The 144,179-nt window shown below is 39.5% G+C and overlaps 1 protein-coding gene across 1 annotated transcript; it reads right to left on the reverse strand.

Annotated features, from left to right (window-relative positions):
- Nucleotides 1-7,781: 7,781 nt before the first annotated feature.
- Nucleotides 7,782-82,494, reverse strand: LOC126327583 (esterase FE4-like). The gene is made up of 11 exons (XM_049995900.1): nucleotides 82,323-82,494; nucleotides 81,952-82,092; nucleotides 71,433-71,567; nucleotides 63,729-63,879; nucleotides 59,201-59,386; nucleotides 54,514-54,713; nucleotides 45,382-45,547; nucleotides 33,471-33,652; nucleotides 8,437-8,569; nucleotides 8,159-8,279; nucleotides 7,782-8,021 (listed from the first exon to the last, which is right to left on the reverse strand). The coding sequence occupies exons 1-11, from the start codon at nucleotides 82,392-82,394 to the stop codon at nucleotides 7,868-7,870; spliced, it is 1,641 nt and encodes a 546-aa protein (XP_049851857.1). The 5' UTR covers nucleotides 82,395-82,494; the 3' UTR covers nucleotides 7,782-7,867.
- Between the last annotated feature and the right edge of the window lie 61,685 nt (nucleotides 82,495-144,179).

Consider the following 144,179-nt stretch of genomic DNA (forward strand, 5'->3'; position numbering starts at 1 on the left):
GTGGAGAATGGGACTTTTGAAGTGAAGAGTTCAAAAGAGTGATTCTGGACACTTGATGTGTTCTGAAAGAAGGCATTCATACAGGTGATTCATTCTGGGTGGTGAACGGCTGCTACATTACATTTCAACAGGTCTGAATGTGCTCCAGAATAGGGCTCTAAATCTTTTTCTGCAGCTATTACAGAACTGAGGATAGACAGGGTATGAGTTACTGTTCTTTGTATCATGTGTGTTACTTTTTGAATCATCATGTTGAACTCTGAACTGTCTGAGCTGGTGAATATTTCATGTGTTATGGTCATGAAATGGTCTAAGTTTTCACGAGTCTTTGACGACTACCGGTAGATAGTTTGCTGATTTTGTTACCATTTCGTAATGTTCTCAAAGTAACTTTACTGCATTTGATAAGAATAATTTTTAAGATGTCCTTTTGAATAAAAATTATTCAACATAATTCTCTGTCATTTACACCAATTATAAACATTAGAATAGAACCCCATTTCACTGCAGGTAAAGAAACAACTGGAGCAATTCAGCAGCAGCATTCTTCCAGAATGAGATTTTCACTCTGCAGCGGAGTGTGCGCTGATATGAAACTTCCTGGCAGATTAAAACTGTGTGCCCGACTGAGACTCGAACTCGGGACCTTTGCCTTTCGCGGGCAAGTGCTCTACCATCTGAGCTACCGAAGCATGACTCACGCCCAGTACTCACAGCTTTACTTCCGCCAGTATCCGTCTCCTACCTTCCAAACTTTACAGAAGCTCTCCTGCGAAACTTGCAGAACTAGCACTCCTGAAAGAAAGGATATTGTGGAGACATGGCTTAGCCAAGCCTGGGGGATGTTTCCAGAATGAGATTTTCACTCTGCAGCGGAGTGTGCGCTGATAATCCATGTCTCCGCAATATCCTTTCTTTCAGGAGTGCTAGTTCTGCAAGTTTCACAGGAGAGCTTCTGTAAAGTTTGGAAGGTAGGAGACGGATACTGGCAGAAGTAAAGCTGGGAGTACCAGCGTGAGTCGTGCTTCGGTAGCTCAGATGGTAGAGCACTTGCCCGCGAAAGGCAAAAGTCCCGAGTTCGAGTCTCGGTCGGGCACACAGCTTTAATCTGCCATGAAGTTTCAGCAGCATTCTTGATTAACATCAACCCACCACTTCCAATCTCAAAGGTAAGTAATGCTCACTTCCATTACAGCTTGTATTTACAGCAGCCTTGATTTGCATCCTCATAGTGCTGCTACTAGCACTACACTTATGCGACTGATGTGAAATTTGAATGAACATCATTTGTCATACGTAGAAAAATGCCTACCACCTTTTGTTTATGTCGCACAACACCTCTTTGGCACTGCAACATTTTTCCGTCGATGCACTTTTAACAGTATTGTGGCAGGGTGCCAATCCTACCAGTCTGGGCCACCGAACCAAGAAAAAACATGTCAGGAAAATGAAAGTGGCCATTGAGCATCCCAAATAAATTAGGTGTTGAATGCCCCTGGGCCAGTTTTTCATGAAGAAGCCTTTCTCAGCCTTTCACCAGCATCTGCATCTGCTCCCCACCCTGCATATGACCACCCACATAAAAAAAGTGCCAACTTCGTTATAGTTATTTGGTAGTACACCACAGAATGATCTTATAAAGACCCAGGGTGGATTCTTTTTTTGCTGATTTGAAAGTGGAGAATTTCCAGTGTCAGAGAATACCTTCCACTACAATGAGGATTTTCTCGGCTAATTCTTCCCTCGCATTCATTTGGTTCACTTGAAACCTATACATTGTATTGTACACTTTTTGATTTGATTTGATTTATTGATCCATTTTCATCTGCAGCTGCACAATGTGCAACAGGTATTTGGATTTTTTTTATTATTAACAGTTTGGCATATAATATACCTTTTTACATAATAACACACATTAATATATCAATTAATGATGATTACTTAAATAAAACCTATACATCATATGCTCATTTACACGAGCATACAAATATGCAAGCTTGGTTTGCTAATTATCAACTTCGCCAACGGTGCCCCGTAAGTTCTCTTAACTATGTTAATGAATGTGCAGGTTTAAAGCTTTAGCCTCAATCTGTCTTGTACCTCACTCTGTACCTGTCATTGGGCCTTTGAAACCTTGCTGCTGAGTTCTTTTACCTCATCAGGTTTTGCTAGGTCGACATTTCACAATGTGACAGTTAACTTCTCTTCAGTGGAATTCTCTTATCATTATGCTGCTCAGAGAATGCATCAACGAGGTTCTTTTTGAATTATTCTAATCGATTTGCTCATTATTTGTCAAATTTTCTACTTGTTTTTTTTCCTCATTCGTCGAATTTCTTTTGTAGAAAGCATACAGTTTTTTGTCATGTTACTCCCTGCATTTGATAAGATCTTACCAGAGCCTTTCCCCTTTGATAAATCAGCAGATGAAGCTTCAACTTTTTGTGTTAATTCTGCTTGCACAGCTGCAATTGCATCTGGTGCTGCGACTATTTCTTCATGAATTTTTCGATCATGACTCTGTGGAATCTGCAATCTAATATATTCTTAAGGCTTTTTTGCTTATGACCTGTAAGTTGGTCAGTAAAGCTGTGAACTGTTCTGTGGTAGACATATTCAGAAACTCAAAGTTTTCCAACACAAAATATAAAAAATTGATAGACAAATAATTGTAAACCAGCTCATTGATTTAAATATTTGATCTGACTAAAATGGCATACAATGATTCTGAAGCTATTTGCACAAAACTGTCTAGTGGCACCAACATGGATGTTTGATTTATTGGTTGACTCAACAGCTGACGAACTTGGTGGCAGTCTCCACACTTATCGTTCGATGGCACAGCAGTGCCCCATGCCCATTACTGGCTACTTGGCTGTTTGAGATGCCACTTTACATAACAAAAGTGTAAAACTTAGTATTTTCTTTGATGTTTCAGAGCTGACACAGCTGGATTAGTGAAGGAAAGCTGTGGATAGAGCAATTGCTTCCTCAATGAGATAAATTCACCCACGCTTCGTTACTGCATGAGCCGGTATTCGACAACTGCCCATGGATGAGAAATATTTTTCAGTTATTTTTTATTTTTCTTATTTGTCCATATAAATCATTTTTCAGTAAATATATTGTACAATTGGAAAACTTTTTAGTTGCTGGTTTTACAACTAGCAAACGTATGCTATTTATATTTTTGTAATAAAGTGGACCACATAATGAACTAATATAGATTTGGATACTTAACTGTAGAAATGTGCTAATTGCCAAATTCATGAAAAATGTGAAGTGGTTTGCAAGGTGCAGGATACCGAGGGTTACATACGAAAAGTGCTAAGTCCACCGAGAATTCCAAGTGATTACACTTGCCACCAGTAGATGGCAATGGTGTTAAGTTGCCTGCTGATTTCATAAGAATGGTGCAACATGCCATTCAGTTGTGTTTGTTTCACTTTGCTGCCATGAAAAGTGTAGCCTTATATGCATAGACTTCTATTCTTTCCTTTGTTGTGAATCATTGCTCTTTAGCTTACAAGATATGTATATAAACATCACATAATATTATGGTCATATGCAGTAATACAACATTGTCATATAAATGAAATTTTACATATCTACATGATATTTTTAAATCATTTGATGCATATTTTATGTCCATATGTTAGGTTATGGCATATGAAAGACACATGGGTAGGAGATGGAGGAAGAATGGTAGTGGATCATTCAGAGGTGAACAGAAGTAATTAAAGACAAAAGGTTAAGCATATGAAACACACACACACACACACACACACACACACACACACACACACACACACACAAAATATACCAGCTAGGAAACTGTCTCTCAATGCAGGTACTGCTACAATTATAAGCCCTTCACTGGCTGTGAAATCTACATAAGGAATGATTACTGTTGAAAGTGTACATATTTCGAGTGACCTCTATAGAAAACATAATGTTTTGTTGTTCTTTCCTTTAGGTACTATGCAAGTGTAGATTAAGGTGCAGTGAGCTGACGCCTGTATTGAAAACATATTTGCTTTTTAAGTTCTATAAGCAAGACAACACAACACAAAGAACATACCAGCACAATGTCATTGGCATGGAACCTATGATAATCCCATTGAAAGTCACAAATAGGGAAAAGTTTGGTATTCTATTCCAGATGGTACAGGGGATCTTGTTCCAGTTTTCAAAACCACTTTTATGAATATTTTTGCTGTTGGAAAGTAAAGGCTGGAAATACTATTTAAGAAGAAAAGTGTTGGAGAGACAACATTCACCGAGCACAGAACAAGACATGCTCAATGCCAATACAGCGAAGAAGACAAAATTTTTATGAAGCAGCACACAAATTGCTTACCCTGGGAAGTTTGCAATTACAGCTGAGCAAGAGCAAGCAAGAAATTCCTCAGTCTGACCTGAATATTTCAAGAATGTACTCCCACTTTAAAAAGATGTTACCTGAAAGCACCCTAAGTTTCAGTTTTTATCGTACTGTCTTTCTGAAAGAATTTCCTTCCACAGACCTAGGACAGATATCTGCAAGACATGTGACCTACTGAACATTGAAGCAAAAGCAGGTTCTCTGCAGTCAGAGGCACATTTAGAGATTCACCATAGGAAGGCAGAGATGGTGCAGAGCCCTCTGATGAGTGACATCAGTTCTTCTCAGGTCCCTGACAGTTACATTTGCTGCATGTCAATTGATATGCAGCAGATTATGTTTGTGCCCACACTAATGTACTCTGAGGTGTATTTATCACCCCCAGTTACCTTGTTACAACATGGCAGTATCTGTAGGTGACACCCTTCAGTCTTACATGTGTATGTGGGATGAGAGTGTCACTGGTAGGCGTGGAAATGAAGTCGCATCATGCATTCTGAAAGTGATAAACATCAAGATAACAATGAAGAAAAACTTTATTGTTTGGAGTGACAACAGTGCTGCACAAAACAAGAATTGAATGATGGTATTTCTTTTTCTTTTCCTGGTGGCAAATGGGTTGTTCACATGAATAGAACAATGGTTTTCTGTCAGTGGGCACAGCTTCCTCCCCTGTGACTCTGAGTTTGCCTTGGTAGAGAGAAGGAAGTCGCTGACAGAAGCTTTTGTACCCAGTGCCCTATGCACAATGGTCGAGAAAGCAAAGGTTGTTAGGCCTTTCAAAGTAACATCTATGAATACTTCTGATTTTTTTAAATATTCAAGCTATAGCAGATGACCTACTCTCTACAAAAAAGCCAAACATTTCAAAAGCTGTCTGCATCATATATGATTCAACAGATGTAGCATGTGTAGGATGTTACTCCAACATGGAAAGAATCTGTAAGGTGGGTGTGCTTAAAAAAAGGGAGATATGCAAAAAACATTCAGTCTGTTACCTTTGAATCTATTTCCTCAATCCATTTAATTACAGATGAAAGGAAGAAAGATTTAAAGGCTAGGAGAGCTTACCTGGAAAAGAACGAGCATAAAGAATATTATATGCAGATCCGTGGAGAGTGACTAAGAACATAGCACCTTGAATAATTTGATGGGACTTAGCACCTTTCATAAATGTTTCTGTTTCAATTGCCTTCAGCACCAAACAGTTCCAACTGTGTCATGAAACCACCACTAACATTTGATAAGATACTCTCATTTGCAACATGGAAAAGTTTGAGGATTAAATAATTAATATACTGCAATACAGACAGTTTGTTTGTAATAACTTCAGTTCATAAATTTAGCACTTTTCATTTTGTACAGTTAAGTACCCATTGTGTGTATACTGCACATTTAACAAATCTGAGTATTATTGTACATTTAAAGGTATGAGCTTTCATGGTTTCATGACTGAGATACTGAATGACTAAAAACAGGTATGCGGTAGGTTTGAAGTCACAGATTTTTTCAAAGATGTTCAGTTCAGAAAGATATTTTATATGTCTGGATAACCTGTTGTATAATTTTGTTCCTGCATAGTTTACACCATTTTGGCACAGTTTGGTGTTGCAATGACAATCAAGTATGTCACATTGGATCTGGACTGTAATCATTGATAATTTTTCTTTGAATAAAATACTTCCAGTATATAAATGCTAGGAAGAGGTAAAATTTTTATATCTTTAAAGAACAGAATGTACGGTTTCTTGTTGCTTGCTTGTTTCAATAAATTGGATTTTGTTTTCTGAAAACTGTTTTGGTATTTTGTAAATTTCCTCAAAAAAAAAAAAAAAAAAAAAATATCTTCCTTCAGTTATGAATGCACATGAGAAAAGTAAACAGCCCTAACTGCTTTAGTACTAGTGTTTATTGCAAAGCATTCTTAGAACATAGTTCAATTTTGCTAGCCTTGAATTTAGAGATGAGATATGAGAAATCCATTTCATATCTTCCTGATACAGATCCCAATCAATCACAATGATATGTTGATTATCCACACATATTACTAGTTGTGGTGCTTTTTTATTTTGATCTATATGGATGTTTATTAATACTGTTTCCTAGGAACTTACAATTAGCTTCTTTCTGATAGACCACTCACAGGCATAATTAATAATATATTTTCCAGACGCAGTAAAATTTTCTTCAGTATTCCGTTCTACCCGTACTCAGAAGTTCCATTGCTAAAATTGAAATTGTGATCACCAGTCTTTATAATTTTTTTCATTTACAGCTTTGACCAAATCTTCTGACATCACTGATGATTGGCCTGATTACAGTTCACCATGAACATTATCCTGTCCATCCTTAAAAGCTCTCAGCTGCTTATACACTTTGCTGTCACTCATTGGATTGTGGCCATACACTTCACTTAACCATCAATAAATTTCCACTGCTGCAACAGTCCTTGTTGTCGAAAACTGAATCACTAACAATTTTCAACTAATACTGTAAACAGCACATTGCAGCAATACAAATGGAAATGGCCATGCTTGATGAGCAAGGTGTGCTGGCAATCAGTTGTATGCATGTTTCAATCTTTGCATAACATTTGATTAGCTATGGTGGTTTTCACCTCACTTTACAAATAATGCTTGTGAGTGATTAAAATTCTTTTGGGTATTATGCCACATCATTGCTAAATGCTAACAACAATAATAAACTAAAACCGATGTTTCGGCCGAATTGCAACGGCCTTCCTCAGGGCACAACTGGTTTTGCATGGGGATAGGTGCTTCTATTTATTATTTTTCTGGCACGGGGCAGAAGCTACAAGGGACATGGAGATATCTGCACAAACAACTGCAGAGCAAAGAGCAACTGTCAGTCCACTTCCGCGCACACCAGGAGGAAAACTTGCCAACCAGAAGCCGAACTCTGATTGGTGGACAGCTACCAATTGTTGATGACATGGACATCCACAAATAGCCTATTTCTTTCCATCGTTTCTTATGTCATGACTATCCAATCATATTAGAGTGCCAATTAAAAGTTTTACAACAGTGACGTCAGACATCGATAGTCTGTAATAAATAGAAGCACCTATCCCCATGAAAAATCAGTCATCCCCTGAGGAAAGCCATTGAAATTCGTCTGAAACATCAGTTTTAGTTTATTATTGTTGCTAGTGTTTAGCAATGACATGGCATAATACCCACAAGAAGTTTAATCACTATGACACCAGCTACGGAAGCCTATGTTCTTATAATGCTTGTAGATGTTCAACATTTCTGACTGATTTCCATAATTTATACGTATCTGTTCAACAAATTATATCACATAGGAAAGGAACAAACATAATAACTGGTGGTAACAATGATTTTAAGTCCATTAACACTATAAAATTAGGAATATGTTCAGTTTTTTAAATAGATGCTTTATTTAAGTCTCTTTCTAAATACATTTTGGTTCTTCTAATACATATTTGATACCTTCAACAGATTAGGGCATCACACTGTGCCAGAAATCCATTCTTTCCTTGTTGAGCCCAGTGCTGACGTAAAGAGGCGAGGCAAATTCCAAGTAATTTGTGCTATCTGAGCTGTATGTATTCCAGTCAACTGTGACCACATCATCAGTATTTGGTGTTGGATCACTGAAAGAACAAAATAACAGAAATTATAGACAAAACATATTTGTAATAAAATTTTCTTGATCTTTCATTCATTTTTAAAAGAAAGAACACACACTCTCATCATGAGTGATGTTCCATATCTGATTTCATTGCATTACCCATATTTGATGAAATTGGCAATCACTTGATTCATCTGAAGCCCAATTTTGTAAGCAGCAGAATTTGGGTCTTGGCCTGCATAATTTGACATGTATCTTGCATCATCCCCATGGCAAGCTCCTGTGAAACAATATTTAGCAGTCAGGTTGTGAGGAAGTGGCACTTGATATGAAGACATAGAACATATAAATAATGTACATTAACAATTGTAATAGTACATGAAATATGTAGGAAATTTATGTGTAATTATTAATTTTAGGAACATATAGCAGTTTACCTGGGAAATCTGGATATGTACTGAGTGGTCCATTGAAAGAAAATTCATAGTAGTAAACTGGTTCTGCAGAACTCAAACTCATGTTCCGCACAACTGTGTCTATTCCTTCAACAAACATTAAATCTGATGCCAGCTGCAACAGAATGGAAAAATTTGTATACTGCAAAGTTATTATGTCATAAACACTAAACTACAATAGCTAGCCATTAAATAACATGAATTCTATGATCTGTGATGTAAGCTTAATAATAAATTGTGTTGCAGCATTAAGAGTGGTTTCAACAAGTGTCATGGATCTGTATACACAACCACTCATGATGACTTTGGATGTACAGTATATTGAAGTGTGTGATCAATGGGTACCACGACATCTATCTCACAATCATAAGTATGTATATGGCAAAAATCTTTCAGGAGCACTGGATCAATACGGATTATATTTTTCTCAACTGAACTGTTGCAGGGTGATCAGTCTTTGGTGCACTACTGTAATTCAGAATGTAAGAGACAATGATGGAAACAACCATGGTTCCCAGTCAAGGAAAAAAATCAAATCTTTCCTATCTGCTAGCAAGTTACTCCAACATTCTTTTTTATATTGGTCTATCTACAGAAGAAGAGTCAGACTGTGACCATTGCCTCAATACTGTCCTATGACAGAACCCTCTGAGGCAATACAACAAAGGAAGTAAAACCTAATTCTTTCGAAGTGTACAGAAAGAACATTGTGTAAATTTGATAACAGAACATCTTTCAGAAGCCTCTTTGTGGACTTAGAGGTTCTTACATTTATGCACCAATACATATACTCCAAAATTGCATTTGTGATTAACAACACGAATTAATTTAGGATGAACTATGTAGTTCACAACCTCAATACTTAGAGCAAAAATAATTCCCACAAAAACCAACGCATCCCTATCTAATAGGTTGTTGGTAGACATCAAGCAGGTGTTTAACATCAACAGATATTCAAAAATTAAGTAAAAGAACACATCTTGACCATTTGTTCTACAACTTGTTACAATATCTGGACACATAGGGAGACAGATTATGCAAATCTCTAACATTTTGTGTTAAACAGATCTTGACTTTGGATATATTTACAAACGCCTGTTAAGGGTAAGGTTAGTAGGACATAAGCAGCCTCTTAAATAAAAGGGAAAGTAGTAAAGTTACATAAAAGTTTTGGATAGCACAGTATGTGAGTAGCAGAACACGAGGAACAGTGGTTTTTCTCAAAGTATCTACTATCCTCCTTATATACACGATCATGAATGAAGTAACTTGGAAGTAATAGTTGTCCGTGTGAATACGTTAGTGACAGTCATAAATTGTTGTTAGTATACTTAACAGAAGTAGGCTGCAGAAGGAGTTTCTGCTTGGCTTATTGCACATTTCTAAAGCTCTCCTTCATGAAGGGATTTATGGAACATAATGAAAGAATGAAAGTGATGGCTACAGTGAGATGTTAGTAATGCAGTTGTGTCATGTCATTCATTAATTCACTCACACATGCTTTTCTATAAATCTCACCTTGACAGAGAGCCTTTAGGGATTTGGAATGAATCAAGCTAAGTATCAACAGGCAGAAGAAAACACTGAAGGCTACTTCTATAAAGTATAGTAACAATAAATTATGGCTAATGCTAACTAGCTCATACAGGTGACTATGTGAATTAACTTGCTTTTATTATTAGTATTATAGTTGTGAATTGTGTACATTTTGCCAATATTATTGACAAATCTTGTTAAGGAGGTTATGTACTTGCCACGTGAATATAAGAACCCATATGTTGCTGAATACGCTTCTGTAAGATGTTTGATTATCATCTCTACAAAATTCCCTTAGTGACGTGTCCGTGTAATATAAACATTTTTAAATGTAGCTGCAGTGTCCTGGAAGATGATGCTCTGAGAGTGAAACTGTGAAAAGTATTCTAGGAATTACACCTGCGTAACAGTATAATGCCGCTGCTTCATAACCTGGGTTGTGAGTAACTAAATCCACTTTCCCTTCTTCCCTTTCTTTCCCCTCTCTCCTCCCTGATGAAGGAACATTTATTCCGAAAGCTAGGAACTTAAATTTTCGATTGTTTTTTGTGTTTCTATCGGCTGTACTGAGCTGAGCTAAGTACTGGCCAGCCCCTCTATCTCTTTGTTAGTAATTGTTTCACATCTTTATATGAGATTTTCCATTAATTAGTTAACAGTATAATGAGACATATAGGACCACATGTAATAATATTATTAAAAGAAAAGTTGCTACTCACCCTATAATAGAGGTACTGAGTCATAGGTAGGCACAACAAAAGACTGTCACAAAATAATCTTTCAGCTAGCAAGGCCTTTGTCAAAAATAGATGACACACACACACACACACACACACACACACACACACACACACACACACACACGCACACACACATGCGAGATGCGACTAACACACATATGACTGCAGTCTCTGGCAGCTCAGTTGTCTATTTTTGATGAAGGCTTTGCTGGCCAAAAGCTTATTTGTGACAGTCTTTCTGTTATGCCTGTCTGCGGTTCAGCATCTCTGCTATGCGGTGAGTAATAACTTTCATTTTCATAATAGTGTAATGAGAAAGGTTTCCAAGTAAAGAAAGCATTACAAAGCTTCTTCAATTAACTTATCCAAATGCTGTTAATACTTCAGTTTACTATCTCTCTAGATACACAAGAATGTCACACATGCACACTCATCTAGCTCATCCTGTATGTGCTGGTTTCTGTAAATCAATTAGATTAATTTGGAATTCCATAATAATATTTGTATGATTAAGGGTTAAACTGTTTGGCGTGATGCAGTCATAAGCCTGTTTCATATTTCTCCTGGCTGTATTTTGTATGGATGTGTTTGAACTCTTTATTAGTATACTAGTCTCATTAGCAACCATCACAGTTTTTGAAACTCTCTCGAATCTCCCAGTTAAATAATTTATGCAAACCATGAATAAGAGTAGCTTACCACCAAACATTATGAGACACCATGTTTACTGTTTCACCATCTCAAACTGACACTTAATCATGTTGTACAATTTGTTAACAAAACCCTGTGCAAACCATGAATAAGAGTAGCTTACCACCAAATATTATGAGACACCATGTTTACTGTTTCACCATCTCAAACTGACACTTAATCACATTGTACAATTTGTTAACAAAACCCTGTGCAACAGTTGGCAACACTGTGCATAGGAATGTTATGATTTTTGCTCCTTCAATATTTAAGTAATTGGTAGTTTAGAAGTTACTTTATGAACATTTTGCCTTGATAAATATAAATACAAATTAAGCTTAGGTGCATTAGTGAAATTGTTATGTAACGTTAGGTAAAAGGAATGAAAAATGTTTATGGCTCATGTGATCTTATATATTTTTAATATTGACATGCATGAATAATGGCAGAATGTGCATTTTAAGCTTCCTTTAAGTATTTTATGATATATAACAAGTGTTATTGTTGCTATAGAATGGTAATCCATATCAGAGTTATGGGTAGCATCTCTGCTATTTACCATCTGTGGTGGAGAATTGAACAGAGAATGACATAAAGAAGAGATAAGATGTTTTGAGGAATGTGAATCAGATAGGCTGAAGGGGAAAAATTCTGTGAAAATGGTAACAAGTAAAGAGCAAAAAGGAAACATATCTGCAGTCACATCTGAAATTACTTTAGATGAAAATTTTGCTTGTTACTATAAGTACTTCAGAATATTTATCTAGCCATTGAGTAGGTCAGAAACAAAATGAAACAGGAAGAAAAGAGCATTGCATTAGGTAGGAGAGTTATGTATGCTGCACGACAATTAGAATCAGGTTACAGTGTCTCAAGTACTGTGAAGCCAAGCACCAGTTTTAGCATGATCTTAGTAAATGAAGCAGGTAACAGCCTCACTAATGTCAGAGAGTTCTGTCCTAGGAAGAAAGGAAGGAAAGAAGATTTGGTGTAATGTCCTGTTAATGCTAAGGCCATTAGAGAGGAAATCAGTTGTGCCCTTTTGAAGAAACCATCCCAGTATTTGCCCTAGTCAATTTAGGGAAATTATGGAAAACCTGTATCTGGATGGATGGATGAGGATTTGAACCAATGTCCTCCCAAATTTGAGTCCAGTGTGCTAACCACTGCATCACCTTGCTCAGATTCACACTAGGGGTAACTGGATGAAATAGGAGCAGCAACTGCTCATGCAAGTGAGGGAATTTGGTGATAGTTGTAGGTAAACAACTAGTATTCTCTCATATGACAATTTATTAGCACTTCACGTCTACACCGATACAAGTCCATGAGGCTAACTAACTCGTTAGCAGAAAACATCCTCCAAAACTCTCCATCTCAAAGATAGCACACTTACACTCTTTACAAATATCGATATTTACGGCGCTGCACGCCACATAGCCCCCCCCCCCCGCGCAGTATGGAGTACGTCCCTGTGAATAGGGGGAGGGGGGTGAGAAGTTAGGAAGGTAACATACAGTTCTTCAGCGTCAGGTGGAAGCAGTCGACTGGTAGGAGACCGGGGGGTGAAACCCGGTACGTCGACGGCAAAATCAGCAAGCGAAGCCGGCGGCCGAAGACGACGTCCTGTCCTGGAGTGGAGGTGTAGCACTTCGTCTGCAGGCAGGCGGAGAATCACCTTGCCAGAAGGCCTAACAAAGGCACGCAAATTGCCACACACAGCACTTGTGCTTAATTTAAAGCGATGCACCACACGAGTTTCTGCACTTCCTCCCTCAATTTTGTCACACGAGAGTAACACATACGCCTTATCACCATCAACAACAACAGATAATTTATGTATGTCATCAGGATGTACATGTGTTGTGAATTCTTGGGTGGCACCTGTACGAGCCAGGGGGGGGCAGCAGGGAGGTGTGGGGAAGCCATGGCAGGGAGAAGCGTTTGCGGAGAGGGGTGTGGCAGGTGCACTGGACTGCGCAGGCGACAACCTCGGGTGATCAACTGACGGCCGAGGGAGTGTGGCCGAAGGCAACGAGGAGCCCACATGGATTGAACGGCGTGACCAAGAGCTGTCACACGAAGATGGTGACACAATGGTAGAATCCAAGTGGTCGGCAGCTCGACTGCGAGGGCTGGGAGGAGTGAAGTCTCGAAAAGTTTGGCCACTCGAATTAGATGAGAGCGGAGAAGAAGCAGTGCTCGGCAAAGAAGCCCGCTGTGGAGAATCAGTACCCAAATGTATGGTATGAGAAGATGAGTGGCCACTTGAAGTAGGACTGGAAGAGATAGGGGCCGAATCAGGGGGGTCCACCTGAGGCTCAATGAAAGCTGGTTTCACTCGGTTGAGTGAGACCGTGGTTACAGAGTCTTTTATGAGGAGGTCCATGTTATTCCTGGAGCGTTTGACAACCTTGTAAAGACCTGTGTAGGGTGACTGAAGTGGGGCTTTGATTGAGTCATCTCTGAGAAACACATACCCACAAGAGTCTAGAGTGCGCGGTATGTACACGCGCGGAGGTGTATGACTAGCCGGAAGTGGCGGCTGAAGTTTGCTGCAGTGCAAGCGCACTCGCTCGAGAAGTGAAGGGAGTTCGGAGGGCCGAGGAAGTGGGGTGGGAGCGACTAATTCTCCAGGCAAAACCACCGGTTGGCCATACACAAACTCGGCTACGGAACCCTTGAGATCTTCCTTGAAAGTCGCACGAAGGCCAAGAATCACCAAGGGCAGTGCTTCTGTCCATAGTGAGTCATGACAACGCAAGGCAGACTTTAAGGTACGATGCCATCGCTCGACAAGCCCATTGCTTTGGGGGTGGTATGCAGAAGTATGAATTTTGACAATACCACACATTTTACATAAATCGGAGAAAACTGAAGACTCAAATTGCCGTCCCTGGTCAGTGGTGAGGTAAACAGGTGAGCCAAATCTAGAGATCCACGAATCTAAGAATGCTCGGCTTATTGTCTCAGAGGTAATGTTTGGAATAGGCACGGCCTCAGCCCACCGAGTCATCCTGTCAATGGCTGTAAACAAGTAACGGAAACCCTCGGAGGGGGGCAAAGGTCCTACGAGGTCCACATGAACATGATGAAACTGGCCTGGCGGTTGGGCAAAACAGCCAAGGGATGGGGAAGTGTGCCTGGAAACTTTGTTCTGTTGACACAACAAGCATGTCCGGGCCCAAGACTGACAGTTGCGGTGCATGTCTCTCCAAACAAACCGTTCAGATACCAGACTGGTGGAAGCTTTGACACCGGGGTGTGCTAATGTGTGTAATTTGTCAAAGACCTGGCGCTGAAGGGGCTTAGGAATGAACGGCTGCAACGTATCAGTCGATTCATCACACCACACTAATTCAGGTATGCCGGGGAAAGTAGAGCGTACCGGTTTGAGAGAGGAGCTGTGGCCCGAAATCAACTGCATGGTATCAGGGTCCGCCGATTGCAACCGAGGTAGGTCTGTTAAGTCAATTAAGGTTGTGACAGCACCTACAGTCGAGAGAAAATCAGCAACCACATTGTCCGCTCCTCGGATGTAGCGAATGTCATTTGTAAATTGCAAGATGTAGTTGATGTGACGAAAGCGTCGTGGGGGCGGATCAGACGAAGGATTTTTTATCGCAGGAACCAACGGCTTGTGATCAGTGAGCACATCAGTTCTGAAGTGTTTTATGGCCTCGTACACTGCAAGTAATTCTCTGTCGAATGCTGAGTATTTCTTCTGTGCAGTGTCTGACTCAGTACTGCGCCGACAGCACTGTCACTAGCGTCAGTAGTGATAAACATTGTCGCGTCCGCACATGGGTGAGCAATAGTGACAGCGGTGGCCAACAGCTGTTTGAGTTCGTTAAATGCCTTGTCCATGTGTGGTGTCCATGGGACCTGGCGGGTGCCGGAAGTTTGTGAGCCTGCGAGTGCATCTGTGAGAGGTGCCTGTACCGCAGAAGCAGCTGGCAAATGTTTACGGTAATAATTAACTGTTCCGATGAACCTGCGTAATTCCCTATAGGTCTGGGGGCGTGGCATCTCAAGAACAGGCTTGATCTTGTCCTGCGGTGGTGTCAGACCGTCCGACAACACAACATAACTTAGGAATGTGACGGATGACTGGTGCAATTGAGTCTTTTTATTGTTCAGTTCTATACCAGCAGCTGCTAACGTGTCTGTCACGACTTGAACACGCTCCTTACTCTGTTCCAAAGTATGAGCAAAAACCAATATGTCGTCCATGTATACGAAACAAAAGTCTAAATTGGATAAGGTTTGATTGATGAAACGCTGCCACGTTTGGGGGGCGTTTTTCAACCCAAACGGCATAAATTTATATTGAAACAACCCGAAGGGAGTGGTTATGGCAGTCTTTTCAATATCCTCCGGAGCCATGGGGATCTGATGAAATGCATGCTTGCAGTCCAAAACAGAGAAGTACTCTGCACCTGCGAGCACATGATTGAAGTCCGCAATGTGTGGGACCGGGTATTTATCAATGGTGGTGCGGGCATTTAAACGCCTATAGTCTCTGACCATACGCCAAGTACCGTCTTTCTTTTGATCAAACAAGATAGGACTAGCCCAGCAACCGGAAGAAGGTTCAATTATTCCCTTTTGTAATAAATCATCTAATTTTTCTTTTGCAATTTTCATAAATTCCGGCTTGAGGCGGCGTGGGCGTTGCGATATGAGCGGCCCAGCGGTTAGACGTAACCGGTGAACTGTGCCATTAGTGACTACTGCAATACGTGGCGCGGCAAAACAGTCAAATGTCCGTGAAGCGGAGCAGGCGGTGGCAGGCAAGCAAAGCTGTGGCGCTGAGGCGTGCCAATCGCTCGAAGGCTGCGTAGCGAACGCACGCATGTTAACCTGGGCGAGGTTGGTACACTGGTTTTTGGTAGCGGGCCGTGCCGCTACGCGCGCTGTAGGCCCGAGTGGGTGTGGCCTAACAGCAGACGGCTGTATTTCATTGCCACGGACTTGGGAGGTTAATTGTTCATTCGAAACGCATGGAACATGAGCACACAGGCATACACTGTCATTACAAGGGGGAATGCTGACACAGTTTGCAGAGTTCACAACATTGTCATTAATGTGTGCGGGCACGGGAACACCAGATTGGCACGGACTAACCTTGTCTGTAGCCGACGAGTCGTCCGCTTGTAGTGACGCGAGGCGTTGTTGTGTGGAGGTCAACTCGTGATGTATGTCGCGGGGATGCAACAGCATTTCCCTACGTTCCATCCGCAAGTTCGGAGACTCGGCGAGCTCCGCTAGCCACTCGTTTGTCCAAGATAGGTTTGGGCACTTCTTAGCCCAGCGCACATGTTTGGTGTTAGCCGAACTGTCACTCGGCGGAGCGAAAGGAATATGTTTGTTCAGTGGGGGGTAAAACACAGTATTTTTCACAAAATCTAGTGACAACTGATAGTGCCTGAGGAAATCAATTCCGAGAATAGGTTCTTCAACTGTTGACTCTAAAAACGTCCACTTCAGCTTGCACTCAGGCGAAAGTTTCACTGTATACAGTGTAGAACCCGAACACTGTAAGGTAGACAAGTTCACTGCACGAAGTACTGTTTTGTGCGGTTGCACTTTATTGGTCGCTAGGCGAGCCGGTAGCAAAGAGACATCTGCGCCAGTGTCTACCAGAAACCGTACACCCGATTGTAAATCTCGGACATAGACTCGACCACACTTACTGTTGTTGTCCAAAACGGAATGCAACGTTGGATGGTGCACGTTGTTTATGTCGCAGGAGGTGGCACCGCTGCCTACCTGCGGTTGGAGTTTGGGTAAGAGCACGGCGACTGGCATTTGCGTGCTTGCTCCCCGAATCTCGCGTGGAAGAAACAGTAAGATTGAGCGGGCCTGTGCTCCTGTGGGTAGTAACTAGGTGACGAAGTATGTGACCCAGAATCTTCCACCGAGGCCGGTGCGCTGTCGTTGGGCGGAGCTGGAGGTGCAGGTAAGGCGGCTAGTTTAACAAACTTGTTATTAGCAACAGCAGACAAGGGCGTGGTGTTGGACAGCTTCTTAGTGCGGTCACGTCCAGAATGCAGTGCGTGGAGCTCACGCTGCCTGGCGGAGTAAGCTCTATCGGCGGCACGTAAAAGTTCATTTACTGGCCTATCCTCATACGCAGAGATTGCAGTCTGGACAGGCAGAGGCAGCTTTTCTGTCCAGATTTCTGCGAGTGTGTCATCAGGCATAACTTGCTCGTCGACGAGAAGACGGATGCACCGCCACAGCTGAGACGGAGACCTGTCGCCGAGACGCTCTTCGTAAATTAGCTGTCGCACGTTTTCTCTCCTGGTTTTTGAGACGCGCTCCAATATCGTCTGTTTCGCCATAGCATACTTCTCTGCTAGGGGCGGTGCTTTGACCAGATCGTAAATTAAATCGACGCGGTCGTGAAGGTGGTTCATGAGGCACACGAAGCGCGCGTCGTCGTCCAAAGCACAGACATTGAATGTTTGCTCAACCAGGTTGAACCAAAATTCCGGGTGAGCGGGTTTGAAGTCTGGTAGTTTCGGCAGATTCGGCACAGCAGTCACTATGGAGGTGCACCTATTTCTTTGGATGGGAGTAGAGCACGAAGAGGATAGAGTGTCCGAATTATTGGCGTCCTGTAATACGGGTATCGCAAAGTTCACTTGACGCCGGGGCGGCGGCTGAGAAGCGACGGACGCACGAACAGTGTGAGAATCGTAGTCACAATGTGCATTCTCATTGACTAGATAGCTCGGAGAGAAGCCGCTAGTACGTACGTACGCCGGTGAATGTCCGTTATGCACTCTGTATTCATTCGGCCGTGAATGGTGGGGGTGGTTGTAAATGTCCGGGTAATTACTGTCCAGCACAGAATTGTTGACTTGATTATGAGCAACACAAGGATCCCACACATGTCCACAAGGATGCACACTCGATGTGATATTGTCTGTTTGGCGAGCATTGAGCACATGTTGACTAACCGGCGCGGAAGGATACACACGTGGCGGGAACTGGCTCGGGATTGAATTTACTGCTGGATTTTCCAAAGTGGCAAGATTCCGCTCGACACCACGAACTGTATTGAATTGTGCGTTCGACACAGGAGTAGGAATGTTCCGAACAACACTCTGTGGAGAACACGTGGAAAAGTCTAGGCTAACAAAGCCCGAGTCCGCGACCGTTGGCGGTTGGCAGAAACTGGCTGCACTCGATGAATTCCACTGCATGTTCGGGCTGAAAGATTCCGAAGGATCTTGCGGCATATCCACTACGACGGCAGAGATGCTGGAGAGATGTTGCTGAGATCCGGGCGGCGGTGAGTGCTGAAAGGCCATTGTCTGAAGCTAAAACACCGGCCCTCGCAATAGCGAAAAGAAAACCGACGCGGTAGGCACGTAAATAACACTTCGTGCCGTAACTTGAACGCGTATTACACAAAACGGGGTCACCAGTGAGGGAATTTGGTGATAGTTGTAGGTAAACAACTAGTATTCTCTCATATGACAATTTATTAGCACTTCACGTCTACACCGATACAAGTCCATGAGGCTAACTAACTCATTAGCGGAAAACATCCTCCAAAACTCTCCATCTCAAAGATAGCACACTTACACTCTTTACAAATATCGATATTTACGGCGCTGCACGCCACACAAGTAAGATGTTGGGTGGTGATCCTGCAGGAACTTGGCCAGTTGTGTGTAAACATGATTGTAAGTTGTTGGAAAAAATGTATTATATACATCTCTAGTATCACACCAATAATGTTGTGAACAGTAAATTGAGGTGTGTGGCATCAAGACAACAGTAATAAGCAACAGTTACAGTGGTGTCAATTTACAGGGTATCTGCTGGAAATTTTACCATGTTTAGATAGTGGTTAAAGTTTTTCAGTATCATTAGAATGAGCTACCATCACATGTGGTGTGCCTCTGGGCTCAGTTGTGGATGCCTTAATTTTTTTTATTATTTTTATTAATGATCTGTCTCTCTGGGCAGAATATTGTAATATTTATGGTGGACATGAAATGTCAGTTAATAAGGTTTTTAAGTATTTTATGAAATGTTATACATAAATGGTCTTCCTGCTAATTACAGTAAAACAAGCTGTTCTTAGTTTCAGACAACCTCTAGTGATAAATAAATAGGAGAAAACTGGTTGACTAAAAGATTGCTAGGGTAGTACTATACTGCAAACTAAACTGGTGAAACTATATCCTGAATTATTGCAAAAGACTGTGTTCACACATTGTTTGGTATCACAGAAATATGGAATAAAGCTACTAGTGAGAGAAGCACTATATCCACAGAAACGAGACTAAGAATCATGAGAGGAAAGCATCCTAGAACCAATGCAGAAATATTTTTAAGGAACTTTCACTTTAAGGAACATTCACTATGATCATACAAACCTATGTATAGTACAGAAGGGTATCCACTTCAGTAGCTGTAAGGTTTTTAATGGCCTCCTTTCACAAATTAAGTGATAAGGTGTACAGAAACAGATTTCATGTCCTTGTGTCCCCCAAGTCTCCTTCTATCCATCACACAATCACTGACCAGCCACAAAAGGAGCCCCCCCTCTGCCTTCCACCCTCATGTGTCAGTATCACCCAAGATTTGAACAACGGAATCATGTTCTCTGCCAAGGTTTTGACTATCTCTCATAATACCCTGAAATTAGTAGTATTCTTTGCATTGTTCTCTCACAGAGATACCCCACCTATACAGTATTCTTGCCCATCCCTGCTCCACCTCCCTCACAAACCCTTAACCTCTGGTTCATACCTCTGTAAAAGACCTAAATGGAATAACTGTCCTATTCACCCTCCTACTGCATCAAATACAGGGCCACCTGAGAAAGTAGTCCTGTGGTGTACTAACTTTAATGCATCCTACGTGCAGCACTCTATGTGCACATCACCCGAACGGCTGCTATCAGACTGTGGCCAAAAGATAGGTGGACCACCCAGTTGCTAAGTGTGCCATGCTGCTTGGTATACTTTACACAAACAACTGCTTCATGGCTAAAGCTGTCTGCATTCTCCCCACCAAGACTAGCTTGTCTTAGTTGCTGAGGCAGGAATTCTCCCTGCAGCATATCTTTTGCTCTCATAAACTCCCTGGCCTGAACCTTTGCTAATCCCTACCCTCAGCCTGCTTCTGTGCCCTTCCCTGCTCTCACTCCAGCTTCATAATAGATTCTCAACCCTTTCTAACATCTGCTTCTTCTTTCTGCCTCAGATCTCTTCTATATCCCCACTGCCTGCCCCAGCTAATTTAAATGTGCCTGTTTGCCAGTCAATGCCTCCTCTGTGTGGTGAGTAGAATCTATCCTAATTCATGTTGTTATTCTATCTCAGAATTTCCATTGAACAATATTAATTAGAATAGTTTGCTACTCACCACATTGAGTTGCAGACAGGCAGATTTAAAAGAGGTGTGTTGCATATTACAAAAAATATTAGTACACACAAATCTGCACACATGTGGTGCTATAAATAGAGGTGCAACACATGTGTGCTTGTGCCCCCCCCTCCCCCCCCCCCCCACACACACACATTCACTCATGCATAACACACACACACACACAGATGGTCACTGTCATCTCTGACAGTGTGGCCCAAAGTGCCCAAAGACGGTGCTGAAAAAAAGACATTTTGAAATGCTTAATACCAAAGCAAGTTTGGTGTAATGTTTTGAGAGATTTGTGTGTGTGTGTGTGTTTGTGTGCACATGTGCTTGCACATAATAATATACAGGGTATACATGAAGTCCAGGAACACTTTCAATTATTTATTGCACGAGAACCAATCATTGTACAGATAACATGCATATGTCATTTTGAAGAGAAACCCTGAAATGCCCCTCACCCCCCCCCCCCCCATCCCATGTATACTCCCACAGCGTAGATTGGTAATATGCTGATAATCAATCAGCAATAGTCACAAACATGGCAAGTTCAGGTACAGAGCAAGCTTTGGGCTTCAACAAAAACAAGTGTGCTACACCTGTTTAATGGATGTTTAGAACCAAGTATGGTAAGAAGCCACCAACAAGGAAGGCCATTTACCTCTGCCACAACAAATTTGTTGTGATGTGTTGCTTGTGCCAGGCAAAGATAAGCAGACATCCCAGTGTGAGTGAAGTTAATGTGGAGTGCATATGAGAGACATTCACAAGGAGTCCAAAGAAATCATTTTCATCATGAAGTTTGGGGGTACTTGAACACGGAGCTGCTGCATCGATGGATCAGCCGTGCTACAGAAGGGGGCAGCTGTTTCACGAAATGACCTCCCCAATCACCAGATCTCATTCTGTGTGGCTTTTTTCTTTGGGGTTACATTATAGATCTGGTGTATATACTGCCACTACTACGTGATGTAGTAGAGCTTCAGAAGATAATACGGGAAGCAACTGCCACAGTTGACGATGCCATGCTGGGACAGGCATGGCAAGAATATGATTACTGTATTGATGTATGCCAGGTCACTCATGGGTTTGCATATCAAATGTTTGTAAAAAAAGCTTTCAGAGCTACTCTTCAAAATGAAATATGTGTGACATCTGTATAATGTTTAGTTCTAGTCAATAAACAATTGAAAGTGTTGCCAGACTTTATGTACACCTTGTAATATAATGTAATTTAATATAATTTTAAATATGCCTGTCTGCCATTTAACCCCACCTCTATGCAGTGAGCAGCAGTCTATTCTGATTCACATTGTTCTTATCTATGAATGTATCATCTATTAAAGTACTGGAACAGTCTGTTACTCAAATTGTAGAGTCAACCACTTGTACTAAGTGCATTTCATATCATATGTTCAAGGTTTACTGTGTTTCTATTATCTGTTAAGAAGTTCACCTTAAAGTCACTTATTAGGATGAATGATTTATTTTTCCTGACAGAAATCACAAGAGTGGTTCAACATGACTCAGAAAAGCTTTCGAGTTTCCAACAGATGCCCAGTAAAAAGACATCACAATAACTGTTGCACTATCTTCTGATTGGACTGAGAGTAAATTGCAGAAAGACAAAAGTAATGAAAATAGCAAAAAACTCAACATCAAAATTGATCATGAAGTACATGAAGTTAAGGAATTCTGCTACCTTGTAAGCAAAATAACCCATGGTGCTTGAAGAAAGGAGGATATAAAAAGCAAACTAGAGCAGACAAACAAGGAATTCCTGGCAAAGAAGACATGTACCAAACATAGGCCTTAAATTGAGAAAGGAATTTCTGAGAATGTATTGTAGTGAATCATGGACTGTGGGAAAACTTAAGAGACTTGATGCATTTAAGATATTCTACAGATGGGTGTTGAAAATTGGAATAGCTGATAAAGTAAAAAATAACAGTTATAATAATAATCTGCTGTTATATCAATGAAACATGCCTCAAAGTGCTGTTAAGCACATTATTGATCCTCTGGGTGCTGTAGTTGACAGCACTATGTGAATTCTAATCTTCCTTTAGTATTTAAATCTTCTTTGTGATTTGAAATTTTTACGATACGTGACAAGTCTCTATATTGCTGTAGGGTAGTGAACAATATAATGCCATGTGAGGGTTGTGGGTGGATCTTCCACTTTACCAATAGTGGTGGGGAATTCAACAGAGAATGGATTTTATTTCTCCCATGGAACAGTAGGATATACAGAAGAGTATTGGAAAACATTTGTGCCCTTCAGACTAAATTAGATTTTGATAAATGTGAATTAGATAGAGCTAAGGGGAATTCAACAGAGAATGGATTTTATTCCTTCCATGGAACAGTAGGGTGTACAGAAGAGTATTGGAAAACATCTGTGCCCTTCAGACTAAATTACATTTTGAGAAATGTGAATTAGATAGAGCTAAGAGGAAAAATACTGTGGAAACAACAAATAAATGCCAAGCCAGGAGCAAAATGAAAAGAGATCTGCAGTCACATTTGAAATCATATTAGATAATAATTTTGCTTGCTACCTGAAGCATTTGAGGAGGAAACTCATCTAGCTATAATAGAAAGCAGAGTGCACCGGGCTGATAGTCGTATAACTAATGGTAGTTTGTAAACAAAATGAAGCAGGAAGATAAAGAGTTCTGCTACTAGGTAGTAGTCGTGGGAAGGGTGTAGGCCAAATGAAGAGAAATCAGAATCAGGTTACAAGGTCATAACTACTGTGAAGCCAGTTTTAGGCAGGTAACTGAGAACAGCACTACTACAAAGGGATTTTGATAATGGATATCAGGTAACCATAGCAAGCGAAGAAGGTATCAGCCTGGCTAAAGACAGAGAGTGCATTATTAGGGTAAATCCAGATGCAATAGGAGCAGCAATTGCTCTTGTAATTACAGGTTTGATGGAGGTTATGTAGTCCTGGTAAAGTTCAGCCACTGAGTTGCAAGTCCTTTTGTTGATGCCACATTGGGCAACTTGCGTGTTGGTAATCACGAAATGATGATGAGGACAACACAACTATGACCCAGCGAGGAATCAGACTTGGTCCCACAGTATGGCAGTCAGATGTGCTGACCACTCAGCTAATGGTGCAGGCTAAGTGCAGTGGTCATGCTGATAACAGAGGTGGCACACTGTTGTGACAATAGTGCTTTATTCCCAAACACAACATTCAGCACATCCACATAATATAATGTTCTAAGTGAACTCAGCTCTCTGGAATCCACCCAGGTATTCCACTCAGCACCACATGTGCTCTGGTTAGAGATGTTACTCATGCTGATGTCCTAGCAGAGGTGCACCCCCTCCTGTTTCCATAGTGCAGAGCTCTGGTAGAGAAATGGTCAGTAGGCTTTGTCAACTGGGGGGGGGGGGGGGGGGGGGGGGGGAGGGCCGAAGGCTCTTGTGCAGAAGTGTTTCATAAGCCATGCTGTGACTGGCTGTTGATTTGGATGTGTCTGGACCATTTCTCAGTGTTGATCTGATATGGTTGGCTGCAAATCACAGTGGTTTTTCCATTTCTCATCATGGATAGGCTCACAGCAGTCGTTCTGTATACAGGGTGTTACAGAAAGGTACGGCCAAACTTTCAGGAAACATTCCTCACACATAAAGAAAGAAAATATGTTATGTGGACATGTGCCTGGAAACGCTTACTTTCCATGTTAGAGGTAATTTTATTACTTCTCTTCAAATCACATTAATCATGGAATGGAAACACACAGCAACAGAATGTACCAGCGTGACTTCAAACACTTCGTTACAGGAAATGTTCAAAATGTCCTCCGTTAGCGAGGATACATGCATCGACCCTCCATCACATGGAATCCCTGATGCACTGATGCAGTCCTGGAGAATGGCGTATTGTATCATAGCCATCCACAATATGAGCTCGAAGAGTCTCTACATTTGGTACCAGGGTTGCGAAGACAAGAGCTTTCAAATGCCCCCATAAATGAGTCAAGAGTGTTGAGGTCAGGAGAGTGTGGAGGCGATGAGATTGGTCCACCTCTACCAATCCATCAGTCACCAAATCTGTTGTTGAGAAGCGTATGAACACTTCGACTGAAATGTGCAGGAGCTCCATCATGCATGAACTTTAGAGCAATGAGTTGCATGTCAACACAAGCACTGAAGTCAACATTACCTTCCTTCAATTGAGCCAACTGGTGGTGAATCTAGCAAGTACAGTACATACTGACGAAACTAAAATGAGCTCTAACATGGAAATTAAGCATTTCTGGACACATGTCCGCATAACATCTTTTCTTTATTTGTGTGTGAGGAATGTTTCCTGAAAGTTTGGCCATACCTTTTTGTAACACCCTGTAGATGATATCGTACAAAATGGTGAGGAGGTCAGTGGGGGTGGTTCTACTGAGGTTAGTTTGGCATATGTGGTGACAGGGGATGGGGAGGTTGGAATGGCATATCAGTAGGTGGATACAAGCTCTATGTGATGCAGTGTGCAGTAGCTGTCATTGTGGTAACTGACATATGTATGTTAGTTTTCAGGTTATTGGCCCATTATCAGTAACGGCATTTGTCCACTATCAGATCACTGTTTACAAGCTTCACAAGGACATTCTCTGTATCAGTGTCTCATGTTTATTTTGATGAAGACTGGCTCCTCGGAGTTTAAATTAGGGACCTGCATGTCAAGTGGTAAATGACCATACGGGTCATTGTCCATTTCTTGAGGGTCCTTTCAATGCACTGCTGTGTGTTTGCACAGGATCCACACTGGTTTTAGGTATTTTAATGAGCCAGTCATTGCTTTCCCATATCTTCATTGTGTGGGTGTCATGTTTTAACACTCTACACTGTCCAGACTATTGTGGCTGTTAAGCTGGCTGGATCATATTGTCCCATAGCATTAGAAATTAGCAATTAAGCTGGGCCTAATGCATTAAAACTTTCAACTCGGCATACGAGGTAGGAAGTGGCACCGAAGTGTGGTTGATGTGGCTCTCCATTCACTTGACCAGTGCTGGTAAATGTGCTGGGCCAGAGGGCTGAGTTGGTAGAAAGAATTCTGCCTGAGGTGTGAGTAATTCTCGATACAAGATTTCTGCTAGTGATCTGTGTAAGTTGTCCTCAAATGCCATGTGAATGCCTAGTAGCACCCAAGGCAAGGCTTCTGTCCACTGTTATCTGTGGCACATGAGTGCAGCTTTTAGGGTTCTCTCTCACTGCTCCACAAGCCCAGCATTCTGACGGTGGTAAGCGGTTATCTAATTATGTGTAATGCCACAAGGTGGCAGTGAGCCTCAAATACCATGGACTGTAATAGTCTTTTCTGGTCTGTCACTATCATTTTAGGGTAGCCAAATTGAGTATCCAATCATTCATGAACACGAGTCACTGGTTCTGCTGTAGGATCTTTATTTAGGACTGCTTCCACTCGATGAGTGTCTCTGTCTGAAACTGACAGCAAGCAGGGGGATTGTGAGGTCTATATGCTGTTTTGAAAATGTGCTTATGATATATCAAAGTGACCTATTTGACATTGTGTATGATAACCAAATTTGCTGCACTAGCTCACCAGGCAAGTTTGTGTCCAGGCTCAACAGTCATGTTTAATATTCAGCCAAATGAAATGTTCAGTGATGAGCAGTATTGTTGGCCTAACCCCCAGGAGCACCAGGTTGTTTAATTGACTGGAAGTCATGTGGGGTATAATGTTGGTACTAGTGGCCTAATTTTATTCTGAGATACATCACATAGTATTTGGATATTAGTCAAAGGGGCTGTCCACTGTGAAATCACTGTTAAGTAAGTGTTTAATATCCACATTGTGGCTCTGCTCTTCTGCTACTTTGTTGTAGTCTAGTTGTACTGAAATAACATAGATCCATGATAGCTAGTAGGAGACCACATAGATGACAAATGTCTTGTCATACTTTGTGCAATAAGGTTGAGTTGACGATGACAAATGTCTTTTGAAGGGTGTCATATGCCATCTACAAGTGGCTTGTGCTCCATGTAAATAACAATGTCTTCCTTCATTATCTTCTCTAAAATGTTTGACTGCTTCGTAGACGGTGAGTAATTCACATGGACCATTTTGACTGTGAGGCCGTTCAGTTTTTTTAGAGAAGAAGCCAAGCAACTGTGCTTCATGTGCTACAACTTGTTGTATGACTGCTTCAATGGCTGAATCACTAGCATCAACTGTGACAGTGAACGGTGCATTGAGTATTGCGTGGACCAAAGTGATCACTCTTGTGAGGCAGTCTTTGGCCAGTTGAATGCTTCCTGCACTTTGTCAGTCTACTCTGATACTCTTTTTGCCTGTGTATTCAGACCAGAAAGAGTGTCAGTGAAGGGGACTGTATTACTGCTGCCTGTGTATACCTCAGAAGTTGCCAATAATTTTAAAATTGATACAAGTGTACTTTGGTACTAAATCTCTATATGCACATTCATTAAATCTAATAGCTTCAATGTACTTGATAAATTCCATCTTGCTCTCAAGAACTGGATAGCCTCACCTCTTGCCTAGCAGGGTGGTTCTTTGAAGGTTTACATCTTGCAGTGTCACAGCCATGTTGGTATATGTGAACTAAACTCTGCTGTTAAATGCTCTGGAATAGTACAGGTTATGAACTTTTCATGCCCTAGGCTCATGGTGAAGAAGAACTCCTCAATCTCCTATAACAGCTCAACTCACTCTCCCAACTGAAATTCACATACATCTACATGCACCCTCCAAAAGCCATGATACAGTGCATGGTGACAATCAAACAGTCGAAAATCCAGGATGGAATGTAACAATATTATGAAAAGGAAAGTTACCACTCACAATATAGTGGAGATATTAAGTCGCAGATAGGCACAACAGAAAAACTCTCATAAATATAGCTTTTGGCCAGTAAGGCATTTGTCAAATATAGACTCCCCCCCCCCCCCCCCCCCCCACTTACGCAAATGCAACTCATACACATGACTGCAGTCTCAGGCAATTGATGTGTGGTTTCAGTTGCCTGAGACTGCAGTCGTGTGTGTGTTGCATTTGTGTGAGCATGTGTGTGTGTGTGTGTGTGTGTGTGTGTGTGTGTGTGTGTGTGTGTGTGTGTGGTGTGTGTGTGAGAGAGAGAGAGAGAGAGAGAGAGAGAGAGAGATCGAGATCTATTTTTGGTGAAGGCCTTACTGGCCGAAAGATTTATTTGCGACAGTCTTTTTGTTGTGCCTATCTGCAACTCAGCATCTCCATCAAGTGTTGAGTGGCAGCAACTTTCCTTCAAATCAAGCTAGGGGAAAATGAATGCCTACATGCTTCCACATCAGGCCTAATTTCTCTTATGCTGTCTTCATGGTCTTTATGTGGAACACACATTAGCAGTGGTAAAATCATTCTGCAGTCAACTGCAAATGTTGGTTCTCTAATTTTTCCCAGTAGCACTTTTTTTTTAAAAAAAAAGGTCATCTTGCCTCTCTAGAGATTCTATTTGAGTCCTTTGATTCCCCAAAGCATATCTGTAATACTCGCTTGTCAATCAAACTTACTGTGACAAATCTACCAGCCACTTCTGAATTGCTTTGATGTATTCCTTTAATCTGACCTGGTGAGGGATCCCAAACACTTGAGCAGTACTCAAGACTGGGTCATACTGGTGTTCTACACATGGTCTCTTAATAGATTAGCTTCACTTTCTTAAAATTCTCCAACAAACCAAAGTCAACTGTTTACTTTCCATATTGCTGTCATCATGTGCTCATTCCTTTTCATGCCACTTTGCAGCATTATGCCCAAATATTTAATTGATGTAACTGTATCAAGCACCACACTACTGATTCTGAACATTACAGGATTGTTTTCTCTGCTCATCTGTGTTAATTTACATTTTTCTATCTTTAAAGCAAGCTGCTATCTATCACACCAAATACAAATTGTGTTCAAGTCATCCTGTATTCTTCTATAGTCACTCAATGATGATAATTTGTCATTTAATACAGAATCATCAACAGGCACAGACTGCCTCTCACCCTATCCTTATCACCTGGTTCCTCTCATAATTCTAAGTCATATTCAGGATGTTGACCTTCTGCTCTCCCTGATATCTTATTCTCTATGCTTACCTTGCTCCCTTCTCACAGCAGATGGATCTCTTTTAGCCTTGAGACCAGCTCACTCTTATCCAACATCTAAACTCTCACAACTAATTCTTCTTACTTTGCTGAAGAAGGAGACTGTTGACCTGAAATCTAATGGGGCTATGACCCCTTTTCACATATCAATATCAGCAGAACTGTCTCTTTGCAAATTCAACAATTTTCTGAGTTGGATTTCCTTTTTCTACAATTAACTGCATTTTTGGTTTTTCTGTTCTTTTGTCCCTGTGTGTTTAATATCATTCTAGGCTACCATCTGATTTGTGTTAAGAATTGTTTCACTTTCATGTCCTAACAATATCTAACAGTCATTTAGTTTTCCATTCGTTGCACTTTTTGAAAATTAGGGCACTTTTTCTTTGTTCAGTAACTTCTCACCCTTTTTTGTGATCATTCTTTGGTGACTAGTAATCTTCTGATATTGCCCAGTTACTTATTGACTCTAATCTTACAGAACACAGGAAAAATTAATGAAATATGCATGTTGGTAAAATTCTTTCATTTAAAAATTGGCAATTTTTGAGTAGCACTCACACTCTGAGGGTTCTGTGCAGACTTCATTATGCACAAAGAAAGTTCATCAAGCCTGGGAATAGAGAATTTTGACAATTTTTGCCTCTTACTGACTTTGATACCAGCAAGACATTGGTCCCGGGGAACTCCAAGATTTATGAGAAATCTTTCATTTAAATTTGTAGTCTGATTATAAGTGAAAACAGAAATATTTTTTGTGTGATATAATTACAAAATAACTGTTGTCAGACTTTTTTCCTTTACTTGCACCATAAAGCTTTGCTTGTTGCCAGATTTCATGATTCTAGGTCAACAGGAAATACCCTATAGGTCTTATGAGTGAGTTAGCAAGTATGAAAATATGTGACATAAATGGTTGTGCCATTTCATTGACTTAGAAGCCTAAGCTCTTTACACAACCAAAAAACCAAAGACTGTAGTATATTACATAAATTTTAATTTTATATGTCTACATTTTCAAGGAAAACAAGGGGGAGAGGGGTGCAGTTTACAGACAGACAGACAGATACAGTCGAATAACATATGACATAAATTTTTTTTTTCATCTGATATATTTACAAATTAGCAGTTTTCAGATTTTTTCCCCTTCCTTTTACTGTGAAACATCACTTCTTGCCACATTTCATGATTCTAGATCAATGAGAAGTATCCTATGGGTTTTGATGAATGAGTTTTTGAGTGTCAAAATATGTGATATAAATGGTTGTATCTTTTGATTGCATTGACTTAGAATCTAACGTTTATTTACATTTATAAGAGATATTAGATCTTAATTTGTGGCATGAATTTAAACCTGATATGTCTACCCGTTCCTGAGGAAAAGAAGTTCTTAACAGTTGGACAGACAGGTGGACAAACAGATGAGCAACATAGTAATCCTATAAGACCTCTGTTTTCCCAACTGAGTTATGGAAATATAAAAACTGTTAAAATTTATGTTTTAAAAGTATAGTATATAAATTATAAAGTAAATCTTTTTAAAGTCCATTGCAATTCTAATTTAACATAAAAATTGATTCCACAAAATATATATGTTTTCTCCTAAGATGCAAGAATAAATATACCACTCATTTTCAATTTTTTCTTTTTTTTACACTTATCTATATATCCCACTCACACTCTTTGTGATGACAATAGTGTCTAAACCCACAGCATTTTTTCCCAAATAGTGAACTATGTGTTTCTTATGTTCAGTCAAAATTCCCACCCCTAGCCCCACACTATTTATAACAGTGCTAAGGGTGACCTAATCCAACAGTGTTTTTTCTAGATCCCTATGCCCTCAGTTATTTGTTGGAAGTATTTCAATCTCTGTTTTTCTCTACAGATTTTACCCTCTACACCTCCTTCTAGTACCATGAGAGTATTCCATCATGTCTTAACACCCTGACTGTTCTCCTTGTCAGTGTTTCCCATATGTTACTCTCTTCACTGATTCTGTGAAGAACTCCCTCATTCCTTACTTTATCAGTCCATCCATAATTTTCAACATTTTTCTGTAGTATCATGTCTCAAATGTTTCAGTTCTCTTTGTTCCAAGTTTCCCACAGTCCATGATTTACTACCATACTGTGCTTTGCTCCAAAGGTACATTTTCATAAATTTCTTCCTGAGTTTAAGACCTATGTTTGATACTAGTAGCCTTCTTTCAACCAGAAATTCCCATTTTGCTTGTGCTAGTCTGTTTTTATACATTCCTTGCCTCATCAGTCACAAGTTATTTTGCTTCAGTAGCAGCAGAATTCCTTAAGTTCATTTATCTCATTACCATCAATTTTGATCTTAAGCTTCTCACTATTCTCATTTCTGCTATTTCTCATTACTTTTTACTTTCTTTGGTTTACTCTCAATCCTTATTCTGCACTCACTAAATTGTTCATTCTCTTAAACATCCTATAACTCTTCTTTATTCTCACTGAGGGCAACAATGTCATAGTGAATCTTGTCACTGGTATCCTTCACACTAAATTTCAACTTTCTTTTGTTTCAGTCATTGGTTCTTCAATGTACAAACTAAACAGTACACATCTAAGATGCATCGTTGTCCTCCGCTCTTATTGTCCCCCCTTAGCTCTTCTATTTCCTGGCCAGAGTGACTATTGTTGAACTATATGAAATGAAATCACCATAACTTCTGATCAGTTTGCATTAGGATGTTCAAAGCGCATGGTTGACCATGGGGCATGATGGGAATTAACATGTGCTGCACAATTTGGTTTAGCAATGAAGGCCAGTTTCATTTTGAAGTTACATCAATAACCAAACCTGGCACATTTGGGGGACTGAGAATCTGCACTTCATGATGGAGAAATCTCTTCACCCTCAACAGGTGACTGTGAGGTGTGCAATGTCCAGCCATGGAATAATTGATGTGATATTTTTTGATGGTACGGTGACTACTGAATGGTATGTGGAGGGTCTGGAAGATGATTTCATCCCCAATTTCAACAAGATATCATTCATGCAAGATGGAGATCGACCCCATTGAAGGAGGAGAGTGTTTGATGTCCTGGACAAGAACTTTGCGGACCATATTCTGGCTCTGGGGTACCCAGAGGCCACTGGCATGGGCCTCCATTAGCCACTATATTCTCCAGATCTGAACACATGCAACTCCCTTTTGTGGGGCTACATTAAAGGCAAGGCGCACAGTAATAATCCAAATACCATTTTTGAGCTGAAAACAGCTATTCAGGAGGTCATCGACAGCACTGATGTTCAGACATTTTGGCGAGTCATGCAGAATTTTGCTATTTGTCTGTGCCCCATCATCGGAAATGATGGCAGGTCATCGACAGCACTGATGTTCAGACATTTTGGCGAGTCATGCAGAATTTTGCTATTTGTCTGTGCCCCATCATCGGAAATGATGGCAGGCATATTGAACACGCCATTACCTAAATCAGAATATCTGTAGTGATGTTTGCATGCTGAATGAAATATGTGCATGCTGTAGTTTGTAAATAATTTACATTTTTTTTTCATATAGTTTACTGTCACTCTGTATATTACCCACGTTCCCTATAGATCATTGTTATTTTTCACAGAATTTGAAACATTTTGCCCCATTTTACATTGTCAAATGGTTTTTTCAGGTCTTGACAAATCATCCTAATGTGTCTTGATTGTTCTTCAGTGTTGCTCCCATTATGAAGCACAATGCCAGGACTGCTTCCATGGTGTCTTTACTTTTCCTAAAGTCACACTGATCACCATCTCCTGTGACCACGGTAGTCTTTCCGTAGCCACGGGTTTGGATGTATGTGTAGTTGTGTGTATGAGTGTGTGTACTGTTGGTAGAAAACAAGCCAGTTCTTGAAACTTAGCGTGAATGCTGTTTTTCGTTAAGTCTTTTTGTGCTTCACAGATCAATCTGCTGTAGGTGTGTGATTGCCTTTTCCTTATTTTACATATTGCTCCAGGAATTTCAATTATTGCACTTCACATGTAACCGTTCTTACTGTTGTCCCCACTTCTAGGAGTTAAATGTCATTGGAACTGCCATCAGCCACCCCAATGGCCATGAAAATTTAGGATAAAACATTAATATAGTTTTCTTTTTAAATTTCTTTTTTCATGTCACCCTCTTCGCACTGCCACCTACATCTATATACAGACCAGATCATGTGGATATCTCACCACAACAGCATTTTGTATATAGTAATGACAACATAAAAGGATTTTCTACATAATAAGTCATATTTGCCTCAAGTTTTGATGAAATTGTTCTAGGTATTTCAAAGTCATGAAGTAACACACACAGTAATTTTCATATCTATAAATGATAACGGAAAAAATAAATAAAGGGGCATATTTGAATAGCATGCCACAAGTACAGTGTACATCTGAAATATATTGTCTTACTTGTTGACTTCAAGATGGTAATCATTCACTAATCATGATTAAAAGCCTCAAAAAGCAAGAAAGTTGTGTTTTCATTAAAAATTAAAAAAAAATATCTCTTACAGTTGCAATTGTATCATTATCTTTCAGTGTAATCTCATTGTCCCCAAAGTAAAACTGTCGAATCTGTGCTGAAACTTCCAATTGTTCATCTTTATCTGAGATTCGAAGATCATGAGCAACATATGCATCAAAATTATCATTCAGATTTTTTACACCATCTTCAGATGCAAATGCTCCATTTGCTGCAAACAGAAAATTAATTTATTAGTGCAATAGTGAGTATATCAATAAGATTTCTGCAGTTTATAGAAAACAAATAAATAAAAGCAACTCTTGTATTAAACATGACACAAACAAAATACAGTCCCACTGACAAGTAATATATCTAAGTGAAGATTTTTATATGACATGATAATTCAGGTATGCTATACATATCTAACCAATTCCAGTGAATAACTTTTTGTACTTCAAAAATGTAAATGGTGACCATTGCATTTGTGTTTAGAGCTAACAGCATTCAAAGAAGCCATTATATGTACACACGAATACAGCAATAAATGATCTAACAATTGATGAAAGTAGTTTGTTTTGTGGTTTTATATTCAGTTACAAGTTAAGGAACCACTTCTTAGGGAACCTAAAGTTGCAATGATAACACTTTCAGAACACAGAAGTGTGACATAAAATGCCTGACAGACAGCAAAGTAAAATTTGAAAAAAAAACTGAAAAACTTTCGCCATGATAACTGCTTCTACTCTATAAAAGAATTTGTATTATTGCAATGTGTGAAAGGTGGTGGGTAGAAATTATCAACTTATATTTGTTTGTCTTAACAAAAATTCTAAATGTTCAGCATGTAGCCATATTTACAAAATGTGAGAGCCTGCTGTTAAAGTAATGCCTCAGAATTTTTAGGTGAAAATTCTTCAAGCTTTTTAAATAAAACAAATGTTATTAACAGTCTACATATTTGCAGCCCTATGCCGCAAGAGGACTCTTAATTTTAGCATGTAACATGGCAGCATGTAATGTCTAGTGAGTGGAACAGTGTGCTGTAATTGCGTTTTGAATTCGAAGAGTTTATCCACAAATGGAATACGGCCTTCTTCAGCATGACAGTGCCAGACCACAACAAGTGCTGCAACATCTGCAACAATGTAATAAATTTTACTTTATTTAAAAAGCCTTAAGAGTTTTCATATAAAAAATTTGGAGGCATAACTTTTCCATATACCCTTGTAATTTTTGATGTGAATGTAAAATGACCCATTTCACATTATTATGATTTATTGTACAATTGATCTATGGAACATTAAACCAAGTAATTAAGTGTCATAGAATTAATAGCTTATCTTAGTTCTAGAACCTCCTCCAGATACCTACTCTTCAGAAAGCAATGCCATTATTTCTAATTTCACAAAAAATAGTGGAAAGCATGACTGTCATACTAAGACCCAAGAAACCTCTATAAACACAAGAGGAGTTGAACATAAAAATAGAAAGCAGTTAGATACATGGGTACACATGTATTAAATAACTTGCCAGGGCATGTTAAATGTCTCCTAGGAAATTTAGTGAAGTTTAAGACTATTAAAGTTAAGAAATTTCTGTTAAATGGCTCCACCTACTCCACTGAAGAATATCTTGAAGAAATTCTTATGGCTATGTCTACATCTGTATCTATAACTATAACTACATTCATAATGCAAGTCAACTTATGATGTGTGATGGAGGTTAGTTGGCATACCAATGTTACTTTCCCCTTTCCATCTCTAGGTGCAGGCAGTTTGGGGAAAGAACGGCTAATGGGATAAGCTCACTTAAATTTCTCTGTATGTAGGAGGCATCAGTAAAATGGTTGACATGTCTAGAACAATACGCTCTTGGAATTTTAACAGTAAACTGTACTGTGATGCACAGTGCCTTTCTTCTAGTGGATTTCCATGGTGCTTTTTAACTTGCTAAATGAATGTGTCATGAAATACACAATTGTTTTCGAGTGCACTGTAATGCTCCAGTCAATAATACCTGATAAGACTGATAATCAGTACTCAAGTCTTAATCCACTGAGGGTTTTGTAAGCTGCCTCCTTTGTGAGTGGACTGCAACTTATTGAGGATTCTTACAGTGAATCTCAGATTGGCATATGCCTTTCATATGAAGAGTTTTATCTGGTTGTTTCACTTTAAATCATTCCATATGTATACCTCCAGATATTTCATACATGTGACCATTTCCAGTGATCATTCAACAATCATATAATCAAACTACAGTAGATCTTGCCACATGTTTATACGCAATAAGTTAGAGTAAACAGCCAACTCCCATGAAACTTTTTCGGGGCACATCATTAAGCTACTTCTTCATCTGAAGATTTCTCTCCAGTAAGAATGAAACAATCTGTCCTAGTGAAAACAAACTCTACAATATAACCATAAAGCTGGCCTGGTATTCCATACACTATTTTACCTGGAAATACCAATTAAAAACAAATGGATAGATAAAAGATCTACTCACCAAGTGGCAGTAGGAGGACACACATGTAAAATAAAGGCTTTTACTTATGCAAGCTTTCAGAGCCATTGGCTTCTTCTTCTGGGAGAAAGGCTGAAGGGGAAGGAAGTGGGGTGAAGAGAAAGGAACTGAAGAGGTTTAGAAAAAGGGGTAGAGTTTGCGAAGGTCACTGAGGACTCTGGGTCTGGGGAGACTTATCAGATGGGATGAAAAGGAAAGACTTAGCACACCTGAGATAAATTAATATAGATGCCCCCTGGAGAAGTGTATTTGACCTAGACCTCTTCCTTATGTATATGTAAATGTTTTCACACAGAGTGTCAGGTATGTAGAAAAAGATACTGTCTGCTGATGACAGTACTGTAGTGATAACAGACAAAAATTCAATACAGTTAACAGAAAAATGCAATGGAGCTCTCAGAGATGTTCACAACTGGTCATTGCACAATACAGTAACTTTAAATATGAAAAAGAAAAACTTTATAAGCTTCTGAAGAAGAAAAAAAAACAATGCTACTATACAGAAAGTAAACAAGAAATTCTGACAGTCCTGTGTGAGTACATCTATAACAACATAATGTACTCCTTTTGTCAGACAATTTCCAGGACCAGACTTTTTATTTCTGAATTTGTAATACTAAAAAGGAACAGGTATTGTTTTTATGTGACCTGGTATGTGTGCATCCTTGAAATTACCTTGGCTATGGTTCTGGATAAACTCACTAGGTGCCAGGCCTGTGCTTAGCAACACACTGTTTGGGTTCTTGGTGCACTAGTACAGTGACAAAACATATCCTGATTGCAATCATAGAGTGAACATTAAGTTCTGCATTAAGCTCAGGAAAACCCCTAGTGAAATGTGGGCAATGATTAAGTAAGCATAAGCAAGAGAGGCACTTTCAAGAAGTCCTGTTTTTGAGTGGCACAAAAAGTTTTGTGAAGGCAGAGCTTCAGTGCAAGATGATCCAAAAACTGGCCACCCATCTACAGCATGTATCAAAGCAAATATGGAGCATGTAATGCACTTATTCCTAGAAAACTGTCATAAAACTGTGAGAGCAATATCAGAATCATGATGTGTGTCATAAGATTTTATGCAAAGATTTAGGGAAACAGAAACTTGTCCCTCACACACTAACAGACAAACAGAAAGAGGTAAGATGAAGAATTTTTTGCTGATCTACTGGATAGGGCCGCATGTGATCCCACTTTTCTGTCAAAGATTATTGCTGGGGATGAAAGTTGTTGTTACCAGTATGACCCTCACATGAAGTGTCAAAGTTCTGAATGGCATAGTGCTGGATTACCAACCTCAAATAAAGTCAAATGACAACCTTTGAGAATAAGGATAATGTTTATAACATACTTTGATAGTAAAGGATTGGTTCACCATGAGAATGTTCCTCAAAGTCAAACAGTGAACCAAACTCTTTACATCAAATCTTGAAACATTTGTGAGAAGCAATTCAACATTACTGCCTCCATTTGTGGCATTCTCAGGACTGGTGCTCACTGCACGACAGTGAAAGACCCAATACTGCTTATCTATTACCGAGTATCTGGCCAGACACTGAGATATTGTCATCACACATCTGCAATATTCGCCTGACCTCTTGTGACTGTTTTCTTGTTCACATGAGAGAAAATGCAACTGAAAGGAAAGCTTCAGCAAAATATCAGAGACATCCAGTGGGCTTTGATGAATGAGCTTACAAGCATCTCAGTTCAAAAATTTCCTGCTTGCTTCCAAGACCTCTGGAAACATTGGCTGCTCTGTGTGTATATAGCTGAGGGGACTACTTCAATATGAGCTATGGTCATTACTTGGTAAGTGCAATTTTCTATTTTTTAAAAAGACGTGTCCTGAAACTTTTCTGACAAAGGGACTATATAAGAAAAAAATCTGACAGTCCTGTGTAAATACCTCTATAACAACTTTATGTAAGAAAACATTTTAATAAGCACACCACAAACAGCACATTATGTGACCAGGGAACCAAATCCACTGTTTACATCCAAACATAAGAAACCAATCAAATCTCAAGGTAATACATTATACTATGGAATAAAATTGTATAACAGATTCCTTGGTGACATCCGTCGATGCATATTGTTCTATGGATGAATAAATAAATTAGATGAATCAATCAATGACCATTAGACAAGGGGATGGAACTATACTGAATGATTTTAGGAAGACAAGGAACAGGGAATCAATTTGGGTGCTGTTATCTGCTGTCTATTTTGCAACTATTTTGATTATCACCATTTGATTTCTTATTCATTCTTTGGTTATAGGGCAAGTTTGTCTACAGTAAGTGCACTTGTTTCAGATATTCTTTATGGTTTTCAGACAATTCCTTCCCTTGTGTTTTACTTCTAGATCTCACAGTGCCACAGAAAATACTCATATGTAAGCTATAGTGCTACAGTACCAAGAATAATGGACTGGCACTAATACACTTTCAAGTCCCATTAATGTGACCACCCCCTGTGACTGACATCAATGTGAAATAACCACTCATAGATGGCAAGTGCCAGCACTAGCAGTGGGGTATATGTAAAGTGTGTCGGGGAGAGAAGGGTCGGGGGTTGTAAAACAGTGCAGTCATCATTGTAACACCACAGAAACAAAGCAATTTATCTGACATCCGAAATGACATGATAACTAGCTTTCTGGCCAAGGGTAGGAGCATTTCTAAAATGGTTAAGTTTATAAACTTGTTGTGTGTCACTGTGATAAAAATGTACTGCACATGGCAAAATGGTGCTATCCAAAACTGGCACTGAGGCAGCTGTGGTGCATCATGGGCCATAGATGACATGGCTCAGTGATGAGACATATACAGGCAAACAGAAGTACAAATGTTGAGCAGTTTACTGTCCAGATGAACCAAAGGTCTACCAACAGCATCTCTTCAATTCTTGTTCAATGAACGTTGCTTCACAGCAGGTGCATGGTTGTCTGACTGCTGTTCATCTCTGTCAAAGGCTGGAATTTGCATGAAAATATTGCAACTGGACATACACTGAGTGGCAAAGATGGACTTTTCAGATTATCATGTTTTATGCTCCATTGAGCATGAAAAGTTTGAAAGCAAATACTATGCCACAATCATTGGAAGGGTCTAGGATGGAAAAGGGAGTTCTATGGTCTGGGAACGTATTCATGAATTCCCTTGGTGATGCTGGCATTCTGGAAGGCACGATGGATCAACATAAGTAAGCATCTGCCCTTGGGGACTATTTACACCCCTACATGCAGTTTGTTTCTCCTCAGCATGAGCCAGCTAAGCAGTTCTAGGTGCTTCAGTCTGGAATCGCACTGCTGCTACAGTTGCAGGTTTGAATCCTGCGAAGGGGATGGATGTGTGTGATGTCCCTACATTAGTTAGGTTTAAGTAGTTCTAAGTCTAGGGGACTGATGACCTCAGATGTTAAGTCCCATAGTGCTTAGAGCCATTTGGACCATTTTTTTTCCTCAGCATGATAGTATCTATTGGAAGGGCAATGCAACATGTCATACAGCTCTCATTGAACATACATCGTTGAAAGATCACCAGGATTAGTTTACGTTATTTTTCTGGCCACAAAACTGCTCAGATTTAAACTCAGTTGAGAATCTGTGGGACCACCTCGATCGGGCTGCTCAGTCATGGTTCCTCAACTGAGAAACCTAGCTCAGATGGTCACAGCACTGGAGTTGTTATGGCTCCATAACCCTGTTGGTATCGTTCAGAACCTCACAAACTCTCTTTCTGCATGTCCTACAGTGATATGCATTGAAAAAGGTGGCTATTCAGGCTTTTGACAGGTGGCCACTTTAATGTCACTGGACAGTGTAGATCATATTTGCCTAACAGACCTCAGGTTCTCGTGGTAAATAAATGTCAGTCACATGGTCCCCCAGTCGTTAAAGGTGTGCCTCAAGGTTTTGTGCTTGAACCTTTCAATTTCCTGGTGCACATAAATGGCTTATCTACTTTCTTGCCTCACAAGTCCGTAATATACGCTGATGGCATCACCCTGATTACTGTAGATAAGAACTTGGAGGAGATGAAGAAGGAACAGAATCAATGCTTGAAAAGTCTGCCATATTTTCCCAAAGTAAGAACCTTACACTAGACAACAGTAAATGGAAACTACTAAATGTGAATGTAATTCTGTTAAACTTCTTGGAATCCACCAGAATCCCAAACTGACTTGGAACAGCCAAACCAAACAGTTATATACCAAACTGTCAAGTGCACCTTTTTTGTTAAGCAAATTACAAACATGAGTTAGCAAATAACAACTGTCTTCCTAGTATGCATTCTTTCAGTCTGATATGAAATATGCAATGCTACTATAGGGCAATTCTCCTGCTACTAACAGTATTCATGTGGCAGAAGAAAGCTATAAGAGCAATTACAGGTTTACATGCTGAGATTCATGTTCAAAGCACTGAAAATATCCAAACATTTTCACTGTGCTTTCCCTTTGTATTTAAACTATCTTCTTTCCACAATAAATACTTTCCCTTACAGACTACACATAAAACTAGAAACAGAAATAATGTAGATGTGAAATTTAAATGACTATTCAAGATTCAAAATAGTTTTAAACACACAGGAACAAAAGTATATAGGAAGTCCCAGGAGGAATGGTCGTGTTCAAAGATATGATGTAACCCTCATTCAAAGCAAAAACTTCATATGCACAGACACCCTACTTGAAGTGGTTTTTGAGACAGAACACATTTAATGTGCATTTTTTTTTGTCTAATGGTGCCTGCATATATGTTTTACCAACACATCCTCTTTGATATTTTATTCTAGCCCAACTTATCTTTTAGATTTCAATCTCTTTGATAAAGATGTCTTACTGCCAATTTATAGGCCTATGCATCCAGGACAATCTAAAATGGGAAACAAACATTAATAAAATGAATAGTAAGCTAAACAAAGTGTGCTATGACCCATGAATCCTCACATAATGCACAAGCCCAGAAACTGGTCACACAGCCTACTATGCACATCTCCACAGTGTAATGCAGTATGGTATTATATTGTAGAGAGACTCTACATATAGCCCAAACATTCAGTACACAGCTCGTGGTCGTGCGGTAGCATCCTCGCTTCCCACGCCCGGGTTCGATTCGCGGCGGGGTCAGGGATTTTCTCTGCCTCATGATGACTGGGTGTTGTGTGATGTCCTTAGGTTAGTTAGGTTTAAGTAGTTCTAAGTTCTAGGGGACTGATGACCATAGATGTTAAGTCCCATAGTGCTCAGAGCCATTTGAACCATTTGAACCCAAACACTCTCCTGACCCAAAGGAGAGATATAAGAATAATGAATAAGGCAAAGCCGACCGATAGCTGCACCCCTCTCTTCCAAAAGTTGCTCATCCTATCCCTTGGCAGCCTCTATATACTAGAACTATGCAAATTTGTAAAAAGCAATATTACAAAATTTAATAAAAATGTAAATGTCCATGACTATGATACTAGGCAGAAAATGAAACTCCATGCTAAAGAAATGCACACCTCTGCATTTAAAAACTGTCCCTTTAACAAAGGCATTAAAATATGAAACAGCCTGCCATCAGAAGTAAAAAACAGTAAGTCCCTGTCTGTATTTAATAAAAAATTAAAATCATTTCTACTTGATCATTGTTTCTACAGTGCAAGTGACTTTCTGCTCCACATGGGTGGAAAGAAACATGAAACAAATTGCAGCAAAGAATTTTGTAAAGAGTAAAGCATTAATGCAAGTATGTGTAAAAATCTTGCATCCATATCATCTGCTACTAAGCAAATTAAGTGCAGAAAGAACATCCAACCAGGTACTTTTGTGTACATGTGTGACAGAAATACAGCATTAAAATACAAATGTGTTACTGAGTATGTAATTTGTGTTTTCATAAATTAGTGTGTTCATAACTTCTCAGAAAATATTTATGTAAACTCGTCTTTGTGTAAACTTTCAGCATATTACTTCATGCCAGCAAACTATCATAATGTCCAACATCAAATGTATGTTTGTGCATCACCATGTGCATGTCATGCACAGTATAGATTCAGAGGACAATATATAAATAAACTAGCTCACTGAATGTGCAGTTGGCCATGGGGTGCTGTTAGTGAAGTTATGCAAGGGATTGAAAGTGTATCAGAGAGAAGCATCTATTAACTGTGTTGGTACTCATTCTGACTAAAATGCTACACATCTACACTAATGAAGAATGTGCATTTATGATGTATGTTTACTGTTTCTGCAATGGTGCTACTGAAAAAAATCATTGGCACTTTCAGACATGTTAAATTCCTGTATGTAGAGTATCCACCATTTCTGATCTTAGGGCATTTACCAGAGTTTTCAGCACATTGTGTGGAATAACTATTTTTCCTAGTTCCCATTTTTCTTCTGAAAATGTAGTACACAAACCTTAAATAAACAGCAACACACTTATAGTGCAGTCTAGTCCTACTTCTAACACAGGGTGACTTCCTGCTCATACCAATGCTCAATGAACAGGTCTGTACCAGATGAGATGTGCAAATTTTTGTGCTCTCAAAAAGATAAATTATTTAGAGTGAAATAACAGTTAGTTTAGTACAGATTACTCATTAAACATAGATATTAGTTTATTTTTCAAGCTTCCTATTAAAGGTTTCAGTGTTCTTATTAGCGGTAAAATGTTAATGTCATTTTAAGGCATCACTGCTGTTTCTCTTTGGTTTGAGTTAACTTATGTTTGTAAACTGCTTTGATTTTTTTTCTTATTCTCAGTGTCTGTTATTGTCATCAGTCATTGACTGTAAGCTATTACATTTTTAAATAAACTTTGTGCAAGCTTCCTTATAATGAAGCTTCATTTACTGTGCCTGATTAAATGTTATGGCCCCATGTGCTTATGTCTGTTTTACAATAAGTGGCAGAGTTTTTTTGGTGGTATTATGAGTGACAGCCTAGTTCATAAATAAGGTGCTAGTGAGCATATATGCAATAAGAGAGAATTGTTTAAGAAACTGGACCATGTGCAAAGCTCAATTAAAGTTACTGTGGGTGATGGTAAACTTCTTCATGAGGCTGGGTGTGATACTGTGGAACTGTATGCAGGGAATGGGGCTAAATTTTTTTTAAACAGTAGTTTAGTGGACTGTTTTTTTGTGCCTGACTGAAATTAAATCTGTTTTGTGTAGGAGCTGTGTTGGATGAAGGTACCTGTTTAGTGCCAAAGAAGGAAAAATACAAATCCTTGAACAGTAGAAGTGAAGTTCATGCATTATCCAATAGGTCAGTAAAATGTATCATATGTTATTTTCCCTAAAAAGAGTGCAGTAAGAACCATCAATGGTTACTCTGATGTCTGCAGATAAAATGCAGTCTGTGGTTGACAGTAATGACACTAGTGACCTTTTATCAGTCAATATTGAAAGTGGTCAGTTAAATTTGTCTAATTACATTGAAAATTTGACTCTCTGGCATAGAAAGTTCTGCGACATAGCATTGTGCATGCAAAAGAATTATTGTCACATAAAGTAGTGGACTTCACTGATGACTTTGTCACTTGTGAAGAGTGTTTGGCAGATAAACAACATTTTTTTCCCTTTCTCAATCAATTCATAAATTCATAAAAAGCTAATGCCCACTTGAGTTGCTTCATGCAAACATCTGCAGACTGAGGAAAATGCATTCACTTGGAGGAGTGAGATACATTTTGCTTTTGTAGGATGACTACTCAGATTATTTCAAATTGTTCTTTATGGTCAGAGGCATGAAGTTACAGGTCTGATCAAGAACTTTATTGCAAAAGCTGAGAGAGAAAATTAAAATAACAGCTCGAGGGTAGCAGTACTGACTCAAGTATATTGTGAGTGAAAATGGCATAACCCATCAAAAAATAGATGCTTCGTAGAAACATCACAGCAAAATGGAAGAGTTGAGAGAGACATGTGCACCTTGGTTGAAGCTGCTTGTTCACTGAGGTAAGGAATGCCCAGACAATTTTGGTCTGATGCGCTTAACATGTGGCTTATGTGCTAAATTAATCTGGTCCAAGTCCTGTTGAAAATAAAACTCCATCTGGAACCTTTTAAGGCATGTTGGTTAATTTGGGGTAGGGGACCAAACAGTGAAGTCTAGTCCCTTCAGGTTAACGAAGGCTGGGGAAGGAGGTCACTGTGGCCATTTGAAAGAATCATCCTGGCATTTGCCTGAAGCTATGTAGGAAAATGCCTGTTGAGCAGTTTTATACCCAAAATTGGAGGTAAAGAAATCTACATCCTACAGCATCATAGTTTTGCCTGAACATTTTGTTTAAGCTTTCTGTTGAGCTTCAAACCAAGGACTGCAATCAGTTCTGAGAACAATGCTGTAAAATGCTAGCTCAGATTTCACCCAGTGTGAGAGGTTAGCTGCCTTCACCAACTTAGTCATTCCCTGTTGCAATTGAGGAAGCATCATTTGTGCTGATGTGGGCCATGCTTCGCAAACATGTAACTGGCTCTATCCAGTGCATTAAACAGCCACTGTCTGATGCTCTCTACATCCAGCAACCACAATTCACACTTGCCTTCCTGACATGCCTGCTATTTTCCTGATGGGTTCTATCACCCATCTTACATTTCACATCTCCATGTCCAGCAAACTCACTCTCTGCACTTGTCCAGAACCTTCAGGAATATAATATGACCATACTAAGGACCAAAATACGAGGCATCCTGTACTGTCTCAGAGAAATTCTCAGCAATATGTAAAACTTCATGATGTATCATAAGGTTGGCACAACACTGGGATGGGGCACAAAAGATGAAAGAATAGCACTGTCTGATGGAGCATGTGAGGTCTATAACAAGGCATGGCAAGATTGCTGCCAGTTCCCACATTTACCTTCCAACCAGAAGTTTGCTGTTAAGACTCAGGTGAGTGTGGGATGGCCAGAGTGTGGTATGACATGAGAGTCCTCAAGGGAAGAGCTGCCATAGTTTTTGCTGCAAGTGTCTCAGCATCACTGCAGATCAGGAAAGCACCCTGAAGTCAGTCAACCACATTCAACTCAGCTCCCAACTGTCTCCAGGCAGTGCTCAGTTTCCCCCATTATTGTGTTGTGTTTACAACAGGCTCAGTCCCTAATAACCTTTAACTTTGCTTCACTATGCAACAAGAAATATACTGTAAATTGGGTAGTTGCTAGATACAATCTAAATACTGCTGCTATGTTGCTCCTGACTATTACTCTACGACACCCAATCAACAGTAATGCTCACAAAATTATAAACACAACACAAGACAAATACATCGACACTTATGGTTTACTTGTTTACAGGAGCATGTAAAATGAAGAACAAAACAAGTTGTGTTTGCAAAGAATGTTCTTCTTAGCTGACCTAGTTCATACCTGCTCTCACTTTAGGGACTGCTATTGAAACAACACAGAAGCTTCACAAGAATAAGTATATTTTGAGGTCATACCTTGTGTTCTGCTGAGTAATTCATAACTTGTGATGCCAGTTAGATAAGGTACTTGATTATAGCGTCCTTCAGACATAATAACCCATGGTTCTTCAGTCAGGAAGGCACCATCATTTTCTGGTTCCACATGTGGCACCCATACACACATCATGAAGCCTGTACGGTCCTGTAATACAGTACATATTTCTGAAAACTTTGAGCTGAGACCAAAATTTTCTCCATGTGCACAACTGGGCAACAGTTACTGATTGTATGAGTCATAAAATTTTCAAAAAATGGAAACTCCAGACTGGAATATCAACAGTATAAGGAAACAGACAGACTGCTGATCATCATAAATATGACTTACTGAGTTGCAGACAGGAATAACAAAAAGACTGTTACACATTTAGGTTTCAGCCAAAGCCTTCTTCAGAAAAAGAAACACACTCACATTCATTCACACAATAAAGCACACCTCTCACCCACACGACTGCCATCTCCGGAGGCTTGGACCAGAATGTCATAGACACATTGAAAGGAAGAAGCAATCTTGAGGGGGCAAGGAAGGGGAAGGGATAGTTGGTTGTAGGTTGCCGAATAGAAGAATGGAGCATGCACAAGGTATGACAAAACTACCAACAGGTGCAGTGTCGGGAGGCTGTGGGGCAGAGAGGTAGGGAAAGGGGTGTGGGAAAGTGGAGTGAAAAAGAAGAGTAGCTGGGAAGGGGTGGGTGTATCAGCAGAGGATGGCACACAAAGAGGGTGAGGGGATGTGAATATGGAGGAGGTGATAGGAAAGAGGGTGTGGATATGGTTTGGTGGAATGTGTAGAGACAGTAGATTATTTTAAGTTGAGGCTCAAATAATTTCTGGAGCAGAGACTTTGTTGTACAGATAACTCCCAACTGCACAGTCCAGAAAACCAGTGGTTGAGGGAATGATCCAGATGGCCTGGATTGTGAATCAGCCTTTGAAATGAAGCATGTTATGTTCAGCTGCCTGTTGTGCCACAGGGTGGTCTGCTTTGCTCTTGGCCACCATAAAAAAGCTGTGCAATTCTAGCAGAGCTGGTACACAACATGGGTGCTTTCACAGGTGGCTTGGCTTCTGATGATGTAAGATAAACCTGTAACAGGACTGGAACGGGAAGTGCTGGGTGGGTGGATTGGTTGGGTCTTGAACCTAGGTCTTTCACAGGGATATCATAAATGGGCCAGAGGATTTAGTTTGGGAGTGGCATGGGGTTGGACTAGGATGTTGTGGAGGTTGGGTGGGCAATGGAACACTACCTTAGAAGATATGGGGAGGATCTTGGGTGGGATGTCCCTCATTTCAGGGCATGATGATTGACAATCAAAGCACAGATGAAGGATGTGGTTCAGTTGTTCCAGTCTGGGGCAGTACTGGGTGACAAAGGGGGCACTGTTTTGTAGCTGACTCTTGAGATTGGTGGGAGGACTGGGTGCATGTAAGGAAATAGCACAGAAAATCTGTTTGCAGACTAGGTGTGAAGGATAGTGCCTGTCTGTAAAGGCCTTGGTGAAACATACAGTATAATTGGAAAGGGAGTTCTTGTCATTGCAGGTATGCCATCACTGGGTAACAAGGTTGTATGGGAGGGATGTTTTGAGTGGAAAGGTTGGAAGCTGTCAAAATGTTGGTATTGTTGGTGGTTTGTGGGTTTAATGTGGTAAGAGGCGTGGATGGAACAATCAGAGAGGACAATAACAACATCTAAGGAGTTGGCATGCTGGGTTGAGAAGGACCAAGTGAATTGATTGGTAGGTTGTGGAGGAATGAGAATAAGCTGATTTGGTCTTGAGTCCAGATCATGAAGAAATCATCAATGAACCTGAACCAGGCAGGGTTTGAGGTTCTGGGATTCTACGAAATTTTCCTCCCGATGGCTCATAGACAGGTAGGCATAGGAGGGCCTTGCAGGTACCCTAGGCTGTGCCATGCATTTCGTTTGTATACCTTCCCTTCAAAGGAGAAGTAGTTATATGTTAGCATAAAGTCAGTTAGGTGAAAGAGGGATGAGGTAGTGGGTTTGGAGTCTGAAGAACATTGGAAGAGGTAGTGTTCAGTTGTGGCAAGACCATGCGCATGTGGGATGTTGATGCATAGGGAAGTGGCATAAACAGTGATCCAATAGGAAAACAGGAGGTAAAGGTGTCAAGATGGCTGAGAGTTGGTGAAGGAAGTAGTTGATACCTCTAACATGGGAGGGTAGATTACAGGCAATTGGCTGGAGGTGTTGGTCAGTGAGGGCTGAAATATTTTCCATGGGGGCCCAATAACCAACTACAATGGGGCAACCAAGGTGTTGGGTTTGTGAATTTTTGGGAGTATGTAGAAATTGCTTGTGCAGGGTGTCATAAGGGTGATGAGGGAACTGGAGTCAGGGGAGAGGTTCTGGAAAGGACCTAAGGCTTTAAACAGGGATTGGAGCTTCTGTTGTACTCCTGGGGTGGAATCACTAAGGCAGAGTTTATAGGTGGATGGGTCAATTAGCAGAGCTCTTCTGCCTGGTAGTCACTGTGATGCATCATGACAGTAGTGGAGCCTTTGTAAGTAGGGAGGATTATTAGGTCAGACTGTGTATGGCTGTCCTCTCCTCTGCTGAAAGGTTGGTTTTCTGAGAAAGGTTCCTGGGGAAGGATGGTGAGGCCAATTTTGAGGCAAGGAATTCCTGGAAAGTGGTCTGGGGCAGGTTAGGTGGAAGTGGGGGAGGATTACACTTGGAGGATGGTGACATGATCTGAGAGAGGCTGGGTTCAATGCTGGAAATAGGTTGGATTTGGTTGGAGAAATTGGTGACAAAGAAATGTTTCCATTACAGGGATGAGAAGGAGAGTACATCTTTCATAAGTCCAGTATGGTTAAATATGGGTGTAGAGCTAAAAGTGAGTCCTTTGGATAGGACTAAAACTTCTGTGGGGCTGAGGAATTTGGTGAAAAGATTAACAATAACATTCCAAGATTGTTTGGACTCTACATTTGGAATGATGGTAGGGAGTGTTGGGGGATTTGCCATGTTGAAAAGGTCTGTCAGGCAGTGTCTGGGTGCTATGAGAGGTTGACAAGGAGAAGCACTTTGAGTAGGATAAGGACTGGATAGTGGTGCCCCATGGCAGCAGTAGAATGTCAGCATGTTGGGTAACTTATGGAGGTGGTGTCTGGAAAGCTCTTCCAGGTGCTGGAGAGCAATGGACTCAATTTCAGAAATGTGATGTATGGAATAGGGATTGCAAAGTAGCGTTACCTTGCAGAGGGATCAGAGGAGGTTCTGGGATACATGTGCCAAGGAAATATGTTTTTGCAGTATGTAAGGGATAGAGTTTAGTCGACTGTGAAAAGATGGATGCCATTCTGAAAGGACGAGTCTGATCTGGAGAAAAGAATTTTTATGGTTAGGCCACTGGGCAGAATTCCATGGTTTAAGACACATTTAAGGAACAGGATGTGGGGTGGGATTTTAGCCAAGTGAAGAGATATCTTTCTGAACTGGTACACAAAGATAGAACAGGGGTCCAATGTGGCAGGTATGGCATTGGGAAAAAGGGTAATGCCTTAGGAAATGGGTAGGAAATGAAATAAAGGTGTTAGTTGCTTGGGAGGTACTGGATAGCAAAAAAAAGATAAGTAAAATTGATACAGGTGTACTAAGACATGCAAAGACACGTGCCATTTCCCCACACACCCTTAATCTTCCCACCACCTCCAAGAGCCAGCTACAAAAGAATGCCCGCTTGGTCACCCGAAGCCACCCTGAATTGAAGTAACTGCACTAAATTCTTCATCAGGGCTTTGATTAGCTATCATCATGCCCTTAAAAATGAAGGACATCCTACCCAAGATCCTTCTCAGCCCTGATAATGTGGTGTTCCATCTCCCACCAACCTCCACAATGTCCTAGGTTCAAGACCTTTCCAATCCACCCTCCCAGCCCTTCCTATATCAGTCCTCTCATAGGCTTATCTCACCACTTCAAAGGCAGGGCTGCCTGTGAAAGCAGTCACGTTGTGTACCAGCTGAGCTGCACAGTTTTTCTTACATTGGTATGTCACCAACCAACTGTACATGAGGATGAATGGCCACCACCAAACTGTGGTCAGAAACAAAGTACACCACCCTATGCCACTAAATGCTGTAGAACATAATATGCTTGATTTCCACTTTTATGAACTGCACAGGTTGGAGTTACCCTTATAACACATTCTCCACTCTAGAAATTATTCTGGCCTCTCAGCCTATGGCAACCTACTGCCCCTACAATCTCCACCCAATAGTTTCTGGCCCCTTGTCTTATCACCTCCTCCCCTCTCACATTCCCTCATCCTCTTTGTGTGCCTCCCTCTGCTAATTGATATTTTAGTTTGATAGACACTGTGCTTGTAAACCCGATGAGAAATTAATGTAGAAGGATGTAACATTAACTTCATTCATTCACAAAATGATTCTGAATTTTTCAAATGATATAACTTCTGTTAAACCAATGACCTGAGTTATGTATTCAGTCAGATACAAATAAACAGCTGTGAAAAAATTTTGTCAAGGGCTGTGAACATAAGTAATATTAGAAAAAAAATACTGATATAATTATTAAGGGTTTTGATTGTATTGGTCCCATGATGCATTTCCAACATGTCTCAGAATGCAGTGTAAGTGCAGAGATGTTTATTGCAGTTATAGACTTCATTGAAGCTCTATTGCATGGTGGTCGGATATGGCTAGTTTCAGAACAGGCAAACTGTAGGAAAGATGGATCATGTTTGTTATTATGTTATCCAGCAGCAAAACATATCTGGATAATGTAACAGCAAACATGAGCCATCTTTCCTACAGTGAATTTGTTCTAAACCTAGCCCTCTCTGATCACCATGCAGTACAGCTTCAGTTGGAGACAAATGAGATGCCCTTTATCACTAAAAAGGAACTATATCCAAGCAAAATAATTATGTATAATGATAATGTCAACAAATTGAAGTGCATGTTAGCACACATATGATGGTGCTATTCCAATAATACCTTTGCTGCTGACTTCTACTACTGTTTTGATGGCACATGCTCAGTTGTTAAACAAACTAAAAATACAAACAAAAATAATTGGATAAATAATGATGTCATTGAAGCAAGGGTAAAATTACCATCATGCAATGTTGAATAATGACCAACATCTCAAGCTAAAGGAGACCTTCAGAATTTACCAAGAATCCAATAAAGACTTCTTTAAAAAGACCAGGAGCAACTATGTAGCAAACAAGCTTCAGGTTTCACACACTGTTACTACTGGTGTCGGGGGAGTGATAAACAGTTTCAGAACAGCCAGAGACAAATCTTTTATGGACTTTATTATTGACCACAATGGGATGCTAGAAGAAGATCAGCTTGAAAATGCTGGTTATATTCAATGAATATTGTTCTTTAGAAGATGATGCTGTCAGTGACAAACATAATAACCTACAGTGTAATTTTAAAGGCAGTCCATCTGATAACATTGTTAGCTCTCTAAAATCTTCCAGTTCCACAGGGCATGATGACCTCAGAATTAAAGTATCAAAATTGCTCAGTTAATTGAAGAGATAATAAGTGGCACTGAGAACAAGCAACACGTTGTATGTATATACCTCAAATTTATGAAAACTTTTGACTGTCTGAATGCTAGTATCCTATTCGATAAGCTGTGGAACATTGGCATCAGAGGCACTGCTTATTAATACAATCTTACATGAGAAAGCAAAAACAGTTTGAACTGCTTAAAACTGCAAGTCGTGTTCACAAATCCAAAATTGTTAGGACAAAATATGGAGTGCCCCAGGGCTCAGTATAGGGTCCTCTTCTTTTTTTAATTTATGTAAATGACATATAATATTGCACTCAAAGTTCCAAAATAGTTCTGCATGGAGATGATACACCCATTGCATGTAAAATGGAATCATTTAATGAACTAGAGAACCACTGATATAATGTGACAATTGAAACTGTTCAGTACTTTAATGAAAACCACTTAAATGTAAGCAGTAGTAAAACATGTATCATGGAGTTTAGCAACAGTACTTTTAATGATGAAATTAAGTTATACATAGGCAATAAATTAGTATAAAAAGAGTTTAGTGCAAAATTCATAGTCTAAGTATTCAATGAAACCTAAAATGGGACACACATGTTGACATTCTTGCATGTGAAGTGTCTAAGAATATATTTGCAATTAATTTGATGAGCAAGTTCTGCAAGGCCCTGTTGTCCTAAGGACTGCATACCATGCTCTATTTTCGTCTAATCTGAATTATGGAATAGATATTTGTGGAATGACAACGAAAGCAAATCTAAATAAGATATTGCTACCCCAAAATAGGGCTATGAGATTCACCTGTGTAGCAAAATATAAGGAATCATGCCAAGGCTTCTTTCCAAAAACTGGTGTGCTAACTGTAATAAGCATGTACATTCTAAAATCCATATGAATTGTTAAAAGATTTCAGGCCAAGATCTGTTCTGGTTTGTATCAGTACAGTACCAGAAATAAAGAAAAATTTTATGTCAGCAGCCACAGAACACCAGTGTATGGAAAGAATCCACAATATGTAGGTTTAAAGTTAGGAAATGTACTGTCCAGTAAATTTATGACCCTACCCACAATGAAGCTTAAATTTTGAGCAAGTGAAATTCCTGTTACAAAATCCCTCTTACACAGTAGAAGAATATCATACTTACATACAGATTAAGAAGTGCTTCAAAAAATATATAGATAGTGTTAAGAAAACCATTTTATTTGTAATTTAATCACTTTGATAGTCAATGACATATTCAAAAGAAGGTATTCTTGTGCTATGTATCAAGAATTGTAACATGCTTTTATGCATATGCAATGTATAATTTGATGTTGAATAAAGTGTTGTAATTATTACTATTATTATACAGTTCTTCATTTTATTTGAACCATTCTAAAATATTGACTGTAAAAATTGAAGTAAACCAAGTATCTTTACTTTTTATCACAATGGAAAGAAATAACTTCCTAATCAGTGCATAAGTCATTTATATTTCCTGATGTCAAGACAATAAAGGTTAAAAGCCACTGAATAACAAATATTAGTTCTTTTTCTATCAAGAAGGCACTAAATGAACATTATTTATGTAATTAAGTCTCAGTTTCTTTAAAAAGTAATAGTGATAATTGTAAGATCTACATGAGAAATGTGAAAAGAGGGGTACCCTCTGCATCAGCTACAAGTCCTGGTATCCCAAAAAATGTGTAAAAGTAAATCTGAAGTATATAAAATATGAATTTGAGTGAACATACCGTTAGTGCTCAGTAAGTGATAGGAAAAATGAAATAATGAACACATAATGACAAAAGGAAAAATGTTAAGTCTGTTAATAGATTATTTAGTGACAATTTTCCCAGTTTTCTACCAATAAACCAAAGACTGCCACCTGATTCATCCACAGCTCAGCCTACGTGAACATTCCATTTCATATCTGTGCCAAGTTTCACAGCTAGGTATTTGCAAGAGTTGACCAATTCCAACTACGACCGATTGTATTATAGTAATAGGATAATATATTTTCTTTTATTTTGTGAGCTGTATAATTTTACATTCCTTAACATTTAAAGCAGGCTAGAAAAGTGATTTGGTAGTCTTTATACCACATTTAAATCTTATCAAGGTCTGACCAAATATTTATGCAGCGTCTTTCAGATAGTATTTGACTACAGATAAATGTGTCATCTGCAAAAAGTCTGAGATCACTATTGACGTTGTCATTAATGTACAACATGAACAGCAAGAGCCTCAACACATTTCCTTGTGGCATACCTGAAGTTACTTCTACATTTGACAATGACTCTCCATTCAAGATAACATGCTGCTTCTTCACTATTAAAAAATCCCAAATACAATTACAAATTTTGCTTATATGCCACACAATCATATTTGTGACAGTAAGTGTAGATGTGGCATTGACTCAAATACTTTTCTGAAATCAAGAAATACTGCATCCACCTGACTGGCTTAATCCAAAGTTTTTAGTACAGCATGTGAGAACAGTGCGGGTTTTGTTTCACATGATTGATGTTTTCAGGATTGATGCTTGCTGACATGGAGGAAGTTGTTCTGTCTGAGGTAACTCATTATGTTTGTGCTTAGAATATGTTCCAACTTTTGATGACAAATTGATGTCAAGGATATTGAATGGTAGTTCTGTGGATCACTTCAACTACATTTTGTGCCTCTTGCCAGTCTTTCGTTCAAGAGATCTAAGGCAGATTCTAGTTAGAACGACTGCAAACTCAGCTATAAATTCATTAATGAATCTGACAGGGATTCCATCAGGCATTGGAGGTTTGTTCAGTTTTAACAATTTCAGATGTTTCTCAACCTCACTGGCACTAACACTTATTTCACACGTAATTTCAGTGGCATTAAGATTAAATTGAGGCAATTATTCTGGGTTTTCATTTGTAAAGGAACATTTGAAAATGGAATTAAGCATTTCAGCTTTTGTTTTGGTGCCTTCAGTCCAGTTCCTGTCTCATACATGAGTGTGTGGGCACTGCCTTTCAGAGAAGGGATTTAGTAATATTTCACAGAATGTCTTATCATGCACACCACTAAGAAAACTGTAATTTTCCCAGTTGATTTTTGGATGATGAAAGTCTCCACTGATGATTGCAAATATGACTGGTGAAGTTAAGTGCAGGTGAGCTGTGATTTTGTGTTTCTGAAGATATCAACATAAACAAAAGCAAGATAACTTATATCTTTCTCATCTTAAAGAGATCCAGATCATTTAATATGTTGCAAATACTATGAGAAATATGACAATTCTTTTAGGGCAACAGAAAACACCAAAGTCTTTCCAAATTCAGAAATGCATTCCTATACAGCCATTTCATTATGTGGAAGTAATTCACTTTAGTCAGCTAAGAGAGTTTTATAAAGCTGGAACTGAGCTACCAATACTTATTTTACAAATATTACAAAAAAAGTTTCAACCATTTTATTCCCAGACAAATTACTTTGACAACTGTTAAATGATGAAAGCTTTATTTGGCAATAGATTAGTTAGAATAATAATATCAGTCATGGACATTCTGCAAGACAATATACCTATTTTTGCATTAAAAAACAGCTGGGGTCCTACCTCGTCAGAGAGAGCTGGGGACTTCGCTTTTACCAATTCAGTTGCTTCAACATTCATAAGAAAGTCCATAAGATCTGAAGTGCTTTCTGCATTATATCCTAAGTATGAAACATAACGGAAAGTTCTATCCGCTGCATTTTTATCAAATGCCCATGGATTAAGGGCTGCTCCACTTGACGCTATTCCACGATGGAAAAGACCTGTGGACAGTCAATGTAGAAATAATCATCATCAAATATCATTTGTAATGAGACATTGTGAGTATATTATTTATACTTTGTATATATTTATTTTCTAGACATAGGTGAAGGGAGGGGTGGTAGAGTTGTTGTTGTTGTTGTTTTTATGGTCTTCAGTCCTGAGACTTGTTTGATGCAGCTCTCCATGCTACTCTCTCCCGTGCAAGCTTCTTCATCTCCCAGTACTTACTGCAACCTACATCCTTCTGAATCTGCTTAGTGCATTCATCTCTTGGTCTCTCTCTACGATTTTTACCCTCCACGCTGCCCTCCTATGCTAAATCTGTGATCCCTTGATGCCTCAGAACATGTCCTACCAACCAGTCCCTTCTTCTTGTCAAGTTGTGCAACAATCTCATCCTCTCCCCAATTCTATTCAATACCTCCTCAGTAGTTATGTGATCTATCCATTTAATCTTCAGCATTCTTCTGTAGCACCACATTTTGAAAGCTTCTAATTTCTTCTTGTCCAAACTGTTTATCGTCCATGTTTCACCTCCATACATGGCTACACTCCATACAAATACTTTCCTCGATTTGCTTTTGTTGGTGTTGATGTTCATCTTATATCCTCCTTTCAAGACATGGTCCATTCCGTTCAACTGCTCTTTTAAGTCCTTTGCTGTCTCCGAGAGAACTACAATGTTATCGGCGAACCTCAAAGTTTTTATTTCTTCTCCATGGATTTTAATACCTACTCCAAATTTTTCTTTTGTTTCCTTTACTGCTTGCTCACTATACAGATTGAATAACATCAGGGGAGGCTACAACCCTGTGTCACTCGCTTCCCAACCACTGCTTCCCTTTCATGCCCCTTGTCTCTTATAACTGCCATCTGGTTTCTGTACAAATTGTAAATAGCCTTTCACTCCCTGTATTTTACCCCTGCCACCTTCAGAACTTGAAAAAGAGTGTTCCAGTCAACATGTCAAAAGCTTTCTCTAAGTCTCCAAGTGGTAGAAACATAGGTTTGCCTTACCTTAATCTATCTTCTAAGATAAGTCTTAGGGTTAGTATTGCCTCATGTGTTCCAACATTTCTACGGAATCCAAACTGATCTTCCCTGAGGACAGCTTCTACCAGGTTTTCCATTCGTCTGTAAAGAATACGTGTTAGTATTTTGCAGCTGTGACTTATTAAACTGATAGTTCAGTAATTTTCACATCTGTCAACACCTGCTTTCATTGGGATTGGAATTATTAAATTGTTCTTGAAGTCTGAGGGTATTTTGCCTGTCTCATACATCTTGCTCACCAGATGGTAGAATTTTGTCAGGGCTGGCTCTCCCAAGGCTGTCATTAGTTCTAATGGAATGTTGTCTAATCCTGAAGCCTTGTCTCAACTTCTTTCAGTGCTTAGCCAAACTCTTCTCACAGTATCATATCTCCCATTTCATTTTCATCTACATCCTCTTCCATTTCCATGATATTGTCCTCAACTACATCGCCCTTGTATAGACCCTCTACATACTCCTTCCACCTTTCTGCTTTCCCTACTTTGCTTAGAACTGGGTTTCCATCTGAGCTCTTGATATTCATACAAGTGGTTCTCTTTTCTCCAAAGGTCTCTTTAATTTTACTGTAGGCAGTATCTATGTTACTTTTAGTGAGATATGCCTCTACATCCTTGCATTTATGCTGTAGCTATCCCTGCTTAGCCATTTTGCACTTCCTGTTGATCTCATTTTTGAGACATTTGTATTCCGTTTTGCCATCTTCATTTACTGCATTTTTATATTTTCTCCTTTCATCAATTAAATTGAATATTTATTCTATTACCCAAGGATTTCGACTAGCCCTCATCTTTTTACCTACTTGATCGTCTGCTACCTTCATTATTTCATCCCTCAGAGCTACCCATTCTTCTGCTACTGTATTTCTTTCCCCCATTCCTGTCAATTGTTGCCTTATGCTCTCCCTGAAACTCTGTACAACCTCTGGTTTAGTCAGTTTATCCATGTCCCATCTCCTTAAATTTCCACATTTTTGCAGTTTCTTCAGTTTTAATCCACGGTTCATAACCAGTAGATTGTGGTCAGAGTCCACATCTACCCCTGGAAATGTCTTACAATTTAAAATCTGGTTCCTAAATCTCTGTCTTACCATTATATAATCTATCTGATACCTTCTAGTATCTCCAGGATTCTTCCATGTATACAACCTTATTTTATGATTCTTGAACCAAGTGTTAGCTATGATTAAGTTATACTCTGTGCAAAATTCTACCAGACGGCTTCCTCTTTCATTTCTTATCCCCAATCCATATTCTCCTTCTCTCCCTTTTCCTACTCTCGAATTCCAGTCACCCATGACTTAAATTTTCATCTCCCTTCACTAGAGAGAAAAGTAAATTAGACAGTCCAGTCATACTAATGAAGTAACCACCAATGTTCAATATCAATGTGTGATAGCCACTCACAGATGGAAGGTGGCTGTGGTGGGGATGCAGAAAACAGTGCTATCATTGTCATAATGTAGAAATAGAGGGATTTCTCTGACATACAGTATCATCTTTGGCTTTCAGGTCATGGATGGAGGCAGTTTGTAAACTGTTCACATGCTGCTGTGGTTAAATTATACTGTATGTGGTGAAATGGTGCTATCCAAAATTGGCTCCAAGACAACTGTGATGCCCCCTGGTCTACCAGTCTATAGATGACAGGTGCAACTGACCTCTCATATCAAACAATCGGCTACCATCAGTGTCTCCTCAATGACTGATCAATAAATGTTGATGTGTTATGACCTTCGCAGCAGGCACCTGGTTCATGCACCGGTGCTTACTGCTGTTCACTTGTGATGAAGGCTGGAAGTTGTACACCAATACCACAACTGGACATCCACAGAATGGTGATACATGGCCATTTCAGATGAGTCACGTTTTAAGCTCAGTCAGAAAGATGGCCATTGATGCATATGGTGTGAAATCTGAAAACAAACACTCTGAACAATCTTTGGAAGGGTCCAGGGAGGAGGATGGAAGATTATTGTATGGGGAATGTTTTCATGTAATCACATGTGTGATCTCATCATTCTGGAAAGCACAATGGATCAGCACAATTATGTTTCTGTCTTTGGGGACCATGCCACCTCTACATCTGTTTGTTATTCCTTGGCATTATTGTCATGACACATTTGTTGGCTTTGTTAGTTCACAACAAATTTATCGGCTTCCAACCTAACCTGGACCATGCAGTACATCACAGACCATCTTTCACCCCAGTCTGCATTAAAAGGAAAAGTGGCAATAGCAGTATTACAAATAAGTGATGTATTGAATTAGTCTGTTTTCTTGCACTATATAAGTAACTGTTATCCATCTATACTGACCATAAAATAGACTTACACCTAAAGTAGGCTACTCAGTAGTAACTACACAGCAATGAATTAGTTTATCTGACAAAGCAGGAGTTGCTATTCATTTTAATTCTTTTTATTTTGCTTGTATTTAGTGGTTCTTAAATAATAAATTGTCTTTGAAGTACAAACTGCACATGATGTGTACTTCTGTCACATCCATGTTAATGTTTTTAAGGAAAAAAATTTAGTTTTATAATCACACTGTAAATTTTTAGCAGTTACAATAATTATTTCACTTTGTAAAAACAAATATTTAACAGGAACATTTCCAATAATTATATTAAAATTCAAAATGCTTTTTAAAATAAATGTGTTAAAGATAAATATTTGAGATCTTAAATTTCTTTGAAATGAACATCATCTTTGCTGAACATTTGGTATTTGATTGTAAGATGGGTTTCATTGGTTCTGCGTAAATGCTTAGAGAGTGGTTAGAGGAAATGTATTCACATAGTGAAAAATAAATTTTGCGTCTGATGAAAAACAAATGAATTCAAGGTCTTCTTTTGATTTTGATATACCTGACCAACATATTGTGTTTGTATTTAGCACAGAGTCCAAAGGACGGAAGAAGCTGGATAACACTTAGCTACAGTGAGTGAGTGACTGCAATGAAATAAGCAGATAAGTATAACTTAGTAATAGTTAACACTTAACCCGTGATGTTGTGGAGAAATTGTGATATGTCATCCAATATTATTTGAATTGTATGAACAATGGATCATTAAATTTTATGGTTGTTTAAGAATGACTATTTTTTGTTAATATAGAATAGGGCTGAAAACTGAAGTTTTCAATTACAAACATTCTATGACTTCAAAATTTAAAGTGTCATGAATGTGTATGTTACATTATATGTTCTGTGTCAGTCCATTTTAATATGGGTAAGAGTGACCAGCTTCTCATTTCTAAATTTCCTCTGTTTTTCTTGCTTTCCTAACTGAGGAAACTAACTATCAGATTAAAAAATTACTCATTTTGTACATATTTATCAATACATCAAATTTCACATCCCTAAGGTAAATACTGGTCAGCCATTCTGTCTTCTTGAAAATCTGCTATTATCATACTTTGTCTTTGTAATCATACCTTTTGACAGTGGTGATAACAGATGATAATGAACTGAAGCTCCTCCTGCACTTTGACCAAAAATAGTAACATCATTGGGATTTCCACCAAATGCAGCAATATTCTGTTGTACCCACTGAAGTGCAAGGACTTGGTCCTTCATACCAAGATTCCCAGGAAGGAGTGAATCACCAGTACTCATGAACCCTAAAAATATAAAAAAACATGTATTTTAAGTCTGAAGCAGAATGCAAATTCCTTTTTAACAAATATGAGAATTCAACAGACTGATTATGAAACAGAGGGCAAGGGAACTACAGGATTCACATCTTTCATAGCTTCCCTTATATCATCTATGTCTGCATCACCACACAGTGACTGGCAGAAATTTCTTTGGCTACCGTTCTTTCATTTCCTTTTCCATTTGAGAATGGTGTGCAAGAACACTGACTGTCAAGCCTCTGCATGAACTCAAATTTCCCTGAGTTTTACATCATGATCATTTTGTAAAATGTGTGATGAAGGAAATAATATATTGTCTAACTCTTCTTGGAATCTACACTGTTTGAATTCAGTACAGATTTCTCCTTGATATAGAATGTTTCTGTTTTCGTGTCTGTCACTGTAATCTGATAAGCACTTCTGTGATGATCTTGTGCTTACTAATCATCTCAATGATGTTCCTGTAATACTGCCATGGGATATGTCCCAAGTCACTTTTGCATCTGATAATTTCACCCTGCTACAGTGTGCTGAATTCTTGTGTTGAAGAGTCTTTAATCCAGTTATAAACCTGGTGTGATATTCTATAAGCTCAACTTTTGATCATTGTGTGACAGTGAGCAGTTATATTGAATGCCTTCTGGAAGTCAAGGAAAGTGACATAAACCTGGATGTTTTTATCTACTGCCCTGTGACAGTTTCACAAGACTACTGTTTATGGAACCCTTTTGATTACTACAGATGAGAGTTTGGTGTTCAAGCAGGTAATTTTACATGAAAATAAAACATATTACATAATGCTACAAAAATAGATACCAGAAATATAGACCAGTAGTTATGCACTTGCCCCAGAAACTTTCTTTAAAATGGGAATGAGTTGTATCTTTCTGCAGTCACATGGACAACTTCAGAGTCTTACGATAAACCGTTACAAGAAGGGGAGCAAGTTCTTTGTCTTAATCTATATAGAATCATACAACTATCTTATCAAGTAAAGTTGCTTTTCTCCTGTTAAGTGATTGTAGAAGGTTTTCTGTTACCTTATCACTTTCTCAATATCCGACATTTTGACATTCACGCAATATTTGAAAGGAGACACCATAAGATGATCTTCCACAGTGAAACAGTTTTGGAAGACTAAATCCAGTAATTCAGTCTTCTCTTTGTAACCCTCCCTTCCAATACCAGAATAATTACTGGGATACTGTGTGGGTAACATCAATTCATTCATTGTCATTATGTAACATCAAAAGTTTTAGGATTTTTCATAAGACTAGGGGACAAATATTTACTTTTGGATTCACTGAATGCTTCTCACATTGATCTTTGTAAATCTATTTGCGTTTTTCCTCAAAAACTCTTTGCCATCGTTTTCATCTATATGTTGCCTTCACAGCAACTTTCTAACATAGCTAGTAAATAATGGCAGATATTTCCAATTTGTCACAAACTAACTTAGTCCATAACATAAGTATAGCATATTATACAATATTTCTGAATTTATTTATTGCTTTTCCCAATTTTCATCATCACAGAAGAATGTTTGCATTGCAGAATGCATCTTGTTACAGCTGCAATGCAAAAATATTGTTCTACCTTTCTTAACATTAATACTGACATATGTGCTGATTGAGTCTGTAACAGCCTCATGTACTGTGATTCCATACCCTACAATAACTCCATCCAAAAGTTGGAATGTGTTAGATACCAGCACATGCAAATCATTCTCCTCACAGCTAGATTTTCTATCTCATGAAGGTAATCTTCAGGTAAAGCACAATCACTTGTGAATGCCTGTCTCTGGCACCTGTTTTAATCATGTGAGTCACCCAATCTAGAACAAAGAAGTTGAAATGTCCCCCTGTTGTTGTTGTTGTTGTGGTCTTCAGTCCTGAGACTGGTTTGATGCAGCTCTCCATGCTACTCTATCCTGTGCAAACTTCTTTATCTCCCAGTACCTACTGCAACCTACATCCTTCTGTATCTGTTTAGTGTATTCATCTCTTGGTCTCCCTCTACGATTTTTACCCTTCACACTGCCCTCCAGTACCAAATTGGTGATCCCTTGATGCCTCAGAACATGTTCTACCAACCAATCCCTTCTTCTAGTCAAGTTGTGCCACAAACTTCTCTGCTCCCCAATCCTGTTTAATACCTTCTTATTAGTTATATGATCTACCCATATAATCTTCAGCATTCTTCTGTAGCACCACATTTCAAAGGTTCTATTCTCTTCTTGTCCAAACTAGTTATCGTCCATGTTTCACTCCCTTACATGGCTACACTCCATACAAATACTTTCAGAAATGAATTCCTGACACTGTTACCACAGCATAATCAGAAAACGTTTTATTATACATGTTTTCTCTGTAACATTTAGTCACTACAGCTCCTAAAGCAGGTGAGCTGTATAAACATTCAATTACAATAATTGACTAACCTAGAGTGCTTTCTTCACACAGATTATGTTTCATTTAAAATGTGCAGTAATCTCATTATACATTATTATCAGTAAAAATGGTACCATTGTGGATCCTGCCAGATGGTGACAATCAATATTGTTTAGCCCATAATTTTTCAGTTGAGATAATATTCAGTTCCTTATTACCATAACAACAACAACTACCCTAGCATTCCTTCTTTTCTATTCATTCTGCGAGAGTTTCAATCTATAATTCAAATACTAAATCAATATCAAATGTGTTCCAGTTTATAATAAGCACTCATTTCTCTTACAAAATGCAAAAGAGTCACTACTTCCTTATTTCCTCATCATGCTCAGCAGTAACAACTGCTCAGTCCTGTTCCTCTTACTCTTCTGTTCTAAGAAAAATAACAGCATTTGATCCAATATGGCTCACAAGGGGAGGCCGCCAATTGTGAAATTCAGATTCGATTCATACTGTGAAAACAAAAGCTAATGGCCAGAGGTCTAGTGCGGCAAAGCACCAAGGTGCACTTCTCAGTCGTTGTCGAGAAAATTGACAGTTAAAAGAAACCGTTGCAGTGAAATACTCTCTACGATCAAATAACTTCCTACAGCGTCGTGGCGCAGCGGTAAGCACTATATATATATATATAGAAACTTCCACATGGGAAAAATATATTACAAACAAAGATTCCAAGACTAACCAAGCGGGAAAGCACCGGTAGACAGGCACAATAAAATAACACACACAAAATTTCTAGTTTTCGCAGCCAATGGTTGCTTCTTCAGGAAAGAGGGAAGGAGAGGGAAAGACGAAAGGATGTGGGTTTTAAGGGAGAGAGTAAGGAGTCATTCCAATCCTGGGAGCGGAAAGACTTACCTTAGAGGGAAAAGAGGATAAGTATATACTCGCGCGCACACACACACACACACACACACACACACACACACACACACACACACATTTCCATCCATACACATACAGACACAAGGAGACATATGAATGCTTGTGTCTGTGTATGTGCAGATGGATATGTGTGTGTGTGTGTGTGTGTGAGTGTACACCTGTCCTTTTTTCCCCCTAAGGTAAGTCTTTCCACTCCCGGAATTGGAATGACTCCTTACCCTCTCCCTTAAAACCCACATCCTTTCGTGTTTCCCTCTCCTTCCCTCTTTCCTGAAGAAGCAGCCGCCGGTTGCGAAAGCTCGAAATTTTGTTTGTGTGTGTTTGTGTGTTATTTTATTGTGCCTGTCTACTGGCACTTTCCCGCTTGGTAAGTCTTGGAATCTTTGTTTTTAATATATTTTTCCCATGTGGAAGTTTCTTTCTATTATATATATATATATATATATATATATATATATATATATATATATATATATATATATATATGTGTGTGTGTGTGTGTGTGTGTGTGTGTATACACATTTAAATTACAAAAAACAAATACTAAAAAGAAAAAGGTTGCAAGGTGCGAGATTTGATCCGGTGACCTTCGGATTACGAACCCGAGTGCTTACTGCTGTGCCACGATGCTGTAGAGAATTATTAATCGTAGAGAGTATTTCAACACAACGGCTTCTTTTAACAGTCAATTTTCTCAACAACGGCTGAGAAGTGCATCTTAGTGCTTTGCCACATTACACCTCTGGCCATGGGCTTTTGTTATGCGCAGTATGAATCGAATCTGAATTTCACAATTGGCGGCCTCCCCTTGTCAGATAGTTCTTTAGGCAGATTTTTTTTTTTTTTTTGTTTTGTTTTTTGTTTAGATGGATTGATGACATTTGTGGGTTCTATGTTGTCATTATCTGCAAACATATTGAAACAAAATCATGGATGGTGACATATGAATTACAGAATCTGTGAGTTTTCTAAAATGTTGGAAGTGTGCTTACCTAATGGTCCAAGACGATAATTGATTGCAACATATACAATACCATTGTCAATAAAATACTCAGATGGTCGTGAACCACCAGATCCTGCAGTGAAGCAGCCACCATGAATATTCACTAGTACAGGTTTGGGATTATCATTATCGGATGGTAGCTGTCAGGAAAGAAAGTGAGAACTTGAGGCCAATACTTATTTAATAACAGCTTTTAAACTAGTTCAAAGTATGTGCACTATAATAGCTAAATATATCATATTTTGTATGCAGATTATAACATTTGATCATGTAATCTGTCTAGACAAATGCATCCAAGGAGAACTGTTGATTTACCTATACACTGGTATGTTAATTTTTTTCTGGAAATTTTCTGAGTATCTCTATAAATGGAGCTAATTTTATCATACCCTTTATCTTATTCACTCTAGGCATAAACTCTGTATCTATAGGCAACAGAGAAATTACAGTGCTGTATAGAAATGCATATTCACTTGAGGAAACTATGAAATTACAAAGAGACAGAATTGCTGGCATATACTTATCGTCAGGAGGTGAAATTCTTGTACCACGGGTTACACATTTAAAAGTGAAAGTGAAAACCCTAACCCGAGCCTTCTGAACTGTTAGATTGTTCACCAGCTGCATTAAAACAACTAGTAATAAATAGGGGCAGGCCACAATTCTTTTTATGAGTGTGTGATGAGGAGGGACAAGATCAATTGCAGTTGTCTCTATTAAATATATCTGCCTGTAATACTGGATTTTGCCTCCTAGAGGTAGGTACTGGCCAACCATTCTGTCTCTTTGTAATTTTATAATCACAGTGTTGCCTATACATACAGAGGTGGGAACAGAACACATGGTCATTAAAACTTAACATTGTACTGAACATTTTGAATTAGCAAATGTGAACTGCAAAGCTACATGTGATCAATCGTGTCATGGGCATTGCAACCAGTTCATCTGTTATTTTAACCCCTTTGTGTGTCACTTAGAAGACACAATCATTAAAATATTATCTGGGATTACCTGAAATAATTCTGGTAGAACAATATGTGTTGTTTTCCCTTTGTATCTGGTTATACTAAGAGATTGAAAGTACTCCTCCAACATATACTTCGAGATTAAATTGTATATTACATATGACTCACTTCTTCAGACATTTTAGCATATGCTGTTTATTTCACATTTCAAGAGCAAAAACTTGACTTTTATATGAAAATTCAAAATCTAGCTCCACATGAAAATTTGTGAAGAATGGGTAACTGCACAAAGGTATATAATTTGTTTTACACATGCAGACTGTAAGCTTTTCACATGAGTACATGCAACAATTTGAACACCTATTGTAGGTATTCCTAACATAAGTTTGGTATTTGCCTACACTAATTATCCATAGGAACAGGAAAACAGGCTGCCAGCCTCTGTATTTCAAGAAATAGTTCTTGCTATCACTTTGCCAAAGACATGAAACGGTAGCTGATTTTGACACCTGTTTCTTGTTAGTCTTCCCAGTATAAAATTATTGGTTATAGCAAAAAAATTAAATATATCTTACTCAGCCACTCAACAGAGAAGCTTTTCATGGCACTGCAGCCCATTTAGCTAGTATACCTGTAGCATAATATTAGTACACACTTGGATTACAAAACACTAATTAATATTTTTGGTGAGAACCACCCATACTTTTCTTTTGACATCTGTAAGTTCCATTACATTGTACAGTACCAAGAGAAAACTTGCAGACGTGTTATCTATCCATTTCATGTCTGAAAGTCAACTTTTAATTTCAAATTAAAATCCACCCCTTTCTTATTTTTCATCTTTTTGGCAGTTTTAGGATCCCTTAATATCTCCTTTGATATGCCCCAGAAAAAAAAAAAAAACATCTTAATCTCTCATGTGCCCAAGAGACAGCTGGACCACCCAGTTGCTGAAGATGCTGCTCAGCACATTGTGCTTCACTGCTTGACTTTAGGCAAATCTCCTATGAGTAAGATAAGAGTTTATGAGCAGTGTAAATGTTTCAAAGAGGTTCAAGAATATATTGAAGAAAATAACCACCCTAGATGCTCTGGCACATTAATTACTGATGACAATGTGGAAGTAAAGAAAACTGTTTTGGAAAAGTGCCAAATATCGATCTCAGAGGTTGCTGATGATGTCAGCAGATTCCTTGGCTCATGCCTAGCAATTTTTTGAACCTTTTTGACACAATATGTGTAGCAGCAAAGTTTGTTCCAAAGTTGTTGAATTTTGACCAAAAATGACATCACATAGACAACACTCAGAAATTACTGAATGAAGTCGACAATGGTCGAGAACCTCTAAAGAAGTTTATAACAGGTGCCAAAACATGGGTATACAGGTATGGCCCAATCATACCAAAGGTATGAACATTCAAGACCAAAAATAATTTGACAAGTTTGATCACATGTGAATGTTACCTTTGATTACAATGGGATAATGCATCATGAGTTCCTGCCTTTTGGCCGTATGGCAATAAGGAATAATACTATGAAGTTACATGCCATTTGCATGAAACAATTTAAAGAAAGCAAGTGTAATTGTGGCAAAACTCCTCAGGGAAATTGTGTCACGATAATGCTCCTTCTCACAACTCAAAGTTTCTTCATTATTTTTGAGCAAAAAACAGAACTGTTATATTGGGTCAGTCACTGTTTTTGCTGGACATGCCCCCTGCAACTTCTTTGTATTCCTGAGGCTGAAGAGCACCATGTAAGGATCTTGTTTTACTACTACTGATGAGATAAAAACAGATCACTAAAGGAGCTGAACATTATAATGAAAAGCGAATTTCAGAAGTGCTTCAAGGATTGTAAAAAAAACACTAGAACAACTGTATTATATCTGAGGGGAATTAATTTAAAGAGTACAAAGTTTATGCTGGTGAATAAATAAAGATTCGTTAAGAAAAATAATCAAATCTAGACAATTGTCTTGTCTTGTCTTGACAGCAAAGATGAATCAAAATCACACCATTTGATAAATTATCAAAGAGCATTTTCTGGTTATCATGCAATCAGAGTATCTAAAATATAATCTCACAAGGATCATAGCAGAGGAAACCAACAGTGCAGTGGGATGGTGTTTCTTACCAAAATAAAGTAACTTTGTAAACAATTACTAGCCAAGATTTTGACATATGTAGCAAAAAAAATGCTATTCTGACAATTATTGTGACAACAGTTTTGTAAAAGTATTATGTCTCATCCTAATTAGTAAGTGAATGGCAAACCCACTACCTCACTTAAATGGTTTGTACGGAACATACTACTGCCACTGTGTAAATGTAGGTAAGTCAATATGACACCAATGAGTTTACAGAAGCATTCAGTAGATCACAGCACCATCTGTAAGTGAGTAATGCTCTTTACTGCAATACTTAACAAGATCTATAGTGACTGAAGCCAGTCTCCTGCTGCCCATGATAGGGTTAGCTGAATCCATTTCACTTGTAGTGACATGAAGGTAGTATGTATACATGCATAAATGCTTTGAGTACAGCAAAATCATATTTAATTGTGCAAATACTATCTCTTTCAAAGTCTCTAGAAGTGAGAAATGCTCATTGCTGCAGTTTGTTACAAGGTCTTCAGGCAAGGAAGCCAGTTTTCCACTGCCCATGACAGTGTTAACTGAACTAATTTCATCTTCAGTGAAATGCTGGTAGTAGCTATATTCACCTGTACGTGCTTTGAGCAGAGAGAAATTATTTACGTGTGCAAGTGCTATTTCTTTTAAACTCTCAGTAAAAAAATTATCACATGCTACTGTGGATGTCAGTGACCTCTGCAAAACTACATTTAATGTACACTGTGTCAGTGCAACAACCCTATTTTTGAGCCTGCTAGCTCCCTCAATCTTATTTCCCTCGACTGTGACCCATTAGAATTTCTATGGTCTGTTTTCCCGTGCGTGAATTTGTCAATTCTTGATTAATTGCACCTGAGATAGTAAATGGCAATCTTTTCTCCACCTCACAAAATACAGATTTTCATTTTCTTTTTACTTTTGAATACAGTTATATTGATATCTTCACACCTTCATAACAGATACATGTTAGACACATGTACATGCAGCTATTAACTTGACATCTTCCTATCTTCAAGAAATTATCAAATCGACAAATATGGCAGTTTATGTAAACAGTATGCATACATACTATATTACAAAAGTGCACCAGAACAAATGTAGTTTCCATTTGCTTTTATTTTGAATCTACATTCTGTACAATCAATGGTCATATCATAGAGGACAGTTGTAGAAACAATACTGTGAGCAAAGTTTTAGCTACACAAGATTTTTTATAATGGATGTTACGTTAACTTTTTCCTATCTGCAGTAACCTGAATTCCTTTTCTGAGACCACCTCCTGAATTCCTTTTCTGAGACCACCTCCATAAGGATAAAAGTTTGGTAAGAGAACAGCAGCCTGTACAGGATGTCATTCAATGAGTGAATAATACACTCCTGGAAATGGAAAAAAGAACACATTGACACCGGTGTGTCAGACCCACCATACTTGCTCTGGACACTGCGAGAGGGCTGTACAAGCAATGATCACACGCACGGCACAGCGGACACACCAGGAACCGCGGTGTTGGCCGTTGAATGGCGCTAGCTGCGCAGCATTTCTGCACCACCGCCGTCAGTGTCAGCCAGTTTGTCGTGGCATACGGAGCTCCATCGCAGTCTTTAAAACTAGTAACATGCTGCGACAGTGTGGACCTGAACCGTATGTGCAGTTGACGGACTTTGAGCGAGGGCGTATAGTGGGCATGCGGGAGGCTGGGTGGACGTACCGTCGAATTGCTCAACACGTGGGGCTGAGGTCTCCACAGTACATCGATGTTGTCGCCAGTGGTCGGCGGAAGGTGCACGTGCCCGTCGACCTGGGACCGGACCCCAGCAACGCACGGATGCACGCCAAGACCGTAGGATCCTACACAGTGCCTTAGGGGACCGCACCGCCACTTCCCAGCAAATTAGGAACACTGTTGCTCCTGGGGTATCGGCGAGGACCATTCGCAACCGTCTCCATGAAGCTGGGCTACGGTCCCGCACACCGTTAGGCCGTCTTCCGCTCACGCCCCAACATTGTGCAGTCGTAAATGGAGGGACAAATGGAGACAATCAGGACTGCATACGACCGAGGCACACAGGGCCAACACCCGGCATCATGGTGTGGGGAGCGATCTCCTACACTGGTCGTACACCTCTGGTGATCGTCGAGGGGACACTGAATAGTGCACGGTACATCCAAACCATCATCGAACCCATCGTTCTACCATTCGTAGACCGGCAAGGGAACTTGCTGTTCCAACAGGACAATGCACGTCCGCATGTATCCCGTGCCACCCAACGTGTTCTATAAGGTGTAAGTCAACTATCCTGGCCAGCAAGATCTCCAGATCTGTCCCCCATTGAGCATGTTTGGGACTGGATGAAGCGTCTTCTCATGCGGTCTGCACGTCCAGCACGAACGCTGGTCCAACTGAGGCGCCAGGTGGAAATGGCATGGCAAGCCGTTCCACAGGACTATATCCAGCATCTCTACGATCGTCTCCATGGGAGAATAGCAGCCTGCATTGCTGCGAAAGGTAGATATACACTGTACTAGTGCCGACATTGTGCATGCTCTGTTGCCTGTGCCTATGTGCCTGTGGTTCTGTCAGTGTGATCATGTGATGTATCTGACCCCAGGAATGTGTCAATAAAGTTTCCCTTCCTGGGACAATGAATTCACGGTGTTCTTATTTCAATTTCCAGGAGTGTACATTTAGTCTCTAATTGTGCTTAACAAAGAAACAAGTTATGAAACTTTTCAAATGTAAAAGTAATGATTTAACCTAAGGCCGATACACACACATCAGTATCTGCATTCTAAGAGTTGTCATACACCAAACCAATGCAGTGGCATCCTTAGGATGTTGGTATGCAGAGCATTAGCCATTTCCGATGCAGATAGCTTAACCCAAGAACCAGCACATTTGATGGCTGTTTTTGAGAATGATGGACATTCTGAGAAGAGTTATGGAGTCTGGACCACCACTGGACATGCATGAAGAGGAACATAGATTGGTCGCCTTTATTTCCTTTTGCTGTGGAGTTCCTTTAAGACAGGAAGAATTTTAAGGATTTTTGACATTAAGAATGTGTTCCATCCACCTTCTAAGATTAAGGCACTACTCAACTCTGTGAAATATGATTTGGGGCTTAGGAAACATGGTGTGTACAAAATTCCATGTCAATCTGCAAAGGCTAACATCATCCATTTGATTCACATAGTTCATGACAGGTGTGAGGAACATTGCCATCATACAAGGCTACAACAGCTGGAAAAATTGCTAGTAGCAGAACACTTTTTAAATGAGGGACACAGTATGAAATTTGATGAGACTGAGATAGTTACCAACACTTCTGGTTTTTGGAACAGTCTCTAGAAAGAGGCAACTGCAATTAGCTTGGTAGATAATTCAATTTACTGATATCATGGGTTTCCTCTTAGCAGGACATGGAATCCTGTACTGTCACACATCAAAACCAAACATTCATTGGTGTGGCCAATCCAACTGTTCAAAAATCGTCCTGAGTGTGATATATTGTTGCCACCAGTGTTCTACTAAAGGAGGCTCAACCTACCCAGTCTTGGAGGGTGGCAATCGTGATGGGCAGTGCGTGCAACATGTACAGTATGGTGGCCTATATAGGGTGTCGATTTCCAGTTTGGCATCAGTTCTCAGTGGGACACATCAGCAGAAGCAGCATTCTCCTGAAGATGGCGACCAGTTCGATCACCAAAATATTAAACTGAGTAGATTCTAGGATGCAGCAGCAAACCCGAAGAGACTTTCAAGACTTATTACTCCAGGAAAGGCTATGAAGTCACAAGAAATTCATCTACTCGATAACTACAAACTGAAACACATCAGTGATTTCAGAGAAGGAAATCATGATGTTTGAACATATCAATTGAATTAAAAAAGAAATTATTCAGATATAAGGGTACAGACACTGCACAGGCAACAAGACACTATAGCAGATACGAAGAAGGGTTGTATAAAAGAGTATCATGTACATATCAGTATTAACTGAGCATATTAATAAAGGTGTCATGTTTTAAAACATTATATATTTGTTTATTATCTATGTCATATGACAAATATGAATACAAAATTACAAAATGAGAAATAAAAACGCTTTTCAAAGAGAAATTCACACAAAAATCATGTATCAAAAAGGTGCTCCTTATCAGCCAAAAATTATGTGTAGCAAACTCCCAAAGGAAGTTAAAATAATATCAAAATTCCACATATTCAAAAAATGGCCAATGAAATGTTGATTAGCAAGAGTTTTTATAGTGTCAAGGAATATTTGAATCACCAGCATGCAAAATACAGCAGTTCAGCCATAAAAATAGAGCAGTCTATTTCCTTCATCATAGTGACACGACACGCTCATTTGAAAATTTAATTGTATTTATTTATAATTCTAATTTCATATATTATGACTGTTCTCAAGTCTATGGTTTCATGTCATATGTAAGAAAATCTTATTAGGCAACATATAATTATGATCTTTCCTGTTCTGTTATCTATGAAAGATCATCTATGACAAATCCTACATCATTTTATACTGATGAGATACAAGAATCTAAATAAATAAACAAATACATATAGGAAAGTACCTCAGGAGTGAACACATTGAGATAAAGGCAATCTTCAGTTCCCTCTATAGTTCCTTTGCCAGTTAGCTGTGTACAACTACTTGATGCTGCCAAGGCATCCCTCCTTTCAGTCCATGGTGATATAGGTACAGGTGGCTGCAAAGTACAACATATTTAACCATATAGGCTCATACACAGTGTTAACTCTAAAAGACTTTGTCATTCAGTATTGGTTTTGAAAATACATACATTATTCTTAAACTAAATACAAATGATCAAATAATAGAAAAACTGGGATGGAATAACATTATGAAAAGAAAAGATTGCAATTCACCAATTAGAAAAACATTAAATAGCAGCTAAGCAGACTGTAGGCTTCTTTTAACTATTGGAGAAAGTCCTTTATCAGATACAGAAACACAAGCAAATAAATTCAGTAATGTGAACTACACACACTCACTCATAAATTGGTATGTAAAACACACACACAAATGACCACTTTCATCTCAGTGTGCTGTTTCTGCAAAGTGCACCTACCTCTTATAAAGTTATCAGGAGCATCAGTATCTTCAGTTTATGGTTTCATAGTGCACTTAGTTTTGTGATTTGGAATCAGTCATTTTGTTTTGTAGTTATTAAGCCATATGGTATTAGTTTGAAATGAAAAGGTTGCAATTCACTGCTTAGAAAAACATTAAATAGCCACTAAGCATCAGGAGCATCAGTATCTTCAGTTTATGGTTTCATAATGGTTTCATAGTGCACTTAGTTTTGTGATTTGGCATCAGTCATTTTGTTTTGTAGTTATTAAGCCATATGGTATTAGTTTGCTCATTTATATTTTTAGAGAAAGTCTTTGCATGAATTATTATGTATAATTGAGTTGCAACCAAGTTGTTCTTTTAATAGTACTTTTATCGGAAAATCAGATGTGAATTTATATTAATTTGTTTCCTAATCATGTAACATAAAAAAAACATATTCAAATTTATAATACTTTTGTAAATCAATTGATTTGAGTGATAAACATGTAACAGTTTTAAAACTCTCTGATATGTAACTCTCTGATATGTCACATCTTTCTTTAACATGACACCTTTGGGAAATACTTGTATTTGTAAAGTCAACTGTAAAATAGTCTTCACTGAGATGAATGCTTAGACAGTTCCCAAATACAATGTGAATGTGTCTTCCGAAAACTGAAAGTGAGCTGTCATTTGACCATGAAGTATCTAATTGACAAGATGTATCTGAATTTAACACAAAACCCAAAAATCTAAACAACTCTGTTTTGCAGATGGTTACAGTGAATGAAAGCCTATAATGAGATAAACAGAAAAATTCAATTTGTCCTGCTTTGTCAAATTATTATGCTCAATGTGCTAAATAAATATTTTATTTTATTGGAATGAAATACTGATAGAGCTAAGTGAATGAGTTGTGCTTGTGTGAACGTGTGTGTGTGTTTTCCATTTCACAAGGAGTTCTTTTTTGTATACAGTGTAGGAAAAGATAGACTGCAACAAGCCATAAAGACGAAATGTTAAGTTGCAGACAGGACAGTTAAAAATTGCACTTATAGATTAACTTTTGGCCATAGCCTTTGTCAGAAAAAGAAAGAGATACACACACCATTCATTCACACAAGCAAGCACACCTCATGCATACACAACTGCCATCTCAGGCAGCTTGGACCTACATTGTTGCTATTCCTACCTAGAGTTTCCATTTTTTCATCTTTTTTATCTGAAACCTTAAATGTTAGCAGTATTTTTCATTGTACCTGTCTGTGACTTATGTGGTGAGTAGCAGTCTATTCTTTTCATGTGAGACCTTAGTTTCTCCTGGCATATACATTGTTATCTTAAATGGGTTACATTCATTCATGTCAAAACATTTCAGGTATGTTCAAATAACTTACAGGAATGCAGTTGATGACATTGTCAGCAACCACCAATATTTTGACAGGAGCACATCCTGCCATTTTGAAGGCAAAATTTTAGCAAGGAAGTGTTCTGCAGGGAAACTTAAAATATTGGTTTTCACAGAAACTCTTGAAGCTCCAGAGTTTCTCTGAAAGCTGGACTTTTAAATGCCCTTGCATAGCACTTTCTTGCTGCAGTTATGTCTTGAAAATGGAACGGTGTGTCTTGTCAAAATATTGGCAGTTGTTGGCTAAGTCACCTGGCTGCATTCTTGTAATTTATTTGAATATTCTTTTGATACTGCTCTCATTCCATCCTGGACTTTCCACTGTTTGATTTTTGCCGTATGGCTTTCCTTCCATCCCACAGCTCACTGCTGTTTTCCTTTGTTTCCATAGTCTAACACATTACATTACTCAGTAACCAGCCTTTTCTTGTTCTTCCTTGCTCTGTTTTATTGTGAGTGAGGTCCCAGCACCTGAAGACAATGGCCATGACTGTGTGATTTGTGTTTGTGTGAATGTGTGTGTTTTTTATTTTGGAAGCAGGACTTTTCTGTCTGCAACTCAATGTCTCCTCTATGTGGCGGGTAGCAACCTATCCTTTTCATATTGTTGTTATTCCATTCTGAACTTTCCATTTCATTATGATTGGGTCAGAATAAGTAGGTTACACTTTGTAGGATGATGGTGTATCCCTTTTCCATCCAAAGATAGTCATTTTGAGTCAAGTGAGTGAAACAAATTTTTATCAGCAGTATTTGTTCAGACATGGGGCAAGTGATGGTGACATACAGATCACAGTCATTAGTCTGTGTGCCACTGTTAAAAATTAAATCCTGGATCTTTTCACAGACTATAAAGAAATGGCACAACATATCACTCGTGACATTGCTATGCCACTTTAGGAAGTTAAGTTCAGGAAATTCTTCTTGCTACTAAACAGAAATAGATCATATTAATAGGAATCTCAAGTACAGACAGTGTTGAGGATCAGTAGACAAAGTTAAAAACCATTGTACAATATGCATTAGATGAGTATGAGCCAAGAAAGATCATATGAGATGGAAAAGAGCCACCATGCTACAACCACCAAGTTAGAAAACTGCTACAAAAGCAAAGGGAACTTTTCAACAAACATAAACATAGCCAAAGCCTTACAGACAAACAAAAATTACACGAAGCAAAATGTAGTGTGAGGAGGGCTATGTGAGAGGTGTTCAACAAATTCGAAAGTAAAGTTCTATGTACTGACTTGGCAGAAAATCCTAAGAAACTTTGGTCTTATATCAAAGCAGTAGGTGGATCAAAACAAAATGTCCAGATACTCTGTGACCAAAATGGTCCTGAAACAGAGTATGACAGACTAAAGGCCAATATACTAAATGTCATTTTCCAAAGCTGTTTCACAGAGGAAGACTGCACTGTAGATCCTTCTCTAGATTGTCACACAGATGACAAAATGGTAGATATCGAAATAGACGACAGAGGGATAGAGATACAATTAAAATCAATCTAAAGAGGAAAGGCCACTGGACCTGATGGGATACCAGTTCAATTTTACACAGAGTGCGTGAAGGAACTTGGCTCCCTTCTTGCAGAGGTGTACCATAGGCCTCCAGAAAAAGAAAAGCAAACCAAAAGATTGGAAAAGGGCACAAATCATCCCTGTTTTCAAGAAGGGACGTCGAACAGATGTGCAAAGATATAGAACTATATCTCTAACGTCGATCAGTTGTAGAATTTTGGAACATGTGTTATGTTTGAGTATAATGACTTTCCTGGAGACTAGAAAACTATTCTGTAGGAATCAGCATGGGTTTCAAAAAATATGATTGTGTGAAACTCAGTTCATGCTATTCATCCACGAGACTCAGAGGGCCACAGACACAGGTTCCCAGGTAGATGCCAGGTTTCTTGACTTCCGCAAGGCATTTGATATGATTACCCACAGTCATTTAATAAGCAAAGTAAGAGAATATGGACTATCAGACCAATTGAGTGATTGGATTGAAGAGTTCCTAGATAACAGAACGCAGCACGTTATTCTCAATAGAGAGATGTCTTCGGAAGTAAGAGGGATTTCAGGTGTGCTGCAGGAGAGTGCCGTAGGACCATTGTTTTTCACAATATATGTAAATGACCTTGTGGATAACATCAGAAGTTCACTGATGCTTTTTGTGGATAATGCTATAGTATATCGAGAGGTTGTAGCAATGGAAAATTGTAATGAAATGCAGGAGGATCTGCAATGAATTGACGCATGGTGGAGGGAATGGCAATTGAATCTCAATGTAAACAAGTGTAATGTGCTGTGAATTCATAGAAAGAAAGATCCTTTACCATTTAGCTACAATGTAGCAGGTCAGCAACTGAAAGCAGTTAATTCCATAAATTATCTGGGAGTAGGCATTAGGAGTGATTTAAAATGGAATGACCATATAAAATTAATCTTTGGTAAAGCAAATGCCAGACTGAGATTCATTGAAAGAATTCTAAGGAAATGCAGTCTGAAAACAAAGGAAGTAGGTTACAGTACACTTGTTCACCCACTGCTTGAATACTGCTCACTGGTGTGGGATCCATACCAGATAGGGTTGATGGAAGAGAGAGAAAAGATCCAATGGAGAGCAGCACACTTCATTACAGGATCATTAGTAACCACAAAAGCGTTACGGAGATGATAAACTCCAGTGGAAGTCTCTGCAAGAGGGATGCTCAGTAGCTTGGTACAGGGTTTTGTTGAAGTTTTGAGAACATACCTTCACCGAGGAGTCAACCAGCATATTGCTTCCACCTATGTATATTTCGCAAAGAGACCATGAGTATAAAATCAGAGAGATTAGAGCCCACACAGAGGCATACCGGCAAAGATTATAATCGATCACCCAAAAAAAAAAAAAAAAAAAAAAAAAAAAAAAAAAAAAAAGGCTGATGAGAAGCAGGTGGATGTAAAAGTAAAGGCGAAATATCAAAACTAAATCAACTTGTTTCTAGTTTGCAGCTTATGATAAGTGCACTCAAAGCAAATATTAGAAAAATTAGAAAGATGTGAGATAATGTTGAAGTGAGATATAATGAAATGCACTCAAGAAAACAAGTTCTTTGGCTAAGTAGACAAACGTTGTGTGTAAAAAAACAGTATGCAGCAGATTTTTTTTTTTTTGGGGGGGGGGGGGGGGGGGAGGGAAATGTGATGGAAGTGTAAATTTAGTGCATAACCGCTGCTAACTGCTATAAGTGTTATCTGTGATGAATTATGGAAACTCCAAAAGTAAACAAAGTGCTCTTGAAATGTTAATAAATAGTTAGGACTGCAACTCCTGTACAATAAGTCGTGGTAGCTGCTAGAAAGTTGAAAGTGTACAGGCACAAGGCATAAGATTTTATTATTATCAGATGATCATGGATGACACTGTGCTAGTTTATTAAATCAGACAGTGTCACCAACATGTTTTCTATCACGTGTCATCAAACTGAATACACAATAACCAACTGAAATACTGCACTGGATGAGATTTGGAAACCTGTGAACTTAAAGGTTTTTAAGCTGTCAGGATTTCAATGTTATCCAGTACAGTCCTCAACAATCAGTCCTTTATCTCATACTGTCCAGTAAGTCTCCCCTGACCCACACAAGTCCTTTATCTTCATTCCTCAGGAACACAAATTATCAGTTTATTTGCAACAATAATGATTTCTTTGAAGAACTGAAGATAACTTTTATTTACTTCTCAATATATGCACAAAAAGGGAAAAGAAAGAAAGACTTAATTCCATTAAAAGATTTGAGTTAGAATCCTCCTCAATTCAACCAACTCACAACCCACCTTGAAAAGATTTAAATGATCTTGCAACCTTTCAAACTGTACACTGGGTAGTGGTTTAGTCATCAAGTGAGCCAGTTGCTCTTCATATTTATATAACGTGCATCAATAATTCCTTTTCTCACGTAGTTTCTGACAAAATTGTATTTAATATCTATGTATTTCATTTTTGATGTTCCCGTCTTTCAAGCAAATGAATACAAGATAGGTTTCTTTAAGAATCCTTACTGGGTAGTTGACCTTGAGATCCATATCAGTCAAAAGTTAAGTTGTTCTCTGCGAACAGATTCAGATCCTTCTCTTCCATAGCACAAACCAAAGTTCAATGTTCCTTAATGTACCTTAATACTCTTTTACGTACTCTCCATTGGCTCTCCATTGGATTACTTTTGTACCTGCTGAAGTGATCTACTGCTACACCCAGGTCCAGTATTTTTGTAACATGCCATACATCAGACAACCTATCACCTGATGAAATGATTTAAATTCACATATATGATCTTGATCATTATTCAGCTCTGGTCTGCTTTAATTCCAGGTTTGGTCTCTACAAATGTTTTAACCAGGTTACAATCATTCATTCCAAAATGTTTCAGTGGTGTATGCAAGTATATACATTGCCTCACAGTCATTCCATCATCTGACCTTTCGAAATCAATGCCAAGAAACAATTCAAGTTTGGAAATGTCTTGCATGAAAAGTTGATTTTCCATAGTTCTTTTAATCTTGTTGCTCTCACCAAAGTTACTTGCAGAAATTATTAAATCACATACTGGTACATATAATAGAAAATGCACTCTCTGATCCCTAAAATTATCAATATACAACTATCTATGAACTTTTGACTGTCTAAACCCAATAATTTTGACAAAAGTATCATATTTTGCATTCCATGTATGAGGAGCCTGTTTCAATCCATACAAAAGTTTTTTTTTTTTTGGGGTGGGGGGGGGGGGGGTGTACTTCCATACAGACATCTTCATATAGCTCCCCCTGCAAAAAGACGTTTTTGACTTTCAGTTGACATGGTAACAGAACCTCTTTGGTGATGATGGCCACTCAATGCCTGCTAAGCACCCAACAGGATGATGTATTGTCATAATCATAATTATTCCTTCACATACAATCTTTGACTGCAAGCCTCGCCTTATGTCTTTCAGTATCTCCACCTAGATTTCATTTAATTTTGTACACCCATTTGCTACCAATCAGTTTCTTCTCTGGACAGCACTCTGCAATCTCCCATGTCTCATTGAGTTCCAATGACTTTATTTCTTTGTTGAGTGCTTCCCTTCATTCATGCCTCAACAACCATGATTAATATTAATATTGAGATCACATTCCTGGTAGTATATAAGCAAATTATGTGTCCTGTAGATCAACACAGCTCTGGGCCCATAACCTGATTAATTTAGAGAGCTGTGGGCATTCCTTGGGCACATGAATTATCAGTTTATGAGTGATAATAATGATTTATTTTATGAACTACAGTTAACTGTTATTCACTTCCAAACAAGCACAAGAAACCATAACAGTTGGCAACCTCATATCAACAACAGAATAAAAGATAATAGCACAGAAATACCATGAGAAAGGGAAAAAGGAACACACTGAAAAAAATAAAATGAAATAAAGGTTCTGCTTGAATTGTAACCCTCAATGCTTTTCCTTCCTCCTCAACCCTTCTTTCAGAATAAGGAGTCACTGGCTCTGAAAGCCTGCACATTTCCTTAACTTTCACATCCATTTGCTCCAGCCACCACTTAGTATTGATTGTACTATAATTGGTTCATCTAGCTCATTTCTTGAATGCTGTTGACATATGTTACTCCTTGATATGTAGTTCTTAATGTCTTGTTTCATATTTCTCCAGTACACATATTCTACAACTCTCTTGCAACAATATTCTACGGCAAGGTATCTTTCATGGATTGATTTCAGTGTCCTTCCAGTTCATTGTGCTGGTATAATAATATTTTGTCCTTTGAAGAAAATTCCTTCAGCAGTGCTAATCATTTCTTTAAAGGTTCAAAAATACGACAGTTCTTGTGGAAATTCCTTAACTGTATTTGGAAATCCTTGCATTACATATCGTCAGGTAACTAATATTTTTATCCTTTAATGTAGCTTCCTTCATTTGAATCAGGAATTCTCCACTGACAGATAAAATCATCAGTACTTCTAGTTCCTCCATTTCTCCTTTATCTTCTTGTTCCTTGCAGACCCTACTTAGAATATCAGGTATTGGTATGTTTTGATGCTTTAGTATGAATTACTTTATGAGTGTATGGCAAAATTTCAATAATTAGTCCTGTAGGTGCACCTCTCAAAAAAAAAAAAAAAAAAAAATGACTCCAGTCATTTGTGATCAATTTAAATGATCAATTTTTTGCCATAATTATATTCATGATGTTTTTTGACTGTAAATTTAACTGCTGTGGCCTCTTTCTATTTGTGGATGGAACTATTGTGCTGATGACTATGAGTTTGTAGCATATGCAACTGGTTGTTCACTTTAAAATATGACAGGTGCTATAACTCATTTGCTGGTATCAACTGACAATTTCTCATCTTCATGTACATCATAATAATGAAGCACTGGAGGTGTTTTGAGACATTCTCTTATTTAGTATGTGCTTGTTGTGCAAAATCCTATTTCCACTCCACCTCTTTCCTTAGCAAGTGTCACAGTGGGTCTTTTTTCATCCCTAATACACATTGTAGTCGTTTATTTTGAGGAGGTTCATTAAGAGAACATTCAGAGAACTGGCATTTGAGGCTAACTGCAGAACAATTCTACTGCCATCAACATACATTTTCTTGTGGACAATGTTGGATATCTGCTGCTTTTTTGGAATCATACACTTCAGTATGTAAGATCTGCTCAATTTATTCTGGATTCTGAACATGCACAGATACCAGATTTACTGTTTACTGTGGCACTGGAAACAGAATATATGGATATGTTTAAAATAAGTGTACCTGGGATGTGTTAAACAAGAGCACAAAACACAGCGTCTTCTGCTCTCACATCATTTTAGCTACTGTGGATAGTATATACAAGTTCAATGTTGTAGACAAGATATCAGTAAGATTATTCTATGATGGTATCTGTGTAGACACCTCACTCTAACACTTTGATGACAAAGCCTGCACACAACTTGGGCCACGATACTGCTGCGACCGATCCATGCATGAGTATATTTTGGGCTGCAATGGTTTATGATGAGTTAGTCAACTAAGCTCAAAAACTTTGACTTATTTCGTATGTTAACAATGTATGTACATATATCTACCTGTCCCTTGACAGGTGCAGCCCTCTGTTGTCAGTTTACAGAATTATTTCAAAAGAAACAGTGGCGAATTTAAGAGCTGCTGTCACAACTGACTGAGCCATTAAAAGCTTGTATTGTCATGAGTTTCATGCATGTAGCCATTACGTTTTGATATTTTCTGTAATTCTGTGACAAATACATCATATTTGTTAAGAGAGTGAAAAAGATTGGAAACTAGATGAAACATTTAATGATTCTGGATTGGAGGGAGAAATATCTGAACGAGAAAGTCTGAAGAAATTTATGAAGGACTCTTACAGAAAAGGCACAACAATGGCTCAAAACTTGTTCTTAGAGCAACTATCAGTGATAGGTTTGTATGATGGTATTCCTGTCAAAATCATGTAATCGAAATTATGAAACAAGCTGATATTGCTCTATCTGCAACATATTTCTCTTCGTGTGTTTCCATTCATGCAAAGGCCAATTATGTGTGAAATTGTTCAGAAACCTACCTTGCACATTTTTTAAGAAGGTAGTTATATTTTTTGTCATCAGTATTGTAAAATTTGCAATATAGTGCAGAAATAAGATAGTAATGAGAACCAAAACTTGAAGCTTGGTCTTTTTAGTGTGTATTGTATTGTATCATCTTATTGATCCTCTTCATCATTTTTGTACATAGATACAAACTCTTATGGGACAAATCAATATTAATTGCCCTTTAAGATATCTCAAACACAGATCAGCCAGTAAAATTTCAAATAAGCTTAATTGTTAAATATTTAAAATAACTACTTTGAACTGCTTCTGTTATGTTGAGGGTACTACAAAATACAAAAATTATGCATTTTCTGTATGACAAAGATAGGATACCAGTAACGAAATGCAAATGCCTTTAATCTATTCCTACAAAGTACAAGAGAGAGCATTGGATCCACAGACAGTCATACATTTCATTATTTGGCTCCTGCTAATTATATGACACATAAATGAACGTAGCCCATTAGCAATATTTATGCATTGTATGTGTTTTAAATATTATTCACTCGAGTCACTATCAAATGTCAGCAATATGCAAAAGCAAGGAAGACAGAAGAATAAAATCAAAGAATGGAAAGTCCAGAATGCAACAAAAGTAGTAAATGTAAACTAAGGAAAAAATTAAACTAAATTACAAAAGAAATTATGACAATAACATAATAAATAGAAAAAATTAAATGATGATGCTATCAAAAACACATTTCTGTTAACTGAATGCTTGCTTAATAGAAACAATATTTGGGGTCATAGGCAAGATAAATCTTCCATCAGAAGGACTAACAATTTTGATATTCAGTCTTGGTTCTTTTGATGCAACAGTTTTAAATGTTGTATATACCTGAGGCTTTGTGTTTTGATACCAGCTACTGAATGTGAAAATAGTTTTATGCTTCTAACATTGATCATTACTCTTAAATACAAATTTACAAATGTATACATTTTTTAATTTGCTGTACTAGTCTTTTTCTCACCTGAAAACGCAGACCCCCAACTGGAGGTTCAGCATATGGAATTCCTCTGAAGAAATAAACAGTGTTTCCAGCTGTAGTGGTTAACTGCTGACCTCTTAGAGAGCCCAGTGGTGTGTCAATGGTTTTGTAAGTTCCTGCACCCTAACATAAAAAAAGATTTATTATGAAAAAGATGTAGGCAATAAACAAAATTTTCAACAATAAGTACAACGACTTCACTCAATAACATATATTATTCTAAAGGTTCACTTCTGAACCAAAAAATGTTGATAACAGAAAATAATATACAAAATAGATATGAAGTACATTTTTTCCAATTTTAACCTACTTGTTACAAAACTAAGAGCACTTAGAAATGATTTGTCTCTTACCTGAACATGTTTTAGGTGAATGCATAACAAAAGTACATGTGCTAACCAAATTAATTTTAAGTGAAGCATCATAGTCTATAAGAAACTAATTACTGTATGAATCTATTGAATGAGAGCAGTTTACCACAGTTAATTTAATGCCTGTCTGTCTCTTTATAAATGTACGTATGTGCATCCGTGTATCAGTAGTTTGTTATTTTAAGATAAAATATACATTAAGATAAAGATCACAAGAGAATGAGTTTTGATAATAACAAAACAAGGAAAATTCCACTCTTTCACTGATCCTTTCAATACAGTATTTCTCAGCTTACACTAATCACATTGTATAAGAACTATTCTCGTGAATACCTTTTGAAGACTGATTATAAATACAAAAACGACGGTATAGTTGACATATCACTTCCTTTCAAGATTACTCATGTAATTACATCAAAAATTCATTGTATACTGGAAATAATATCAATAAACTTCCTCAAAATCATTCCTTAACAGCATTACAGATTTTTGCACAAATATGATTACTCCATTAAGCTTACAATAATACTGATGTTGCAGATATGTAAATCAGATGAAATAATCACTGCTCCAAAAGAAATCAAGTCAATTGAGATTTTTTGTGGTATCTGTGTTATTACCAATATGTATTTCCATTGATTTTTACTGAAATAAACTCACAGAGACATGAATTCTAATCGCTTTTATGCAGTAGACAATTTTTCTTTCAGTTTAATTTGCAGCTTGCTTGGTAGGCACTTCCACTGTTTCTTTTTTCTCTTGCTGTTAGATCTGTATTAGACACACCACATTGCATCTTTTGCATTAACCAATGATAATATCTTTTAGAATAGACCCAGCTCACAAAGATATGCTTGTTTTGTTTTATTTTGTTCCCAAGGTGCATATAAAACTCTCATACAGATCAGATTCTGTGTTGTGTCTGAATGTGGCAACGATAAACTTGAATTCAGAGATAATAGACCATCTTTTCAAATAAATTAAAATGTGTCCAGTACTGTTGATTGTGTTGTTTATTCAGATATTTAGGGCACCATCATTTCCAAATTTCAACGTGACCTCATTTCACATTCATCTGAACACACTCTAAAAAGAGAGAGACCATTTGCACACAAAAAATTAGATCTCATAAATTGTAACCTTATCTCCCAATGTAATGTTTCATCAGTCATCTAGACAACATATTATTATTGCTCATCCCTTAGGCACACTGGCTCCCAAACCTGAACTTCATGCAACATTCACTTACGGACGTGGCAGACCTCCACATGAAACTGACACACTTACTACCTACCATACCCAGGTATATTTTATCTAACCCAACACAGACATCTGACCCACAAAAGCAGCCATTTCATATATAGCCTTTGATGCATTTGTTTTGTAGCACTCTATATGGGTACGACAACTGAAAAACTTCATAGCCTCCATACTGTGTAAGAAGTAACTGTTTCAGCAACATACTCTCATTTCTCACAGTTACCCTGATATAAACCTCTGCTATTCCCCATCTGAGTTGTCCCCTTCTCACTCCCTTGCTTTCACTCTTGCATCTCCTGTCATTTTTCATCCACTTCCTCTTCAGTCCCAGCACTGTATTCCAACCTCCCCTACAGTTCTCTCTCTCTGTCTCTTTCTGACTCATTCTCTAAGACTCCAGTTTAGTGATGGTGCACAACTTAATGCTTCTCAAAGTGTATCTCTACCACAGTTGCAACAACCCATCCCTTTCTTTGCTCCCCATGCTTGTTGGTCTACTAACTTTTTTTCAGTCAGTCTTCTGACTATTTGATGTGGTCTACCATGATTTCCTATCTTGTGGCAATCCCTTTGTCCCTTAGTATCCCTTACATTTTGCCTGTAATTACTTATTCTGTATATTCTAGTTTCTATGTGATCCTACAGTATGTAGCCTCTAGGGCTACCTTTAGTACCATCAAGATTATTTTCTCGACTCTCAATGCAGGTTTTATCATCCTGTGCCTTCTTAGACAGTGTTTCCTACATGTTCCTTTTCTCATCTGTTCTATAGAGATCCTCATCATTTGATTAATCCACTTAATTTTCAGTATCATTCTTTGACACCATGTGTGAAACACTTTGATTTTATTCTGTTGGTTCTCCCACAATTAATGATTCACTTCCATCCAAGTTAACCTCTCTAACATTCAGAGCTGCTACGGCCACAGGGAGGTATACCTGTAAAAGATAGATAGATAGAAAGATAGAGAGATAGATAGATAGATAGATAGAGAAAGTAATATAACAGGGCGAAAATGTTTTTGGGTGGTGAATTTTGGGCTGTGTATCATTGCTTGACACAAGAACAAGAATATACCATGTCATATTGTAGATATCCTCCACCAAATAAATAATATGAATCTTTTGTAATCCGCCATGCTTAATGCTGCCATAGGTCTATCTTGATGTTACTGCATCACCACATGGGAATCATGCAATGGTTAAAATAAGTTCCAGTATTTCTTGTTCACAAATAAATTTATTTCACTCGCTAGATGTTTGGCAGAAAACTGCATGTATAGAATTGATTTTATACTGTCTCATGACTGACATAAGACTGAACCTCTGACTAACTTATGGCGGCCTACAAATTGCCTCTATTGATATGGTTTTAAACAATTACTGTCATTGTTACATATTAAATTTTTAGATTTACAAAATGTAATTTTTTACATACATCTTCCCAAATTAGATAGAAATTTATGTGAAATTAAAAGTGAATAATTTCATACAAAGACAGGAAATATATGTTTCTATTAAGACCATAAATTACATGATCTGTCAATACAACAAATTAATTTGTATATATTACTTCACTTAATTAAAGATCAATCACCCTATCATTTTCAGGTGAACAGAGTGCTTCATTTATTGAATGAAAGTTCTAGATTCAATTAATTAAATTTTGTATGAGTAAAATTTTACATTTCTACACAGTCGTTATTACAATTTTTTAACTAACACTAATTAAAACGTGATTATTCTTAATTCAGACTGAAAAATTATCATGTCATATTTCTATTTGGGATATAATCAAACATGAAAATAGTTGTCTCTTGATTTATAGAAATATCAGAGCTTGAAGTGTTCAATACTCCGTAATCACAATAGCAATTTTATTCCTGTCATGTGCCAGTAGTTTGTATTGTGTGTAAAGGCTTTTAATCCAACATCTTTCCTTCATTCTAAATACTGGTGAGGCCCAACATAAACAATGTCAAAACAATAGCTTAAATTAGTGCTAATTAGTAATTTCTTGGAAAAAAAATTGGTGTATTCCAATTCAGATTATCAAAAAAGACAAAGTTAAAGCAGCAGGTTACCACCACCACCACTACTACTACTACTACTGCTACTACTATTTGGTCCTACAGCCCTTGGAGGGCCTTGGACTGCATCACAATATCCTGCCATTCTATCTGGTCCATGGTTTTCTGTCTCCATCTTCTGACACCCAGCTTTTTCATGTCTTCTTCAATTCTGCCCACCCGTCTCTTTCTGGGACATCCCTTCTGTCATCTGCATCCGGCATTGCCATCAAAAATCTTCTTACATGTTCTGTCTTCCTCCATTCTGACCACATGTCCCACCCATCGCAGTCTTCTTAATTTAATGGTAGTGACAATGTCAGGTTCTCCAAAAAGTTGTTCTAATTCTGCATTCATATGGATGTGCCAACCTTCTTTATCATTTATTGTGCTGTATATTTTATGCAGAACCTTTCTCTCCCAAATGATAAGGATCCTTTCCTCATTTGCAGACATGGTCCTTGTCTCAGCAACAACTGGTCTTATAACTGTTTTGTAAATAAGGGTTTTAGATTTTCGTGGTGGGAGTGAGCCCCTAAGCAGGGGTAGTGTGGCAAAGTAACGTCTGTTGGCTGCTGCTATTCTAGCTTTCACCTCAATGCTGACGTCAGTTGTCTCTGTGATAGTCAATCTGAGGTACTTGAAGTCTCTCACACTTTCACACTCCTTGTCGGCTATCCTGAGATTTGGTAGGTTTTGCTGGTTGGTCATTGCCATACATTTAGTCTTTTTGACATTGACTACCAGACCAGGTTCTCTTGCTCCTCTCTCCAGTTGATAGGCATAAGCCATCACAGCAGTGTTTCGTGCGAGTAATGCTACATCATCTGCATAGGCTAGGTATTGCAGTGAACAATTAAAAAATTGTCACCCTGTCTCAGTCCCTTCTTCACTTCCACTTCTTTGGAGATCTTGTACTGTATTTTTACTTTATAATTGGTTTCACTGAGGGTCATCATAGTAGGTTTAGTGAACTTCTTAGGTATTCCTGCCTCTTCCATAACATTCTGCAATGTCACTCTTGAGATGGTACCATAGGCTTGTCTAAAATCAATACAAAGCTGATATTTCTTCATTTGATGTTCATAACATTTTTTGAATAGTGTACATAATCTGAATATTTGGTCAGTTGTTGACCTATTTCTTCTAAAGCCACACTGATAGTCTACAATTCTCTCTTCCACATAGGGAGTAAGCCTCCTAGTTAGGATCTTGGAGAACACTTTATATGTAGTATTTAGCAGGGATATTCCTCAGTAATTCTGGCAGTTTAATTTATAGCCTTTTTTACATATGGGGCACATAACAGTCATTTTGCACTCCATTGGCATGCTCTCCTCCTGCCAGATGTTCAATATTACTTTATATATTGCTTTCCACCATATCTTAGAAGTTCTGACTGCATCTGATCTTCTCCAGGTGCCCTGGTACTTTTAAGGTATTAATGGCTTGTATCACTTCCTTCAGTGTGGATTCTGGTGTTAAAACCTCTGGTCCATAATTTATTATTTCCACTAGTTTTCTTCTTATAGTCCTTCCGCTTCCAGGTTCAGTAACTCTTGGAAATATTCTGCACATCTGTCAAGTACTTTATTAATCTCCTCTATCAAATTCCCTTCTTTATTTCCACATATATTTGTTCTGGCTTGAAATCTAGCATTTCCTTCTTTAATCTTTTGGTACATTTCATGTACTTGCTTCTCTTCTCACAGCTGTTCAATTTCTTCCAATATTTTCTTTCCTAGTGCTCTTTTCTTCTTTTTGCAGACCCTCTTAGCTACACAGTGCTTCTCATTATATTCATTCAGATTTTCTCTAGCTCTTCTCTGAAATAATTTCATTTCTGCTTCTCAGTTCTTGCCACATAGTCTTCATCAATCTGCCTTCCTTTGAGTCTGTACATGTCCCAAAATCTCCCCAGCTGCCTCAAGGATTGCAATCTCACATTGTGTCCACATTATTTCTATATGCTCATTTCATGTACCGGTATCATTCTTAATCCCCTCTTCTATTTTTGTCTGATATGCTCTCCATATTTCTTCTGACTTTGGTTATTAATGTCAAGACTCTTCTGTTTGTGGTCTTTTTGTATACTCAATAGTGAGATCTTAGCCTGTATTTAATTCTCACTAGATGATGGTCTGAATTGCAGTCAGCTCCACATTGACTCCTAACATCCATGTACAGCACCATTACTCTACCACGCAAACATAGGGGTTACACTCGTCTGGTGTGAGACGTTCCCTGGGGGTTCCACCAGGGGCCAAACCGCTCAATAACCCTGGGTTCAGTGTGGGGCGGTGGAGGGTGAAGTGGACTGCGATAGTTGTCATGGGGTTGTGGACCACTGCGGCTGCAGCGGGGCAGAACCTCTTCGTTGTTTCTAGGTCCCCGGTTAACATACAATACAATGTATGGTATTGTTACAGATGGTATGCGGTTGCCTATCTCTTACTTTTGAACTGATGTACCCATCCAGTTACAGAGAGACTTATACACTAACTGTGGACTCTGAACCATGGTGCAGCTTGGCAATTTTCACCTTTCCAGAAGTGATGGATAAAAATCCTACAATGGACCATAGGTTGAACACAACACCTTTGCTCCTGACATCCGGCTTTTTACCTGTCTGCCACTCTTACAATAATACACAGAGATGAAAGAAAAATACTACAGACCAAAAACGTATTATACTGAGAAAACAAAACTGCTCCCTTATACCTAACAGCAATTAAGGAGATGGTTAACTTACATGTGAACTGATGAGGAGACTGGAAAATAAATGCTAATTACTGAAACTAGTATGAGTTGAAATAAGATATTTTGTGCATAGTGGCACAGAAAGAACAGTTCTTTTTTTCTTCTTCTTCAAATCCTTCCTTCCAACTAAAGCCAGCTTACGTCCCAATAATCTCAAGTTGCCAGTTGGGGCAGCAAGCTGACAGGACTGCCAGAAATGCTGCAAATGCAGGTTTTCCTATACATAAGGCATCATAATTTGTAGCAGCTGCTAGGAGACTCAAGCTGAGAGGAGTACCCAGGTACTAGGTCACCCGATGTGCCAATTGCTGTGGGCATGTGGGGTACACTCAGCCCTTGTGAGGTAAACTGAGGAGCTATTTGAATGAGGAGCAGCAGCTCCGGGCATGAAAACTGACAACACCGAGGATAATGGTTTTTCTGATCACATGCTTCTCCATATCCACCTCCAGTGAAGTCTATGGACTGAGGGTGACACAGAGGTTGGTCAGTACAAATGGGTATTCCAAGTCCTATTCAGACAGGGTTTTCACTTTTTAGTGTATCACAATCACTTTCAAAAACTGCCAAATGCGAGAGTGTATGAGGGAAAAATGAGGAAGGAGCTGGATGCCAAATGAAATGTTGGTTGTGTGGAAAAATTTTCTAGAGACATTCCAGTTTCATATAGAGACAGCTCTCCCAAGTGAGGCACATGCCACATCTGTCAAGATAGTAACGTTTCAGACTTCTATGGTTGTTCACACATAGCAGCACACTAAAATGCATACTGTCATGAAACAGGCTGTATTCAGTCACATGGAGTACATAACAGCAGGTTTCGTAGTATGTGATACACACTGAAACAGATGCGGGTAATGTATAAAGGCACTTTGTGAAATAGTTGTAATGAAAATTTTAAACTGTATCACAGATCAATTATTGTGTGTTCTTAGTCAGGTAAAGTGATGTACAGTTAGAATACCGGTAAGTCATTACCTATTTGATGTGAACATATTCTGGAATCAATACTATAGTGTATAAATGCTAGTAACCACTTTCATTCAGTTTTGTAATTATAATTCAATTTATAAAATTCATTGTTTACCATAACACAAATCAACTGTGTAAACCAGGGCTTCCCAACGTGTGGTCCGCGGACCCCTTAGGGGTCTGCCGTCTCTTTCTAGGGGGTCCGTGGCCACCCTTCACCAAATCGTGTAAAATAATGAGTAAAATTATCGAATAAAAATGTGAAAATCAAGTTCATCCTTTTTTTTCGTTTGAAAAACATGTGTACTTTTACTTCAGGTCGTATTCCCAAGCAGCCTTGGCAGTTCCTAAGTGAGAACGCATACACAGTTTAGTGCTGGACGATGTGGCTTCTCTGATCGACTGTTTCGCAACAATATGGGGGTCTTTCTAATAATTTCTGGGTATGCAGCCGGATCCCGTCGACATTCTGCCACGATATTTCGGCCCAGAGACGTCCGGACATCATCAGGTGAGTACACAACTACTGAAGAGCCCAGGTGCAGTCGCAGCTGTACCTGGGCTCTTCAGTAGTTGTGTACTCACCTGATGATGTCCGGACGTCTCTGGGCCGAAATATCGTGGCAGAATGTCGACGGGATCCGGCTGCATACCCGGAAATTATTAGAAGAACAAATACGCCGGGAAAATTTCAGAAGTCACAATACAGGGGTCGTTTGTGCGCCGGCTCAAGGCGGTAGATGCGCTGAAATCTTTTACGCATGTGCGGAGCGAGCTTTCTCTACCAATCACAGCGCTCGTTGGCGCGTATGCGGTCCCAGGCATCATTAAATGCTAAACTTCCTTTGTCAGTGCACTACCTATTTCATAAGTCTATTTTTGACCAGTTTATTACTTCTAACATGGATCGGTGGCTGAAGTCAGGATCATTAAAGAAGAGTGCAGTTTCTCCATCGTCTTCACAAAAAGGGAAGTTTCCAGGTGAAATGAACGAGGAGGGAGGACGATCAAAGGAATAACAATCACAAGAAGCTCCACAGCCGGATTTATTATGTGCAAACGCTGCAAGTACTCCTCTGGTTGCTACGTCCTGTGGAAGTGGGATAACCAAGAAGCATAAATACAGCGAAAGCTATTTACAAATGGGCTTTATGGAGACAAAGGAGGATAAAGCTCAGTGTGTAATCTGTGCACGAGACCTTCCAAGGAGTTCAATGGTTCCAGTAAAATTGTGCCGTCATTTTGAAGGTACTCACCCGGGTTTCCAAGCTAAAGACATCGATTTTTTTCAAAAGTAAGAGTGCTGAACTAACTGCTTCTCAGCATTGCATGAAAACTCATGCAAAAACAGTTAATGAAAATTCATTAAAATCTTCTTTTTTGGTTAGTTGTCGAGAGGCAACCACAGGCAAAACTCATACCATTGCAGAAAATCTCATAAAGCCCTGTGTTAATGATATTGTTTCTTGCATGCTAGACGAAAAGGCAGTAAAGTTTGTTCTTTCGGTACCATTATCAAACAATACTGTCAAGAGACGCATTGTTGACATGTCAAATGATGTGAAAGATACTCTTGTTTCTCGCATCCAACAAAATTCATTTTCTCTGCAGATAATTGAATCCACTGAAGTTGCAGGATTAGCGGTTTTATTGGCATTTGTCCGTTATGAATATTCTAGATGTTTTGAGGAGGACCTCTTATTGTGCAGACCACTACCTGCCAACACAACAGGTGCTGAAATATTCCATCTATTGGATGACTTTTTAAGGACTAACTGTCATGGTCTAATTGCATAGATGTGTACACAGATGGTGCAAAAGCTATAACGGGCCCTACAGTCCGAAAATAAATGAAAATAAAAGAAAACGCCAAGAATTGCAGCAGTAGTCATTGTGCTCTCCACAGATACGCCTTAGCTACGAAACAAATACCTGTTCGTTCAAGAAAGTTTTAGACGAATCCATTCAAATCATTAACTAAATAAAATCAAGGCCGTTGAAATCAAGACTTTTCACAATACTGTGTGAAGATATGGGAAGCCTTCATCGTTCCCTGCTTCTCCACACAGAAGTGAGGTGGCTCTCACGTGGGAATGCACTCTCTCGGCTGTACAAATTAAGATTGGAAGTCTCAGTTTTCCTTTTGGAGCCTAACACCAAATTAGCAGACCTTATTAATGAAGAAAATTCGCAGTGTATACTTGCCTGTTTGTCAGATATTTTCTCCAAAATGTACGAAATGAATATTTCACTCAAAGGGCAAAGTGAAACAAAGGTCATTGCTACCGACAAAGTTCGAGCATTCAAGAGGAAAATCAATTTTTGGGCAGAGAGTGTCGAGGAGGGGGAGGTCGAGTGTTTTCCACTTCTCAAGGAGATTTTGAAAAACAAAAAAAATGGCGCTTAGGAAGAAATTGTTTCATCAAATCCTGGAACATCTCCGAAGCTTGAGGTCATTGTTGGAGCATTATTTCCTAACAGCTAAGCTGCAGAAATACGAATGGTTGGTCAACCCATTCACTGTATACAAAAAGCGTAACATTCTATCATCAAATGAATATGAGTTGTTGATAGAAATTGCCACAGACCATACCTTGAAATCAGGTTACTCACACTTTTGAATACGTTTGGTTTTAGGAGTGATTTAAAATGGAATGATCATATAAACTTGATCGTCGGTAAAGCAGATACCAGACTGAGATTCATTGGAAGAATCCTAAGGAAATGCAATCCGAAAACAAAGAAAGTAGGTTACAGTGCGCTTGTTCGCCCACTGCTTGAATACTGCTCAGCAGTGTGGGATCCGAACCAGATAGGGCTGATAGAAGAGATAGAGAAGATCCAACGGAGAGCAGCGCGCTTCCTTACAGGATCGTTTAGTAGTAGCGGAAGCGTTACGGAGTTGATAGATAAACTCCATTGGAAGACTCTGCAGGAGAGACGCTCAGTAGCTCGGTAAGGGCTTCTCTTGAAGTTTCGAGAACATACTTAGAAGGGAGCAATATACTGCTTGACTCCTCGGTGAAGGTATATCTCGCGAAGAGACCATAAGGATAAAATCAGAGAGATTGGAGCCCACACAGAGGCATACCGACAATCCTTCTTTCCACGAACAATACGAGACTGGAATAGAAGGGAGAACCGATAGAGGTCCTCAAGGTACCCTCCGCCACACATCGTCAGGAGACTTGCGGAGTATGGATGTAGATGTAGATGAAACAAGAAATACTACACCCCTGTTGAAAAGGCAAAACGTGTACTTCTTCCGTTTTCGACAACATACATGAGTGAATCTGAATTCTCGATCTATGCTGCCCACAAAACGAAGCACCGAAGCTGCCTAGATGCGGAACCAGACATCTGTCTCCAGTTGTCAAGAACTGAACCCAACTTTTTAAAACTGTGTCAGCAGAAGCACCCTTAACCATTAAATTAGGATTCCATTATTATTCCTACAGACTCATCTATAGTAAAGAAGAAAGCATTTTTTTCCGTAGATGTTCGGTGAACGTACCTGAACTATATCTCTGTAGGAATTTTATTTCTGTCTTCTATCATTTACAAAATAATTTTTTATTGAATTCTGTTGGCATTGATATATTTGTTACGAAAATTAAAATGATCTCTAAAGCTAATTTCATTTCTTTGTAATACATTCTGTCCTCTCAGTTAAAAATTACAATTACTTGCTATTACTCGGACACTATATTGTGGCAACTGGCTGCGAGCGTAAACAAATGAGGACTTTTCACGTGCCACCTTGTAAAAGGTAAACCTCCTCTGCCAGAATTGTTTCCTTCGAGAAAAAAAGTCTTACGTTCTGTAAAATGCCTCGTCTTCTTATATAGTAATAAGAGAGTCTGTTTGTTTGTTTTCCTAATTTGTTTACAGTCGAGGCTGACTGCCACTATATAGTGTCCAAATAGTAGTTGAAGTTGTCAGTTGTGTCTAATCTGTAGCCACGCTGCCCGCCAGTTGCCAGCTACCAACTGACAGTACACTGTTGCAACGCCGCCTGCTAGGCTATGGACTGACAGCTGCCGTTCAGTAGATACATAAAGACTTAAAAATAACTACTTTCCGAGTTGTTTACTTGGGCACGAAAATAAATTGTGGAACTGGTAAACGGCTTTATATAAGCAGATTTCCAGAATCGATTTTGAAGTGTTTACTTGACCAACCAAAAGCAGTAGAAGGACATCGGCTTACGAAATCCGGGTTAGGAAACGCATGAAAACTAGGTGAATGTATCCCCACACATTGCACAACAGATGTCACAATAGTCCTTTAAAGGCAATTCCTTGGCTTCTTTTCTTTCGTGATGTGTTTGTATCCCGAATCATGAGTCTTTCTCTTTTCTTCACAGCCGCGCGGAATGGCCACGCAATCTATGGCGCCATGTCGTCGTGGATTGCGCGGCCGCTCCCGCCCAACACACACACACACACACACACACACACACACACACACACACACGACCGTTACGAAATATGCAAGCTCCTTACACAACAGTAGCCAAATAGTGAAAGTGAACAGCCCACAAGCAGCAGCTCCAAAGTGTCATATGTCAATTACAAGTAATTTTAATCAGATTATAGTGTGTTGAACAAAGGTAGTAAATCCACTAGTAAGTGCCTGGGAATTCAAATTGGATTGTTAATTTCAAGTTGTTTTTATTCATCTCTAAACTAAAGACTGTTGATACATCGGGGGGTAGGGGGAGGTGGGTTCATTGGGAACATGGCACTTGCATTAAGAAGCTTTCAGTTCCCAAGGGTTTCTATCTGAAATTTAAAGTTACTGTGCTCTTGACTGACTAGGGGTCTGCCATAGATTTTCGACTGAAGAATGGGTCCGCCATCTGAAAAGGATGGGAAGTCCTGGTGTAAACCACTAATTTTGGAAAAGCTTAATATTTATGTATCTTTGCAAGTCAAGACAATATATTTTTACGAAAATCCCCAACTAAAAATCTATAATTAAACTCGTAATTAATGTTTCTGGAACATTCTATAGAGAAAGTCACTGCAATATCCACATATTATGGAAACTAGAGAAGATTCGTTTGAACTAGAGTCATCACATGATTCAGAAAGACAGTTTGTATCATAAATAATGTTTGAAGAATACAATTTAAAGATTTTGGGTTGCACGTAATTATTCCGCATTTTAGCCTTCAAATGTTGTAAAAAATCATTTTGAACATTTGAATTGTGATTTTGACGTTGTAGAAATCTTACCAGCTCAAAATTGTTTCATAAAATCGCATAATTAATTAAATTACGGAATGATATTCGAGAATGTTCTGGACTGAATAATAAGAACTTGATTATTAACTGTATGTATGTTTCAAAATTGCACATGAAATAACATAACAGTGTCAAAGAACGTAATTGTTACTAGATATATAAATACACCTTGTTTAAATGCCGGAGAGGGAGAGAGCAGTTGGAGGATTAGCTGGTGTGTTGCGATGCCTGTAAAGTTGTGACAAATCAACAAGTATTGCTAACAGATTAATTGGTGTACGTCTGGTAGTGACCCAAGACTTCCTGCAACGAAGTGATAACCTCCAAAATGTGAAACATGCAGTGCTCCTGGACCTGGTTACGTTAGAAATGGTTTGATGGGCTGGCATAGTTACATTAGAATTGTTGGAGGATCAGAGGATTAAATGTGCCAGTGTATTCTCCAGAAGAAAATACATCTACTTTGGGAGCGCAAGAAGAGTGAAAGTACCTAACCAACCATGTTGGAATTGAAGGAATTTCGAAAACACGGACACTAATGACTGATGACAGGCACAGAGATATGTACTTATATTCCAAAATTTCTAGTTTATCATGGAGAACGATTCAGGTTTAAGTGTTAATGGCAGTGGTTTGCCAGTAAATATGAGCACACCTATAACACGATCAGATATTAGGGAAAGTGTTTTTGAAAGTGTAAGAATGTTAACAGTGCTAGGACATGTGTTTTCAGAATTAAACTCGAAAACTGACAATTCTAAGGCGGAAATAAATTCAAGAATCGAAAGCTCTCAGGCAGCATGAAGTCGAAATTTGAGTCAACAAATTGGCAGTTCTCAGGCGAAACTATAAGCCGTAAGTCGAGATTTGAGTGAACAGATTGTCACTTTGATTTGGAAGGTTGTGAGTGATTTAAAATAAAAAATTGATGGAAATTCGGAGCAGATAGCACAAACTTTCGAAAAGTGGCAAATTACTTTTGGGTCAAGTCATAAAGCACTTAGTACTCGAGTGGGCACTGTTGAGGACAAAGCTTCAGATTTTCAAACTAATTTAACAAATGAAATTTCAAACGACCAGTTAAAATTTAAGAATATTGCTGATTTTGTAAATGCGAAAATTTGCGAATTGAGAAATGAAATTGACCAGACGATACGATTTTTTGCAAACGAAATTGAGACTTTCAAAAGTAATACTGACCAAAAGGTCACAGAAATTCGTAGCAGGGTAGTTAATGTCGAAAAAGCTGTAGACCGAAAATTTGTAGAAATACAGGAAAGTATATTACAAAAAGGTTTCAGTAGTATTTGTAATGGGGTCTGGGGAAATTTACCAGTTAAAACTTATACAGGAGATAACAAACTACATTCAAAAGACTTTTTGCAGTTCTGCAAGAAACAGTTCAGTTTTGAAATATCTGACTCTGTTAAGATAAAATTTGTAGAGGATTTACTTGATGGTGAGGCACTTCCGTGGGCCAATCAGAATTGTTCTGCAAAAACGTCTTTCAAAGGCTTTGAATAATGTTTTCTAACTAAATTTTGGTCTAAAATTGAGGAAACACTAATTAAAAGCGAATTCTTGAGCAGTCCTAGTTATAAAGAATGTGACGGGACAATGAAAGTCTATTGTGGAAACTGTTACAAAAATTAATGCATCTGGTCAGACCATTTGATGAGCTCACTCAAACCGAAGCATTAAATCAGAGGCTTCCAAAAAGAGTGCAGTGGGGTCTAGTCTGTGGACCAGATGAGTCCATAGAACAATTCATGAAATATGTGGACAAATTTGACAGAACGTTTGAACAGAATAACAGATTTAATGTTAATCCCAATGACTTTGGAGGTTCGTCACAGAGAGGGTGGGAAACAAACCACTGGAATAATAATAGTAATAGTGGATGAAGAAACTTTAATAATAACAGGGATAATTATAATGGCAATACATGGGGAATTTCAGTAGAAATGATCAATGCTATAACTCAATCAGAGAATGGGACAATCGAAATACACTCCTGGAAATGGAAAAAAGAACACATTGACACCGGTGTGTCAGACCCACCATACTTGCTCCGGACACTGCGAGAGGGCTGTAAAAGCAATGATCACACGCATGGCACAGCGGACACACCAGGAACCGCGGTGTTGGCCGTCGAATGGCGCTAGCTGCGCAGCATTTGTGCACCGCCGCCGTCAGTGTCAGCCAGTTTGCCGTGGCATACGGAGCTCCATCGCAGTCTTTAACACTGGTAGCATGCCGCGACAGCGTGGACGTGAACCGTATGTGCAGTTGACGGAATTTGAGCGAGGGCGTATAGTGGGCATGTGGGAGGCCGGGTGGACGTACCGCCGAATTGCTCAACACGTGAGGCGTGAGGTCTCCACAGTACATCGACGTTGTCGCCAGTGGTCGGCGGAAGGTGCACGTGCCCGTCGACCTGGGACCGGACCGCAGCGACGCACGGATCCACGCCAAGACCGTAGGATCCTACGCAGTGCCGTAGGGGACCGCACCGCCACTTCCCAGCAAATTAGGGACACTGTTGCTCCTGGGGTATCGGCGAGGACCATTCGCAACCGTCTCCATGAAGCTGGGCTACGGTCCCGCACACCGTCTTCAGCGATGAGAGTCGCTTCTGCCTTGGTGCCAATGATGGTCGTATGTGTGTTTTGGGCCGTGCAGGTGAGCGCCACAATCAGGACTGCATACGACCGAGGCACACAGGGCCAACACCCGGCATCATGGTGTGGAGAGCGATCTCCTACACTGGCCGTACACCTCTGGTGATCGTCGAGGGGACACTGAATAGTGTACGGTACATCCAAACCGTCATCGAACCCATCGTTCTACCATTCCTAGACCGGCAAGGGAACTTGCTGTTCCAACAGGACAATGCACGTCCGCATGTATCCCGTGCCACCCAACGTGCTCTAGAAGGTGTAAGTCAATTATCCTGGCCAGCAAGATCTCCGGATCTGTCCCCCATTGAGCATGTTTGGGACTGGATGAAGCGTCGTCTCACGTGGTCTGCACGTCCAGCACGAACGCTGGTCCAACTGAGGCGCCAGGTGGAAATGGCATGGCAAGCCGTTCCAGCATCTCTACGATCGTCTCCATGGGAGAAAAGCAGCCTGCATTGCTGCGAAAGGTGGATATACACTGTACTAGTGCCGACATTGTGCATGCTCTGTTGCCTGTGTCTATGTGCCTGTGGTTCTGTCAGTGTGATCATGTGATGTATCTGACCCCAGGAATGTGTCAATAAAGTTTCCCCTTCCTGGGACAATGAATTCACGGTGTTCTTATTTCAATTTCCAGGAGTGTAGGTCTTGGGAAATGACACGAAAGAAGGCAACCAAAGGCAGGGCGATGACAAACACAGGCCTTTAAACCAGTAAGTGTCCAATTGGGAGCCTGTCAGTCTGGGGCATGAATATACCTTGAACAGACACCATTACAGTCAGAAACCTATCCATTATAGACGCGATGCAAATAATTCATCTGCAGATAGAGGCAATAAAAGAATACATAATGTGAACAAACTTAACTTTTTTTCAAAGAAAATTCCGCACAGGCTGTATGAATGATTTTTATTAAATCTGCGACCAGTTTCGCACCACTTATTGGTACAAAAAATAATATAAAAAGAGCTCGTATAAACTATTTGATCCCCCAATTCTGAAACTATTCCATGTTGCAGCCTCCTTGTATCTGAACTTCTGTCCATTGTTTTTAGGAATATAAAAAGCCAGATTTATTCCCTCAGTACTTAAGCATTTGCCGATTCTGCTTGAAATGTTACCATAGGAAGGTATCCTATGTTATAAAAAGAGTATGTGTGTAATTTCCTGTTTCATTAAAAAAACTGGCTATTTAAAAGTTTAATTTACACCTCAGAATTGGGGGATTCAATATTTATACGAGCTCTTATTATATTATTTTTTGTGCAGTTGTCTGAGGATGCGCCGATCAGTGGTACGAAACCAGTCGCAGATCTAATAAAAATTATTCATACAGCCAGTGCGGAATTTTCTTTGAAAAACATGTTGAAGTTTGGCTGTGGTTGCCCGCCCTACAAAAAAAGTTACAAACTTATATTTGATAGGAAATTTTGGAATGTCATCAGAGAAATTACTACCTAGTACCAACTGTAATAAGAACCTTGTTACCTTTGATGAAGTAGGCTTAGAATATGATGTGATTGCAAATTTATATAACTAAGAAAAAATCTATTGTTGAAATGAAAGGTAAGAATCACTTTGATAATTTTGGGTTGCGCAAACTGATGTATGGTGATGCGTCAGATGTATGTCGTCATAATGATGTTTCTAGTGAAGTTTCTGAAGACCCCGATGTGCATTTGGATGTTGTTCTGAGTGATCTTGGTGATGTTAATAGTGGTTGTAGTGTTAACTCAGGTAATAATGATGATGATGATGATGATGATGTTAGTGGTTATGATGATTATGTGCTAGAAGATTTTGATGGTGAGAAGGAAAGGATGTTATTAGTAATAGTGTTGTGAATAGCAGTGCCAGGAACTCTGATGACATGCCACATGAGAATCAGTTTGTACCAGTTCAGCTCAGTAATACATCAGGAGGCAGGGGGGGGTTGATTGTGCTGATGTGTCTGAGATTATTTTGAAATTTGTTTGGGACAGATTTAAAGATTACAATGATAATAGTGAAGTTGAGATCAAATTAATGGAAATTCGTGAACCAACTTCTTCTCCCAAGCTAAATGAAAACGTCTGGCAGGACATTAGTCAGAACATGTGTGAGGTAAATAGTAACTCAAAAATTACAGTAAATTCTAATATATGTTTGAAGAAGGTATTGCCTAGTAAGGAAAATGCAAATATGGAACAGAGGTTTGATGATATAGTACAAGATATTTTGTATGAGGAACGGGAAGACAGGAAAAATATCACTATTGGCAGTCCCTACACAAAAATTAAAGCTGCAAGTTGGGAAGGAGTTTGTCTGATTGAAACATGTAGCCCAATTAGTGTCATCTCAAGCAAATGAAAAGATATAATTAAGCATGATCCTGATTTTATTGAATCACCAGTTCTTGGAATGAAAACTAGAGGAGCTACCACTATGCTGAGCAAAATTATTAATAGACAAGTGTTGTTATCCTTCAGTGTAAACGATGTACAGTTAACTCAAGAATGTTGAACCGTGAATTTACTGTCAAAATCTTAAAGAATTTACTTTATTTACTAACGATTCATCAAGAACATTAATGCATTTGATCACACTACATGAGCGTGGAAGTAGTTACCAGTGGGTAACTGATGAAAACAAATTAAATTTCAACGAATGGAAATTTTATTCCTAAAAACCCTTAAAAACAGATTTAAAAATTATAATCAGAAAGCATCCTCTAAATATCAAATTACTATTTATTCAAAGACAGAAATAACATTTCCTTTATTTATTTATATATTTATTTATTTATTTTTTGACAGATGAGCTTTCGGGCTGAGAAGCTTGCCGCTCCCTTTTGACACGGCCATAGTAACTACCGCTCACAGCAACCTCTGAAAGACTACGCTGGTGCAAATCTGCAACACACCAAATTACTTTAAACTAAAAATTTTTGACAACTCACACAAACACATAAACTATGCACCCCGTAGGAGGGATGAAAATGGTACAAAACACTCACATTAAAAAATTGTACCGGCTACCAAAAGTGCAACTTGTTTTTAAAAGAAAACTCTTACGGTGGAAGGATGGCAACTTTATATACTAAAATGACAATTTAAATAAAAACCCATGAAATGCAGTCTTACATAAAATGTACAAACATGCTCTACATTACACATATACCACCTCTCAAGATGATAGGCAAGATAAAACACATATTTCAGAATTCGTCCTTTACACTTCGAGCAAATAAATTCGTTAACACACCGAATCCGACAAACATGACAGAAGCAAGCTATTAACGTACGGCAGACCGACAGACAGACAGACATAAACTAACTGCCTAACAAATGCGGACGGGAGACAGACAAGCAAGCTGGGGACGAGAGACTGACCAAGAAAACAAGTAGAACTTAAGAAGTAAATGAAACAACATATCATGAATCACTTAACTTCTAATAACTGCGATGTCTGGCGAAGACCTGGTGCAGCACCCCCAAAACGCTCTCCCAAATCGTCCGCTGCCAGTCACTTCAATGGATGCAGGAAGGCGCGCTGATCTCCCGTCTCACGGCGTCGCAGCTTGGCAGCGGCCAGACCAATGTTTTGGGTTGACTCCTGTTGCTCTCGTGTTGGCCGCGAAGCCACTACCCCTCGCTATACGGCGCGGGCCACTGGACTGATGTGGCGACCTCACATGCGCCGACTCTCATAGAGTGTCCGAGTGCGTGGCTGACCAACTGATCGATCCAACCACCAATGACCATTGCCTGAACAAACTCGAGCAGACTGGCAGCCTAACACATACTAGCATTCCGAACGACAGACAGACACTGTCTACCCCACACTGACCCGGATGACCAACTGATCCGACTCGCCAAGACTGACACACTGACCTCCTGCCTAGCTCATAGTGCCCCTTAAATGCACGTTAGCAGGCAACCTTTCCCCTTTCCCACCAGAGGGAGACACCAAAGCTGCGATTGCCACAGCGGCGCCACCACCAGAAACGGAGGGCGGCTGCTTCACACAACGCACTGCAGGGCGCTCTTTAAAACAGCAATTTTTACCACAGCTCAACCTCCTCCCCTCAAACTAGAACAGGCACCCAAACTCAGAGACTTCCCCTAGCTCAAATGGACTCGATATTCCCTACCGGTCTGATCATGTCTGACTAACAGGTTAGCCCGCCCCAACACATGGAGCACTGTGCATGTACCTATAAAGCGGGGTGTGAACTCACCTACTCGGCCCCCCATCCTTCCTCGACCCTGAACATTCTTAATATAGACTTGATCCCTTGGTTTTCCCTGATAAGGACGCCTATTGCGGTTGTACCGCACGGCTTACCGACCATGGTCAGCCACTATATTGCGACGAGCCCGATTCCAGTTCTTTCTAATTAACCCCGGGAATACCCGCTCAGGAAGTAAGTCTTGGATGCGCCATAAGTTAGACAAAGGTGAATTGATAGGACAGTCCAATAAGAGAGAGGCCGGAGTAGTCTTCATTGCCTCATGAACCACGGTGTTAAATGCAAAATTAATCCAGGGCAAGTTAGTATCCCACTTACTCGGTTTAACTTGATGGTAAATTATTAAAGCTGATTTTAGGTTGCGATTCGCATGCTGAGCAAAGGACCCCTGAGGGTCATGCGGTGTTGTGTTTATGTGCTTGATGCCATTCCCTAAACAAACGGCCTTAAATTTATCTGACACAAAAGCAGGGGCATTATCACTAACCAAGCTCTAAGAAGGCCCAAAAATCGAAAAGATGTCAGTAAGGTGAGAAACAGTTACGTTGGTAGTACTATTTCTACTGGGAATAAGCCAAGTAAAGCGAGAAAAGGCATCAATTACCACCAAAACATACTTATTCCCTCTACTGGAACGTGGCGACGGACCCACATAATCGATATAAAGACTATCCATCGGATAATTTTCAGGTTCAGAGGGCAATAGACCTTGCTAGGTTTTGCGGGCACGGCACAAATGACAACTGGCTACTAATTTCTTAATGTGACGCTCAAAATGAGGCAAGGTCACATACTGCTTAATTTTTTGAATCGTTTTATATGTGCATAAGTGACCTCCCACTGAAGAGCAATGATAATACTGGAATATTGGCTGGATTAATATTTGTTGTAGACAAATTCGGATGTGGCGCTCTCGACACACTGCCTTACACAGAATACCTTTCCTCAGCTGTAATCTTCGACTACCTCACCCGACCTAATCCGCTGTTTAATGGAATCCAATTCAACATCCTGTTCCTGGTTTTCTTCGAGATTACCAAACAGTTGGGGTACTTCCCCTAAAACCAAAAGCTGACCCTGAAGTGGACCCTGGTGGTGCTCCCCCGAACAATTGGATGGTGGGTCAAACATGCGGCTGAGGGGATCAGTGACCACATTCTTGGAACCCTTGATATGCCTCAACTTAAATTTAAAGGCTGAGATTCTAACGGCCCAACGTGCGATCCAACCGGTCTTACTTGGCCAAGCCAAGACCCAACTCAAGGCCGATTATCAGTCTCCAGCAAAAAAGGTTTGTGCTCAAGGTAAAACCGGAATTTTTCTAATTCAAATAGGACCGCCAAGGCCTCACATTCGTAGATTGAGTATTTTGCCTCAGCATCATTCAAACGGCGCGAGGCATAGGCCAAAGGTTGCCGCTGACCTTGCCATTCTTGTAATAAGACGGCTGACACACCCGCACTCGACGCGTCTGTCTGAACTATAAAAGGCTTATCAAAATCAGGCACCCCAAGCACCGGTGGATTAGCAATGCTGGTTTTGATGTGTTCAAAGGTCGCCTGCTGGGTAGGATCCCAAGTAAATTTAACTCCTTTTTTACGAAGCTGATTCAAAGGGGCAGCTAAGGCCGCAAAATTCAGAAGGAACTTTCTGAAATAATTTCCCATATCAATGAACTTAGCGACTCCCCGCTTCTCAGTTGTGGGTGGGAGCGCGCGCAAGGCTTTAGTATGATCTTGATCGATCCGAACCGCATCGCCTGAAACAATATAGCCTAAGAAGGAAATTTGGGACCTTGCAAGTGCGACCTTGGAGAGTTTAACGGTTAGACCAGACCTCTGAAGTTTATTAAATACTTGGTGCAAATGACTCAAATGCTCTTCAAACGATTTACTGTATACCACAATGTCATCCAGGTAATTACAGACGGAGCATAGTTTAAATTCACCCAGTATACTATCTAATAAACGAGTCAAAACAGCAGCTCCAGTGGCCAGGCCAAAGGGCACCCAGTTGAATTCAAATAGATTCCAATCGGTGCAAAACGCTGTGACATGTTTACACTCTGCTGTCAACAGGATCTGGTAATAAGTCTTATTTAAGTCAAGAACCATGAACCAAGACGCGCCTGAAAACCAAGTAAACTAATTATGTAGATCAGATGGTGGGACTGATTCCAAGATCACCTTTTCATTTAAACGACGGTAATCTACCACCACCCTGAAATCACTGCCCTGAGCCTTCGGTACCAAGAGTATCGGAGGGGCATACGGAGAAGCTGAGGGATGGATAACCCCTTGATCTATCATCTTCTGTACCTTTTCCCGCAATATTTTCATCTTAGGTGGTGAGAGACGATATGGGGACTGTCTAACTGGAATATTGTAAGTCAAACGAATATCATATTCTAATTTATTCGTTACCCCAAGTTTATCAGTAAATAAGCCAGGAAACGTATCCAACAACTCATGGACCTGTTGGCCCTGCCGCGGAGAAAGATGACAGAGATCAGTATCATTAATAGGAGTGACTGACAAGAAAGGAGGCGTGGTTGTTAACGCCGCTCGACATTCACAAAATCCGAACTTCTGATTTGGCGCAAACTTAAAAGAAAACTTACCCCCAGAATAATCCAAAACTAGTTGAGTTTTGGAAATGAAATCACAACCCAGCAACATGTTTGCCGGCAAGCTAGCAACGAGAACAAAGGACATTGGGCATGATAACTGTCTTCTGGTAACACTACCCTTAACCCACCCCCTCAGAGGCTACACCTGACCATTGACCACATGACTTCTCCGAAGCGGGATTTTTTTTCTCAGTTTGGTAAGACTGCCAAATTCCAGAAACCAAGCCTCATTAAGCAAGGAATACGTGCTACGCCTACCTAATAAAACGCACAGAGATTCCTGATTCAAATTAAGACGAATATAAGGTAGGCGTAACCAGGAATCGGCAACTACAGCACGCCGCTCACTAAACAGTATGTTACTACTGGAAACGTGGCGTCTGCCCTTATGTTGTTTAGTATTTCTTGCCCCACGTGAAACCGGACAACCTCTAACTAAATGCGTAATAGCACCACATCGAAAACATTTCCTAGCTATGCCCTGATAACTTTTTCTTGGACTGTGACTTTCCACCTCAAAATTTTACTTCTCCCGCCCCAACCCATTAACATTCAACTTTAATGCAGAAGTAACAGTAACAGATAGCTTTTCCCATGTCTTACTACCGGAAACGTGCCGTCTGTCCTTATATCGTTTAGTATTTCTTGCCCCACATGAAACAGGACAACTAACCAAATGCGTACTAGCCCCACATCAAAAACATTTCCTGTGTACGACTTGATAATTACTACTCGAACGATCTCTCTCCACTCTAAAATTTTCCTTCGTTTGTACCGACACACTAACATTCCAAGAGTCCTCGCTTAACAATAGCGCAGATGCAGAAGTAACAACAACAGAGAGTTCTTCCCAGGTCTTCGGGGGTGATTGGTTCAAATGGTTCAAATGGCTCTGAGCACTATGGGACTTAACATCTATGGTCATCAGTCCCCTAGAACTTAGAACTATTTAAACCTAACTAACCTAAGGACATCACCCAACACCCAGTCATCATGAGGCAGAGAAAATCCCTGACCCCACTGAGAATCGAACCCGGGTGCGGGAAGCGGGAACGCTACCGCACGACCACGAGCTACGGTCTCTTCGGGGGTGACCTGTAAATAAAATTTATTTTGTCAGCAGCCGCCATCCCTTCCAAAACTACTGCAATTAATTATTCTTCTGATAAATCACTTAGCAAGGAATGCGATGCTACCCTTACTCTTTCCACATATATTGACAAATCTTTACTCGCGGCCTGCACGTTCCAAATATACTGACATTCTTAACAGGGTGGAGTGAGATATTTGAAAAGCATAGGAATGCTGCTCAAAATAAACCAGTAACGCCGGCCTTAGTGGCCCAGCGTTTCTAGGCGCTACAGTCTAGAACCACGCGACCGCTACGGTCGCAGGTTCGAATCCTGCCTCTGGCATGGATGTGTGTGATGTTCTTAGGTTAGCTAGGTTTAAGTAGTTCTACGTTCTAGGGGACTGAGGACCTCAGAAGTTAAGTCCCATACTGCTCAGAGCCATTTGAACCATTTGAAACAAACCAGTAACCACAGAATTTCCTTTATCTTCGCCAACGATTCTACACTTAATTCTCTTACATCCTTTAACAGAAGTGCAATCGGGTTAGGTAACTTTGCGAAAAACTCCGAGTTAGACTCAATTCCGCGGTTTAGGTTATTTAGTTCGCTTCCTGTCCACGTCCGATCAACTTGGACGTGCCCACTAGATTCTTCGGATCTAGACTCTAACCCAGTTAACCTAATCTGCAACACAGCCACCTTTCACTGCAACTCAGCCATTTCCTTACAATCAGCCTCGTTTACAGGAAGTTGTTCTAAATCAGAGAACCGGTTAAACACGTGCATCAAATGCGTCCGTAGTCTGGTTATTGCTTACGACTTGGTTGATCAACACAAAACCAATTCTCCGATTTGCGCTGTTAAACCATGGTGGGTCTTTTTTGCCCGTAACCCTCTTTTTCGGCACATGCTTGTCGAATGCGTGATTTACAATCTGCCTAAAATTTGCCCATAATTCTTCCACGTCCATCGTACTAGAAGTAAATGAAGTCGATTCATTTACTTAGTGGGATGCTAACAACTGCTTATGTGCTCTTTCTAGTAAGAATTCTCTCCTAGCATTCTTGACCGACTTTTTAACTTTCGTAACCATATTCGTAATGACAATATCATGATGACTAATCCCTGTCTCAACACTGACACCGTCGATGAGGTCTGGTCTGTTCGTGGCTAGCAGATCTAAAATATTTCCATTATGCGTTGGCTGTCAATTTAGCTGCTCAAGACAGTTTTGGATAATATGTTCAAAAGTAATTCACACGATGGCTTGTCTGTACCACCTGTTATGAATCCATAGACATCCCAGTCTATACTAAGTAGTTTGAAGTCTCCTCCGACTAATATAGCATGATCTGGGTACTTCTGCAATACAGAATGTAGACTCCCTTTGAATGATTCTGGAACTGTCACGGTGGAACCTGATGGCCGGTAATAACACTCCACAATTAACTTTATTTCCCCTAGCCCTGTTAAACGTGTCCAGATAACTTCACAATCACACTCTACTTCGACCTCAGTAGACACAATAGTTTTGTCAACTGCAATGAAGACACCACCTCCTACGGTATCTAATCTGTCTTTCCGATACACGTTCCAACCTTCACTAAATATTTCAGAACTTCCTATCTCCTTTCTATCTCAGGAGAATAATTTGCGCGCCACACGCTTCCTGGAGGGCAGTAAATTCAGGAACTCTATTCTGAACACTCTGAAAATTTACTGCTAATATCTTGATAGCTGAAGTATATTTACACGGAGCGCGTCATGAGTTCCCTGTCTGTACGTCAACTGGTGAGTGTTCATCAGGACACCTCGCACTACTGCCTAGTTTAAAAAACCCCCATGTGCACCCCACAAGTACTCTGCTACCCGAGTAGCCACTTTCTTTGTGTAGTGCACCCCTGACCTATGTAGGGGCATCCTACAATTCTCCACCCAATAGCGCAAGTCTAGACTGCAGCCAAGAGCGTCACAGAGTCGACGAAGCCTCTGGTTGAGACCCTCCACTCGGCTCCAAACCAAAAGACCCTGATCCACCTGTCGTGGGAGAAGGACTTGGACATAACACTTTATTTAAACAATTCCATGCAGGTGTGTTCACCAGAAGGTCAGGACTCCAACTGACTTGGTATACATCACTACCATCAGAGGGCGCTCTCATCTGTGACGTAATCCAAGATGGCGACACCTAGTGTATTCACCACTAGGTCCGAACTCGACTCCAACTAACTTAGTACACAGCGGCACTACTAGAGGAGACCACCGTGACGTCAGACCATGACGCAAGTACTGTTATTCAAGATGGCTGCACCCAGGGGTGTGGCCACCACTACGAGGTCCAGAGTGTACTTCACATCGATGACACCAGAGAGCACCACCTTCATGTCAGAACATGATGTATGTACCGTTATTCAAGATGGCTGCACCCAGTGTATCCACCATGTGGTGTAAGATTGTACACTTGGCCTACCTCCACTAACCTAACCCCATCCCAAATAAAAATCGCGCGAAGTTTAAAATCTAGCATGATCATGCATCACACCTAAGAAAATCGTGGCAAGAAAGGTCACTTAAGCTTTCACTACCAACCTAAGAAAATTATGGCAAAGAAAGGATACTTGTGCTAACCTCATCCACCCGATTGCCACCTCCTCTTAGGAACCGGTGCCAAGTTTGAATTCTGTGGGTAAAGAAAGGTCACTTCTGCTTTTGCAACCAAAATAAGAAAATTACTGTAAATGAAGCTCTCTACCACCACAAACCTAAGTCACCAGGCCGCCACCTCTTCCTAGTGGCGGGTGGCAAAAGCACTCAGCCTGCACTCGGTTGATGGAGAGAGGAATGAGTGTACTTTATTTATTTTGGGGCAATTTATTTAGAGGTGGAGTATATTTATCACAGAACACACGCTCTGATATTTCCCACTGCATACGGATCTGCAAACTACTCCTACATAACTCATATATAACGCTCTACACACACGCTTGTAAACCGTCAAAAATAATGCATTGCATAGCCCACAGACATGCGAAACACTCCTAAATAATGCAATTCATTTACGTCGAGATAGCCAAGCAAATCTTAAATAATAACAATCCATCTAAAACACTCTTGAAACCATACACCAGTCATTATTTAAACAATTAGTGGCCTCACCACAACCAAGTGTATTCGCCACTGAGTCCATAGCCCAACTAACTTAGTTCGTATCGATGCCATTAGAGGACTCTGTAGTGACTCAAGTACCTTAATCTGAGATGGCGTCACCTAGTGTGTTCTCCACGAGCTCCAGACTCCAGCTGTCTTAGTACATTTCGCCGCCGCCAGAGGCGGCACTGTGACACCAGCTGATCACGCAATTACAGTTATCCATGATTGCGGCAATCAGTGTATTCTCCACGAGGTCTAGTTCTCAGTACCACCAGCAGAGAACGCTATTGTGATGTGAACCAAGATGGTGAGGGAAAACGACCCAGCCTGCTCTGGGCTGCTGGGGAGAGTAAGGATGGATTGCACTGTATTTATTTTCAAACAACTTATTTATTCATAGAGTACATCCATCTCTGCAGATACGCAAAAAGCTCCTAACTTTCTGAAATAACTTCAGTGCAGACTTCCAAACTGCTCCTAAATAATACAGCACAATGATACGTAGACACGCCAAGTACTCGCAACTGTTCAAATAGTGTATATCAATGCCTACAGACCAGCTCCCGAAATATTGCAATCAACGCGCGCAAGCACAGTCCACGGCTAACCTGTCCATTGAGTACACAGGAGGTAGCGATAAGTGACGTATCCCTCAGATGTCAAACCATGCAAAGCCCCTGCTCGGCTACCACAAGCATGAGGTGGCAGCACCTCCCATTCATACGTAACACCTGAGAAATTTCTATCCAAATACATGTTCACATACACACACGTGCTGATGTGATAGGGCGGGAGTGCAACCGTGTGCTGCACCCGAACGCAGGCCAAAGTTGATATGTGGGCGCCATTAATGATCGGGCATTTATTTACAGAGCGCGCATTCCAAGCAGAGCCGCGTGTGTTCGGCGTTCCTCTATACCCTAACTCTAACTGCCGTCCGGCAAAGACTCTGTAGAATTCCGTTTCACAGTAGCAGAACCTGCTTTTTCCTCAGCGATTCTAATGGACCCTACGTCACATATGACTCACGCTTCACCACGCTTAGCTACATACTACCGCGAAGTGAGGCAGCTGCATCTCGAGTCCCACGCGCATCGTCGAACACCGGTGAATGTTGCATTCCAAGCATCGCCTACGCCTGTCTCATATGCCAGGCATCTCCAGGTGCCACTTGTCTCTACCACTGAAGGCAGGGCGTGAATGCTAGAAACACACGTTTGACAATACTGAACTACCCACCACGGCTCTCGGTTCGCCGCGAAACGTCTGCATGACGACTCGCCATCTAAAACGTTCTCAACATTCTCATTCTTACCTCTCATCACTCTTAAAAAAATTACACCTAGATCAACCTCTCGGAAATTGTACAATGCCCCACAAATAGTTAACGCACCCTTTCTAGATGCCTCAGGTTGTGTGCACGGAAATTCTTCCCATAACAGAACCTGTTTACGAAAATAACATCGAATCCACTCTTCCCAACGGTCCTAACATGGTAACCTTCCAGCTCTCAACATACGCAAACGTTCCCGCCTTTATCCCGCCACAATTAATCGAGCATTCTGATTCGCTCTTATCGAATGTACCCACTGAATTAGTGGTGCAGCCGGGATCGAAGCACGATCCACATTTTCTTTCCGAGGCTTTCTGTGCTTATTTTGTACAGATCGCTATATTGCTACTGACAGTTAAACATGCAAAATTGACTGCACATTATCAAATACATACCACATTCACATGAATGTTGGAAGAGAAGAAGACAATTACCAGTGTAACTGAAATTAAATATTACGATTGCTGCCACATTCTGACACTGGACAATGTACAGTTAATGTTCCCGCTTGACGACTGCGCCTCACTATCTATAGCCCATATAATTTTCCATGTAAAATATCGCTCACCGTTATCCATTTATTCAATGTATACATCCCTCATGAGGTGACACGCAGTCATCCACTCTAGTCATCCCATAACGTAAACAATATTAACTTTACAATGCGATATATACACAGTTCACATAGTGTAAGCCACACTAACTTTAAAATACAATACATGCACATTCTACACAAAGAGAGCAGTTATCTTTTATATCAGTACAGCACATGAAAAATTATCTTATGCCCATACTCACACTGCCTATATGTCACGATGCTCTCCCAGTCCTAGGAAAACACTGCCATCCTGTTCTTTCTTTGTACAGACGCTACACTCAACAGTAATAAACTGTTTTACACTGATCACCATTTTGCACCAACAACTAAACATCGCCAATGTTGTCTACAAGTCATCAAATAGATACCAGACTCGCAGGAATATAGCACAGAGTACCATCTCGATCTAGTAAACATGCAATTCATATCCCTCACCAAACCAAAACACCCCCTTTAAATCAGTGAACCGAAGTCACTCTCAGAACTGATGTGCAAGAAGAGGGACCCCCGCGTCACAAACGCGTTACGGTTTCTGCTTTCATGCTCCCATTTCTACAGACATCTTCGGACTCATCGATTACAAGAACACCATATTTTCGCTATAATATTATACCATTTTAGCTGTACTTCTCGATATGAAGCACCAGACAGCATCCTACCGATCACTAACGCAACATAATTCTGAACATATAGACTGGGAATTATTTCTTTACAAAAACGAAACTTAAGCCTGCCTGCTCTAGACAGCGAGAAACAATCAGGCAATCCAACCTCATGATAAGATCGGTGAATTTTGAAAGTCATTCGTTTGACGAACGCGGTATGTGACCGGTATTTGCAACTCGCTCACACTGCTAGATATTTAGCCAGTATGTGCAAGGTATTCTGTCTAGATACCATATCAGCGGCTCTGATACATATTCACTGAGTTAAAGGTGATGACTGATTGACAAGGATCACAAACAGTAGTAAATCGTATGCTTATTGAGGTCGTAAGAAATGTACACTAGCCTTTCACACCTCTAGTGTTACGCTATCCGCTAGAAACGATGTACATGATTTGGAATCAGGTCCTCCCATTTTGCCACATACATGCGCCGGATCACAGCCACAAGTGAATCATATCTCTGGCGCTCTCATATCTCGAAACGAGTCACCTTTCACGAAGCTATCTGCTACAGTAAAAATACATCTTCTTAGTCAGTCCCTACACTTCTTGCAACTGCTTCCATTTCTACAGCTTTGCACATGTGATCATGCCATTTTAAATCGGAACTGAGCAGAAGTCGGACAAAGACATATCCACCACCTTCTGAAGTCCGTCTAGAAACAGAGCGAGCTGACCATGGAAATGCGCGCATTGTGGTGCGTTCCCTAACTACATACAAGCACTACAGATCCACGTCCATTCAAATCTATAAGCCCAACTCTACCCCCCCCCCCTCCTCCCCCCCGCCCCCCCCCCCCCCCCCCCCGCCGCAGACAGAAATTAAAAACTATAGAAGCTCAAATAACTTCATCCGATATAGAACACACATAGACGCCATTACTCGTGCGATGACGCAAAGTTGCGTTGGTGGTCCAGTGTGGAGGGAGAGAGAGAGAGAGAGAGAGAGAGAGAGGGAAGGAGATAGATAGAGAGAGAGAGAGAGAGAGAGAAAGAGAGGGAAGGAGATAGATAGAGAAAGAGAGAGAGAGAGAGAGAGAGAGAGAGAGAGAGAGAGGGAAGGAGATAGATAGATAGAGAGAGAGAGAGAGAGAGAGAGAGAGAGATTTCGCAATGCTTCCCAGAATAGCACAGTGTGCAGCGCCCAGGCATTCCTAACGGCTTCGCCCCTCACTGAATTTACCCCTCAAACAGCTGCTGCTACTGTTCCTTGTGTCGAACAAACCTATTAAATACACACTTACTGATACACTACAGAGGGTGGTTTAAAGTTTCATCACCTCTACTCTAGACGAATGATCGTATCCCACGTACTATACTGTAAATCGCAAGAAACGCCCACTGTGGCTTTGTTTAGTCGTTTGAAACACTGTTTTATAACGCGCTTTCTACACTGCCAAACATTTCTTTTTTCTGCCACGACTTCGACCTCTATGTACGGTTCTAAACTGGCATTAAGACGCTCTGATCCACGACCTCTCTCAGAAACCTAGACATCACATTATGTAAATCATATTCTTACTGTGGATAGCATGACACTTAATTATTTTTAAATAAAACACACTTACAATGTAAGGTAACTAGAAGAGTTGTGAACAGTTTCCAAACTAACGTGCGAAAGTCTTTCATGACCTCTGCATTTAAGTTCACATGTCGCCATGATGGAACAGATGATGGTTCGGCATTCCATTTCGAGTTATTCGTAATTTTGCACTCATGTACGCTATCGCTGTTTAGCTGCTACCAACCCCCAGAAGTTGTCTCCCACCCACAAACCTTCTCCCTCAACTCAGACAAGCTATGGCACTCAATCATTATGAGGTAACCGATGCACAGAGTCATGGAAAATACACATTCGATGTACTGTAATATTAAGCAACAGAGTTGATAGTGATAGAATTTTACACAAAGTTCAGCACCGGCCATTGATGTGACAGTTGTTGTTGTTGTTGCCTTCAGTCCGGAGACTGGTTTGATGCAGCTCTCCATGCTACTCTATCCCGTGCAAGCTTCTTCATCTCCCAGTACTTACTGCAACCTACATCCTTCTTAATCTGTTTAGTATACTTATCTCTTGGTATCCCTCTACAATTTTTACCCTCCACACTGCCCTCCAATACTAAATTGGTGATCCCTTGATGCCTCAGAATATGCCCTGCCAACCGATCCCTTCTTCTAGTCAAGATGTGCCACAAATTTCTCTTCTCTCCAATTATATTCAATACCTCCTCATTAGTTATGTGACCTACCCATCTAATCTTCATCATTCTTCTGTAGCACCACATTTCGAAAGCTTCTATTCTCTTCTTGTCCAAACTATTTATCGTCCATGTTTCACTTCCATACACCATACAAATACTTTCAGAAACGACTTCCTGACACTTAAATGTATACTCGATGTTTAACAAATTTCTCTTCTTCAGAAACTCTTTCCTTGCCATTGCCAGTCTACATTTTATATCCTCTCTACTTCGACCATCATCAGTTATTTTGCTCCCCAAATAGCAAAACTCCTTTACTACTTTAAGTCTCTCATTTCCTAATCTAATTCCCTCATTATCACCCGACTTAATACGACTACATTCCATTATCCTCCTTTTGCTTTTGTTGATGTTCATCTTATATACTCCTTTCAAGACACTGTCCATTCCGTTCAACGGCTCTTCCAAGTCCTTTGCTGTCTCTGACAGAATTACAATGTCATCGGCGAACCTCAATGTTTTTATTTCTTCTCCATAGACTTTAATACCTACTCCGAATTTTTCTTTTGTTTCCTTCACTGCTTGCTCAATACACTGAGTGAATAACATCGGGGACAGGCTACAACTCTGTCTCACTCCCTTCCCAACTGCTGCTTCCCTTTCGTGCCCCTCGATTCTTATAACTGCCATCTGGTTTCTGTACAAATTGTAAATAGCCTTTTGCTCCCTGTATTTTACCCCTACCACGTTCAGAATTTGAAAGACAGTATTCCAGTCAACAATGTCACAAGCTTTCTCTAAGTCTACAAATGTTACAAACGTAGGTTGGCCTTTCCTTAATCTATTTTCTAAGATAAGTCATAAGGTTAGCATTGCCTCTCGTGTTCCAATATTTCTGCGGAATCCAACCTGATCTTCGCCGAGGTCGGTTTCTACCAGTTTTTCCATTTGTCTGTACAGAATATGCGTTAGTATTTTGCAGCCATGGCTTATTAAACTGATACATCGATAATTTTCACATCTGTCAACACCTGCTTTCTTTGGGATTGGAATTATTATATTCTTGTTGAAGTCTAAGGGTATTTCGCCTGTCTCATACATCTTGCTCACCAGATGGTATGGTTTTGTCAGGACTGGCTCTCCCAAGGCCGTCAGTAGTTCCAATGGAATGTTGTCTACTCCCGGGGCCTTGTTTCGACTCAGGTCTTTCAATGCTCTGTCAAACTCTTGACGCAGTATCTTATCTCCTATTTCATCTTCTTCTACATCCTCTTCCATTTCAATAATATTGTCCTCAAGTAGATCGCCCTTGTATAGACGCTCTATATAGTCCTTCCACCTTTCTGCTTTCCCTTCTTTGCTTAGAACTGGGTTTCCATCTGAGCTCTTGATATTCATACAAGTGACTCCCTTTTCTCCAAAGGTCTGTTTAATTTTCCTGTAGGCAGTATGTATCTTACCCCTAGTGAGATAAGCCTCTAAATTCTTAAATCTGTCTGCCAGCCATCCCTGCTTAGTCATTTAGCACTTCCTGTCCATCTCATTTTTGAGATGTTTGTATTCCCTTTTGCCTGCTTCAAATAATACGTTTTTATATTTTCTCCTTTCATCAATTAAATTCAATATTTCTTCTGTTACCCAAGGATTTCTACAACCCCTCGTCTTTTTACCTACTTGATTCTCTGCTGCCTTCACTACTTCATCCCTCAGAGCTACCCATTCTTCTTCTACTGTATTTCTTTCCTCCTTTCCTGTCAATTGTTCCCTTATGCTCTCCCTGAAACTCTGTACAACCTCTGGTTTAGTCAGTTTATCCAGGTCCCATCTCCTCAAATTCCCACCTTTTTGCAGTTTCTTCAGTTTTAATCTACAGTTCATAACCAATAGATTGTGGACAGAGTCCACATCTGCCCCTGGAAATGTCTTACAATTTAAAACCTGGTTCCTAAATCTCTGTCTTACCGTTATATAATCTGTCTGATACCTTCTAGTATCTCCAGGATTCTTCCACGTATACAACCTTCTTTTATGATTCTTGAAGCAAGTGTTAGCTATAATTAAGTTATGCTATGTGCAAAATTCTACCAGACGGCTTCCTCTTTCATTTCTCTCCCCCAATCCATATTTACCCACTATGTTTCCTTCTCTCCCTTTTCCTACTCTCGAATTCCAGTCACCCATGACTATTAAATTTTCTTCTCCCTTGACTACCTGAATAATTTCTTTTATCTCATCATACATTTCATCAATTTCTTCATCATCTGCAGAGGTAGTTGGCATATATACTTGTACTACTATAGTAGGCATGGGCTTCGTGTCTATCTTGGCCACAATAATGCGTTCACTATGCTGTTGGTAGTAGCTTACTCGTACTCCAATTTTTTTTATTCATTATTAAACCTACTCCTGCATTACCCCTATTTGATTTTGTATTTATAACCCTGTATTCACCTGACCAAAAGTCTTGTTCCTCCTGCCACCGAACTCCACTAATTCCCACTATATCTAACTTTAACCTATCCATTTCCCTTTTTAAATTTTCTAACCTACCTACCCGATTAAGGGATCTGACATTCCACGCTCCGATCCGTAGAACGTAAGTTTTCTTACTCACGATAACGACGTCCTCCTGAGTAGTCCCCGCCCGGAGATCCGAATGGGGGACTATTTTACCTCCGGAATGTTTTACCCAAGAGGACGCCATCATCGTTTAACCATACAGTAAAGCTGCGTACCCTCGGGAAAAATTACGTCTGTAGTTTCCCCTAGCTTTCAGCCGTTCGCAGTACCAGCACAGCAAGGCCGTTTTGGTTAGTGTTGCAAGGCCAGATCAGTCAATCATCCAGACTGTTGCCCCTGCAACTACTAAAAAGGCTGCTGCCCCTCTTCAGGAACCACACGTTTGTCTGGCTTCTCAACAGATACCCCTCAAGATGTTACCATGTCGAGGAGCTTACTGATGTTTAGTAACAGATTTCAAAGTGCCATAATGTAATAGCATACAGTTAAGAAGAACAAGAAAAGACTTGTTTTTATACTCAATGGAGTTCAAGACGAATTGAGTTGGACACATTTTTACCTAAATCAACGAAGCTATTAACTCTAAATTATTGTTCTATAGTCTAGGATCTGTACTTGGATGGTATTGGTAAGATAGAGAACATAAACACACACACACCTAAGACGTTCTGCACTTAAAACTAGCTATAATGTTATATCGATAACCTTTCCCACCTGTCAGACATACATCCTTCTTCACAATTTCTCTACGCTGAACTATCTTATCGAATGGTTAAACATTTGCTTTGCATGATATGAGCGCAATATAGCTTCGCGGAGATGCATAGTGCCCACTGTTCACATCTAATCACGGTTAAGAAATTTTACGATGCCTGCATAAGGTCTACATAAAATGATAGTTACTAGCGGAGGATACATCCTACACGGAAACAGATAAACGCAAAGTAGCAGCGTTATTCTGTCACTAAATCTGTAAACAGCGCATCAGTCGGGCAAATTTGTACACAGGGATTGCAGCGCATCACAAGCTCTTACCGCCAAGTTAGTTATGACCCTGAAGTCTCGATTTTACACCCAAGATGCGACAGGGGTGATCGCATAAATGAAAGCTCCTGTAGAGGAGTGTGTCAAGTTTCTTCACACATGAGATGGAAGTCCTCTGATGACCGACAGGTTTACCGTTAACAATTGCAAGTAGACATTGCTTTAAAAGACATACGGAACACGTAGCTGTATACGAGTAGAGCGCAGGCTATGTCACGTGACTGATGCATCCTGAATCACTAGTACCACAACAGACATACAGTATAATGCAACCTCAATGGGAAAAAAGTTGACTGTCTCTCTTATTCCCTTCGTTTCAGTGTCCACGTTTATCGGGAATCCTCCGTTTGCAGCTTACTTGCTCCAATATACAAACTGTTCGGTGTGAACCAGAAGATAGCAAAGTACATCCTCAAGTTCACCGCATTAGGCTCTATATTTGGTCGATACATACCTATTCCCTGATTACTTTTCGCAATTCTGTCGATTTGAGGTCAGATCTATATATGCCATCAGGACATAACATCTCGTTCTGTGTTCTAAAATTGATTGTAAATGTACACAGATTACGCCACATATCCCAAATGCATTGATCAGGACGTGTAATATAGCACTGCACTCGGCTGTATCCAATCACCTCCACATTGGGTTATGTGGTGGCACCTGTGCTACATTTACAATCAATTTTACAACACAGGCTTTGACATGTCCCACTGCATACAGATCTGCAAACTACTCCCACATAACTCATATATAACACTCTATATGCACTCTTGCTAATTGTAAACTGTCAAAAATAACGAGTTGCATAGCCTACAGACATGCGAATCACTGCACCCCTAAATAAATTGCTGTAAAATAAATAAAGTACACTTATTCTTTTCTCCATCAGCCTAGTGCAGCCTAAGTCCTTTTACCACCCGCCCCTAGGAAGAGGTGGCGGCCTGGTGACTTACGTTAGTGGTGGTGGAGAGCTTCATTCGCAGAAATTTTCTTATGTTGGTTGCAAAAGCAGAAGTGACCTTTCTGTGCTGCCAGAATTCAAACTTGGCGCCAGTTCCTAGGAGGAGGTGGCGGTCGGATGGATGAGGTTAGTACAAGTATCCTTTCCTTGCCACAATTTTCTTAGGTTGGTAGCGAAAGCACAAGTGACCTTTCTTGCCACGATTTTCTTAGGTGTGATGCATTATCATGTTCGAATTTGAACTTCGCGCGATTTTTATTTGGGATGGGGTCAGGTTAGTGGAGGTAGGCCAAGTGTACAATCTTACACCACATGGTGGATACACTGGGTGCAGCCATCTTCAATAACTGTACATACATCATGTTCTGACATGAAGGTGGTGCTCTCTGGTGTCATCGATGTGAAGTAGACTCTGGACCTTGTGGTTCTGGACACACTCGGTGCATCCATCTTGAATGACGGTACTTGCGTCATGATCTGACGTCACGGTGGTGACCTCTAGTAGTGCCGCTGTGTACTAAGTCAGTTGGAGTACAGACCTAGTGGTGAAAACACTGGGTGTTGCCATCTTGGATTATGTCATAGATGAGAGCGCCCTCTGGTGGTGGTGATGTTTACTAAGTCAGTTGGCGTCCTGACCTTGTGGTGAACACACCTGCATGGAATTGTTTAAATAAAGTGTTATGTACAAATCCTTAGCCCACGAATCCTTAGGAGATGGTGGCACTCTGGTGCCTGAGGTTAGTACAAGTGTCTTTTCTTTGGCGCCATTTTGTTAGCATAGTAGAGATATGGAAATTAAATTTTGTTTACTGCCAAAATTAAGAGTCGGTGACAGTTCGTAGGAAGAGGTGGCGGTTGAGTGGCTTAGATTAGTGGAGATAGGCCAAGTGAGCTATTTTCATGCGATTTTCTTTGCTTATTAGCGATAAGAGCGGTGTGAGGCAATATCCTGTTGGAATTCGAACTTAGAGCCAGTTCGTAGGAGGAAGTGGCGGTCGGGTGACTTAGGTTAGTGGACGTAGCCCAATTAAGCTTCTTCACGTGATTTTCTTATATTAGCATCAAGTGACTTATCTTCCAGCGATTTTCTTAGGAGTGTCACATTATCCTGTTGTAATTTTAGTATTCCGCCATTTTCTAGGGCATAATTTGAACTTCCCGCCATTTTCTAGGGGGTTGGGGGCTAGGTTAGTGGAGGTAGCACAATGGACCAATCTTCCCGCCAAAATTAAAACTTTTGTCAAAATCAAACATTTTGAATGACGTCCTCTGCTGGTGGCTTTGTGTACTAAGCCAGTTGGACTCCAGATCTCGGGAAAACTCACCTGCATCATATTGTTTGAATAATAATAAAAACGAGTCCAGTTTTCCCGCCATTATCGTGCTGGAATTTGAATTTCTCGCCATTTTTTTTTCTGGAGGGTTAGGTTAGTGGAGGTAGCCCAATAAACCTATCTTCACAATAAAATTCAAACTTCCCGCCAAAATCCGCCATTTTGGATGACGTCTCCTGCTGGTGGCTATATGTACTAAGCCAATTGGACTCCGGACCCAATGGCGAACACTCCTGCATGATATAGTTTAAATAATAATAAAGACAAGTCCAGTTCTCCTCCATTATCGTGCAGGAATTACTTACCGCCATTTTTCTTGGGAAGGGGGTAGGTTAGTAGAGGTAGCCCAACTGGTCTACTTTCTTGCCATTATCGTGATGTGACGCATTATACAGCTGGAATTTGAATTTCACACCATTTTTTTCCTGGAGGGTTAGGTTAGTGGAGGTATCCCAATTGACCTATCTTCCCAAACTTTCCGCCGAAATCCGCCATCTTGGATGACAACATACACTGTTGCCAAGTCTACAGGCCACCATCTTGGATGACATCATCGCCGCCATCTTGGATACATCTGTCAAGAAAGGCATGTGGGGCCATATGAACTTCGTCCCACTACTGAGGGGGAGGAGGGCTTGGGTTTTCCCAGATGGATGGGAATGGGAAGATTTATATGATCAGTTTTGTTAATTAGACAATTAACTTGATATCAAAATTGCACCAGTATCATCCTTATTTCGCTATTGTTAAATCTTTCCCCTTTTCCGTTCTTACCGTTACCGGAAACAAAGTGAGTTCTTGTTGTAGCTGGAGCACTTTAGCGTCCAGTGGTTGCGAAAACAAGTGTTCTTCACTCAGATTTTCTCTGCCTCATTTAGTAATGGAGCATTTCAGTATCAAATCATGTGTCTCAGACCAGATGCTTGTAATTATGTACTATTGACCTCTGTTTAAGCATTAAGCTAGATGAGCAAAAACTACGTTTGTTCGGTTTTAGAAAACCAAACGAAGGATAAGTTTGGCGACAACGCCTCTGGCAGGCTATTTGAATTTGTCCAGATGACGACCTGATTGGCTCACTGCAATGGTGAATAGCTGGGAAATGACGCAAAGTACTGATTTTTTTGACAATTATTTCGCCCATAATTTGTTGTGAAATTCATCCTAAAGTTCAGAAAGAAATATGACTTGCCATTAAAATTCAGGCCATGCCTATAACAGGTCTAACCACCCAACAACAGTCGTCCAATTCATCACCCAGTAAACTGAGCTGTATGTAGCACTTGAGGGCAGTTCATTTTAGGGCGAGCAGGAAACCACGGCATTCAAAGTTGGCTAACATGACAGAGTGAAAATAAGACAGAACTTTGATGACAGTGTTATTGGGAGCAGTTTAAATGGTTATGCAAGACGTCATGCGATGACTACAGGAGTATAGATACAAGAAATGAAGCAATGCGTCAGTGTTAGAAGCAGAAACAAGAGCAGCCCAGCGCAAGTCTGTCTCCTATAAAGAACAAAGTAATGGATTGAAATTGTTTTAGTGCCAACAGTTGGCTACTGTTTGACTTCTTAAGTATTATATGATGCAGGGAGGTATATTTTTGATAGATTTACGTTTAAAACGTATTTACGCTCTCTAAAATGGAAGCATTTAATCTGGTTATTCATGTGTATTAACACGATCAGCTACAAGTAGAATCTTAACAAATTTAATGTTACAAGTACAACAAGTGGAATTTTAAATGACGATTGGTAGGTAATTTCCTTTAAAAAGGTAGGTAATTTCGTGATATTTGTAAGGTAATTTCGGGATAGTTGTAAATGATTAGCAGCGTGCAGAGAGCTCAACAGAATCCGTCAACAATGAAGTACCGAGAAACTACAGGCCTGAGTGGCACGTTGCCCCTCCAACAACTGTGGTCACAGCAAGGCAACAAAAGAGTCACTAAATTTCCTGTATCACGAAAATAACCGCCCTTTATCTTCCTCCAAGTTCAGTGGTAAAAAGTTACACAAGCACACTAATCAACGCTCCTCTGATATTTTCCACATTTTGTCTTTTCTTTTGCCATATTCTGATCTGAAATACGAAGAAAATATTTTAATATAGGTAAGTGTGTGATATGCCGAAATGAAAAAAAAAAACTATTTAGTTGAAGGTGAAGCTAATCATATAGCCAATCCATTTTGTTTAGTACATTATGTTTATAAATATGAAGAATCCAAGCTGTAGTGCAAAACAATGGACTGTGCACTCGGTGACCGTAATTTGTTTGGACAGAATCAATTGTTAAATATCGCTTTTAATACTACCATTTCCTCTTTCTCTGGAAATGTAGCGATTACTGATATGACTAATGGTAATAAGGCTTTCGTAAAATTACTTGTTAAGAAGCGTAACATTCACAATGAGGCATGTAAAAAGATATACGGTACAGTTACAATCATGACAGAAAAAACTTCTGAATGAACACAAGGAATTTATGTTCTTGTGGAGTCCAAACTGCACTCATATATATTCTTTGAAGACGAAATTTCGCTAAACAACTCGAGTTTGTCTAATAAGTATGAATAGAAATCTGAACAGTTGTATTTAAAGAAGTTGAAACAAATCAATAAAATAAACCAAATACTACACACACTAAATCCCTTCCTTTCAGCTGTCCATTGTGACAACAGTAAGCTGAAAACTCTTTCAACATTTACATTCTGGGCAGGAAGTGAAAAGAGATAATGCCCTAAGTTAAGCGACTGTCTTAACTGTTCATTTTATTTGCAAAAATAGAAAAATCTGCATAATTTTTCATCTGCCATCAATTGCTTCCAGTGTTCACTGACTGTTTCGACTTGATGGTTTACAAATGACTGAATGTCAATTATTTCACCAAGTAAAAGAGACTGTCATTTCCTAGAGGGCCCATTTCTTTTATCCACGTAAATATATTTTCAACTATGACCCTGATTCTGAAGATTCTGCGAGCAATATCCATGAGAATGTAGAAAACTTAGATATTACAACTAACCAAGAAGATAAATACACTCCTGGAAATGGAAAAAAGAACACATTGACACCGGTGTGTCAGACCCACCATACTTGCTCCGGACACTGTGAGAGGGCTGTACAAGCAATGATCACACGCACGGCACAGCGGACACACCAGGAACCGCGGTGTTGGCCGTCGAATGGCGCTAGCTGCACAGCATTTGTGCACCGCCGCCGTCAGTGTCAGCCAGTTTGCCGTGGCATACGGAGCTCCATCGCAGTCTTTAAGACTGGTAGCATGCCGCGACAGCGAGGACGTGAACCGTATGTGCAGTTGACGGACTTTGAGCGAGGGCGTATAGTGGGCATGCGGGAGGCTGGGTGGACGTACTGCCGAATTGCTCAACACGTGGGGCGTGAGGTCTCCACAGTACATTGATGTTGTCGCCAGTGGTCGGCGGAAGGTGCACGTGCCCGTCGACCTGGGACCGGACCGCAGCGATACACGGATGCACGCCAATACCGTAGGATCCTACTGTAACATTACAGGACATATTGGGACATATTGAAGTATTCGATACTGTAGACTTTTAGGGGATGTCGATACAGATATGCAAAATGTAAAGGGAAACTTTGGTGATGTTTAAATATTGTACTGTGTCAATATTAGGACATTTTGCACAGAAAGAACAAAAATAGAATTAATGTAAATATATATTAGTGTTAGTAACCTATTTTCATTCAATTTTGTAATTATATTTCATTTTGTAAAAGAAAGACTCACTGTTTGCTGTAGCTCTGATTAATTGTATAAATTATGTTTTGAGCTAAATTATTTCGTATAATATGGACAAGATACTTTTAAAAACTCACCAGCTAAAGCGAAAGTCTGTAAATGAACTTTTAATGCACACTTCTGGAACTTTCTATGGAGAAATTCTATATTATGATCGCAAAAATACGAAAACTTGTGAAAACTGTTTCATAACCTAATTTCGAAAGACGATTTGTACCAAGAAATATTGCTAAAAAGATTTATTTACGTTTTGAAACACAATTTAAATCATTTTACATATAAATAGTTGTTCTAAATCACTCAAGAAATATCCAGAATCAAATGTCAAGATATTTCTGGAAACATCGGTACAAATCTGGTGAAGGTTATCCAGAAGCTGGTAGAAAAATGTTATAAAATCTATTTGGAAATCATGCTTGTAAGAATTTATATGTACTGATCCTTTTACTTACTTTAATCTGTACTAAAATTCTGTAATGTCTAATTTAGTTTTGGGTCGTGAATTGCTATCGTATTGTAAACAAAACATTGTCAAAGACTCTCATTGTTTGGAAAGATATTAATACACCTAGGAGTTGTCAGTTGCCAGTTCAGTTCGGATGTGCAGTGCGGTTAGCTCGGAGAGTCAGTTGTTGAGTCTGTGAAGTCTGTCAGTTGTGTTTGTAAATAAACGTCTGTAATGAAGAATTACTTGTTGTCGTCAATATGAACTCAAGACCTTTTGCACGAAGGAGACACCTCCTAATGCAACGTTTTAATTTGGTGTTGAGGAGCTGAAATGTTTTAATTTGGTTGAGGAAGCTGAAATGTTATAATTTGATGGAGGAAGCAGAGGATATGATGACCACCCAGTGATTCTTCATAATAAAATACGTCTCTTCTGGGATCACAAGAAGAAAATACGTCTGTTTTGGGACCACAAGAAGAGGATATACGACGGACCAGTCATTCTTCAGAAGTAAATACGTCGATTCTGGGGTCACAAGAAGAGGAGTGAATCAACCGAGCGAAACCATCCTGGAATTTAAGAAATTTCGCAAAACACGGACACCAACGACCGCCGACGGACACTAAGATAAGTACCTACTTCCTAAAATAATGGAAAAAGACACAGATTTCAGTATTGACAGCGGTATAGCGAGTACACCTATTAGGGAAAGTGCTTCTGACAGTGTAGGAATGTTGGAAATGTTAAAATAAATGTTTTCAGAGTTAAACTCGAAGTTGGATAACACAAACTCGAAGATGGACGATTCTCGTGCCGAATTACGTCAACAAATTGAACAGACACAACAACAGATGGACAGGTCGATTTCGAAGGCTGTGTGTGATTTAAAATCAGAAATAAATTCAAATACAGAACAGATTGCTCACACTAATCAGGTTCTCGAAGAATGGCGAATTACTTTTGAGTCAAACCAAAAAGAACTTAGTTGTCGTGTGGACACGGTTGAGAGCAAAATTTCTGTCCTTGAAACTGATTTAAGTAACGAAATTTCAAATAACCAGTCAAAACGTAAAAAAGTTGTTGATTTTGTAAATGAGGAAAATTCTCAATTGAGAAATGAATTTGACCAGACAAAACGATTTTTTGAAAGCGAAATTGAATCTTTCAAATCTGATTCTGACAAAAAGGTCACAGAAATTTGCAGTAGAGTAGGTAATGTCGAAAAAAACTGTAGACAGAAAATTTGTAGAAATACAAGAAACTATGTTGCAAAAAGGTTTTAGTAATAGTTGTAATAGGGTATGGAGAAATTTTCCCATTAAAACTTATCCCGGTGACAAGAATATACACCCAAAAGACTTCATGCAATTCTGCAAGGAGCAGATCATGTCCATAATGACAGATAGTGTTAAGATAAAATTTGTAAAGAAATTACTTGATGGTGAGGCGCTTTTGTGGGCCAATCAGAATTGTTCCGCAGAAATGTTCTTTGAAGATTTCGAAAAATGTTTTCTAACCAAAACTGAGCAAGCTCGAATCAAAAGTGAATTCTTGAATGGTCCTAGTTACAGAGAATCTGATGGGTCAATGAAAACCTATTGTGAGAAACAGTTGCAAAAATTAGTGCATCTGGATAAGTCATTTGATGAGCTAACTCAAATTGATGCACTAAAACGGAGACTTCCGAAAAGAGTACAATGTGGTTTAGTATATTGTCCAGATGAGTCCATAGAACAATTCTTGAAATATGTGGACAAACTTGATAGAGCCTTTGAACAAAACAACAGATTTAACGACTTTGTAGGTTCATCACACAGAGGGTGGGAACCAAACCGCGGAAATAATAACAATAATAGTGAACGAAGAGACTTTAACAACAACAGGGATAATTATAATAGCAATGACAGAAGAAATTTTGGTAGGAATGATCAGCACTTTAATTCAAACAGAGAATGGGAAAATCGAAACAGGTCCTGGGGTAATGACATGAGAGAAGGTAACCCGAGGCAGGGAAATGACAGACATAGGCCTTTAAACGACTAAATGCTCCACTGGGAGTCAGTCAGTTTGGGGCAAGGAATTTTCAAAATCGGGCTAATTTCACCCGGAACAGACAGCACTATAATCAGAGACCTAACCAGTATAGACAGTATGCTTATGATCGATCTGTAGATAGAGGTAATGAAAAAATGAAATTTGACAGGAAATTTTGGAATGTCATCAGAGAAAATACTAGAAACAACTGTAATAGGAACCAGGCTACCTTTGATGAAGTAGGCTTAGAATATGATATAATTGCAAATTTATATAATCAAGAAGAAGCACCTAATGCTGAAATGAAAGGTAAGGATAACTTTGATAATTTTGGATTGTACAAACTTATGTGTGGTGATGTTTTAGATGTAAGTTGTCATAATGATGTTCGTACTGAAGTTTTTGGAAAGTCTGATATTCATGTGGATGTGGTTGGTGAAGATGGTGTTGTGAGTAATGTTGGTGATACTAGTAGTGTTTGTAGTGTAACCTCAGGCAATGATGATGATAATGTTGATGTTAAGGCTAATGGTGATTATGTACTAGAAGATTTTGATGGTGAATTGGATGGAATAGTTTATGTTGAAGTTAAGGAGGATGTTATAAGCAATAGTGTTGAGAATAGTTGTGCCAAGATCTCTAACTACATTCCACATGAGAATCAGATTGTGCCAGTTCAGATTAGTAATACATCAGGAGACAGGGGGGTTGATTGTGCTGATGCATCTGAGATTATTTTGAAATCTGTTTGGGACAAATTTAAAGATTACAGTGATGACAATGATGTTAAGATCAAATTAAGGGAAATTTGTGAACCAGTTTCTGCTTTTAAGCCTAATGAAATCATCAAACGGGGTACTAGTCAGGATGTGTGTGAGGTAAATAGTAATCCAGACATTCCAGTAAATTCCAGTAGACCTAGAAGTTTGAAGAAAGTATTGCCTAATAAAGAAAACCTAAATATGGAACAGAGGTATGATGAGATAGCAGAAGATCTTTTGTATGAAGAACAGGAAGAAAGGGGAAACACCACTATTGGTAGTCCATACATAAAAATTAAAGCTGCAGGTTGGGAAGGGTATTGTTTGATTGACACAGGGAGTCCAATTAGTGCCATTTCAAGCAAATTAAGAGATATAATTAAGCATGATCCTGACTTTGTTGAATTACCAGTTGTTGGAATAAAAATTAGAGGCATTACCGGCAAACTGAGCAAAATTGTTAATAGACAGGTGTTGTTGTCCTTCAGTATAAATGATGTACAGTTTACTCAAGGATGGCTTGTAATAAGTGACCTAAATGAGAATGTACTGTTGGGTATGGACTGGATATTAAAAGCTAATGCAGCATTTGATTGGGAAAAGAGTTTGTTTACCTTTATTGATCCTAAGACGAGAGTATGTTCCAGTACTGACATGTCGGTTCAAAACTGTGCTGATAAGGGAATTGAAATTAGGGACGTTACATTTTCCAAAGACAGTGGTTATTGTGTAGAGGAAATTACTGAGGATTATGATGATGGAGAATATGGGGATATGGTTCAAGAAAAATTACGGGAATCAGATAATTTGAACCAAGAACAGAAGGTAGAGTTAGAAAGATTATTGTGGAATTACTGAGATGTTTTTGATGATAGACCTGGCAGAGTAAAGAATTATCAATGTAAACTCAGATTAAAACCACATGAGCCATTCTTTATAAAACCTTATAGTGTACCCATTGCAAAAAGAAAAGATGTAGAAAAGGAACTTCAAAAGATGGAAGAGTGGGGCATCATTGAGAGAAGTAAGAGCCAATACAATAATCCTTTGGTAGTGGTTGCAAAACGTGATGGCAGTGTCAGGCTTGTACTAGATTCAAGACACCTAAATAAGTATCTGGAAAGAGAGACCGATCATCCCGAGAATATAGACGAATTACTTCATAAATTTGAAAGAATGAAATACATGACCAGTTTAGATTTCACATTAGGATTTCACCAAGTAGAATTAGAAAATGATTCCAGAAAGTATACTGCCTTTTTGTATGGGAGAAGATGTTACCAGTATTGTGTGGTACCATTTGGGCTGAATGTCTCAGTAGCCGAATGCATTGGAGCACTTGACTTTGTTTTGGGAAAAGATCTTTTATCAAAATTAACTGTATATGTAGACATGACAAAAGATTGAAGCCTACTCAATTTAAAATTGAAGACTTGGTCCTTGTTAAAACACAAGAGAAGTCTAAAGCCATCAGTGGTGAATTAAAAAAGTTTTTTGACATATACATTGGACCTTTCAAGATTCAGGACAGTCCTCATCCGAATGCTTACCGTCTAGTCTACCCAAATTCTGGCAGACTGTTTGGCCTACGAAACGTGACCGAACTGAAATTGTATAAAAAAAAATGTAAAAACGTATTTTAGATAATAGATGTTTATAGACTTTTATATGTAATCTTACCAGGATATTTTTGTATACTTTGTTATGTTGTATTTATCTGATTCCTCAGGGGAGCATACATTCTTTGTGTGCTAAGTGTTTGGCGAGTAGTCTATCCTCTCTTAGCTTTAAGAAATTATTTAGAGTAAATTTTCTTGAGTAATTAGACTTTAGAGAATTCAAATTTCTGTGTCCTTTCTGTGTCCACCGACTATTAAATGCTTTTGCTAATGTTTAACTGGGTTTGACCACTGTATGCTGTATATTCATAGCGGACTGTGCTATTGCAGCCTGTGATAGCCTGCAGTGTATATGGAAACCATACGGACTGTGAAGATGAGACTGAAATACAGTGTGTGGCATTGAGGTATACCGACCTTGAAGGAAGAAGATCACCGGTCTTCAAGAAAGAAGACACCAAAGATATGTGTAATACTTTTCTGTTTTGTAATGTAAGGACATCAACCCTTCCGTGTTTCACGTGGAAGTGCTGATGGGGGGGTTGTGTAACATTACAGGACATATTGGGACATATTGAAGTATTCGATAATGTAGACTTTTAGGGGATGTTGATACAGATATGCAAAATGTAAAGGGAAACTTTGGTGATGTTTAAATATTGTACTGTGTCAATATTAGGACATTTTGCACAGAAAGAACAAAAATAGAATTAATATAAATATATATTAGTGTTAGTAACCTATTTTCATTCAATTTTGTAATTATATTTCATTTTGTAAAAGAAAGACTCACTGTTTGCTGTAGCTCTGATTAATTGTATAAATTATCAGTTTTGAGCTAAATTATTTCGTATAATATGGACAAGATACTTTTAAAAACTCACCAGCTAAAGCGAAAGTCTGTAAATGAACTTTTAATGCACACTTCTGGAACTTTCTATGGAGAAATTCTATATTATGATCGCAAAAATACGAAAACTTGTGAAAACTGTTTCATAACCTAATTTCGAAAGACGATTTGTACCAAGAAATATTGCTAAAAAGATTTATTTACGTTTTGAAACACGATTTAAATCATTTTACATATAAATAGTTGTTGTAAATCACTCAAGAAATATCCAGAATCAAATGTCAAGATATTTCTGGAAACATCGGTACAAATCTGGTGAAGGTTATCCAGAAGCTGGTAGAAAAATGTTATAAAATCTATTTGGAAATCATGCTTGTAAGAATTTATATGTACTGATCCTTTTACTTACTTTAATCTGTACTAAAATTCTGTAATGTCTAATTTAGTTTTGGGTCGTGAATTGCTATCGTATTGTAAACAAAACATTGTCAAAGACTCTCATTGTTTGGAAAGATATTAATACACCTAGGAGTTGTCAGTTGCCAGTTCAGTTCGGATGTGCAGTGCGGTTAGCTCGGAGAGTCAGTTGTTGAGTCTGTGAAGTCTGTCAGTTCTGTTTTGTAAATAAACGTCTGTAATGAAGAATTACTTGTTGTCGTCAATATGAACTCAAGACCTTTTGCACGAAGCAGACACCTCCTAATGCAACGTTTTAATTTGGTGTTGAGGAGCTGAAATGTTATAATTTGGTGCAGAAAGTCCTGGGACGTTATAATTTGGTTGAGGAAGCTGGGATGTTATAAGGTATACATGCCGACATTGCAAGCTGAAGATGAACAGATAGAGAAAGTGTATGAGGATATTGAAAGGGTAATGCAGTATGTAAAGGGGGACGAAAATCTAATAGTCATGGGCGACTGGAATGCAGTTGTAGGGGAAGGAGTAGTAGTAGTAGTAGAGGGGTTTTGGGCGCACGACAGCAAGGTCTTCAGCGCCCGTTCAGTAACTTAGTGAGACGGATGTCAAGAAAAATCCCAGAACAGGAATATAAAACGGAACAGAAAACATCAGTTATAATCGTCGAAAAACATGTGCTCACCCACAACAAAGCGTGGGATGAAGCAGAGTGTCAGCCAAATTATAAAATTCCAAAAAATCGTTTTGTCTGGTCAAATTCATTTCTCAATTGAGAATTTTCCTCATTTACAAAATCAACAACTTTTTTAAGTTTTGACTGGTTATTTGAATTTCCGTTACTTAAATCAGTTTCAAGGACAGAAATTTTGCTCTCAATCGTGTCCACACGACAACTAAGTTCTTTTTGGTTTGACTCAAAAGTAATTCGCCATTCTTCGAGAACCTGATTAGTGTTAGCAATCTGTTATGTATTTGAATTTATTTCTGATTTTAAATCACACACAGCCTTCGAAATTGACCTGTCCATCTGTTGTTGTGTCTGTTCAATTTGTTGACGTAATTCGGCACGAGAATCGTCCATCTTCGAGTTTAACTCTGAAAACATTTGTTTTAACATTTCCAACATTCCTACACTGTCAGAAGCACTTTCCCTAATAGGTGTACTTGCTACACCGCTGTCAATACTGAAATCTGCGTCTTTGTACATTATTTTAGAAAGCAGGTACTTATCATAGTGTCCGTCGGCGGTCGTTGGTGTCCGTGTTTTGTGACATTTCTTCAATTCCAGGATGGTTTCGCTCGGTTGATACACTCCTCTTCTTGTGACCCCAGAATCGACGTATTTACTTCTGAAGAATGACTGGTCCGTCGTATATCCTCTTCTTGTGGTCCCAAAACAGACGTATTTTCTTCTTGTGATCCCAGAAGAGACGTATTTTATTTTGAAGAATCACTGGGTGGTCGTCAAATCCTCTGCTTCCTCCGCCAAATTATAAAATCCCAGCTTCCTCAACCAAATTATAACGTCCCAGGACTTTCTGCACCAAATTATAACATTTCAGCTCCTCAACACCAAATTAAAACGTTGCATTAGGAGGTGTCTGCTTCGTGCAAAAGGTCTTGAGTTCATATTGACGACAACAAGTAATTCTTCATTACAGACGTTTATTTACAAAACAGAACTGACAGACTTCACAGACTCAACAACTGACTCTCCGAGCTAACCGCACTGCACATCCGAACTGAACTGGCAACTGACAACTCCTAGGTGTATTAATATCTTTCCAAACAATGAGAGTCTTTGACAATGTTTTGTTTACAATACGATAGCAATTCACGACCCAAAACTAAATTAGACATTACAGAATTTTAGTACAGATTAAAGTAAGTAAAAGGATCAGTACATATAAATTCTTACAAGCATAATTTCCAAATAGATTTTATAACATTTTTCTACCAGCTTCTGGATAACCTTCACCAGATTTGTACCGATGTTTCCAGAAATATCTTGACATTTGATTCTGGATATTTCTTGAGTGATTTACAACAACTATTTATATGTAAAATGATTTAAATCGTGTTTCAAAACGCAAACAAATCTTTTTAGCAATATTTCTTGATACAAATCGTCTTTCGAAATTAGATTATGAAACAGTATTCACAAGTTTTCGTATTTTTGCGATCATAATATAGAATTTCTCCATAGAATGTTCCAGAAGTGTGCATTAAACGATCATTCACAGACTTTCTGTTTAGCTGGTGAGTTTTTAAAAGTATCTTGTCCATATTATACGAAATAATTTAGCTCAAAACTGATAATTTATACAATTAATCAGAGCTACAGCAAACAGTGAGTCTTGATTTTACAAAATGAAATATAATTACAAAATTGAATGAAAATAGTTTACTAACACTAATATATATTTACATTAATTCTATTTTTGTTCTTTCTGTGCAAAATGTCCTAATATTGACACAGTACAATATTTAAACATCACCAAAGTTTCCCTTTACATTTTGCATATCTGTATCGACATCCCCTAAAAGTCTACAGTATCGAATACTTCAATATGTCCCAATATCTCCTGTAATGTTACAACCTGAACTATCGTTGTCGGTGTTGGTCTACTGTCGATTCTGATTAGAACCCGGTCACTGAACTGTTCACAGTAACACACCCTCTGCCCTACCTTCCTATTCATATCGAATCCTACAACTGTTATACTATTTTCTGCTGCTGTTGATATTAACCGATACTCATCTGACCAGAAATCCTTGTTTTCCTTCCGCTTCACTTCACTGACCCCTACTATATCTAGATTGAGCCTTTGCATTTCCCTTTTCAGATTTTGTAGTTTCCCTACCACGTTCAAGCTTCTGAAATTCCACGCCCCGACTCGTAGAACATTATCCTTTTGTTGATTATTCAATTTTTCTCATGGTAACCTCCCCCTTGGCAGTCCCCTCCCGGAGATCCGAATGGGGGACTATTCCGGAATCTTTTGCCAATGGAGAGATCATCATGACACTTCTTCAACTACAGGACACATGTCCTGTGGATACACGTTACGTGTCTTTAATGCAGTGGTTGCCATTGCCTTCTGCATCCTCATGTCGTTGATCATTGCTGATTCTTCCGCCTTTAGGGGCAATTTCCCACCCCTAGGACAAGAGAGTGCCCTGAACCTCTATCCGCTCCTCCGCCCTCTTTGACAAGGCCGTTGGTAGCATGAGGCTGACTTCTTATGCCAGAAGTCTTCAGCCGCCAATGCTGATTATTTATCAAAATATAGGCAGTGGCGGGGATCAAACCCGGGATCGAAGACGTTTTGATTATGAATCAAAGACGCTACCCCTAGACCACGGGTAACCCTCATTAAAAAAACCTACCAGTCCTTTTCAGTAAGTTGGGATTAGCGACCTGTGGCACGACTCCCCTCTTGAGATGAATGGGGGCAACAGTTTCAAGTGCTTGCTGGGACACCACAGTTTATGGCGGAAATGTACAACTCTTGAAACATCGGGGCAAATCGCTATGAGAACAGAGACCTTAGGAAATTTAGAAATGTCAAACAGCGCTCCGATTCGCCCATCGCCGACTGACGCCAGAAGGGCGTTTCTGTGGAAAACTAGCAAGGAAGCTGAGCTCTGATTGGCCCATAAATGACGAGATTCCAGGGTGGAAATATGTAAAACGTGGCATTGACAAACTGTTGGCGGAAAACGTTTTTCCTTGAATGACATTTGCGGCTTTATTGGCTCAAACTACCGAGTTGGGAGTTGGTGGAAGAGAGAGGGACAGTCTTGGGTTATTGGTGGATTCCCCACTAAGACCACAGCCCCCCCCCCCCCCCCCAACTTATCGCCACAAAAAAAGCACTCCGTCTTCAGGCCACAAGTGGCCCATCGGTACCATCCTCAGTTGAGGATGCGAATAGGAGGGGCATGTGGTCAGCATACCACTCTCCCGGTCGTCATGATGGCTTTCTAACTCATCGCCACAGCGGATAGGTAAATATATAAAGCAACACAGCTCACTACATTGGGGTTTACCGTTGTGTAGGAAGCGTACCCTTTCCACAGCTCTGCTAAACCCAATTCATGCGTTAGTATTGTTTGTAGTGGTATTCAGTCGACCACTGGAGTTTCTAAATTAATCGTTTAGTTGTATCGGATTAATGATTAAGTTTGCAGCTAGAACACAGTAGCCATCCCTCCACTTGGCTGTCTTGTTAGTTGTCATCAGCAATTAAGTTTTTTTTCATAGAATGTAGATGCAAATCCGTTGTAATTGGTTAATATAGTAAACAATTGGTTTATGGTTCATTTGCATTTTTATTTGAAGGAGCACGTAGTACTCTTCAATCAATGACTTATTCAGGCCGGCCGTTGTGGCCGAGCGGTTCTAGGCGTTTCAGTCAGGAATCGCGCGACTGCTACGGTCTCAGGTTTGAATCCTGCCTCGGTCATGGATGTGTGTGATGTCCTTAGGTTTAAGTAATTCTAAGTTCTAAGGGACTGATGACCTTAGATGTTAAGTCCCATAGTGCTCAGAGTCATTTTTTTGACTTATTCAGTTGATTGAAAGAATAGTTACATGGAAGGATTTCTGCAATTCCCCACCTTATGATTCTATGTTGGGGCATTTCGAGATAGCGATCGTAATCGTCAATTACCATGGAGTCTTACGGGGAGTGTGATCGAGAATGGGTAGGTTCATTATTTTGATACCTTTTACAGTCTCACAGACCACACGATATTACAGCTTTGTTAAAAATAAGTGACTGTACGCTAGCCCCTATTTATGTTGTACAATAAGTGGGATTCTTCCTACAAGTAGGTCAGAGGGCCTAAAGATGGCGTAATGAAACGCTGAAACTGGTTGCCCAAATAAAATGCAACTGGAAATTTAGACAGCTCAAGGTGTTTTGATTTGATGTTTTATATTGAACAGCCAATGTCCCACAACCATCTAGTATAAATATGAGCTTGCAGAGACTTTATATTATTTCGGTCAATGAATTTATGCAGTTATGAAAGGCACACTTCTTCAATAATTTTAGAAAACTCTGACAGTAGTGACATAGGTTTATAAACTTATATTCATCCTTACAATATCCTTACAATGCTGATCGTCTTTTTGCACAGGGATACTACTTTTGCTGTGTTTTTGCTGCTTTGAAAAGACACCACTTGAATAAGACGAATTTCAGAAATATAACAAAAGAGGTTCTATGTGTCTTGCTGATATTTTGTGTGATATAATCTGGGAAATCATCTATACTAGCTGAAAATTTACTCTTCGGTGAATTAAAGATATTTTTTAATTTTGCCTCTTTTATGAAGCCTCTCAGGACTAAATTGTATTTTTTTGAAATAACTTAGAAATTCTAGGATGCAATTAGTGTTTGAGAGCAAAAAACGTTCCCACTTGCTTTTACAAGAAACCCTAATGCCTTATGCATTCCAATTTTTGAATCTGTTCCAGGAAATAATTTCCTTTTCAGAAAAACTATATCAAGGCAATGTTTGAAAATGTTCAAAATATTTTTCATTTTTCATTAGTATCAAAGGTAAGATATACTTTTGTCCAAGATTGTTCAGTAATTACATATGGGAAATATTCAGTATTTTTCTGACTATAACTCTTTTTATGGGTAACACTTAGCACATTGGTCGAAATGTGGTTTACAGGTATGCTTAGAACTGCAAGAAGTGGTCGCTGTAGCCAGTATCATATTTTTCTGATACACTTGCTCCATGTTTACACATATCTGGCTAAGGAGAGTGGCACTAGTTTTTGTAATTGTGTTAGATAACTAACAGTCACACACAGACTGCAGGCTTTTATTATATTTAAGAATTTTTCTCCGTGTGGGATCTTACTCAGAAAATCTGTGATAAAATCTCTATCAAGTACCACTGTTTTCCCAGTGTCCTTGAGGTTGCCTAAATAAAAGTCTAGTTATTTAAAAATTACACTTATATTACTACCAGGAGACCTGTACACACATAAAATAATAGTTTTTTACTGGCCCTAACTCAACAGCTGAGATTTCAAAATGTCTTTTGTGTAACTTAATTTGCATACAAAGGTTACACTCTCATAATCTAAATTTTCTTTTATGTAAATACAAGTTCCTCCATAATTTAGCTTTGTTCTACAAAAAGAGTTGGGAAGGCTTATGTCTAATATTTTAAGTGAAGAAAATACTCATTTTGTACTGAATGTTCACAAAAAAGAAAACTGAAATCTCCTTCTATTTACTGCTAAGAAGTAACTTAATGACTGACATTCTGAGAACGATCTTTACAGCGTAACTACCTTAAAGATCTGCATCACATTCTTTTGTGATACTGTATACTTCCCTAAGAAATACTGTTTACCTTTTAATAAAAGTTATAGTTTAAGGCCAATTTGTCCAAAAGGCCTTGAACTGCTTTCACGGTGTGCTTTTTGTAACTCAATGCAACTAAATGACAAAGTTCTCTAGGCAAGAACTGTTCACCATTGCAATTTAAATGAAGACTGTGGCTGGTAAGTATGGATCGGTCTAATATGCTTACGTCTATGAAGTTCACATAACGTAATTCATTTATGTGTTTCTATTAACTAATTAATGCATTACCAAGGAGGTAGAACATACTTGTGTGCTTGATTTGCAACAGCTACATTTCTGTTATATATCTGAGCTTCTTAATGTCAAGCCACTTATTATGAGAAGTAATACTGTGAGGAGAGACGTTCTAAGCTGTATGGAGAGGTTGTTAGCTACATTCAGATTTCTAACTGTTGCCAGAAGCTATGAAAAGAAATGAAATGATTGTATGGCATTGTTGGCCGGGAGGCCCCATGCTTAGAAGTTCGGCCACCGAATTGCAAGTCCTTATTAGTTGACGCCACTTCGGCGACTTGCGAGTCAATGATGATGAAATGATGATGAAGAACACACAACACCCAGTCATCACGAGGCAGAGAAAATCCCTGACCCCGCCGGGAATCGAACCCGGGACCCGGTGCGCGGAAGACCTCTGAAGTCGGGTCTCCAAAGGAATCAATTTTTTTTCATGGGTCCCTGTTACCACGCTCTTAGTCAGCTTAAATGTGGAAATACCCTACCTGCACGCTGTTATGCCAACTTATCCGTAAGCTACGGAAGTTAAAAGGCATTTTCCTTTCTTGCATGAAGTTGCTTCCTCCACCATCGCCTACAGCGTCAACAATTGACACTAGGTGATTCTTCTCTATTTCATTGGGCAGCACAATTCTGAAATCATTTGTTTGTGTATATGAATAATTAGTGTCATGAGAAAATAAAGAGTTTAGTCTTTAGCCAAATAAATGATTTGTAAAATGGCAAAACGTCCTTAACCTATCACATAGGAAAGTCGTACTAACATTGAGAAGTTTCTTATTATCAATTATTTGTAACATTGTAACACCGTATTGTTTGAAGTGACATATAGTTTCGAAAAATGTTGTAACTGTAAGCGTGAACTTGCTGAGGTTCATATTACTGCAGAACTGCCAATATTGCTAAGGTATTTTTTATTTTGCTATAATAATAAAATTTTTTGCTTTAGTTGTTGAGTGTAAAAATCACAGTGAAGTGAAAATACGAAATTTATTTGTGCCATGAGAAATTTAAAACTACTTTTGACCTAATTAAAACCCTATGTGAAAACAAAGTAGTTGTACTGGTGTATTCAGTGAGTTATGACTGCCTGCACGGTAGTAACATGTTTGGTTACAAAATTAAACATCACATCATTAAAGGAAACATTAGTTTTACAGCGCCTGTGACTATCAGAATCTAAATAACTCTAAAAATGAAAAAGAAAGCAGACTATTGAGACTAAAACCATACTTTCCAATGTACTTTCAGTGTATTTTGTAGAGCATACAGGTACTAAACATAAAAATTTAGAAATAGTGCTCATAGGAATGTGATAGCCTTTGTGTACTGCAGTGATGAAAGACTGTCCCAGTTGCCAGATATCACAATGTCATTTGTAATTTAATGGAAACTAGCATGTAATGTTGTGTAGATGTATCAGATTTTTGTATAGAGCCAGAAAAATGACTGAAAGAGGAATTCACTCGAAAATAATTTTTGTGCCTTAATAGCACGTTGGATGTCTCCAAACGATTTCTACGAGATGCCCATTTCTGTACCCAACATTTGCGTGTGCATTTGTCTTCGCAGATGTCATTATAAGCCCCTCACCAAAAACCTGCACAACCATTAAACTCCTGTATGAATACTGCTACCACACCTGTTGGAGGTGCAAAGCGCGACTTCGTTTTTAGTTTCTTCGGACATCATTGTTGGCACCAAGTGCTCCTGAAGACAGAAAAAAATTTGCGCTTGTATCGTTGTTCACCATAAGCTTTAATAATTGCAGCAATGTACGCACATTTCTGAAAATCTGAGGTAACCAATCAATTAAGAGTAAAAATTACGTATCGCTTTCTTAACTACGAATTTGCTCATTCGTTGTATATCGCACTTAGTTTTGTTATTTACATGACAAGAGCTACAGCTTATGTCTTGCAAGGAGATTCGTAGCTTTTTGTAAAGGTGAAGATTAAGTGCAGTTAGGTTGACCATATTTGTCTCGTGTGTTTTTTTAAAAAAAATTGCATTTTGTCCCGATTTTCAAAGGATTAATTTCACATATTTGCAAACCGTTTAAAATGTTTTCTGGCTATCTATTTTATAAACTAACAATCGAAACTGACATTGCTTATGTTGGTACCTCCGCTAAGTGTTATAGATTAAGTGCTATAATCTTTGTGTACTCGATTTTCTTTGTTTTTTCTTGGTATTGGTGGCAGCATCACTTTCGTGAAGTGCTACCACATGGTGATAGGACATTACATCAACAATGTCGAAAGGAAAATAAATTTTTTCGGAAGAGCTTCAGATCAAATTACCTTGCTTCAATGCCACAGACCATGATTGTCCAGGAAAATGAAAGATATGTAACGGTGCGGCATCTGTGCAGCACTTCTCTAACATCAGATGGATTCCGAGAAACACAGGAAGGATCTTCATCGCTGAAAGTGATTAGATATTTTGGTGCTTGAGTGGACTACACTCCTGGAAATTGAAATAAGAACACCGTGAATTCATTGTCCCAGGAAGGGGAAACTTTATTGACACATTCCTGGGGTCAGATACATCACATGATCACACTGACAGAACCACAGGCACATAGACACAGGCAACAGAGCATGCACAATGTCGGCACTAGTACAGTGTATATCCACCTTTCGCAGCAATGCAGGCTGCTATTCTCCCATGGAGACGATCGTAGAGATGCTGGATGTAGTCCTGTGGAACGGCTTGCCATGCCATTTCCACCTGGCGCCTCAGTTGGACCAGCGTTCGTGCTGGACGTGCAGACCGCGTGAGACGACGCTTCATCCAGTCCGAAACATGCTCAATGGGGGACAGATCCGGAGATCTTGCTGGCCAGGGTAGTTGACTTCCACCTTCTAGAGCACGTTGGGTGGCACGGGATACATGCGGACGTGCATTGTCCTGTTGGAACAGCAAGTTCCCTTGCCGGTCTAGGAATGGTAGAACGATGGGTTCGATGAGGGTTTGGATGTACCGTGCACTATTCAGTGTCCCCTCGACGATCACCAGAGGTGTACGGCCAGTGTAGGAGATCGCTCTCCACACCATGATGCCGAGTGTTGGCCCTGTGTGCCTCGGTCGTATGCAGTCCTGATTGTGGCGCTCACCTGCACGGCGCAAAAGACGCATACGACCATCATTGGCACCAAGGCAGAAGCGACTCTCATCGCTGAAGACGACACGTCTCCATTCGTCCCTCCATTTACGCCTGTTGCGACACCACTGGAGGCGGGCTGCACGATGTTGGGGCGTGAGCGGAAGACGGTGTGCGGGACCGTAGCCCAGCTTCATGGAGACGGTTGCGAATGGTCCTCGCCGATACCCCAGGAGCAAGTGTCCCTAATTTGCTGGGAAGTGGCGGTGCGGTCCCCTACGGCACTGCGTAGGATCCTACGTTCTTGGCGTGCATCCGTGCGTCGCTGCAGTCCGGTCCCAGGTCGACGGGCACGTGCACCTTCCGCCGACCACTGGCGACAACATCGATGTACTGTGGAGACCTCACGCCCCACGTGTTGAGCAATTCGGCGGTACGTCCACCCGGCCTCCCGCATGCCCACTATACGCCCTCGCTCAAAGTCCGTCAACTGCACATACGGTTCACGTCCACGCTGTCGCGGCGTGCTACCAGTGTTAAAGACTGCGATGGAGCTCCGTATGCCACGGCATACTGGCTGACACTGACGGCGGCGGTGCACAAATGCTGCGCAGCTAGCGCCATTCGACGGTCAACACCGCGGTTCCTGGTGTGTCCGCTGTGCCGTGCGTGTGATCATTGCTTGTACAGCCCTCTCGCAGTGTCCGGAGCAAGTATGGTAGGTATGACACACCGGTGGTGTCAATGTGTTCTTTTTTCTATTTCCAGGAGTGTATGTTAAGGGTCAGTTGCCACTCCCTGCATCAAGTGTCTATCCGCTGCAGATCTTGCATTTCGCTGCAATTTTCTAATGTTGCAACTTCTCTGTATACTACATATGGACAAATAATAAAAATAAAAAAACATCTGAAAAACATTAGTCGTTCTTGGGGAGTCGTCGAATACCGGCTCATGCAGTAACCAAGTGTGGGTGAATTTATTTCCTTGAGGAAGTCATTTCTCTACCCACAGCTTTCACTTACTTTTCTGGCCGTGCGAGCTCTGAAACATCAAGGTAAATCCTACGTTTTACGCTTTTGTAATACGAAATGACATCTCGAGCAACACAATCTCAATGAATGTAACATTAGGAAGCAGCCAGCGTTAGGAATGGGGCGGTGCAGTGTCACTGGTCGATAAGCGTGGAGCCTGCCACCAAGCTGGTCGGTTGTTCAGTCAACCAGTAAATCGAAAATCCTTGTAGGCCACTCGACCGTTTTGTCCAAGTGGCTTGAGAATCGTTGTCCGCCATTTTATGTCGGAGCGAATATTTAAACCGTTGAGATGGTTTACGATGTTTTGTCTATTGATTTTTCATAGTTTGCGCTGAGAAAAATTTGTGTTTCTGAAAGTGTCTACCATAGAACAGTTCCCCGCTTTAATGACCAACTTATGGGGCGCGAGCGAAAAATTCTCGAAGAAATGGTCACAGCAGCGGATGCAGTTACAGCCGTGCAAGCAGAATTAGCATAAAAAAGGAAGACTCGTCCGCCAATTTAGTAAAGGGGAAAGGCTCTGGCAAAAGCTTGTCAAATGGAGCGATCTACAAGACAAATAAATTGCATGCTTTCCATAAAAGGAGTTCGACGAGTGAGGAAAATTTGATGAATAGCGTGAAAATCAGTCAGCATAATTACAGAAGAGTCTTATTGATGCGTTCTCTAAACAGCTTAGCAATTAGAGAATTCCACTGAAGAGAAGTTAATTGTCACATTGTCAAATGTCTACCTGACAAAAGCTGGTGATGTAAAAGAACACGTCAGTAACGTTTCAAAGGCCCAATGACAGGTACAAAGCGAGTAAAAGACATTCAGCTTGACGCTAAACCAATCACGTACATAGTTGAGACACCTACGGGGCAGCGCTGGTGAAGTTGATAATTTACAAACCGAGTTTGCAGAATTGTATGACCAAGTAAAGTGTACTGTTTCCGAGTGGAACAATTGAATGCCAGTGTAGAATCAACCCATCAAATCCTCAATGTAGCGAACATTATTCTCCGACAATGGAAGTTTTCCATTTTCACACCAGGCAAGAAAAGTATGTACTCTGTAGGCTTTGTAAAATCATTACGTGGCGTACTACCAAATAACTGTAACGACGAACAACGCATTCTGTTTGTGTAGCCGATCACTTGCTGTGTGAGGAGCAGATACCGCTGAAAGATTGAGCAAAGCTTCTTCATGAAATACTGGTCCACGGGCATTCAAATGCCTAATTTAACTGGCGTTCTCACTTGCTACCTTTTATTTTCCTGATACGTTCTTTCTTGATCTGGTTGGCCAGATTAATAGCAGTATTCTCAACAGTATGCTGAAAAAAAAAAAAAAACTGCAGCGTCAAGGAGTTACGAGGTATAAACGAAAGTTGGTAAGCGTTTTACTACATCCGACGAATGATGCTTTGCCACTAAGAGGATGCAAATCTGGGCAGTTTTCAAAATTCACACTCTAAAGGGAATGAGCGTTAGTTCAAATGGCTCCGAGCACTATGGGACTCAACTGCTGCGGTGAGGCCGCGGTGGTCTCGCGGTTGTAGGCGCGCAGTCCGGAACCGTGCGACTGCTACGGTCGCAGGTTCGAATCCTGCCTCGGGCATGGATGTGAGTGATGGCCTTAGGTTAGTTAGGTTGAAGTAGTTCTAAGTTATAGGGGACTGATGACTACAGCAGTTGAGTCCCATAGTGCTCAGAGCCATTTTGTTTTTGCTGCGGTCATTAGTCCCCTAGAACTTAGAACTACTTAAACCTAACTAACCTAAGGACATCACACACATCCATGCCCGAGGCAGGATTCGAACCTGCGACCGTAGCAGTCGCACGGTCCCGGACTGCGCGCCTAGAACCGCGAGACCACCGCGGCCGGCCAGTGAGCGTTAGTCACATTCAACATTGATCGCGGTGAATTGATGTTAGTCAAGAATGTTGCGATGGTACCTATTGGTTGGTGCTGTTGAGTTGCTCCTTTAGACACCTTCCCATCGAGCAAACCGGCTGCTTCTTTATTTCCAGTGACTAGTACTTTATGTACTTGGACTATGCATGGTTCTGTTTAAATGAATAAGTCAATGCATCACATTGCTGCTTCCACGCCCCGCAGCTGACTCGCTGCAAATAGCAATCTCTAGCTGTGATCCTGCATTCAGACAGTCTATAAATTGGTTAGAATTGCGAATTTATAAAATACACAGAAATAAAAAATAAAAGATTAATGAATAATTTTATAAAAGGGTTCTATTCTCAGGTCGATAATTGATATAGACGACAGAGAATTATACTAATTACGTTTATTCAATGACATCTCAAATAAATGGGAAGTGGTCCTACAACATTCAGTTTAAGTACACAAAGAAAATATCCTGACCAAATGCAGGAAAATTACGTTGAGGGCGTTACGAGAATGGTAGCAAAATCGGAAAACTAAACTGTCAGCAATGACTCGTGAAAACTAAGGCCATTTCGTGATCACAATACACGAAATATTCACCAGCTCAAAACAATTCAGAGTTCAACATGATGATTCATAAAGTAACATACGCGACAGGCAGAACAGTAACTGTGTGTGTGTGAAATGTTACGGGACTTAACTGCGAAGGTCATTAGTCCCTAAGCTTACACACTACTTAACATAAATTATCCTATGGACAAACACACACACCCATGCCAGAAGGAGGACTCGAACCTCCGCCGGGACCAGCCGTACAATCCATTACTGCAGCGCCCCAAGACAGCTCGGCTAATCCCGCGCGGCAGAATAGTAACTCATACTCTATTTATCCTTTGTTCTGTAATACGAATTAGAAGCAGAAAAAAGGAATCTTACTCTGAAGCGCGTTCAGACCTCTCGAAATATAGAAGTCCCTCGAAAAGTTAGAGTTTTCTAGCGGCCATTCACTACCCAGAATCAATCACCTATATGACTTAATCACTGTAGAGGTAGTTCGCCATTGCCTTCCTCCGACCGTAATGGGATGAATGATGATGATGAAGACGACACAACAACACCCAGTTATCTGGGGGCTAGGAAAATGCCTGACCCCGCCGGGAATCGAACCCGGGACCCCGCGCTCGGGAAGCGAGAACGCTACCGCGTGACCACGAGCGGCGGACTACACGAATATAATACAAGTATATTTTGAAAAAGGAAATATTATAAACATTCGGCCCCATGCAGGCCATGTACAGTAATTACAAATAAAGGTTTGTTCACAAATTAATAAGCTAGTGTTCTTGTGCCAGTGGAAGCACATTAAATACCAATGAATTGTCGTTAAACATTATTTGAACAATTATTTATGTCCTCTTGACAAAACTGCCTTTTGGTTCTTTTTTCAGTTGTGGTGTCCGCTATGATATGTGACTAAGTATTTTTAAACTGAGATAGTTTTTAATAGCACTTGCAATCACCATTTAAATAAATGTTACTGACATAATAGTAAATCGTTCATTCAATAACTGCACAAGTAAGACAATATGCGACGTATTCATACTGCATTCATTAGCTGTGCAAATGTGGAGAATACGATGTTCTAACGAACATTGGTATAATGAAGAAAATATAAAAGATGTCTTAAATCAATAAATAAAATAGATGATAGCTATGTGCAATGCTATCATCTGACATACCGTTGGTTGAAATCGCATGAAATGATTAAAAGTTGTTAATTAGGTGGTTTATTGTGTAAATGTTTACTATCGTCTACAAAATCCTTTCTATGGCTATAACAAGGAGAATAAGTAGAAGAGCAGGAAAAATTCTAGGAGGGTACCAGGCAGGTTTTAGATCTAGGAAGTCTACAGCTGACCATATCTGATGATGCTGGAGAAGACTTGCGAATATAATATAAGGTTGGAACATCTCTTTGTAGCCTTCAAACAGCCCTACGGCAGTCTTAAAAGATCAGCATTGTGGGAAACAATGGAGACATTCAAATTTACTAAGACGCTAATAAAATTAACTAAGATGACCCTGCAAAACAGCAAAAGCCAGGTTAAAGTTCAGGGATGTCTGTCGAGATCGTTCACAACGGAAGAAGGCCTAAGACAGGGAGACTCATTATCCCGAGTACTACTCAACCTGGTTTGAGAGAATACCGTAAGGTCAGTAGCCACAAATCCAGGAAGCAATAGACTTCTGCAAATCTTAGCCTTTGCAGATGATATAGTAATAAGTGCTAGGAGTACGGAGGGGCTCACGTCAGCCTTTGAAGGGTTTGAAGCCGCTCCCAAGAACCTTCGTTTAGAAATCAGTGAGACAAAATCTAAGTATATGGTAAATGAGAGAGTTAGAAGAAACATCGATGATATACAGTTAGAAGGTTTCAACTTTGAAAGAGTAAATACCTTTATTTATCTTGGCTCACTAATACCATCAGAAAACAAAGTGGAGGCACATATAACAATCTGAATTAA

The sequence above is a fragment of the Schistocerca gregaria genome, chromosome 2 (genome assembly GCF_023897955.1).
Source record: "Schistocerca gregaria isolate iqSchGreg1 chromosome 2, iqSchGreg1.2, whole genome shotgun sequence".
Taxonomy (NCBI): domain Eukaryota; kingdom Metazoa; phylum Arthropoda; class Insecta; order Orthoptera; family Acrididae; genus Schistocerca; species Schistocerca gregaria.

Excerpts from the sequence above, each read along its gene's own strand:
- LOC126327583 (XM_049995900.1), bottom strand. The coding sequence starts at position 82,394 with ATGATGCTTCACTTAAAATTAATTTGGTTAGCACATGTACTTTTGTTA. Across the intron at positions 59,387-63,728 it reads TTATCGTCTTGGACCATTAG|GGTTCATGAGTACTGGTGAT; the intron begins GTAAGCACACTT and ends TTATATTTTTAG. Across the intron at positions 8,570-33,470 it reads ATAATGATACAATTGCAACT|CTGGCATCAGATTTAATGTT; the intron begins GTAAGAGATATT and ends ATTCTGTTGCAG.